General features: G+C 37.7%; 2 protein-coding genes across 3 annotated transcripts; both read right to left on the reverse strand.

Annotated features, from left to right (window-relative positions):
• Nucleotides 1-18,947: 18,947 nt before the first annotated feature.
• DCK (deoxycytidine kinase) lies at nucleotides 18,948-50,232 on the reverse strand. Its single transcript, XM_035004846.1, has 7 exons — nucleotides 49,997-50,232; nucleotides 44,887-45,002; nucleotides 27,025-27,218; nucleotides 25,877-26,024; nucleotides 23,896-24,011; nucleotides 23,015-23,105; nucleotides 18,948-20,635 (listed from the first exon to the last, which is right to left on the reverse strand). The coding sequence occupies exons 1-7, from the start codon at nucleotides 50,085-50,087 to the stop codon at nucleotides 20,609-20,611; spliced, it is 783 nt and encodes a 260-aa protein (XP_034860737.1). The 5' UTR covers nucleotides 50,088-50,232; the 3' UTR covers nucleotides 18,948-20,608.
• Nucleotides 50,233-54,825: 4,593 nt separating this feature from the next.
• On the reverse strand, nucleotides 54,826-120,188 carry MOB1B (MOB kinase activator 1B). 2 transcript variants are annotated; one of them, XM_035004847.1, is made up of 6 exons: nucleotides 119,806-120,188; nucleotides 76,862-77,028; nucleotides 72,231-72,324; nucleotides 66,622-66,755; nucleotides 63,917-64,080; nucleotides 54,826-60,642 (listed from the first exon to the last, which is right to left on the reverse strand). In XM_035004847.1, exons 1-6 carry the CDS (start codon nucleotides 119,817-119,819, stop codon nucleotides 60,565-60,567), a joined length of 651 nt encoding a protein of 216 aa, XP_034860738.1. In that variant the 5' UTR covers nucleotides 119,820-120,188; the 3' UTR covers nucleotides 54,826-60,564. The 2 variants fall into 2 exon arrangements, with proteins under 2 accessions (XP_034860738.1, XP_034860739.1); XM_035004848.1 differs by lacking the exon at nucleotides 119,806-120,188 and adding an exon at nucleotides 97,511-97,529.
• Between the last annotated feature and the right edge of the window lie 23,991 nt (nucleotides 120,189-144,179).

The following is a 144,179-nucleotide window of genomic DNA, read 5'->3' on the forward strand; positions in this document are numbered from 1 at the left end:
TGGTCCTTATCTTTGTCTACCTAACAGAGTATGATGAGTAGAAAAACACAGAAACCAAAATTAAAAGTATATACTCTGAAAAGTCCAGGAGCAAATTTCATTAACCAACTTCATACAAAACCTTCACATATACCCTAAATTATATTTAATTTGTTTAAGTTCACTTTTATAAAATATTCTATAAAAATAAATAACTACTAAGGCTGAATGACAAATATATTCCCATGTGCCACAGAAGAATTAAGTATATTACAGGGGGAAAACCTATACATTGAAGGGCCAAGGATTAAAGCAGATTCTTTTATTCATTCAACCAATATTTATCAAGCATCAGCATCATTTTCCAGATACCATTCTAAGCACTGAGAACATGGGGGCAAACAAAACAAATCCCTGCCCTTGTGGAGCTTACATTCTAGTGGAAGGAGACAGACTATAAACAAATATATAATTTGACAGGTGGGATAGAAAGAATAAGCAAACATAAAGCAGTCAAAGGGAACAATGAGAAAAAAACAGGAAGAAGGGGATGCTACTAGATAGGTTAGTCAGATAACGCCTGTTTAATAAGATGATACTCGAGCAGAGACCTGAGGATGTGCTGGAGAGAGCCATGAACAGATCTGAAGGGAAAGCATCCCAAGCAAAGGCGAGTAGCAAGGGCAAAGTGTCTAGGTTAAGAATGTGCTTGACATATTCAAGGAATAACTGAGGTTAGTCTGCTGTGAATGAGCAAGGAGGAAAGTAGTAAGAAGTGAAGGTGGAGATCATGAAGTGGTAAGGTCTTTGTTCTTGCCCCTGATTGAAATGAGAGGCAAAAGATGGGATTACCCTTCCTTTACCCCACTGAAGAAGTCAGTCCTTTATTTCTATCTGGGATTGAGAGGAAGGAAGGAAAGGAATACATTCATTATAGGAATCACAATGCCAATGAGGAACAGACTAGTCCTGATGAACAACAGACTGCTTTGAAGTCTACTTCAAGATCATAACATGTGGCTCTTGCCATTTTTTATCTGAAAACATTGTTAATAGCAGGGTGACATTCATGATTTCCTTCAGTCTAAATGCAGTAACCTTCTATTTTCCCATCAGGTGAAATAGAAATGCTAGTCTAAATTCAGCCTAATCATGGTGCTAATTAAATAGCACAAATGTGAAGAGCATCTCTGAGCTAGAGATCCCCAATTTCTGCTTCTGAATTGAGCTTTGTTATATGTCCTCCAGGTTCAGGTTAATCCTCATCCTGTGGTGAGCAAACTTTAAGGAAAGGCACGGCACCATACCAGGACTGGAACTTAGAACAAACAACTACCAAGCACTGGCCAGGCAAATGTGCCACATGCAGTAACCTCACCTTTCTAGTTGCTGTATTTTTAGTAGTCACTTCTGAGAAACTCATTTTCCCACACTGAAGCTATTAGAACAATTTTCCAACAGAACTTGCACAAAATTTCACCAGCTAATTTGTTTAAATCTCATAGACCCTTCCTTCCTTCTTTCCTTCCTCTCTCCCTCCCTCCCTTCCTTCCCCTCCCCCCTCCCTCCCTCTCTCCCTTCATTTCCCTTAATAATCATAGTTATATCCTGGGCCTAAATGGTCTCCTTTAGATATGAAGTCTCTCACTGCTTTAGTGAAAGAAAGACTTTGTACTGTGTTTAATTTTAATGGTAAATTAGGTACAAAGGAACATCTGTTTTGAGCAATAATGAGATTGTATTGCAGATCAAGTCCTCCTGGTGAATTCTCTTTCTAGTGAAATACTTTTGTGGTCATTGCTACAAAACAGATGAATATTTTGTCCTTCAAAATGGATGCCAGGCAAGGAGCTACATGGGAATTCCTCCTGCTTCAAGTCACAGCCTACCACACCTGGTCCTTACATTGCCAGATTCACTGGGATATGAAGGTTCTCATTTACTGTTAATCACTATGGAGAAAAAGACAATGTAACAGAAATTTAAAATGTGATGATGCCACAAAACACTTTTAAATTCCACCTAGTTCTTCAGGTAATTAATTTCTATTCTATACTGTCATCTAATTAGAGGCAAGCAAATCTCTCTTATAGTACCTTTCCTGGATTTTTTTAGGAAGCTTCATCTACGAAGTATTTGTTGAGCATTATTATGTGCCAGGTATTGTTCTAGGTGCTGGAGATACAGCAGTAAACAAAAAAAGTCAAAAATCCCTGCTATTCTTTCCAGTGGAGGGAAACATATATTATAAAATTAAATAAGTGAAATGCTTATTTGTGATAAATGCTATGGAGAAAAATAAGCCAGGAAAGGAGAATAAGAAGGACTGTGGGTAGGGAAGGCACGATTTTAAATAGGTGGTCAGGGAAGGTTTCACTGAAAAGACTCACTTGAACAAACTGGAGAGATCCAAACCTATAAAATACCCTTTTAGGAAGCATTTAGACTTCATGTCATTTCTTCTCTAAAGACATATTCTCTGTGGTGGTTTTAAGGAAACATATTTCATAGCCTTGTGGATCACTTTGCACAAATTCAAATGTTAATTCAAAGATGACCACTCTCACCATTATTATCTAACATTGTTCTGGAGGAGCCAGTAGGCAATGAAATCGGTCAACAGAAATTAGGTATAAAAATAGCAAATGAAGAGGTAAACATCACAATTTGTAGATTATCTTTAACAATTACTTTAACATAAAGGCACGGTGGTGGGGAACCAATTACAACTAAAAGAGAATTCAGCAATGTGAACAGTTACAAAATATGCAGACATGAACTGCCTTCATATCCATTCATACACACAACAACCAGTTTAAAAAGATAAAGGAAGATAAAACCCCATTTACAATAACAACAAAAGATGGCAAAATACTTAGGAATAAATTTGACAAAAAATGTTCAAGAACTATGAAGGAAATTTTGAAATACCACTAAGGAGTACAAACCACCACCTTGAACACACGAAAATGAATATCAAGTTCAAGAAAGCCAAGTCTCACAAACTTAAATATACAGATTCAATAGAATCCCAGTGAAAATACCATCAGAATTTTTGTTGGAAAAATAGCTAAGTGCATTTAAAATGCACATGGAAAAAGGAAAAAGCCACAAGCCTTTAGATATACATTTATATCTAAAAATATAAAATTAATAATAAAAGGGGAACAAGTCTACTATATTTATTTTTATTTTGAAACTTCACCAATTAAAATAGTGTGGTGCCACTGAATGAGTGACCCATGAATTAAACAGAATAGAAGATCTAGAAATAGATATAAATATAATAGGGAATTTAGGATAAAGGTGGCATTGCGCATCACTGGGAGAAAAGATGGATTATTAAGTAAAAAGTTTAGGAACAATTAGGTTCCTAGGTTTAGGAACAACTAGGTTATAGTCATCTATTAAAAAAAAAAATGTATGTCATATCCTTTATATCAAAATAAGTTTGGTACATAAAAGTTCTAAACTTTAAAAAAAAAAGCTCTAGAAACAAGAAAGAATTTTTTAATAGAGTAGGTAGAGTCCTCCTAGGTATAACACAAAACCTGGAAATCATTAAAAAATGATAAATTCAAATACATAAAAATTTTAATTTCTGCAAGACAAAAACACTACAAGCAAAATTAAAAAGCACACACACACACAACAGATTTTCAACATGGATAAAAAGTAACAAACATTGCTGGTGGAAGTATAAAATGATCCCAGCTCTATTGAGAGCAATTTGGTACTATTAAATTATATATATATATTAAGCCCTTCTAGGTGCCCTCCCGGACAGATGAGCCCTCCCTGACATAAAATTTAATAGCACCAAATTGCTCTCAATAGAGCTGGTATGTCAGGGATACGTCAGGGAGGGCTCATCTGTCAGGGAGGGCACCTAGAAGGACTCAGAAGTCCTTCTAGGATTTTATCCCATATATTTGATACATATGAGAAAAGACAACTCCAAAGATATTTATGCAGCATTACTTAAAATATCAAAATATTGGAACAACTGGGATACATCCATATAATGCAATTATATGAAAACTTTGAAGAGTAAGGCAAATCTATATGACTGATATGGAAGGATCTCCATTCTCTGCAGAAGCAGAGACCAAAAACCCAATGGATTAAGTGTGAGACAGAAAAGGTATGGATGTATGCTTCCAGCTTTTTTGTTCCTGAAGAGTTATAAATATGAGAGGGCATGTAGAGATGGAGAACGGACCTGGATGAGGTCCAAGACTGGGGGCCCTTTCAAAGTATGAGTGGGAACTTTTTAGGTCCAGGAACACAAAGAAAAGGACTCAGAGATAAGTTATTCTTAATGTGGACCCCACACTGATCCTTTGCCTGAGGACAGTAACCATCTTACCAGCCTGAAGAGTCTTAAAATGTCCCTTGAAGAGAAAGTGGGACTTAATGTGGTGATGTTAGACATCCTACGTAGAGATGGATACCTAAGGGAAAATTCTGTCCCCTGACCAATGTAGAACTGAGGGGAACAAGTTGGAAATTTCTGTTTTTAAGAAGAAATTGATACCCCATGGCTATTATATATGTCATCCCAAGGAATTTGAATGTACTCCAATTCCCGAACTTTGTATCAATCATTCCCAGTCATGATGTCTTCTATGCAAAGCACTGTTAAAAACAGCTGTCCTGACAAAACTCATTTATGGTGATGGAAGTCAGAATAGTGTTATCTTTAGGGGTAGGTAATGTCAGGGAGGGCCCATCTGAGAGCCTTCCGTAGTACGGAAAATATTCTCTATTTTGATGATTGGTGGGTTAGTTGCATATATACGTACTTTAAAATGTTTGTTTAAAACTTATAGGCTTACATATATAAACTGTACCCCAATTTTTAAAAACTAGGCTGAGATCTCCTTTTATTAAACCATAACCTACTTGGACATGGGTTATCCACATTCCTCTTTCTCTCCCATAAAGAATAAAACTCATCTATTCAGCAAAATTCCAATGCCAGGTAGTACAAATGCAAAGTCACAAGGAAAACAGAAACACAAATATATTTAGCTGACAGAGAGATAAAAAAAAAAGTAAATAGTGACTGTGGCTTCATCAAACATTTACAGAACAGTACAGGGCAGAACAAAGTAGCTGATAATCAAGATATATGTTAGGATTATAGTTGCTCTAGGGCAATTTATTTTCAAATTTGTAATTGGTTTTAAAGTTTTCATTTAAATCTAACATTTTGTTAAGAGATTATGATAAAATTTTGGTTAATTGTGGGTTTAGAAAACTATAATCTTTTTAACTATTTTAAAAAATGCTGTTTGAAATTTTTAAAAAATACTTTCCTTTCTGAGAGTTTGCATTTGCATTGCCCTACTGCCCAGGACAAACACTCTAAAGTTTAATTCTTTTTCACACTGAATTTTCTTCTCTGCATGTATAAAATACTTCTCCATTTCGGAAGGTGTTGTGATTTGCTTTATTTCTGGGTCTCTGCTTGTTTCAATCAAAAATACAATACTCCCCACTACCCTATTCTCATTCCCCTTACTTCTCAACAGAAGTAAATTTTGGTGGAAGGGTAAAGAGCAAAGTAAAGTCATAGGCCAAGGGTGGCCAAAGTCAATAACCTCCAGGGCAAACCCACTAAACTCCCTCCTACCAGAAGCCACAATCTGAGGGGTGTGGGATAAGCAAAGTCACTGCAAAACAAACTGCTATAAGTTGGAGGACTGCTGTCGGAAGGAACTGCATCAGATTCACCCAACAGCATCATATTGTCCCATCAGCAATAGTATCTTTTATAAGGATCCTATGAATTCTGAGCTCATAGCAATAGGAGGCCAGGAAATAACCAGATATCAAAAAGAAAAAAGAACTTGATAATATTTTTTTAAAAGATTTTATTTATTTATTTGATAGAGAGAGACACAGTGAGAAAGGGAACACAAGTGGGGGAGTGGGAGAGGGAGAAGCAGGCTTCCCATGGAGCAGGGAGCCCGACGCGGGGCTCAATCCCAGGACCCTGGGACCCTGACCTGAGCCGAAGGCAGATGCTTAACGACTGAGCCACCCAGGCGCCCCAACTTGATAATATCAATAGCAATTATTCCCAACTTTATTTTTCTCTTTTTGGAAAAAAAGACGACAAGGAAAATACAGAATTTATTGTAGCCTGCTAAAATATATCTACCTGAAATTGTTTCTATTATTTATGAATCAAAAACTCCTGATCAGTATTTATATTTTCCTCATCTAATCATTTTTGTAAAGACTTTACACCTTTGAATTCTCCAGAATAAGACAGGTGTGCTATTATGGAAAGGGAATTGAACGTGGCTCTAGAATACCTAATTTGAAAATTATGGCTTTGCCACTTAGTAGATATAAAATGGGAGAGAATACCTAGCTTCACAAGGCAGTCATAAGGAGTAAAAAAGTTTTCTGGCCTGGAACAACTTATACAAATGTAAGGTATGAGAGAGGCAGCATTACCAAGTGGAAAGAACAGAGGCTCAGATCTAAAGAGATCCTGGTTCAAATCTCAGCAGTATCACTTTGACCATGTTAAGTTCTCTGAACTCAAATGCCCCATCTGGATTGTTGCAAGGATTAAATATTAATTTATAGAAAAGCCCAATCACTTAACAGACATCCAATAAATGATAGCTATTATTTTGAGGTTTTCTCCCTTTCCTTTAGTCATTTTCATTGATTTATTCAACAAATATTTATTAATAGGCACTATGTGAGGGTATAATCATGAATAAGACCTATATAACTCCTGTCTTCATGGAATTGTCATCTAGTAGTGGGCACAAACTGAAAATTACAACGTAATTGTATATGTATTGTTAATAGGGAAAGTATAGAGTCTTAAATGGACCCAGAGGAGAGACACTTAATCCAGACTCGGGTTGGTACTACAGAGGCTTCTTGGAGAAAGTAACATTGAGCTAAAAACTTAGGAATAGGAATTAGCAAATGAAGAAGAGGGAGTACGGGAAATTTTCTAGACAAAGACACATGCAAAGACCCAGAAGCAAGAAATACCATGTTTGTCAAAAAATACCTCAAAATATCTACCAACATGTATTCTCTGTTCTTGAATTAGAACATAAATACTTTCATATAAATTTTTCTGTCCTTTCCTTGTCCACTGACATCATGTCTTTCAGCCTTTCATCTGATAAACATCCACTGCAGACCACCAAAGAAAACTTATTTTCATCTTCAGCCAAAATCCTACCATAACCAATCACCATTATCAAGCATAAATTCCTGATTATGTGGCTCAATAATTTACAACTTATATCCTTATTCCAATTTACTGATACTATAAACATAGCATCAGACTGGATGATGATAAATACACACCACTCTCCACAAGTTTAACAGTCCAATTAGAAAAATAAAACATACAATAGGTTATGCAATAAAATAGTATGTGATTAAATATTAACCACAATTGGACCATGAATGTAATAGATTTTGGTTGGGCAATAAATGTAATAAAAATTAAACAAGGATAGATCATGATGAAAATCTTATAAATGCCACTGCAGTTTGGGAATATTTTCTTCACATCATTCAGTGAGTGCCATGGGCTTATTACATACAGATACTGATGAGTTTATTTGTTTAGTCTTTCAACAAATATCTGAGGGTCTACTATTATATGCATACAACAGATACAAAGGCAAAATGAAGGCCCTACCCATACAGATTATAAATTATTGTTGGCAGAGGAGGCAATAAACAAAACAAAAAATAAAGTGAACACTTTACATATATATCTAATCTTTGAAACAACTCCATGAAATAGGATTTATCATCCTCCTTTTACAAAAGAGACATGGGATGTCAAATAATTTGTCCAAGGTCAGTCAGCAAGTAGCACAGCCAAAATTTTAACCTATATCTAACAGACTCTAAAGCCCATGTCCAATGTGAGCCATCCCATTCCACTGCTGAAACTTTGCATTTCCCTGAACCCCAGAGGTTGCTGGAGGCTTCTCTGGCACATGGTTGGGTCCTGAAATGGTGTCCCCAGGTTTTAGCCAAATGATTCTCAATACTCTTTCTTCCCACCAAACTAGGTTGTGAGCTATTTCTTACTCCTGCAGTGTTCTTCCTCCTATCTGCATTGCTTTTAATTGTGATTTTGGTTTCCACTTCAAAATATATCCATGGGTTCCATTCTATGCAATTCTCTTCTCTGCTCTTAACATCTTCAACAAATTCTCCATTCATTTTCCTCATTCACCCAAAATAGCTGCTAAGTAGCACTCTACTCCCCTTCAAAGGAATGGCACTAAAGCAATGTGGCAACTGTGATTATGTTGGAAGGACTATTGTATTTGGATTTACACATATTAACAATAGCTCTACCATGATACAGTTAAGTGCCTGGCCCTTTTCTACATTATCTCATTTCATCTTGTCTTTTCTTTTTTTTGGTCAGAGAGAGAGAGAGCACAAGCAGGGGGAGAGTGGCAGGCAGAACAGGCAGAGGGAGAAGCAGGCTCCCCACTGAGCAGGGAGCCTGATGTGGGACTCGATCCCAGGACCCCGGGATCATGACCTGAGCCGAAGGCAGACATTTAACTGACTGAGCCACCCAGGCATCCCACATTTCATCTTTTCAGTAACACTATAAGTTATTCAAAATTGTTCCTGTTTTACAGATGAGGAATTGAGGTTCAGAGAGGCTAGTTACTTGCTCAAGGCCAGGGTATAGTAAATTCAGGTCTTCCTATATGGTTCCTCTATACCATGCTGTGTTCCACTTAAAACTACAGAAGTCAGAGAAATGTGCATTCGAAAGGACCCCCTAATATCTTTTATAAGATCCCTTCTGGTGCAGACATCATGTAGGCATCCTTTCTACAGAACACTTTCTAGTCATCTAGTCTCCTGAAATCCTGGCTTTGTCACATGCAAATTGGGACCTCTGTGAGCCTCAGAAACACTCATCTACCTCATCTATAAAAGCGAATACTACCATTTACCTCACAGTTATTGTGAAGATTTAATGACAAAGTATGTAAAGGTCCTTGGCAAACAATAAAGCAATTTACAAATGCTCCCTGAACTTCCTTTACAAGTAAGTTAAACCTGTAGAAAAATTTTATCTTTGAATTTAAGTCATTGTAAATTGATTCTCCTTTATATGTCACTGATTTCATAATGACAAATTTAAATAGAGCAATATATCCACAGCTTTTCCTACCAGGCACAATTGTTTTACTTTACCACTAAGACTAAGCTTGCAATACAAGCGTTCCTCAAACTCTTGGAAATTGAGGAAAATAATCAATTTTGAAACAGCTATGAGAAAGTGAATTTCATCTTAAATGTGCAGTTATGTAAAATAATTAAAATAGCTTGCAATAGGACTACCTTTAAATCAATTTTAAGTTTTATTAAAAGTTGTGCATATATTAAAAATGCCAATATAACTATAGTAGAAAATACTTACTAAGCACTTACTTAACCATTTAATAAAATTATTCAGCTACAGGAAAATGATAATTTAACAATTAAAGAAAAGTTTAACAGTTAAAGGAAAGTTAGTGTCAAAGCTATAAAATAATATAGACAAAAGAAAAACTACATAGCATATGTAACCTGACTTTTAATAGAGCTTTTGGTAAATTACTAAACCCAACAGGAACGTTTCAAAACACTTCATAGAAACTATAGATAAAATAGGTTAAATTTTGTTATCTATAAAATGCCGACATGTATGCTCATTTAAAATAGATCCATGGGTATAATATTACGTCCCTTTATCCATGTAAATGGAAAACCAATTATCTCTATCTTCTATTTATTTAGCTTTCAAATTCATCTTAGTACATTAATCTTAAAGTCTGTCATTTCCAGGATTGTTTCTGTGCTTCTTTCCTTGGCATTCATATTGTTTCCCTTTCTTTTCCAAGGATTTTATTCTAAAAAGCCATAAAAATGTGTGGGCAAATATGTATTTGTGTGTGTGCATGCATGCACAGTATTTGCATCTTTTTCTAAATTAATATTTCTTTTGATAATGAATATAAATCAAATCAGGACAGAAGGTTCATCCCTTCCTCACCCCCCATTAAGGCAAAAAGGTGGAAATACATCATGTCTTTTGTACTGCATAAGCCCATCTCACTAAATGAAAACACTTAGTATTTTACTTACAGCCAATGTCCTTCAAATTGCTTGTGGTGATATGTTTTTTCAGCAATGACGCCTGGAAAATCAAAGAAATTCAGTTTTCCACCTTCTAGGCTTCTTATATCTCTGAATGATGCAGGCTCAAGAGTTGCCAAATGAGATGGGCAAAGGCAGCCAAATAGGTCTTCCTAGCCAATCTAAAAATAGCAGGTGGTGGTGGGCAGATATACCATTTCTCCCTTGCTCTTTTTCTTTTTTTCCCTAAGAGCTAGGTACCATAAACATGGCTTATTCAATAATAAAACAGTACAAAAAATATCATATTCTCTCTTGTCCTAAGATCTAAACATGTGGTCAGTTAGGAAAGTTTTTACATTTTGCTAAGAAAGATGTGAAAGTCAGGGCAAAGTTATATTCTGTATTTCTTACAGGAAGGTTTGCATATTGAATTTCCATTTGTTCTGAAAGGAAATCTCACCATAACTTCTGGAATCAAGAATTGCCTTTGCCTTTCTTCTTTCTTGGAGCATCTTGAATAATAACTATTAACATTTGTATGTTTTGTAATTTAAGAAGTCTTTTCACTGATTTTGTTATTGGCTCCTTACAACAAGCTTGTGACTTGGAAAGGTTCTAGCATTACAATTTGACAAAGGAGAAAACTGAGCCTCACAGCTCCTTATTTAATTTTTCAAAATTATTATCACTTGTGCTCACTTCAGCAGCACATATACAAAATTATCATCACTTACAAAAGAAATTAAATAAGGAGCTATCATGGGTATTTAAGTTTTGTTTGTTTGAAGGTAGAAGCAAATAGCTCAGAAGGAAATACTCATGTGCAAATTGGTTATCTACCTCTCAATGGTAGGATTACAGATATTTTTTTTCTTATATTTTCTGTACATTTCAAATCTCATATAAGCAAGAAATTATAGGCTTAACTGCATTTTCAAAAATAACTTAGATATAAAAAATTTTTTACAACATACTTTAAGGGACACAAAATTGAATCAATAGTGTCATCTCAATTTGGTAAGAAAGAAAAATGTTTCTTTGTAGATGCAAGTATCTAAAGCTGGAAGGTAGGGATGCCTGAGTGGCTCAGGCGGTTGGGCATCTGCCTTCGGCTCAGGTCATGATCCCAGGGTCCTAGGATCAAGCCCCACATTGGGCTCCCTGCTCAGCGGGGAGCCTGCTTCTCCCTCTCCCTCTGCTGCTTCCCCTGCTTGTAGGCTCTCTGTCTGTCAAATAAATAAATCTTTAAAAAAAATAAAGCTGGAAGGTAACAGTTTGATAGGACAGTGTTACTTCTGAATGATGAGATCCAAGAGTTATCTTCTTACTTGAAACTGCAATCTGCAAATTATTTCAATGAGCATACTGTATTTTTTTTTAAAGATTTATTTATTTATTTGACAGAGAGGGTAAGAGAGCACAAGTAGGGAGCAGCACAGGGAGAGGGAGAAGCAGGCTGCCCGCCAAGCAGGGAGCCTGATGCGGGGCTTGATCCCAGGGTCCTGGGATCATGACCTGAGCTGAAGGCAGACGCTTAACCATCCGAGCCACCCAGGCGCCCCAAGCATATTGTACTTTTATAAAGAGAATTGTTCTAAACGCTTTATATATACTACACATTAAAATTACCAATTATCTTTATAGGTGTATACTATTACTTGTGTCCCTCTTACAGATAAGGAAATTAAAATACATTACTTGCCTAAGGTTATAATGGCTTGCCCAAAACTAGACAGTAAGTGGCAGGGTCAGGATTTGGAGACAGCACTCTGTCTTTGGAGGCTGTATTCTTTTTTTTTTTTTTTAAGATTTTATTTATTTATTTGACAGAGAGAATGAGAGAGCACAAGCAGGAGGAGCAGTCGAGGCAGAGGGAGAAGCAGGCTCCCAGGGAGCCCGATGCAAGACTCAGTCCCAGGACCCTGGGATCATGACCTAAGCTGAAGGAAGACGCTTAACCGACTGAGCCACCCACGCACCCCTGGAGCCTGTATTGTTAACCAATACTGACTCTGTGATGTTAAAAATATTATAAATAAATTCTTACTTAATAATGACTGTTGGTATGTACCAGAAGTAAACAGAACAGAACACAATGTTTTGGTGTATTTTTTAAAAATTATACCAGAACCTTCTATACTTAGGAGTGCCTTCGAAGTAACCATACCAAGAGGTTATATATTCAGTTTAGAGCCTGCCATTATTCAAAACATTTGAATTAGCAAAAAACGTATGAATTTCGTTCACATATATTTCATAAGCTTAACAAGAGATCTAACGTCTTACTATTACCTTATTTTATGGCCCAAAGCAGCTTTTTTCCAGTTTTGCTACGCATTTTAGTCACTGAACGGTAACTAAATGATTTATGGTCATCAAACAAACACATTATATCCAGTCACAAAAAAAGAACCTGAATCATATTTTTGAAATATCTGACTCAGATTCTAAACTCAGATCTAAGAGTGTTTTGAATAACGACAGAATCTTTGAATAAACATATAGTCTCTGAAGGTAACTATTCTGAAGAGGACAATATTCAATTGTCTGTTTAAGGTCAGTCTGTTAAGTTAGTTACCATACTTAACAGATTTATTTCATTAATTAACCCAGCAACAAGTTCATGTCAACCATCAGCAAAATAATAACTTATGCCCATACTGGCTATTCTGTTCCCAAGCCAGATTTGATAGCTAGTATTCTAAGCATTGTATAACATAACAAAATAGCATTTCTGTGCCAAGTGGAGCATACATTGTTTTATAACATTAGCCAATTCCCTAATTTACTCTTTTAACATAAAATGATTCTACTCTAGCTGACCGTAACAGCAAGGACAAAATGGCAGTTTTAAGAGATGCTTTACCTTTGAATGAACCTTACTAGTTTTAAACACGCAATGATGGTAAAAAAGTGCCTACATACACATATAGATATATTCAATATCCCCAAACACCAGCATCACCACCAACATTTTGAAGTGATGCCAATTAACATTAAGAGGTCAGGAGCGCCTGGGTGGCTCAGTTGGTTAAGCGACTGCCTTTGGCTCAGGTCATGATCCTGGAGTCCCAGGATCAAGTCCCACATTTCGGCTCAGGTCATGATCCTGGAGTCCCAGGATCGAGTCCCACATTGGGCTCCCGGCTCAGTGGGGAGTCTGCTTCTCCCTCTGACCCTCCCCCCTCTCGTGCTCTCTCATTCTCTCTCTCTCTCAAATAAATAAAATCTGAAAAAAAAAAAAAAGCACTAAGAGGTGATATGTCTCAGGCACCTGGGTGGCTCGGTTAAGCAAGCAACTCCTGATTTCAGCTCAGGTCATGATCCCAAGGTTGTGAGATCCAGCCTGCATCAGGCTCTGTACTCAATGTGGAGTCTGATGGAAATTCTCTCTCTCTCTGCCCTTCCTCCGCTGCATGCGTACAATGTGCTCTCTCTCTCAAATAAATAAAAAATATTTTAAAAAAAAGGTAATACATCTCAGAAGCAGGGTCAATCAAAGATCAGGTTTTGACTACCTCTGTTACCCAATCACTTTCTTGGCTTTAGCTTTGTTAAGTAAATCTTTCTCCCTGTTAAAATAATCATGTCTGAGCTCCATGTAGTTCCATAGGATAGTAAAAATAAATGTAAGTTTCTTCGTATACATAATTGCTAAGTAAATGGTAAACAGTTTGGCAAGACAGCCCTTAATATAAAGTCTAATGAGTAAACATTAGAAAATTAAATTCCCTGTCAACCTGTTAAGAATAATTATCTAACTAAGTACTATCCCATAAAAAAAAAAAAAATTGGTATTCCTCAATTGAATACTTAGAGAAGCAGCAGGTAGTTGTATGGCGGACTTCCTTATAGTAAAATAATTCTATAAGGCCTTTTGATTGCCTATATTTAATCCAGAAGCACATTTCTTCCACCCAACATCTGAACACAGAAAATATCAATTAAATATTTATTAATCAATTAATGCTTTTGCTCTGGCAATAAAAAAGACCTCTCATCAACTCCTATCTTTTTCCAAGGACTCACCATCAAAATAAGTCTGCTTGGATTATAGCCAGAGAGAGGAAAGAATCAAGTATATAATGACCTCATGTGGCAAATGACTATAACTACGGGTTTAACTATAAAATAATCATGGGCTTTATTAACTACTTTTGAAATCAAATTTTTATTTTTAAATTGCTATTAGAAACAGGCATTAAATACTGCCCAGAATTAAGGAAGAAAATAAAAATGACCTTAGATACAAAGAGCAGAGGTTAAAAGAAAAAAAAAAAAAAAGCAGAGGTAAAAATAGAGTCACTATTGACTAAATAAAATGAACCTACATGCTAGAGTCAAATATTTGGGTTCTTGTTTCAGATTTGTTAAATTTTTGTGGGATCTTGAGAAATCCCTTAGGCTCTCACATCCGTGAAATGGTGATAAATTCTGTCTCCTACAGACTTGTGAGGCTAGAAGACGGTTATATGAAAGGATTTTATAATAATATTATATGGTACTTTTATCCTACTTATGGTACTTACTAGTCTACATATAAAACATTTTTGAGCTCATCATAAAAACCAAACCAAAAACCAAAGTACTGTTACCTAGTTTGACTTCTAATTGTCACCTTTTATTCTGGTGCAGTGGACACTGATTAGTATAGTACTTTTCATATACTAGGCATAGAACTAAAACTAAATAAATTCAAAGGATAGCCATATTGCTATTAAACTTCCTTGAGGATGGTCTTGATTCTTTAAAAAAAAAAAAAAAAAAACTTCAATACTTATCAATTTAAAATCTGCCAAAGCAGAACTTGGGTGTTAATTTTTTGTGAAATCCCTGAACCATTTCTTCATTGATATATTCTGAGAACATCAATATTGTATTAAGAATTTATAACTCATGGCATCTGAGTGGCTCAGTTGGTTAAGTGTCCAACTCTTGATCTCAGCTCAGGTCTTGATCTCAGGGTTATGAATTTCAAGCCCCGCAGTGGGCTCTAACACTGGGTGTGGAGCCCACTTAAGTCAATAAACATACAATTATAGAGCCGTAGCCACAATAATCTAAAAAATGGTGGGGGTAAAACTTATCAATACTTAAAATACCAGGCAAGGGAGTAGGTAAAACTTATTCAAATTCCACACCTATCCCTCACTTACTGTCTTTATTCCTAAAAGCACAGTCACTAAGTAAAAAGTTTTTAAATGAAAACTTTTCTCATTAATTTTAATAGGACACATTATATCATATACCAAGAATACATGATATTATATACCAAGATTACATGATATTAAATACCAAGATACCAAAAAAGCATCAACTGAATAATAAGAACAAATTTACAAGCAATAAACAATATGGATTTATGTAAAATATATTGTAAAAAAGGTTTATTATACTTGCCCAGATGGAAAACTTGATAGTGGATGGTGGTTAGTGGAGGAGAGGAATAAAGAAATCATTCTTTGGAAGATAAATTCTGCTTTCTGTACCATGTCTTCCCACTAATTTTCCACCCTTTTGAGGACTAATGATTCAAACTGCACTTAAAATTAACTTATAACACAACAACAACAACAACAACCCTTTAGGGAACTTCAAAACACATGGAAATGCCATCTGCACATAACAAACTAGAGTTCTAGAAGATGAAACCTCTTTATTCCTCTCATTTGACATACTTATGCAAAGCAAAATAACCTGATGCATAATTCATGTTTTCAAAATAACCTCTGTATAGAAAGTGTTAGGTAAACTACTATGTTTTTGTTTGAGATGGTAATAGCTTAAATATTGATTTTTATTGCATACTTGTTCAGTGTATTTTGGTGTAGAGAAAGTCTTTGTACCCAAAGAGCAAAAAGGGTGATTGTCTGTAAAGTAATAGAACTTTCCAAGACATATTATGGCAAAAAGTTATTAACTGAACAGTTCTTATGGGGGAAGACTGGATTTGGCATTACTAATCTCAGGACTAACATACTTTATAATTAATGACATTGTAAGGAACTATATAGAATAAGGAAAAAAATTAATTCAACTAACTGAAGATGAGAAAAAATTTCATCATACAAATAAATACTTAAAAAAAAAAAAAAAACCTTACTAGGAGAGCCTCAAAAAGCCTCCAAAGTATTACTAAACCTAAGTAGCTCAGGCCTCTAGGAAACACAAAATTATCCATCTTCAAGACTTAATATAAAGCTAATCAAGACAGTATGGCAAAAGAATAGACAAAGAGATCAATGTACACATAGTCAAGTGACCTTCAATAAAGGAGCAAAGACAGTAGAGTAAGCAAAGATTATCTTTCCAACAAATGGTGCTGGAACAACCGGACATCTACAAACAAAAAAAGGAATCCAGACATTGACTCTACACCCTTCACAAAAATTAACTCAAAATGTCCTAGAAGGTAACACAGGAGAAACCCTAGATGACCTTGGGTATGGCAATGACTTTTTAGAAACAACACAAGTTATAGGACAAAAAAAACCAAAACAACAACAAAAAAGAAACAACATAAGATATAATCCGTAAGAGAAATAATTAATAAGCTGGACTTCTTTAAAATTAAAATTTCTGCTCTGTGAAAAACAATGTCAAGAGGGTAAGATAAACCAGGGACTGGGAGAAAGTATTTGCAAATGACACATCTGATAAAGGACTGTTATTTAAAGTATACAAAGAACTCTTAAAACTCAATAAGAAAATGAACCCAATTAAAAATGGGCAAAAGATCTCAAAAGACACCTCAGCAAAGATATACAGATGGCAAATAAACATATGAAAAGATGGTTAATATCATGTCATTAGGAAATTGCAAATTAAAACGAGATACAACCATATACCTATTAGCATGGCCAAAATCCAAACCACTGACAACACCAAGTACTGGCAAGGTTGTGAGGCAACAGGAACTCACATTCATTACTAGTAAGATAGCAAAATTATACAACCATTCTGGGAGACAGTTACGAAGTTTCTTAAAAACCTAAACACACTCTTACCATACAATCCAGCAACTGCACTCCTTGATATTCACCCAAGTGACCTGAAAACTTTTGTCCACACAAAAATCTACACACAGATGTTTATAGCAGCTTTATTCATAACTGCCAAAACTTGGAAGCAACCAAGATGTCCTTCAGCAGGGGAGTGGATAACGATGGTACATGGAGACAATGGATTATTCAGTGCTTAAAAAAAAAAAAGAACAAGCTATCAAGCCATGAAAAGAAGCCATGGAGGAAACTAAATGCAAATTACTAAGTGGAAGCCAATTTGAAAAGGCTACATACTGAATGCTTCCAACTAAATGACTTTCTGCAAAAGGCAAAACTATGCAGACAATAAAAAGATTAGTGGTAGCCAGAGGTTGGGTGGGGGTGATAAACAGAGCACAGAGGAATTGGGGGCCATAAAACTATTTTGTATGATACTACAGTGGTGGATATATGTGATTATTCATTTGTCAAAACTCACAAATGCACAACACTGAATAAACCTAATGTAAACTATGGACTTTGAGTGATAAAGTGTCGATGTCGGTTCATTGATTAAAACAAGTGTACCACTCTGGTGGGGGATGTTGATAGTGGAAAAGGCTGTACAAATATGGGAGAAAAGAGTATATGGGAACTGTACTTCCTACTTAATTTTGCTGTGAACCTTAAACTGCTCTAAAAAATAGTCTATTTTAAAAAGTTAAAAAAGAGAGAGAGACTGATAAAATCCAAATAAGGTCTGTAATCTGGCTTAGCATTTCTGGAGGTAATAAAATTTACATCTCTCCATAAAAAAATACTTTGGGACTCTATGTCCTTTAAAATATGACAGGCCTAATTTCTAGGGGGTTCAGTATACCGTGCTCAAAGTTTCAGACATAGAAGATGAAAATATTCTGATGAGGGAATGCACAATTAAAATTACCTTCTTAAAAGAGTCAACTATAAAAATTAGTACATATAGTCTGATGTAAGATGATCTAGTATGGGAAATAGGATCCAAAGAGATAATTCAGGGGCGCCTGGGTGGCTCAGTTGGTTAAGCGACTGCCTTCGGCTCAGGTCATGATCCTGGGGTCCCGGGATCGAGTCCCGCATCGGGCTCCCTGCTCGGCAGGGAGTCTGCTTCTCCCTCTGACCCTCCTCCCTCTCACGCTCTCTGTCTCTCATTGTCTCTCTCGCAAATAAATAAAATCTTAAAAAAAAAAAAAAAAGATAATTCAGACCTCTAGGCTCAATACTCTTGTACCCACCCAATGGTACAGCTTTTGAGTCATAACAAACAAATTTTTTAAGCTTTTATTCAATTCTACAGATTTTAAAAAGACATTAAGTTAAACATTTCTAGAGGTTACTAAAAATCTCTAAATTATGTCTTCACTTAAAACAGAAACAATGTTATTTAAACCACTGTCACCTTTTTATATTCATAATTTTTTCTTCAAAAGTAGAATAAATTTTAATTTTAAAAAGATAATCATTTCACTGGTATAGCTCTATCACAGTTCATGAGATTTATATTTATTTATTAAGCTAATATTTAGTAAGCAAATTTATTTGTATCAAACACAAACAAAAAAACCCCATACAATATCATGAGATAGTTTCAATATTCATGGTGAGTGTAGAACTTGAGACAAAGTCTCCCTTTCAAAAGATCAGTGCATCTGGAACGTTTAACCTACAAAATTATCATCCTTGATTATCAAAAAACCAAAACAAAAAATGACATTTTAAAAAGGAAAACGAGTTTCAAAGTCAAAATGACTCTTCCCCTCATTTCAAAAACAGAATTTTTCGAAAATGTCAAGTAGAAAGGTTAAATACATAGAAAAAACACTACACACCTTAACTAAACAAACTTGAAAAAAACCTTTATCTACAGACCTAAAATGAATCCATGCAGATTTTTAAAAATTACAACTATTCTACCTCCTTGTCTTCTTTACTATTATATTTCCTTATATATACTTAACAAAAATGATAATGCTTTCAAGATACAGAACATATAAAACAAGATGATTTTTATCAGTAATTTAGAGGAGGAGGAAAAAACCCTAAGGTATAACCCTACAGAGAAGCAAAGCAAACTGTGAAGTGAGGAGTGATCATGATGTTCTCAAAGCAGAAATGTGTGACTTTCATTTAAACTTTAAAATAGCAGGCTGCCAGGGTGCCTGGCTGGCTCAATCAGAAGAGCATGCACTCTTGATCTTGGTGTTGTGAGTTGGAGACCCATGTTGGGTATAGAGATTACTAAAAAAATAAATAAATAAAAACTTAAAAAAAGAAGAAGAAAATAGCAGGCTGCCTAATTAATCCAGAGAGCAAGAAAGTAAGGGCAGGAAGTAAGAGCTGGGATAAAAGAGACTGCACTGCTAAGAAGATAATCTATCTTGTCTTCAGCTTCTGTTTTGACTTCTCACCAAGTATAAAGGTAAAGAAAAACTACTCATTCCCTGTACAGGGTCAACAAAAAATAAAATAGAAAAACTTATCCCTTGTTATGTTCCACTAAATTTTTACCGATAAAAATAGGAAGAAATTTAGGGAAAACTATAATTTCACCTCATATGAGTTAAAGACAATCATAATTTAAACCATCTTTTAACTATAAGAGTAATATTCCATTCTAAAAGAATGGTCTGAGAGAAAGTAGGTAGCTATTTTAAGCTCCATATAAATTGAATCTTTAAACTCATTTATCTTTTAAATACAGAAACATTTTAAGTTATCATTTCCTCTTTAATCCTCTAAAATCCCATGCAAAAAGATGCAGTCTCACCCATACCACAAATGTGGAAACAAAAGCAGGAAAAAAAGATTAAATACTGATAAGTTATGCTGTTAAACAAAGTCTGACCTGCTCCTTTATTAATGAGTTATAGACACATTCATAAATATCAATGAAGTGATTAAATGCTAAACTGGTCTTATCTTCCACATAAATTAAGATGGAAGGGGAGGTACTTGATCAAAAGTATTTAAAATAAAACTTCATAATCCTTTTTTAGGGATTCCTCAAATTCCACTTTTCAGCTTGTATTAGGTACTCTAATTTACACAGGTCACATTACCATTTACATGTAATATTAAAGTTCCCAGTTAAGAAACTGGTCACCAGTGAAATAAGAAGCAAGGGGGGATGGGCAGACAACCTGCTGAGGAGAATAATAGAGGGGAAAACAGAAGAAGGCTGGGTCCTTTATGATGTAATTTAGCCAGTACTTACTCTGGAACCATCTACCTCTAGACTTTTTGTCGTGAGAGATATTTAGATGTCTTATTTTTTTAAAGCAAAAAAGAAAAGAAACTGCTCATAAACTTTTATATAGAATTCATCAAAACAATTTTTTTCTTGGAACAAAAATGGTAAAAAACCTGTGTTTCTAGAGACTTGTATCAATATTGAGCTACGAAGATACACAAAGCTGGAATCATTTGGTTGCCTGTAGTCTTCAGCAAAATCACAAAGTGCTCAAAAATTCTTTGACCTGAGGGGAGGAAATAAATATTAATGTAATTCCTTCACTAATTGGAAATGTCTAATTTTCATCTCTATTTAATAGTATAGAACAGCTGAAGACCCAAACTGTATAAGTAACTCCGTCACAAAGCCACAGCATTTATTTTCAAAAGATGTATTAGTACTTCGGTAGTAAAAGAGAAATGACTTAGGGGCGCCTGGGGCGCCTGGGTGGCTCAGTCATTAAGCGTCTGCTTTCAGCTCAGGTCATGATCCCAGGGTCCTGGGATCGAGTCCCACATTGGGCTCCCTGCTCGGTGGGAAGCCTGCTTCTCCCTCTCTCTCTGCCCCTGCTTGTGTTCCCTCTCTCGCTGTGTCTCTCTCTGTTAAATAAATAAATAAAATCTTTAAAAAAAAAAGATAAATGACCCAAAATGTCATTACAGGAGTTATTAAATTTACATCTAAGATTGATACAGTTCTATAACAGCCTTAACACAATTTCATTATCTCTTTATAATAACATAGACCACTGACGTACAGCTTTAGCACCAAAAACATAAGTAATTGTGATGATTTAAACAACTCTGAAGGTCCAGACATGTAAACTTTGTAATTTTTCTGAAGCACAAATTTGAATCATGTATACAAATCTGTGATGTTAATATGCAAGGAAACGTCATATAAGTTGTGAATGAACCTAACCAACTGACCAACATCACAATGCAAAAAGATTCTGTTCTCCATAAATTCTAGATGACACAGTACTTCTTCTGAAGAAACGAAGATTATTGCCTTGTAAAAATACCTAAAGAAATACCTAAAAAAGAAATACCAAAAAAATAACTATTGTAATAATGTTATATGGTGACAGATGGTGACTACGCTTATGGTGGTAAGCACTGCATAACATATAGAATTGTGGAATCAATATGTTGTACACCTGAAACTATCTATAACATTGTATGTCAGTTATGGATTTCAGTAAGAAAAAGAAAGCCAACTTCTAGCATTATTAATGAAAGTAAAAGTAAACAATAACATTTAAAGACTATTCTTAGTCAAAACAGAAGTGTTAGAGAAAATTAAAAGGTGGTTTTATAGATTCAACTCAGTTAAAAATGTTGGTTGGCTGTTAGTATTACAATGGCTGATTTAATTTTATTTCATTTATGTTCATAGTATTACAAATGAATTATATCCTATTTTAAAAAAATTTTTTTTAAAGTTTTATTTATTTGAGAGAGAGTGAGAGAGAGAGAGCGCATGAGCAGGGAAAGAGGAAGAAGCAGGGAAAGAGGAAGAAAGAGGAACAAGCTCCCTGCTTGACAGGGAGCCCGATGTGGGGCTCCATCCCAGGACCCTGGGATCATGACCTGAGCCGAAGGCAGACGCTTAACTGACTGTGCCACCCAGGCGCCCCTATATCCTATATTTTTAACATCATTATAGTATGAAGACGTCATCTGAATTTTCCAGATATGCTTTACTTTATTTCTATCCTGAGAAAAACAACTATATGGTACAGAGTTTTAATAATAAATGTTGAGATTTTCAAAATTCTTGAGATATATCCGTTATGAATATCAGGTTTCTGTTACAGTAAATAGCAGGCATTTTATGAAGGAGAAAAAAAAATCAAATTTCTCTTAAAACTAAACAAACCAAAAAAATGTGGCTTCGTTTTTAGACCTTGGATCACCACTAAGTTAATTAACATGGATAACGGGATATTTATTATACAGTTCTCATTACTATTCTCTCTCAAGTGTACATCAATAGGTTTTCTCCCAGTCCCTTTATCAGTACAGGCACCATTCACTAATAGAATGTAATCAGCTCCCAAATACATAGATGATAGATTAACTCTGATTAGGACAATGACTCAATGATCAGGCAATGCCAATTCTTCATTGACAAGGTCCCACATAAAACTCGAAACTAAAAATCCTCTAATCTCAAGACTTTAGCTAATATAAAAATGGATGAAATCTTTATCCTACAACTTCAAATATCTTCCATACTGAATTTAGTTGAAAAAGATGAATTTAATTTCACAAGTAGTTTATCATTCAAATACCTAAAGATTGGTGATAGAGGGAAGAGGGGAAGAATAGGGAACAAAGCAGAGACGGGGGTGAGTAAGAACTTTTGTTAATGTGATTATCCCTATATTATAGATAAAGGGACTAAAGGATAAAAGAACCTCTTCATTTTAGGTAAGGCCACAAAGCTAGATTTTAAAAAGAATTATTATCTGAGGTCTAAACCCCTCTAAAACTCTTAACTATTTCTTACTGTAATTTTATGTATTCTTTTCTGTTAGAAAATTGTTTTCTCACAAGTTACAACACTTTTCTAGATAAGACAAAACAAATATTAGTGTATAGTCTTTGTATAAATCTACCTTTTCAATCAGACCATCGTGTTTGTCTTTAAAGTCTTCATTAATATCCAGTGTTAAAATAGGGATTTCTTGTAGAAAATCAAAGTTGGTTCTATTTTAAAAAAAGAGAGAGATGGAAAAAAAAAATTAGAAAAAGCAATAAATAAAAGACAAACACTAAAAACTCACTCTTATACTATCTCTGGAAAATTAAAATGTTGTCAATCATTTTACATTAAATTTATCCAGCAAGAACTTTATCTGGAAGCCCCTTCTTTCTCCCCTAGACTTACTACTATATAATAATGCTAATATCTAAAAATCTCAAGTATAAAATATATAAAGTTAGGCATTAAGACATGTAATTCTTCTCAAAAACCAAAAACTTCCCCTAAAGTAAGGAATGTTTGCATTTTGAAGATGAGAAAACTAAAGCTCAGGAAGGTCACTCTGAGGCTCAGGGGATGCATGCCTAAGGTTACACACTAACAAACCTGGATTTGACCCAAGATCTGACTAATGACAACAAAGTCCATGCTCTTAATAACTGTGCTATACTACCTCCCAAGCCTTGATCTAAAAAATAAATCTGAAGTATCTTATCTTAAATTCTCTCTGAAAGTGAGTACCTAATATATCTGCACACAGATATATTTCCTACTTCATCACTTAAATTCCATATATCATGCTGTCAATACCTCTGGAGGAGATCAGATATAAAAATTTTAAGAAAATAGGATCTCATTACAATAAAAAGAAGCGAAATTCACACCTAATTCTGGGAGACCCTATAATACTAGTTCAAAATAAAAATGGCTGAAAATGAAAATCTGTACATGTTTAGATTAAAATTTGATAAAGGTCTTTAAAATAAACAGTAAATAAGAATAAGGAAGTCTTACTTCAGTGTTCTATGCAGTAGCCAGCTCTCATGCTTATAGTGAAGCTTCTCTAAATATTCAAGAGGAATGCCTTGTTCTTCATTTCTTCCTCGTAAATATATTCTATTCAAGCATTTCTAAAAGCAAACAATAAGAAAGGGGTTGGGGGCAAGGAACAATTATTCTTGTCTGAGGCCATTAAATTTTTCTTCTCTAGTATCTCTTTAGTTATGCTAGCCAAAATCTCCATTTATTCCTTCTAGAAAGTTGAAATAGTTCATTTTTCCCTCCTTGTGCTTTTCAACCATTTGGTATCTCTAAACCAAGTAGTACTTTCAGTCTATAAACGTATGGGATCCATACTTGAAAAATACTGTATAAAATAAGTTCAGTAAAAAGTTCAATATACAAACTGTGCTGCAAAATTTATTATAAATCCTCTTTTCAAATACTTAAATGATCCTGCAATCAAAAGATATTATAAATAATATTGAAAAATCAAAGTTTTGTGTTTATAGACTTTAAGATATTGGCTATATTTTCTAGCAAAATGAAATTATTAGTATTCTTTATGTTCTACATTTGCATTTACTATTTTCTTAATTAAAAACAAAAAATTCTTTTCAAAAAATAAAAAAGTGAATTTCAAAATTATTGTTAAATTCTGGTTTCCTTGATATTAAAAAGAAGAACAAAATCATCACTTGGAATCCAAAACCTAGTTTCTTTGAAAATTCAGCTTCAATAACAACACAGTATTCTTTCAGGCTAGAAGTCATGACATTTATATTCATCAGAGCCTACTTTGCGGCTTAGGGAAGACACAGGAATAAAAAACATAGAAAAACTGGAATGTAAGCACGAAAACCAGAAATTTGTTAATAAAGTAAGCTCTTACTTAGGTTAGCTTTATGAAAGGAATCCACTTCCTGGATTCATTACATAATTTCATATATAAACAAGAATGGGGGTGCCTGGGTGGCTCAGCTCATTAAGCATCTGCCTTTAGCTCAGGTCATGATCCCAGGGTTCCTAGGATGGAGCCCCACATCGGGTTCCCTGCTCAGCAGGGCAACTGCTTCTCCCTCTCTTCCCTGCTCGTGCTCTCTCTTGCTATCTCTGTCTCTCTCTCTGAAATAAATAAATAAAATCTTAAAAAAAAAAAAAAAAAAAAGAATGGCTGTTATAACCTATCACGAAAGGCACATTTTCAAGTAAGCTCCCTTAACTGAAAATGGTAAGGGTCCTCTAAGTCTCTTCTCAACTGAAGCTGCTATCCAGTCCGACCCATGAACAAACATAAAAGATTTCTTGAAATGGACTTTCATCAACTTTGCGATTCATTCACAAATATTTGCTGAGTTCCTACTATGTACGTAGGCCCTGTTCTAGGCAATGGAAATTCAACAGTAATTAAAATACCCGGTCTCAGACCAAGAAGCCTATATTCTAGGAGTTGCTTGAGCAAATTTTTTAATCTAGTTGTGATAGATAAGAGACCTTGCAGAAGTTGGGAAGAAATAATGAAGAACAAAACTGAGGAAGCACAGAGAAGGGCCTAACAGAGCAACTTGCCAAATCTGGGTTTCTTCTTTGCTGGGAAAAGAGAATACTTCTGTCTATACAGTTTGAGTTTCTAATTTGGATGTGGGGAGTAGAGAGTAGGGAGTGGAGTTAAACTAAATTGCCTTCACTGCATACCACTAAAAGGACTTCTAAATATTACTTTAAATTGTCAATGGAGCAAGCAAATTTTTTAAAAAACTTTTTTTTTGAAGATTTTATTTATTTTAGAGAGTGAGAAGAGAGAGAGCATGCACGGGGGAGGGGCAAAAGGAGAGGGAGAAACAGACTCCCCACTGAGCAGGGAGCCCGACTGAGTAGGGAGCCTGACTCGGGGCTCAATCCTGGGATTCTGGAATCATGACCTGAGCCAAAGATAGACATTTAACTGATTGAGCTACCCAGGCGCCTTAGCAAGCAAATTTTTATTGAGTCTCACCTCTGGAGTGGCTCGAAGATAAATGATTCCATCCAGTTCAAGGCTTTGGCCAAACTGTTGATTCATCCAGTCATGCCAGTCTTGATAAATTGTCCACTCTGTTTCATTCATGCAGTCAGATTCATACAAATTAGATGCAAAGACATACCTGAAAGAGAGTCTACATCAAAACATAATTCCTTTCCAAAAAACACAAAGAAATAGAAAAGAGAAAATAAATCTACTAAATGGACATGGAACATTCTCCTAAAATCCATGGCAGATAATGCCTTAGACAGCAGAAAAAATCAATAGAATACCTCCAACTACAAGAAATATGTTCTTGGCCAGCAGTTCTCAAAAATGTAGTGTAAGGACCCCTGCTAGTCCCCAAGATCTTTCCAAGGGTTCCATGAGAGGCCAGATTACTGTATATATAATACTTCAACCACATGTACACAGATTGAATATAGAAGCATAAATGAGAATCCAGCTATCTCCCATTTAGACATTAAAGAGATTTGCAAAAATATAAAACAATCCTCTTCTAATTTTTTTGTTTTGAAAAATATAATTTTTACAAGTATGTTATTTATGCTAATATGTAATGGGTTTATTATTACTAATTTTAAATAAATTAGTAAATGTTCTTTATATTTTTCAATCTTAATTTTTAATAACATAAATATCAGTAAGACACAAAGCTCTTTGGGCTCTTCAATAATTATATTAAGAATGAAAAGGGATCCTGAGACCAAAGTTTGAGAACCTTTGTTCTGAGCCAACTCTCTAGCTTAAAAGAATCCTTGCATAAGCAGGGTAACTCTAAGGCCCCCTTAGAGATTTTTGATCTTGCTCAAGATGCAAGTCTTGAATATAGATCCAGACTTAACCAGAGTAGATTAAAACTTTAAGACGGTTGGAAGAAAAAAAACTTCTCTGCAAATCTGAATGAGATGGCTATCATATTCCCTAAAGTTTCCATGGAAGCTAGCAATTATTAATGCTAGAACTAGAGAATGCCATTGCTACCAAACTGCTAAAGGTAATGTTGCATCTCAAATCCTCAACACAGCCTCTTTTATTCCTTTAATTATCAGAAACAGAAATAAAAATCCCAGTTCCAAGCCACGATTCCAGAATGACAAGGGCAAGTCATTTATATATACCTGTCACTATATATAGATCGTTCAAAAAATAATACAGGTTTCTCTGCATCTTTGAGCTTGCCATCAAGACAGGCAAGCTGGGCTCGTATTCGACTGAGGCAGGCATATGACTGGAAGGTAAAAGACCACCGTTCAGGTTTCTCGTACATCATCTGAAGAACATTTCCACCACTTTCCTGAGATGTTGTCAGTTCCTATTTTGAATGTGAAAAAAGAAACAAAAAGCAAAATTAATGATCAATAGAGCTATTTAAATTTTTAAAAAAGCTCAAAAAGAGAAGTTAGATAAATAAATGCATCACAATTAGCAAAACCAAGATGACTAAGTCCTCTTCCTCCTGCTCTTTCCCATTGCAGTTTTCAGGTTGCCTGAGGTCTAGAAGAACCTGAAAGGCTAGTTTAACCATCGGTTCCTTAGAGCTTGTCCACAAGAAGTCACAAACTAAAAGCCTATGGCAGAAAATACTTGTTTAGCCCTTTTAAACATTTGAATTAGTTGTCAATAGTTATTTAACTCTTTTTTTTTTTTTAAGATTTTATTTATTGACAGAGAGAGAGAGAGCACAGCAGGGAGAGTGGCAGGCAGAGGGAGAGAGAAAGGGAGAAGCCGGCTTCCCGCTGAGCGGGCTCGATCCCAGGACCCTGGGATCATGACCTGAGCTGAAGGTCATGACCAGACGCTTAACCAACGGAGCCACCCAGGCGCCCCAGTTGTCAATATTTAATAGCTAAATAATTTCACATAATACACCTAGATTATATCTTCTTTTTAAAAACGCAAAAACCACCAACAGCATTTTCCACGGAACTAGAACAAACAACCCTAAAATTTGTATGGAACCACAAAAAGACCCTGAAGAAAAACAAAGAAAATCGTATTGAATCCGCGGCCTCTGCCTCTCCAGCCAACTTAGTAGTCTATAAGTTTTAGCAAGCACCTTTAGCCGAGTGATGGATTAACTAAAACTTTCTTGGTGTATCTATAGATTCTGTATTGTTTCCTAGAAAAACCCAGAACCAAATCCTCTTGAACAACTTCCCTCCCCCACCCCGGGGGAACCAATACACAACCTCTGAGCACCATGATAAGGTCTGTAGCTGGCACCACCGAGTCTGCACACAATCAAGAAGTGTTAAAGACCACTATGCTCCTTTTTACTGAATAACTGCCCTAAAGTTCCTTTAAAAATCTTTGGGCCAGGCAGAAACCCTGGAGTTGGTTTCTGGACAAGAGTCCACCTTCTCCCCAGGTGGTGGATCTACTGAATAAAGCTCATATGCCTTTCCAATCAGAATTCATCTCTTGAGTATTGGCTTTTCAGGTGATGAGCAGTCGAACTTGGGTCTTTCAGTAACAGTATCACAATCCTAGACTTTAAGATAAACTACAAAGCTGTAGTAATCAAAACAGTATGGTACTGGCACAAAAACAGACACATAGATCAAAGGAACAGAATAGAGAGCCCAGAAATAAACCCATGTTTATATGGTTAACTAATCTATGATAAAGGAGGCGAGAGGGCGCCTGGGTGGCTCAGTTGGTTAGGCGACTGCCTTTGGCTCAGGTCATGATCCTGGAGTCCCTGGATTGAGTCCCGCATCGGGCTCCCTGCTCGGCGGGGAGTCTGCTTCTCCCTTTGACCCTCCCCCGTCTCATGTACTCGCTCTCTCTCATTCTCTCTCTCTCAAATAAATAAATAAAATCTTTAAAAAAAAAAAAGGAGGCGAGAATATACAATGGGGAAAAGACCATCTCTTCAATAAATGGTGTTGGGAAAACTGGACAGCTATATGTAAATGAATGAAACTGGACCACTTTCTAACACCATATACAAAAATAAACTCAAAATGGATTAAAGACCTAAATGTGAGACCTGAAACCATAAAACTACCTAAAAGAGAACACAGGCAGTAATTTCTCTGACATCAGCCATAGCAACATTTTTCTAGATACATCTCCTAAGGCAAGGGAACAAAAGCAAAAATCAACTATTGCGACTACACCAAAATAAAAAGCTTTTGCAAAGCAAGGGAAACCATCAACAAAACAAAAAGGCAAGCTATTGAATGGAAGAAGATATTGGCAATTGATATATCCATCTGATAAGGGGTTAATACCCAAAATATACTAAAAAAAACTCACACAACCTAACACCAAAAAACCCAATCTGATTAAAAAATGGACAGAGGACCTAAATGGACATTTTTCCAAAGAAGACATACAGATGGCCAAAAGACACATGAGAAGATCCTCAACAACACTCATCATCAGGGAAATGCCAATCAAGACCATGAGATATTACTTTATACCTGTCAGAACGGCTAAAATCCAAAAAGATAATAAGTGTTGTTGGCAAGGATATAGAGCAAAAGGAATCCTCATAGATTACTGGTGGGAATGTAAATTGGTGCAGCCACTGTGAAAACAGTTGGGAGGTTCCTCAAAAATTAAAAATAGAATGACCATATGATTCAGTAATTCCACTACTGGGTATTTACCCAAAGAAAACAAAAACACTAATTCAAAAAAGTATATGTACCCCTCTTTATTGCAGCATTATTTACAATAGCCAAGACATGGAAACCACTTAAGTGTCCACTGACAGATGAATGGATAAGAAAAATGTTATATGTGTATATATATATATATATATATATATATAATATATACAAAATATATATGAAATATAGAAATATAAAACATAAAAAATATATATAAATACATATAGTGGAATAGTACACAGCCAAAAAAAGGATGAGGTTATGCTGTTTGTGACAACATGGAAGGACCTAGAGGGTATTGTTAAATGAAATAACGCAGAGAAAGGCAAATATATGATTTCATGCATATGTGGAATCTGAAAAAAACAAATGAATAAAAAAATAAACAAAAAGCAGAATCAAATCTATAAATACAGAGAACAAATTGATGGCTGCCAGAAGGGAGGAGGATGGGGGATGGGCAAAATGGGTGTAGGGGAGTGGGAGATACAAGCTTCTGGTTCTGGAATGAATAAGCCACAGGAATAAAGGGCACAGCACAGAGAATATAGTCAATTATATTGTAATAGCATTGTATGGTGCCAGATGGTAGATACACTTGGGTATTCAGTTGCTATACAACTGAAATTAATGTAATATCGTGTGTCAACTATATTCAAATGAAAAAAAAAAATGTTTTTTAATGTGAAAACCAAGCAATACTGTGCCTGTAGTTCCTCTCAATAAAAATTACCTAGAGCCAAGTCACCTATGCTTCCATTAGGTGGGACATATGCTCTCCAGTTTATCAGCCCCTGTCATTCCCTGTTGATTCTCTCAACAGGCCTGATTTATTTGTTAGCTACCTGGCCCGTCTAGGCATTTTAGGCCCCAGTCTTCTAATAAAACAGAACAAGGCCTCCCTAAAATTTTGTGATTTCATAATCATATTTTTAGAACCAATATTTTCAGTTTAAGAAAAAAGTATATAGAATAAAAATAAAGCAAAATCTCTGTAATCTTTTTTTTTTTTTTTTTTTTTTTGAGAGAGAGAGAGAGAGAGAGATGGAGAGCATGAGCAGGAGGGGCAGAGGGGGAGAGAAAGAATCCTCAAGCAGACTCCATGCTGAGCGTGGAGTCTGACATGGGGCCCAATCTCATGACCCTGAGATCATGACCTGAGCCGACACCAAGAGTAGAACACCCAAACTGTGCCACCCAGGTGCCCCAAACTCGGTAATCTTATAAATGAATCTGAAATAGCATCTAGAACTCATGAACTATTTTCCTTTCTATAAAATACACTTTTCCTAGCTCTGTCCACCAAAAGGCCTATAAACAATGACAACCTTTTAGGAACAAACATAAATGTCACCCAGATTATGATCTCTAAATACCATTTCCCACTGAAAGGATTTAGGGTCACATACCTGATTCCACGTCTGAAGAAAGAAATGTACAAGATGAGTTTAATACCTCTTGTTCCAGGAAACAAGTAAGTTTACTATCAAAATCAACTGAGGTTGTACCAAGGGAAAGGGAGCCAACATGAAAGGGCTTCCACTTGTCAAAAAGATAGAACCCTTTGAACATCTGAAAGGAATGGTGAATGGAAGGCAAAAATTGATAAATTCATAATACTAAAGAAAACCAGAAAAAAAAAACAAACTCTCCAGTCATCTTTGGAGATTGCTAGGTCACCAATTAATTACTATGGAAATCTCTAGATAGAGAGAAAAAATTATCCAAAATTTTATTCTGACCCTTTCTATACAAATGTTCTTTCAAGTTAATGGAAGAGTAGATGAGGAAAAGGTCTTCTCTGACCGAAGAAATCTCAGCTAACAGGCTTGATTATTAGAATATCACCTTTTCCAACACCAACTGATATATTAGATTAGGGCAACAATTAGCAATACATCCTAAAAATCATTACAGAAAAGCTAATAGGGAATTTTTTTTTTTTTAAGATTTTATTTATTTACTTGACAAAGAGAGAGAGTTAGTGAGAGCAGGAACACAAGCGGGGGAGTGGGAGAGGGAGAAGCAGGCTTCCCGCCGAGCAGGGAGCCCAATGCGGGGCTCGATCCTAGGACCCTGGGATCATGACCTGAGCCGAAGGCAGACGCCTAACGACTGAGCCACCCAGGCGCCCCCTAATAGGGAATTTTATAATGTATGAACTAGGCTGATAAAACCTGAACAGACCCAGGAAATGCAAATCAGAACAGACTGATTGATTTTAACATCACAAAAGACATCCTCCTGGTGGAATGTGAAAGAAAATACACATCATCACCTAAGAAGTCCAGCCAAAAAAGAACACCAAATCTAATCAAAGCTCTAGAGATCTAACTACAAATTTACAGGAAATACAGAGATTGAGAAACATGTTAAACTATACCACAGAGATGCACTCAGCCAAGACCAGAATGATGGAAACTGTACAAGAACAAATGACCCAGTTTCTTCAACTAATAAACTGCAAAGAAAAAAGAGGAAGAGGAACCAATAGATTAAAATTGAAAGTCTTATCAACTAAATATAACATGTGAACCTTATTTGACTCTTGATAACAAACTATAAGAAAATTATAAGACAATAAAGAAATATGAACACAAACTAGATGTGATGACACAGTGGAATTACTAATCTTTTAGATGCAGGGTTTTTTTTTAAAGAATCCTTTTTTCTAGAGTTTCTATTGAGTCTTTAATTTCTACAGATAAAAATATTATCTAGAACAGAGGTCGTCAAAGTGTGGCAGGGGAATGACTGAGGAGTCCCTGAGATCCTTGCAGCGGTCTACCAGAAAAAAAAAATGGTTTTAATAATAAATGTACCTTTTTCCATTCTCATTCTCTCATGAATGTATATATATATATATTTTTTAAGATTTTATTTATTTATTTGGTAGAGAGAGATAGAACAGAAGCAGGGGGAGTGGTTGAGGGAGAAGCAGGCTTCCCACTGAGCAGAGAGCCTGATGCGGGGCTCGATCCCAGGACCCTGGGATCATGACCTGAGCAGGAGGCAGACACTTAACCAACTGGACTACTCAGGCACCCTGAATGTATAATTTTCTAGAAACTATGTAATACATGATATTGCAAGAGTTTGAATGTAGAAGCAGATATGAGAACTCAGGAATAAGTCAGATATTAAGTGATGTGCAACATGTAAAACAATGTCACTTTTCTCACTAATTTTTTTTTTTTGAAAAATATTTATGTTAACATGTAATGGGCTTACTACTGTGATTTTTAAATGAATTAGCTGATAAATTTTTTAAGTGTTTCAAGTTAAATTTCAAATATATTAAATACTGATAGACCTACTTAAAAGTCTTTGGTTCCTCAATAACCATAGACTACAAATATATATATATATGTGTGTGTATATATATATATATATATATATATAAAACTGGAGAGGGCGCCTGGGTGGCTCAGTTGCTAAGCGTCTGCCTTTGGCTCAGGTCATGATCCCAGGGTCCTGGGATCGAGTCCCGCATCGGGCTCCCTGCTCGGCAAGAAGCCTGTTTCTCCCTCTCCCATTCCCCCTGCTTGTGTTCCTGCTCTCGCTCGCTCTCTCTCTGTCAAATAAATAAATAAAATCTTTAAAAAAAAAACAAACAAAAACTGGAGAGCATATGTCCCACCTAATGGAAAGATGGGTGACTTCGTTCTAGGTAATTTTTTTTTTTTTTAAGATTTTATTTATTTATTTGACAGAGAGAGACACAGCGAGAGAGGGAACACAAGCAGGGGGTGTGGGAGACGGAGAAGCAGGCTTCCCGCCGAGCAGGGAGCCCTATGTGGGGCTCAATCCCAGGACCCTGGGATCATGACCTGAGCCAAAGGCAGACGCTTAACGACTGAGCCACCCAGGCGCCCCGTTCTAGGTAATTTTTACTGAGAGGAACTATAGGCACAGTAGTGCTTGGTTTTCACATTAAAAAAAATCTTTTTTTCATTTGCGTATAGTTGACACACAATGTTACATTAATTTCAGTTGTATAGCATATTGATTCAACAAATCTGTATCTTATACTGTGCTCACCACAAGTATATCTACCATCTGGCACCATACAATGTTATTACAATATAATTGACTATATTCTCTATGCTGTGCCCTTTATTCCTGTGGCTTATTCATTCCAGAACCAGAAGCTTGTATCTCTCACTCCCCTATACCCATTTTGCCCATCCCCCATCCTCCTCCCCTCTGGCAGCCAGCAGTTTGTTTTCTGTATTTATAGATTTGATTCTGCTTTTTGTTTATTTTTTTATTCATTTGTTTTTTTCAGATTCCACATATGCATGAAATAATATTTTTGCCTTTCTGACTTATTTCACATAACAATACCCTCTACCCACAAATTTTTGTTATTAGATTTTTATATAGTCTGATTAAAGTAGTTTACATTAGGGGATATCTAATTTAATATGTGGATTTTTTTTAAAGAGACCTGGTATTCTAAATGAATCTCTAATTTGTAAAATATATAGGAAATAATTTTGAGCATTTGAGGACTTCCATTGCTACTTCACTACTATGGGTCAAAGTCAATAAATCCTACCATTCTACACTTTCCAAATCAAAATAAGAGGATGAACAGAAAGAAGCCACTGATATTTCTTCCTTTTTGTGGCAATATTCTTTCTTTCTTTCACAGTAATAGAATATATTAGAATACTTTAATATTAGAGTTGTCAGATTAAGAAAGAAAAAACAAAACCCAGGACCTCCAGTTAAATCTGAATTTCAGATAAATAACAAATAACTTTTTAGTATAAGAATCTCCCAAATACCGCATGTACTTTAATTTAATATACAACACCTTATCTTCCCAACCCAGTGGACTTTCATTTTTGTTTTCTTATTTAATTCTTATACAAGCTTCATTTTTCCCATTATCATTCCCATTTTAATGATAAAGAAAAGTTTAGAAAAACTAAAGTGCTTTCTAAGATTACATGGCTAAATAATAGCTGAATTAGAGCTTATAAATATTTAGATTATCTGTAAAATTTTATTGCAACAGCATAAAATGTAACTGAATTTCACCTACAATCTTATCATTAAGCATATGCTTCTCTTTTTAAACTTTCATTTTTTTTAAGATTTTATTTATTTATTTGACAGAAAGAGAGATAGGGAGAGCAGGAACACAAGCAAGGGGAGTGGGCGAGGGAGAAGCAGGGAACCCCAATGTGGGGCTCCATCCCAGAACCCTGGGATCATGACCTGAGCGGAAGACAGACGTTTAACGACTGAGCCACCCAGGCGCAGCCCCCTTTTTAAACTTTAAAAACCCATTTTATTAAGGAAAATAAAACCATTTCCAATTTTATCTATAAGGAAAAGGACGATCTCACATACCTTAGGATATGTCAGTCATTCTCACTTCCTAATATTCCTTCTCTCTAAATTCCAATGACCCACCAGTAATCCCTAAAAGGATCAACACATGCCAAATCAAACATATAAACCTAATGCTTCCATTTACAGGAACCACATCCCACTATTATTAGTTCAACTGCAATTGCTTTAGCAAAGAAGAGCTTTTATTCATAGTCCAGACAACCAGAAGGGAAAACATCCTAGGAGAGAAGTCCTCCCTTTGTGAACTAGGAATGATCATTTCCCTGCCTGTCAGAAAACCAAGAATGAGCTCTGCCCTAGCAGCTGATTACCTGGAATACTACTGTTTTTAAAAGAAAGACAGTTTATCCACCACGTGCACTGTAGGGTCAAATATTTATCCATAGTCCCAGACAAAAGGAAGAAATAAGGAGCTGTCTTCATAGATCCCTATGGTGGGCAAAGGATGCTTCCTCAGCCTGTAACATCAAGCTATATAAAGGTTCCCCCAAAAAGTCATATAAAGTCTTTAATCTTGTATAGTAACTTTCAAGGAATAAAATATGATGGCTTAATTCCTATTCTTAATCTTAGTCCAAATAAACACCCCTGAACGCTTCCTAGAAGTTCACGCTCAAAATAGGTGGTTTTCCTCTGGGGGAAAAAAATCCAGAAGTGTAAATATTGACCTCAAAGTTTCAGTTAAGAACTAAAAACCACACAACACATGGCACTGAGGCAGAATTTAAATTACATACCACAAACCACATAATTAACTGAATCTTCTTCCCAAAACTGAAAAAAAAAAAAAAAAGCATAAAATAGCAAGAAGCTAACTGTCAACAATAGGTCTGTTTAGAAAAAACTCAGCAGATGATGAACTGAAATAAGGGTGTAGTTAGTTGCCTTCCCAAACTGCTTAAAGAATAAATTTATTAAGTTTCATTAAAAAGGCTTTGTTAATTTAATTATAAACTGACTTTCCACTTATTCAGCATCCTCCAGGGGAAAAATGTTTCATACAAGTGAATCTTTTCAGTTAAATGAAGTTTATCAACTTAACCACTTTTTTTATGTAGTTATTTTTACAGGGAGGAGACACTAGTATGTATTTTATTTTCCTACTCTTGTAAGGATAGCATTTTGAAAATTACTCAGTAATAGACACTTACTCTTAGACAACTTTATAAATACCGACTGCTGGATTTTAAGCTTATGTGTAATTGTGCCTCCAATGTACACATAAAATATCAGGCACAAACTGTTCAAATTGCTATTCAACCTTATACTAAATGAGCCCAAATTGGTATTAGTTTTTAGTTCTTGTCTATTTTTCAATTTTTCTATTTCTTCCTTAGGTGTCAGGTCATCAACATAGCCATGTCTTTACAGTCCCCCCCTTGATAGCCCCTTCTAATCAGAAAATAAGTTTATTAGATTGTGTCAAAAGCGTTAAGTAGATACCCTATGAAGAAACCACATTAATTTTAATGCATAATTTTGTGACCTCCATTGGGGCTGCTCAAATGATGTGTTTCCTTCCTTTTTCTCAGCTTATTTATACACGCCTTATCTAGTACTTTCAACTATTACAGACATTCCCTCTTAAAAAAAAAGGTAATTAAATATGTGTTTTTAAAGCACACTTCCATCATGTATTGTCATTCAGAGTTTGGCAGACATAAAATAATTTGGTAAACTTTTTACCAATCAAAAAACATTTTCTCTTAACAAAACTTCTTCCTTTCTTGGATGTCAGCTCCTCCCGCTCAAAGAGGGTCTATGAGTAGACCAAAAAACATAAACATAAATGTACAAAGTGAAAAAAACAAAACAAAAACCAAAAAAACTCAATAAAACAGAAATACCAGGTCATATTAAATTTCTTTCAGTATTGACACCAGCTTTTAGACACTTGCCCAGTTCTTCAGAAAGGTGGTAGATGATTGTGGTTATTTTAAAGTAATTCAAATTCAAAAATAGCTTCAGGGGCAAAAAAGTGATATAAAGTAATGAAAAAAATGAAAAATAACAAAGTAAAATAGAGCCTTTATGCTTTCTCCCTTTGTACATTAAATTAACAAGAATACTAATGAGCTACAGTTGATTTCATGAGTTACAGTTGATTTCCTGATAGGTGCTAGCATTTATCTGATAGCAAAGTAGACTCCAAGCTTAATCCTAACATCATTTAAAGAAGTTTTTTCACTTCCCTAAAGGAATTAACCTATCTTTGATGCTAAAGTAGAGGGCAGGGTGGTAGTGGTATCCATGTATATACGGAATTCTCTGCAGTAAAAATGTTAATTTCAAACACAAAAATTTAAGTCTTGGATTAGTTTGCTCTAGGCCTGTTTACATTATCCCTGGCATACTTTTATAAAATGAATGTGCTTAGGACTGTGAGCCAAAGGTCATATTTAAGTTTTTCTAATAGTTTATTTTTTTTTTTATCTCTTAGAAGTGGAAAATAGAGAATATTTGTTGAAGATCTCTTCCACATAAATTAATTAAACTTGGTACTTTTGAGTTTTAGTTACATTAAAAAAATAAACTTAAGGTACTCCTATTTAGAAATGTGTGTGTGGCAGACAGTTATGTGTTCCCTAAAGCCACGTTGTTTCTCGTCCTGGACACAAACTAAGTTTTACTTCCCAGCCTCCCTTGTAGTTGAGTGTGGCCATGTGACTCAGTTTCTAGTCAATGGAAGCAGGACAGAAACAATGTATACCATTTCTAGGCTTCACTCTAAAAACCTCTCAAATGTGATGTTTCCCTCTTTCTCCATCAGCTAGAAGTAAAAGACACCAAGATCCTAGAGCAGAGGCTCTCAACTTCAGCTCCAGGGCAGGGGTAACAAAGTATGGTCCCCATAACAGCCACATCAAGAGCACTTGGGAACTTGTGAGAAGTGCACATTTTTAGCACCCACCCACACCAGACCTATTAAATCAGAAACTGGGGGCAGGGCCCAAATATGTGATTTAACAAGTCTTCCAGGTCATTCTAATAAACATTAAAGTTTGAAGCACTGTTCTAGAGGTTCAACGAGCCACAATTTAGAAAGGGTATGAATCCCTGAGTCACAGCATGTAGGCTATCTACCAAACACCGTACTGTACTGTTCTCTGAGAAATAAAATTTTATTATTTTGAACTACAGAGATTTTAGAGCTCATTATAGCAGCAAGTATTACCTTAAATCTACCTGAGACATACATTTAATAATATCTATTAGAAGTGAACTTGGTTTATCTGAAAAACACTTAGGATAAATTTGCAATGCACAGGGATAACAAAGTTAAGTTACATATATAAAATGGGCTTGTTATATAGTAAGAAGTTTGAAACTTTTTTTTTTGAAGAACTTGGAGGACAATATGCTAGGTGAAATAAGCCAGTCACAAAAGGACAAATACTGTGTGATTTCAATTATATGAGAGTATCTACAGTAGTCAAATTCAGGGGCACCTGGCTGGCTCAGTCAGTGGAGCATGCAACTCTTGATCTCGAGGTTGTGGGTTCAAGTCCCAGAGTGGATATAGAGATTACTTAAAAATAAAATCTTTAAAATTTAAAAAATAAAATCTTAAAAATTAATTAATTAATTAAAGTAGTCAAATTCATAGATATAAGAGAGAAGAACAGCAGTTCCCAAGGGTTAAGGGAAAGGGGCAAAGGAGAATTGTTTAATGAATATAGTTTTAGTTCTACGAGATGAAAAGATTCTAAAGATCTGTTTTACAACACTGTAAATACACTTAACACTACTGAACCGTATATTTAAAAATGGTTAAGATGGTAAAATTTATGATATGTGTTTTTACCACAATGAAAATATTAATCAAAAAAAGACTACATATCTCCTTTTACTGGCCTTTCCAATACTCTTTTACTCTTGCCCAAAGTAATTCCAAAGTCTACTACATGAAAATAATTTAGAGAACCAATATTGACTCATCACCCAATTATAAAAATAATAGTCAGGTAGTTGCTCTAAAAATATAAATGCTTAAATTAAAACTAAATAAAAAATCTGCAGTACAATTTTACAGCTCTCAACATGTTAGTTGTTGTCTGAGTTTAATTACACCAAATTAGAAAATTAACCATAAGCCAGCATATCATTTTCTAGTTTTTCAGGGTAATCTAAAAGCCCATACAAAATGCTTTCTTTTGATTCTACGCATGAAGTTTTGGAGACTACAAATTGCTGGGGTTTTTGTATGCAACTATGAATGTTAAGAATAAAATACATATTAAAAATTCATCCAAGAAAACACTGTGTATCATCTTTACCAACTTGAGTGTAATTTTATCAGTTTTTTCCCCTCTGAAAAGGATCCAGATAAAAAATGTGAATGCCTCAGAGTCAAATTATATTATGTAAAAATTGATAGACTATCTCTAGAAAGCAGCTTAGCTATACTTATTTTTAAAAATCTATATTCTTGGGCCTACCTAACTTCACTTTTGGAAATTTGTCTTAAATAACCCAGAATACAGATTTAACCACAAAGATTTTATCACATTACTAAGCAAATAGGGTATCGTTCCACTATTATTAGGCATTTATATTATATAAATACTGGTACATGGACACAATAAGTTAGGCTGCCTTTAGAAATCATTTACAGAATGTCATTTTTAATTACCTTTGATATAAGCATTATGGGGAGGAAAAAAACAAAGCACAAAATTGTTTACGGTTGTGCCAAGTAACATCTATAGTCTTCTCTGGGTAATAAGATTGCAGGCAAGTTTTATTTCCTTCCTTTGGTAGTCTATGATATTTTCTTAACTTCAAACAATGAACATGTATTACTGTATAATATTTTAAAAAATTATGTCCCCCCCCCACTGCCAATATTAGATATAGTAAATTACTATCATAAGATACATATAGGGTGGTGGGATAACAAATAAGTTTTACTCTGTTTCTGGCATTCATATCTGTAATTCTGTAACTCACTTCATGATAGAATACTTCATTATTTTGCAGAAAGCACAAATTATTGTCAAGATAAGTGAAAACCAGTAATATCGAGTAAAGATACAAAATCATTTATCTTTTAATTCTAATCTAACCTCTGTAAACAATGCAAAAAAGCCGATTTAAGTTCAATCAAAAAAGATTAGAATCTACCAAACAAGATAATCACAAAATAGCCAACAAAAGTTATCAGGTAATTTCAGAAGGTATGAGAAGTACTTTATCAAGCATTCCTAATTTTCAAGAATGACTTATCAAAAGATGCTGTTATTTGAAAAACAAGTATATTTTATCCCTTCTTTATCATAGTTCTAATTTCCAGTAGCTCCTTAGTGGTAAAAAAGTGTTGGATAAAAGTAAAATAATGCTTCGCAATTAAGAACAAAGATCCCCTAAGACTCCAGCTCAATAAGAAAAACAGGACAGAGCAGAGATATGTTCTTAAGAATTTGTCCATCTCAAAAATAAGCTAAAAGGAAGTAATTAAATCAAAGCTTTGGGCCTAAATAATAATATAAACCACCAAATAAGCAACTATTTGAAATAAACCTTTAATTCAAAGATTGATGATCATCTGGGTGGCACCTTTAAAGATAATCTTACCATGGGAGGGGAAAGGAGGGAAGGCTACATAATCTTTTTAGGTACTCTGCCTCATTATTTTGCTAAAACTGGTGCAGCTTATCAATACTGTAGCAACATTTTAGCCACTAGGTGGCAGGTAAAAAAAATGAAACAGCTAAAAAACAAAATGCAAGCAAAGCATGCAGGTGCAAATTAAGTTACTGACTAGGGTAAGAGATCAAAGGTACCACAACCCAACTCTTCCAATTCTACAGCAACTGCCAAGAAGTGTGATTAAATGAAGAACATCCAAAGTAGGACTGGCCTTGCCAAGGTTGGGTCTGAAGACCGTCTTCTAAGAAAATTGAGATTTGGACCGTGAGTGATTCACACTATAAGGCCAAGGAATCAATCAGAAATGAGTCTGGGGAAGAAGGGCTCAAAGATGAAGGAAGAAAATCCCATTTCTTGAGTTTAGTGGAGGTGTGGAATAAAAGAAGAAAATATCCAAAGCTAGAGAGAACCCACCCACCACCATCCTCACACTCCACAACCTTATCTCCAAAATACTATCCACACTGTCTGAAATGCCACCTAGAAGTACAGAACACTAACAACATAAACAGACCCCAATATATACACAAAAATAAAACTATTCTCCAAGAATATGCACCAATTAAGGTTATCAAATTTTAATATCATGGAGACATGACTAGATTACAGTAAACTGTATGATGAACATATGGGTTCATCTACATGGTAGTTATAAAGGTCAATTTGGAATTTTGACTCCAGTACATGGGAAGAAAATGCCCCACCCATAAACATGAGTATCAGATCCATGAAACCAAGAGTCTTAAAACAGAGACAGATGCATCAATGTGTCACAGTCTGATGACATCAGTCATTAAGATAATATAACTAATTCCCCTGGGCTCTGATTCTAAGCTTAATAGACAACCTGCTTATTATAAATTTGTCTTCCCATATATATTAATGCAATGTTTTCTACCTTTCCTCTCCAACATAACTAAAGGGGTCAATATAATCCCAACACTAACAGTGATTCACTAGGGCAGTCATTTTTAACCAGGAGGCATTCCACATATTAAAATTCCTAAGGGATTGTTTATCATTTTATAAAACACCCTAAAACTGTGAGATTCTTATGAGTTCCTTCCACTGGTTGAGAATTATGGACCTCCACAGAGAATAAATTGACCTAATTTGGTGAATCTGATAATTACATTTCTCTCTACAAATTAAAATTTTTGGCATTTTGGTTTTTATATATCAGTTTCTGCACCCCAGATTAATTATAGGTATACTGAAAGGCAGAGGTGTCTCTTTGATGTGCCAAAGAATCAGTTACACATATTGAATATAAGTTAGAAGCTTATGACACTGAAACCAGAATGGGCCTTAAATGGAGGTTAACTAATCCAATCTAGTCTAACATTCTCTCAATGAAAGAATCCCTTCTGTATTTCTGACATTGGTTTACTTTGTCTACTTCCTACCTAACACCTGAGAAATAACTGCACTGATAGTTTACCCCAAAAATGAGGGGGAAAGAGGTGTTTTTAGAACATATATATCTCATTTCTTTTTTTTTTTTTTTTTTAAGATTTTATTTATTTGACAGAGACACAGCAAGAGAGGGAACACAAGCAGGGGGAGTGGGAGAGGGAGAAGCAGGGAGAGGGAACACAAGCAGGGGGAGTGGGAGAGGGAGAAGCAGTTTTCCCGCTGAGCAGGGAGCCCAGGGGCTCGATCCCAGGACCCCGGGATCATGACTTGAGCCGAAGGCAGCCGCTTAACAAATGAGCCACCCAGGCACCCCATATATATATATATATCTCATTGCTAAAGGTAAGCAAACCTGAGCAGGGCACTTCAGTGAAAGAGGCCACAAGACATACTTTGGAAGATAAAAATGCAGAGTGGAGGAAAGACAGAACACCCAAAGGAAAATGACAAAATGACCTGAACAGGGACTTCACAAAAGAAATCCAAATGGCAAATAAATTAATTAAATAAAGGAGCACAATCTCATAAGCAATCAAAGAAATACAAATTAAAAACATAGGGGCGCCTGGGTGGCTCAGTCGTTGGGCATCTGCCTTCGGCTCAGGTCATGATCCCGGGGTCCTGGGATCGAGGCCCGCATGGGGCTCCCTGCTCAGCGGGGAGTCTGCTTCTCCCTCTCCCTCTCCCCCTGCTTGTGTTCCCTCTTTCACTGTGTCTCTCTCTGTCAAATAAATAAATAAAAATTTAAAAAAAAAAATTAAAAACATAAAAGATATTAAACACCCAACAGAATGGCAAAAATTAGGAAACTGGATAATAACCACTTTGGAAAACAGGCATCATACAAATAGCCCACCAACCAGGGATTTTACTTCTTATTCCTAGAGAAACTCTTGCATGCGTGCACCAGGATTCATGTTCATAATAGGGCTGTTTTTACAGAAACTAAATTAGAAATCACTCAAAAATTGGTCAAAAGTATAGAATAGACAAATAGCCATGCGTGAATACAACTGAATACTATATGGGAATGAAAATGCACAAACTGCAACCGTATGCAAAAATATAGACAAATTTCATAGGCTTAATAATCAAAAAAAGAAAGAAGAAAAAGATTGCAAACAGGTGATTTCATTTATATAACATTCAAAAACAGACAAAACTAAATTATATTTCTTAGAGATATGTTCACATACAGTCAAATTATTTTTAGAAAGCAGAGGAAGTATTATTGCAGGAGTTATTTTATGTGATTGATTATCCCTAGCAGTTGTTACCCTAGGAAAGGAGATACTGTGACCTAAGGACAAACAGGGACTTCTAGAATATCAGTAATATTCTATTTCTTGACCTGGCTAATGATTAGCTTTCCAATTGTTCTTCAAACTATACATAAGTTTCCTATACTTGTCTATAGTTATATCATGTGTCAATAAAAAATGTTGAAAGAAAGGGCACCTGGGTGGCTCAGTTGGTTAAGCGACTGCCTTCGGCTCAGGTCATGATCCTGGAGTCCCAGGATCGAGTCCCACGTCGGGCTCCCTGCTCAGCAGGGGGTCTGCCTCTCTCTCTGACCCTCCCCCCTCTCATGCTCTCTATCTCATTCTCTCTCTCAAATAAATAAATAAAATGTTAAAAAAAAAAATGTTGAAAGAAAGAAGCAAATAAATTTGCCCACTTTAAAATTCTACTTAAGGCTAATCTTGCCTTTCCCCACAGACCAGACTGAAATTCTATTTCTTAAAAAAGTGGAGTCCATATGGAAAGGAAGTCCCTTCAAGATTTAATCCTGAATTATTCTAAGGATCAGAGTGTACTCAGCTGCACCCCTAAAGTTAACTATGCTTGACAAATCAGTGTGTGAGAAAATATTTTTGGTTATTCAAAACCATATATCCTCAAAGTCTACAGAATTATCTCGCTAATGATCTACATTTTAAATACTCAATTATTATTCCCAGATTCCCTTATACCAACAGCTAAATTTGAAAAAATAGACATTTTTGTTCAATCCTCCATCTTCCTCAATTCTAACAAAGTAAGTTTCTAGAACACATTTCCATTTTGAAGATTTCTGCTATGCTACTTTCAATTTCAAGTCTCATTTCTCCAGAAATGAAATCTTAGCAATCAGATCTCTTTCCTTCATACACATACAATAAAAAATTTTGCAAAAAAAAACAAAATTTAACTGTTATTCCTTCTTTCTTATTTGCAATGTAGAATGGAAAGTCCTGGGAAATTGACAGTTGTGTCCAGGGTGAAAGTCTGGCAAGAATGAAAAGTACAAAGAAATAAGAAGATAAATGCTTCTCTCTAATACAGAAGGCCCAAAAGGTAAACTGATAGGGGCACCTGGCTGGCTCAGTTGTTTTAAGCGGCTACCTTCGGCTCAGGTCATGATCTCAGGATCCTGGGATCGAGCCCCATATCGGGGGGGTCCCTGCTCAGTGGGGAGCCTGCTTCTCCCTCTCCTCCCCGTTCCTGCTCTCTCAGTGTCTCTCCCTCTTTCAAATAAATAAATGAAATCTTTATTTAAAAAAAAAAGGTAAACTAATAAAATTCAGTTACTGGGTAGTTTTTTTGGTCTTTGTTTTCCTTGTTCGCTTGTTTTTAAACAAAGTGTAAAAAGCTACTCAAGGAATTTAATTTGCCATTAGATTTTTTTAACTTTTTAATTAATTTTTAAAAACTCTTAAAATTCTACTTAGATGCAATGAGTACATAAATCTTAAGTGCACAGCTCAATGAATGTTTATACACACATACACACACATATACACACACATCCATGTATGAAGATGAAGATACAGACTTAAAGCTAGATGTGAAAATGTTATTAGGAAAAAAACCCAAAAACCCAAAAGGTTAAATACCACTGGTCCTCTAAAGCAATAGATATTTATTTAGTTAATTTTTTTTTCATACCTCACAGTCACCTTGAGCACTTTGAACATTGCACCACCTGGCAACAGGTTCAGGAACCACTTCCCAATCCTCGCAGACCTGTTTTAGGATATTCACAAATGTTGTCTTCCCTGAAGCTGTTGTGAGAGGAAAAGGAAAATTAAAGAAGGAGACTAAGAAGGAGACTTAGAAAAAAAAAAAAAGTCAAAATAGACATCAGCTTTTTCAAAATTTATACTAGCAAACAATACAAAAAACAAAAATACTCAATTTCCCAAACTTTCTCTTTAGATTTGTTTCAGTGAAAATTAAAAGGGTCCCCACCCACTTGTATTAAGCACATTTGTTATTGTTTTTAGTTTATCAAAGCCACGGAATAGAAGAATTTAAAATCTGGTGTAACTTTGGCAACGTGTTACGGCAGAAAAAAAAAAAAATCCTAGTCCTAGCCTCACTTTCCTTAACTAAGTAATTAGAGATAACTGTGGGAAATGGTTAAGGCTATTCTTCCACTTAATTAGATATGTGATTTTGGGCAAGTCACTGAATCTCTCTGAGCCTGTTTCTTCATAATACAATGGAAATAATAATACCCTCTTTATGGAAACTGTTGTGATAAACAAGCTATGACTACAGTGACAATCATTATAGGCTCTTGCATTTTCAAAATTTTTCTGTCTACTGGCTCTATTCTCTGTTTACAAAGTTAAGTCTTTCCTATCTAAAACCAACTTAGAAACAGCCAAATGAACTATAAAATCAATATAAAGATGTATCCAATACCCAGAGTTTTACAATGAGAATTAGTATGATTATATGACACTAATTATATAACTATACAACATTAAGCCATAGTACCTAACAGAAATTATAAAAACAGTTTTGCAAAGACCCTTATAAGGAATAGCCATGTTTTCTCTGCTTCACTTTCATGGTTCTGTGCACTTATCCAACCCTTTAAAAAAAAGTTGTATGTACATTGCTCCTCCCTGATCATTCACTAGTTTCTGAGACACCTATATGGAAAATAACGGAAATAGTTCAGGTATAATCAGGACATATTATATTCACTATTTTAATATTACTTGGGAATACATTCCATTTAACAGTAGGGAAAGTCTTAACCTAGAATTTTACAGGGTGTAGCAACAATCCCAATGACCACCACACCCTTCTTATCTGAAGTCACCAAAAGTGGTTATATTAGACATCTCTGGTCAATATAATGTGTCTCTCTATGTGTCTCCATATGTATATAAAAATACACACACATAGATTAAAATATAAAAAAGCATCTTCTGTAAGCTTACAAGGAAAGCTTCCTCATCCTTATAAAATGGGATCCAAAGAGGGCAAAAAGAACTTACTTTTGACTTGAATAACTATATTCAAACCTAGGACATTACATAGGCAATAGAAAAGAAGAAAAAAACCAGAACTTTAACAGATCACACATAGAGGGACGCCTGGGTAGCTCAATCGGTTGAGTGTCTGACTCTTGGTTTTGGCTCAGGTCATGATCTCATGGGTCATGGGATCAAGCCCCATGTCAGGAATCAAGCTCAGTGGGGAGTCTGCTTGAAGATTCTTTCCCTCTGCCCCTCTCCCCCACTTACTCTCTCAATAAATTTTTTTTTTTTTTTTTAAAGATCACACATAGAGCAAAAACAGGGATGGGGAGGAAGGGGGTCAATAAGAAGGTAACATAGAAAAGAGAACTGCTGAGAAGCAAAACAAAGTCATATTATCCCCACAGGATAGGAGAAAAGGTATTAAGGATAAACTAGATGACCATTAGATTTAATCATGGGAAAAAGACTGGTGACCGCAGATTTCGTATGGAGCATTTAGAATGGTAAGCAGAAGCATATAAAATGATCACTGGACATTCACTGAGGTAGACAGAAGAAGGAAAGGAAAACATGATGTTCAGAAAGAGGATCCAATCTGGACACCTGGGTGGCTCAGCTGGTTAAGTGTCTGCCTTTGGCTCAGGTCATATCCCAGCATCCTGGGATCGAATCCCACATCAGTCTCCTTGCTCAGTGGGGAGCCTGCCTCTCCCTCTGCCTGCTGCTCCCCCTGCTTGTGCTCTCTCTCTCTGACAAAAAAGTAAAATCTTTAAAAAAAAAAAAAAAAAAAAAGAAAGATGATCCAAGGAACACATGAAAAAATCAGGCATCAGCCAGAGTCTGAAAGCATTTAAAGCTAGAACATTCAGCTGTCTTCTGACATGCCTACAAACAGAAAAATTTCATGTGATCATACTCCAAAATTTTAAGAGCAAAAACAGCTATTCTTTAAAATTACTCTTCAGTTCAAGCAGAGTAACAACAGTTACCTGTAGTTCCCAATCAGATTAATATCTAGTTCCTTAACTTTTTGGGGGGAAAGTGGGGAGCTAGAAAATAAGCCAATTAATAAATTAATATTCTATGAAAGCAAAGGAGAACAAGGACCAAAGACACTGATGTTAATACTTTAAAAGTCATGGGACCTAACAGAATTACTAATGCCAACCAGGTATTACGATGCCAAAAATCATCTATACAAACTATTAAGATGAAAAGAAGCAGGGAGGGCCTCCATAAATCTAATACAAGGGAGTATTTTAGCAACAGAGAACATGAGAAGATAAGTTACTGAGTATAAAACTAAAATGACCAGTTAAAGTTTAAATTCTAGGAATCACTAAATAGTCTTCTACACACATATTAGCAATTTGTACATTTATACTTATTTGGGTCTGGCAAATAAGGTGGAAGGGACAGGAACAACAGTGCTAGCACATTAACAGCAACTGACAAAGCCTCAGCATCAGGAAGACAGTAAGTGGTAAGGGCGCCTGGGTGGCTCAGTAGGTTAAGCGACTGCCTTCGGCTCAGGTCATGATCCTGGAGTCCCGGGATCGAGTCCCATACCGGGCTCCCTGCTTAGCAGGGAGTCTGCTTCTCCCTCTGACCCTCCCCCCTCTCATGTGCTCTCTCTCTCATTCTCTCTCTCTCAAATAAATAAATAAAATCTTTAAAAAAAAAAAAAAAGTAAATGGTAAGGAACATAACCCATCTAAATAGCAAATTGTTATCTTACAGAAACAAACATCCAGTGTTACCAAATCTTCAGATATTTTAAGAAATGCCAAGAATCTAGATGTTCACAAGAAATCTCAAAATTTTTAAATGCTAGTAATTCATTAAAATTTTTTTTTCAAATCTATGCAGGCCACTATTGTGCAAATGCAAGCCACCAGTTTGCAACTCCTTCCAGTGTAGGTAATGGAGAAATCAGAGAATTTTAAGTAGGGGATAACACAATTAGATTTGTATATAGAAAGTCTGCTCTGGAGCTAGTTAAGAGAAACTGGAGATGGGGTGACATACTAGGAAATTATTTCAGGTGCTGGGAAGATTAAAGATGCTTGGGGAGTAGTAACTTTCTAGATATGATATGTTGCTTAATTGGATTTAAGAAAGGGAAGGGGATTAATTCATTGTGGTATTGATCTGAAGGGTTGTTCATTTAAATTTACTTTTGAAATGGCTGCTCAACTACTTCCTCCTTTACATATGTTCTTCTTTATCCAATATGTAGCTATGAGGAACCCTACTAGTAAACTGAATTCAATTTCAAAGAACTTATCATAAGAGGAAATGAGAGTCTATTATAGGGACCTTTTACACTGGTGCCTGAATACTGGAGCAAGGTAACAAGATCTCCTCTTTAAGAGCGTGTTCAGCAATTTTCTACTCCTTGGAATGCTGCTATAGCATCTGCTTTGCCCCATCTTTTTAAAGAAGTACAAGAGCTTTGAATGTGTTAAGAATTAAAAAACATTTGCTGTATGCATGAATGGCCAGTACCCAACTTGGAGCCAAAAAAATTCTATCAGAACAGGAAGTGTCAGGCATAGGTTTCCTGTGGTAGGAAATACAGAAGAATTTAAGTTCAGATGCACCTTGCAAAATGACATGCATGGTATAGTCTGCCCTCATCTGGGTTAGGAACAGAAACAGTACTGTCTTTGAAAAAAAAGCCAGTGTTTACTTGGATGTGGGAGCAGGGGTGAGGAACGCCATGATATTAAGATCATTAAAAAAAACTCTTCCCTTGGGGCTCCTGGGTGGCTCAGTCATTAAGCGTCTGCCTTCGGCTCAGGTCATGATCCCAGGGTCCTGGGATCGAGCCCCGCATCGGGCTCCCTGCTCAGCGGGAGGCCTGCTTCTCCCTCCTCCACTCCCCCTGCTTGTGTTCCCTCTCTCGCTGTGTCTCTCTCTGTCAAATAAAGAGAATCTTTAAAAAAACAAACAAAAAAAACCTCTTGCCTTGAACTTCAATGTTTAGAGCCATTTTATCCATAATCGTTAAAACTGGAAATCATCCAAATGTTCACAATTGGGAAGAGATAAACTGTGGTATATCCATGCAATGGAATACTACTCAGCAAAAAAAGAGAACTACAGATACAAGCAATATGCTAAAATAAAAGAAGCGTTATGCTAAATAAAAGAAGCGAGACACAAAAGGCTACATACTCTGTCGTTCCATTTATAAGACATTCTGGAAAAAGGCAAAACTTACAGAAACAGAAACCAAGGTTGCCAAGGGGTAGGAATGCAGAGGGAGCTGACCACAAAAGAGCACCAGGGAACTTTTTGAGGTGATAAAAATGTACTGAATCTTGATCATGATGGTAGTAAAAGAGCATTATATGTTTGTCATACCTCATTGAAGAGGACACCTAAAAAAGGATAATTTAATGTATGTAAATTACACCTCAAGAACACACACACACACCCTCAATACAAACACAAAACCAAAAACAACCCTTCCCTTTGCGCAATTCCAACAAGGGGAGGAAACTGGCCCAAAGTGCACCCTAACGAGGCCTGAAGGCCCGGGCGTGCACGACCTGACGCCCTGGGGCCACCGCCACCCTCGGGGAGCGGGACAGAAGCTGGGCAGGACAGGGCAAAATGATTTCGGAGCGAAGGGAATTCGAGGCCGTGTCCGCATCTACATAGCCAGGCTGGAAGAAAGCCCTCACTGAGGAGCAGCAGAGATGCAGCGAAGGAGCGCTGCTGCCGCCGCCGCGGCTCCCCGTGCTTTGGGAACATTTCCCGAGGCTCCTTACCGATGTTCCCTTCGATGGCAATTTTCTTGATGCGGGTCCCCTCAGAGCCAGTCGCGGGAGATGGGCAGCTCCTCTTCGGTGGGGTGGCCATTCTGGTCCTGTGGCGGCCCGGAGCGCATCCAGCAGGGAGGGCTGGGAAGTGGCCACAGGTGCGCGCGCTGATGCTCACACCACTGCCGAACGTGACCTGACACGCAAGCTGAGCTCCCGCCTGCAGCAGGTTCTCCAGCCGCCGGGTCCTGGGGTTTGATTTTGGCGCGCGGAGGTAGCTGCCGATGGGGGCGGGACTGCGGCGCGGCCGCCCGCCCAGCCGGGAAGCCACGCCCCTTCCCTCTCCCCGAGCTGGCGAAGCCCCTCGGCCTCCGACGCCGCGGGCGGGGCCTCTGCGGGCGGGGCCTCTGCGTGCGCGCCCGGCACGTCGGGTCACGCGGGAGCACAGGGTGGGATCGCGCGCGCAGTGGAGCGCCTCTTCCCGGGACTCGGGGCGGGCGTTCCGGAGAGCTGTGGAACCAAGGGTGACCGCCGAAGCTGGAGGGCGAGCGAGGGCAGGGGTGCCACCTGCCTTCGTCACCAGGTGTGGGCCGGCCCCGACTTTGGAGAACTGGCCTTTCCAGTGGGGCCTGTGGAGATAAACAGAGCGTCTGGAACAGAACTGACTGGGAAGCTGTATGAGGTGGAGAAATCAAACGGGTTACCCTGTGTAGTCAGCCTGGAGGACAACCATCAGGCTAAAGTGCCGCTGGGCAGCCCAGCCCTCAGGAAATGTACGGCACTCTTGCTGTGCCAGGCACTGTTTTGAGAGCTGTTCTTGAATCAACTCGCAGTCCAGCGCGGGAAGTCCCACCATTAGCCCGATTTATCAGTGAGGAAACAGGCACTGAGAGGCCACTTGTTCAAAGTCTCAAAGGCAGTGAGTGGATCTGATAGGAATTTACGCAGTCAGACGCCACTCCACAGCAAGCTTTTCCTGATCTCAAACCCGTCTCCATTTGAGTCCCATTTATGTTGAAAGAGAATAAGCCACCCCAAAATATGCCACTACGGCATAGAGATTATTTCGAAGTAAAGGTACTTTAGAAATAGTGCAAGGACACTCTGCCCCTCCTTTGTCCCTACTAAAAGGAGATGAATCTATGTGAAAGGTATCTTCCCTGTACCAGAAGGGTAGGAGGCCTCCTTATGGCCAGATAGGGAATTTAGGGCCGAGGAGGCCTATTACCAAACCTTGCTACTTCACCATTTTATTACCCCGAACCCAAACCCCTTTGTCTTGTCAATTCTAATTTATTGTTTGTCTAAAAGATACAATGACCTACTTTGGTCATTCCTTTGAATTTCCTATGTTTATGGAGCTTCTCTCTCTATATATACATATACAATTAAATTTGGTTTCCTCCTGTTGATCTGTCTTGTGTCAATGCAACTATTAGATCAGGCAAAGAACTTAGAAGAAGGGAAAAATTTTCTGCTCCTACAATGCTATGCGGAAGTTACCACACTGGGTGGGTTTCTGTTCAGCATGAATATAGATAGCTTAATTTTGCATGCCCTACACCTGCCACATAGTTAACAAATGCTGAATTTTTGAATGCACACCTCTGTGCCATGAACTTTGCTAGAAGACTTATCTAGCTGGGATAGATACAGTGTAGAAACACCCAGAATTTGGGGCGCCCAGGTGGCTCAGTCGTTGGGCGTCTGCCTTCGGCTCGGGTCATTGTCCCAGGGTCCTGGGATCAAGCTCCACCGGGGGCCTGCTTCTCCCTCTCCCACTCCTCCTGCTTGTGTTCCCTCTCGCTGTGTCTCTGTCAAATAAATAAATAAAATCTTAAAAAAAAAAAAACAACCACCCAGAATTCATTTTTAATCTTGGCAAAGATCTAGTAAACACACTACCCAGTCTAGAAGTTCCTGAGTTCAAATGGTCTACAGAAACCAAAGGCCGTGTTACTCTTTTTTTACCTTGCAATTACCATCAGACCTGAAATGCATCTTAATGGTAGAGTCAGAAGGGGTGTAAACGGTGAATCCATTCTGAGAAACAGAAGGCAGAAATCAAAATGTGAATTCATGGGGAATTCTAGAATAAAAACAGCAAAAATCATTTTGTTAACATCCCTGTAATTATTTTATTATGTTTATTACTTTTGTTTATCCCCCTAGGGATTAGCAGCAGGATCCTTGAAATGAAAAAGCCTGAACGCTTGTCATCGGGGATGGTAAGGAAGCCAGGGAAGCCACAGGGTGTTGTATTCCACACCCAAGCTTAGAAAACCCATGAAATGGTAAAGATATTGGCAGTACAGAGAGAGGAGTAAGGCAGGGTGAATGAGACCTTCAAACAGGAGAAAAGTAGAAGAAAAGAAATTCCATATGGAACTGATAAAGATGTGTAGGTTTGAGAAATAGGAAAACCCGTGTGGTTTCCACAAAAGAAAAGTAGTATAATGCAGAGATTGAGGGGTTTAAGCAGTGGAAAATTAAAAACTGGTTTCAAATTCCAGCTCTGCCAGATTCTGGCTGTGAGAACTTAAGTTCCTCAAAGCTTGAAAGTGTTCCTTAAAAACACGAAGTCGATGGGGCAGAGAGGGAAACCCGGCTTTCCTGGCATCAGGTTCAGCATAATTTACCATTTTCCTAAATAACCTTTGGATAATGCAAGGAAGAGGTAAGAGAAAAGCACTTTTAAAATCTCCTTGATTTTGGGGGCACCTCAGTGGCTCAGTCAAGTAACTCTTGGTTTCAGCTCAGGTCGTGATCTCAGGGCCCTGATCTCAGGGTCATGAGATAGAGCCCTGCATTGGGCTCCGGGCTTGGCCTAGAGTCCGCTTGAGATTCTTTCCTCCTCTGTTCCTCCTTCTGCTTGCACTCTCTCTCTAAAATAAATAAAATCTTGAAAAAAAAAAAATTCCTTGATTTTATCCACAACCCCTTATCTGAAACCCTTGCAGCCAGATGTTTGAGAATGCAAAAATTTCTGGATTTTAGAAAAGAAATTTACAATCGTGTAGTACATATATATATAACCATCCCTTACCCTCCTGCAGAGGTGTTAAATACAGATAATTTGCAGTGAAACACAGATTTCCCATTAGGTGGGATAAAAACTATTAACTTCAGAACAGGTTAAGTTTGCACTAAATTCAAGAAAATACTTTGTTTTCCAAGCTTTTCAGATTTTGGAATTGCAGATAAAAGACAGGGAACACCCAGCCAGTCATGAGCATGCCACCATCTTCACCCTTTCTTGCCAGAAATTTTACAACTCCTTCAATCTGGGAATTCCTTTTCTTCTGTGGGAATGCTGGTATAACTAAGGACACGATCTTGACATAGAGGTTTATTAAGAAAACTCTAAACCGACTCAGAAAATGAGAACAAAGGGAAAAAAAAAAAGTCCCTGAACATTGATAAGTAGTGGTTACAGCCCATGTGTTTGTACACACCAACCCAACAACTTCTGTAAAATGATTATTGATTGACTTAATAAGCTTGGTTATAATATACTCCTTGTAACCTTCATTATTGCCTAGAAACACATGAATGCAGAAGGCATCATAAAAGCAAGAGTGGGGAGTCAGGGTGCTTCCAGCAAATCTGAAGTGCAATAGCAAAATAACAAGCTAGAAGGGCATAGCAGGGAGCCATCAATCCTATATAGCTCCTTATCAAAGGAAGCTATATTACACTGCATGCTTGTAAAGGTAAACTTAGGTCATCAAGAAATTGTGACATTGTATTCATTAAGCTGTTTAAATCAGGAGTATAACATTTATTAAACGTGGTTGCTTAAAGGAGTATTTAGAACTTGATACCAAAATTCATCAATCCAAGTAATATTATATAATGAAGAATTAACTATTTAAATTTAGTACAATAGAGGCAAATGACCTAATTACCAAAATATAGTTAATTTTTACATGGGTATGTATTTCTTTATACACAGTGGATGCTTTGTAGATAGATACTGTATGTGCAAAATAACAAGGTGTTTTTATTTAAAGTATGCAGGCACAAATCATATCAGCATGGACTAGTATTTCTACTCCTAATCTTTTCTACAATACCAATTGGTGACACTGGGCGACTGTGGACCTGATTGTCCAAACACAAATGCCTCTAAACATAAATATCTGTAAATAATTAAACACTCTGAGAATACTCTAAAATACACAATTCCTTTTGGAATTTAGGTATCAGGGCAAAATGAAGATCCTCCAATACTGCTTATTAATATTCTTTAATGGCCTATAATGAAAACAAAATATTAGATAAAAGCTTGATAGAAAGGCCAACAAATAATTATTTTGCTAACTGTTCTCCTGGCAGTAGAATATTTAAAGAAAACAAACAAAAGCATTGGCTTCAAGGTCAAGCCTATTTGGGTTTTTAAATCCTAGTCCTAATCAGTGACTTATACAATTCCTGAGCTTCAATTTTCTAGTATGTAAGACAATGAGATACTAACCTCTGGGGTGGTTGTGAACCTTATTAAAAATAATGCCTAACAGGGACACCTGGGTGGCTCAGTCGGTTAAGTATCCGGCTCTTGGTTTCAGCTCAGGTCATAATCTCATGGGTTGTGGGATGGAGCCCCACATCGGGCTCCACGTTCACGTTCAGCGAGGAGTCTGCTTCAAGATTCTCTCTCTCTGCCCATCCTCCAACTCACATGTACGCATGCATGTGCGCTTTCTCTAAAATAAATAAATCTTTAAAATAATGCCTAACAAATTTTAAATGTCCAACATATTCCATACTTTCAGTATTTCCCTAGGAATGTGTTTAATGTGAGAACATCTATAGCAAAAATAATCAGTAATGCAAAGTCAGGATTCATGGTCAAACAGAACTATTTATTAATTTTTTAAATAAACATTCAGTTTCTTCCTTTAAAAAAAAAAAAAACCTAGAATTTAAATATTTCCCATCCCATCACATACAAGCCTGTATACATTATTTACATCTCTCAATTAAACATATGACAGATTTTCTGACATTCAGTATCCCCTTTTAAAATAAAATGATGAAGCAGTTAAACTTTGATCAGTAATAACTAGAATTTGAGTAATCTTGGCACAGTTTTCAATAGTGTTCATGTTGCATTTCCTATTTTAGACCATTTTTCCCCATCCAGCTACTTAAAATAGAGAAAAATTGTGTATCTTCATGAGAGCAGGATCCCGGTCTTTCGCATTCTCTGCATTATTTACACTGTGTGAATGCTGCCACTATGCTTCCATTATATGGCACTGGCAGTATTCAGCTTTTGTCCCCAGAAATGATCTCTATCCAACTTTTAAGTCTTGTCATGTTTATTGTATTATCTCTCAACTAGATTTCATGACAGTTCTTTGATAATTTTAAGTAATAATGTATAGGAAAATTTCAAATAGAACAAAAGTTAAGTGTTCCCCATAGGATTAGGGCCCTTACCACCTTAGTTATGCATGTACAAAAATAACAAATACAATCTAGTGGCTGTAAAAAACTATTTTCCCCTAAAAATAGTTATCTCTGCAGAACAATTTAAGGAGAAACATGTTCTTAACATGAAAATGCACTAATCTATTTTATAACCTGCACAAGTATTTCAGAACAAAATTAAAATGAAAACATGTGTAAAACACTAACATAAGAATGTAATACACAGAAGAAAAATTAAATATTAACAAAAATTTTAAATCACTAATAATCTCAGGTTTAGTGACACAATTTAAATGAAGCTGTCAACCAAAACAAACCAAAAATGCTTATATATGTTGCACCTTCCAACACTTCTGTCAATGTATTGATAGAAAGTACTTCAGAATCACTAACAAGGAGGACCCACACAATCAACTTACTTCGTTTTCTTAGTGCGATGGGGGGTTGGGAGGTGGTAAGTCAATATCGTAAGAAGTAACTTAAGGAAAAGGAGATGACAAACATAGAACGAAAAAAGGCCAGTGATTTCAGTATCTTTGAGAATTGTAATCTAAAATTTTCTGTTGCACAGCATTACATGCAGAAAAAGAACTTGCATCATACTTGCAAAACTGAGATTATTCAATATTTTAACCTGTATTTTTTCTCCTTTGTCAACATTTAAGTACCAGGTCAGCTATAAATGGAAGACATGGAACACAGTATTATACCTTTAAAACAAAATATTCTCTATGATTAACTCATTAGAAACATCTTAAAAATTCAAATTGTTTACAGTCAGAATTGCTGTATCTTAAACTTTTCCATTAAATCTTGACATATCTTTACCTCTAAATATTAATCTCATACACCATTACACTGATACTGAAAAACAGTAATTCCTATGGGTGAATCTTAACATTATGACAAAACTCTAATATTTAAGTTATTTTAGGAGTGGTTCTTAAAAGTACAGATCCAGAATAGCGCTTCTAAAAATTAGGTCTGTTCTTTAGAATATCAGATTAAGTTTCAAAATCAGTTTTCCTCTTGGTATGCAGTCACATTTTCAAATTACAAATATACTTCTGATCCCACATCTTTTAAAAAGACATTCAAAATTTTAAAGTTATAAACAATGTATGAAATGATTATACAATTTTAAATATTTTATCTGTGATATGCAGGCTTAAAATTCAGCATAATTATTACATAAAATTTATTCCAATTTCTTTGTACAATGATCTGCAGTCTTTAAATTCATTTGTTCATTTGAGTGAAAATATGTTTAAACAGTAAAGGCTGTTGTTACCTTAAGCTACTTCTATCTTAAATATTGGATCCATTTTTTCTTACTATCCCTTCAATCAAAACTATCCTACAGTAGTTGAGATAAAATTCAAAAGTTATCAGGGAAAGAAACAAAAGTAGAAAACAAGAGATAGACTTTGATTTTTTTAATTATTATATTTAGCTGTAAGGTAATTAAACTAAATTTTTAAGAATTAAATAAAACCTATACATCTAAATGATACTTCAAAGTAGTGACATCAAGAAACTATCCCTTTATTAAATGATGCTACCAATGCTCAAAACGTTCTCTCTTGCAAATTTAGAACCTATGGCAGTCTTCTGAACTTCCCTAATGGTTTAGTTCTAAGAAACCAGCAAAGTAGAGTTGGTTTGGTGGCTGAGATAGGTCATATTAAGCTGCCAAAAGTTTTCAGTGCAACTAAAATGATGGAATAGATTTTCTTGCATAGTCATAAACCAATTCTCAAGGCATCTCTAAAAATGTTCCAAAAACGTTACACCTTCAAAACACAGCTGGTAAGAGTAGTGCTCCCCAGGAACCACCCTGAAGATCAACTCTCATTTGGATGTTTAAGGTATGACATACTTATTTTAAAAGAAAGCCCTACAACTTAATAATTGTATCTCACATATTTTACAATTTCAGTGGTTATCAAAACCTCTCTCAGAGAGGGTGTACATAAAGGTATAAAAGAAATGTCATTTTGCTCTTTTCCCATAAGCAGGGAAAATGCTAATACATAAAATGGAGTTTGGTGATTACATGTAAAATATAAATATCCACACCATCTGTATTTCCTGAAGATAAGAGATTGTAGTGTTTTATCTTTCCTGATAAGCCAGGCAGTAACTCAGTCTGAGATATATTACACACTAAACCTGTCTTCTCCCACCTAATACATTTTATGCTGACCCTTTAGAATTTACAAATGACAAACGGAGAAAGAGCAATCTAAAATCTTTCAATTCAAAGTAAACTGACCACCAAAGCCTCTTCCAGCTAAACTAACACGTGCTACTGTTTTAATGCAGTCTAATGCCATGGTTTTTATGGAAACAAAATAATCAAGTCAGCAAATGAAATCCAGTAGCACCATCTACTGCTTAGTAACAGATTTTCACTCTGTTATTAATTTCTCTCCACCACCATTTAAAATCTCTCTCCATCATTTAAAATCATTCCTAAAACTTGCTTCATTTCAAATTTAACCAAAGCATTGTGACAATAATACTATGTTAACTTACTATTTTATATTTTATGCTTTTATTAGTGGATGAGAAAACCAACTTTTGCTTTATATCTCTGTATAAAGAGCAAGGGGGAAAATCATTATCTTGCTTATTTATAAATTAAGAGATCTGGAAAGAATCTAATACACAATTGTATCAAACTCTGCTGTAAAACTGAGATTTGATTCTTATTCTATAAAGGGCATCTTACTAATGCTCATGGGAACTAATCAAAGCAACGTTTTGATAAATCAGTTATTTCTCACATGCTCTGGTGAGTGTTTCCTTACCTATAGCCATGTAACACCATGTACAGTTCCAGGCCTCTCCCTGGGAGAACTTCTCTACTTTGTTACCATATATACACTTACACATCTCCTTACTTCCTAATAATACCTCTGTTGAAAGGAATACTCAGAAGCAGGCACCTGAGATTCTGACACAGTGACAACAAACTCCTATCTACATACAGTAGGAAAGTAGGGCCTACTACTGAACATTAATTTATAGAAACATTTTTTCCATTTTTACAGTGTACTACCGTGTAAGGCTTAAAAAGAGCAAGAACAATTTTTCACTGTTCTCTACACTTGGCTATTGCAACCCCTTTGTTACTGGGTTTATATAAAGTCAAATGCAGTATGGAAGACTACTTGAAAAACCACGTGCTTCATTTTCATAAATAAATAGACTCAAAATTATCTGACACCAAATTTTATTTTTGAATCAACCATAGTGGCTGATATTACCTATTTGGATAATAAAAGGTTCGTTTTAAGGAAATCAGCTTGTTCTCATACACAATACCAGTAAGTGTCCAATATATTTGCCTCTGCCAGGCTCTCCTGTTACTTCTACTATTGGTACTTGGAGAATGATTGTTAGAAATGAAATGGAGAAAAAGGCAGTTCCTACTGATCATAATTGCAATGGCATTAAATTGTATCACTGCTCTCGTTATGCCAAAACAAACTGATTTCATAAGATTCTTTCCTAGTGACCATTTTTAGTCTATATAATTTCAGAACAAGATTTCTACTCTACAAGGAAAAAGGTGTGTATTTCAAACTGAAGAAAGAATATATATAGGTAACTGAAGGAGAAAGAGATTTACTAGAAATGACAAAATTAAAACTGGAAGTCTGAAAAAGATATTTCTTGAGAATAAAACTGAAGTAAAAAAATGTTAACATTATTTTAAAAACTAAGTTTCTGAACTTTTTACTCATGGGAATAATTCACTAGAGAGTCATGACAAATAAAATGCACAAGTTAATACTACTGAATTAGCACTTTCATTGTCTGGTATCACTGCAAAGAAAAAGATTTCCTTTCACAGTGGAAAAATTAGAAGTCAGAATGCTTCAAATTGGGCCTATCATAAGCAAAGAAGGTACTGTATCATTTTAAAATGACAGGCAAACACCAGCTCCATTCACTGAATGGAAATGCTGGAGCATGATCAATTTCCCCAAATAGTCCTTAAATTCCATGTTTAACGTCTACACCTAAAATTAATATTTTATTTTTAACTTCTCATGGAAGTTGATTCCTAAAAGGAAGTCTCTAAGACTTTGTTTACAAGATATTGATTAAAATCTTAATGCCACTCTATTCAAGGATTTTAAGACAAGACTTTTTGAACTTGACTCACCATACTTAATCCCATCTATAGCTCCCCATACAAATTAACCGTCCCAACCAAACACACACTCCTATCCATCCCCTCCTCTTCATAGAAGGGAATTCTGTAGACTTATGGCTCATTTGGCAATTGCTAAGAAACCTCACAGTTCAGCATCACCTCTGAAGATGGCAAACCTATATATAACCTGAATTTTCACACCCACAGTGCAGTTAACATGTAGAAAGAAGCTAAAATGCAATAGGTATTACACGTCAACATCTGCAAGTTTCAGTATCACAGATATCAATAGATGGAAAAAGACCTGCTTGTAGAACTTTAAGCATTTGTTGAACAGAATTACCACCAATATCAAAAATAATACTAATTTTTTATGTTCTACATGCACACCTTTACAAATTGTATTTCTTCAGTGTAGTAAAAGCTGGAGATCACCAATTTAGGTAAACTATGGCTTTTATCATAGATATTTTAAAACATGCATCAGTAAGCGCCCTGGGTAGTATTCCTAATATTTCAAGCCCTGTTCAGTTCTATGTCTGTGCTTTGCACCTCAGAAGTAAGCCTGCCAAGGCACTTAAAAACGTAAGTCTTTTGGGGACTTCAAAAATTGGCCACAATTTACATAACACAGAACCCCCATCCATCAGCAGTCCAATCAAGTAAGCATTTTCTTTCAACACAGAGTATTATCAAAAATTTTGCAAGTAATCAAACCAAGTAAAAAAAAAAAAAACAAAAAATCTGTATGCCACTAAGACAAAATTTACCCCTATCAAATATATAGAGAATGGTTCTTGGCTTCCTCTAGCAATAGACTATAGTTTCATTTATTCAGAATAAAGAAAAACTAACCCAAACAAGCCCCCCAAACCTAAGACAAAAACGACCGAAATAAAAATAAAACACAACAAAATCCATATACACTCCACACACTTCATTTGAGGAACAACTTGCACAGCTCTTCATCCTTTTATCTGTCCTTTGAGGTGAGTTTTTCAATCAGTTCTTGGAGTGGTGCAAGTTCTCTTCTATCAATAAGGTTGAATTCCTATGCATGATAAAGGCAGGAAAAAATAGTAAAGATGTATTATTTACGTCTCATTCCAAAGCAGATTCCTATTAACACTTGTTGGAAATTAGCTTTCAAAGTAAATAAAAGTCTAATCTTTTTTTCAATAAAATGTTTTTCTCTTCCCTAGCTGTGTCTTCCTTAGACAAATCACTTAAGCACTTTGGATATTATGTTGTACATGTCTATAATAATATTAGAGTAAATCCCCCTACCTCATAAAATTACTGTGGGGACTAAACGTGATACTGTGTGTTAACCACTTCATGTAAATCCCTGGCATAACAGTAAGTGGGAGTGCTGCTTCTTGTTAAAAGGGAATAACCTGAGTATCATTTAGATATAGTCAGCCAAATGGGGACCAAAAAATCTAGCATCTTAGGCAAATTTCAGCATTATAAGAAGAGTGAAAGAGTTAACACCTGCAAACTATCATGAAATGGGGTATGAGAATAAGATGAGTAACGTGTAAAGTCCTATAAGAAACAAATTAGGAAGCCTGGATTTAATTTTTGCTTCTTTAAAATTCCACCCCTGTCATTCTGAAGTTCAGTTCTCAACAGATTTCCCCCAAACTATAAAATTGTAAGGCTAATAAATATCGACTGTCTATACTTCTGATCTTCTGCCATAGTGGGGCATTCTGAGTTCCCATTTTCATTTATTTATTTATTTATTTATTTTTTAATTTTATTTATTTATTTGAGAGAGAGAGAATGAGAGACAGAGAGCATGAGAGGGAGGAAGGCCAGAGGGAGAAGCAGACTCCCTGCTGAGCAGGGAGCCCAATGCGGGACTCGATCCAGGGACTCCAGGATCATGACCTGAGCCGAAGGCAGTCGCTTAACCAACTGAGCCACCCAGGCGCCCCTTTTCGTTCATTTATTAACATGATCATATGCCAACCACTATAGTAAATACTGGGGAGAAGCATTAGGGGCATTAAGAGCAAGCCTACCCCTAAGATTTGTGGGATCCGGACTAAGAACACAAATGGATATATATCATATGACTATTAAATTTTACATTAAGCTAATACATTGTTAAATAAAACATGTTCTATTTTCCCGCCTTGACAAATGTGCCTTCATAGTGAGCAAGAAAACAGAATCAAATTTAGAATTCTCAAAATTCCTCAGGATTCTACACTGGAAAGTAGTAACGAGGAGAGCCTGTCCCTGACCCTCAGCAAATCTCCCTGATCTTCCAACCCCCAGCTCCACCCTGCACTTCAAGGGGCCTCACTTGCAGGAGTGTGACACCTGGCTGATTTATATAGGCCATGGCCAGACACCTTCACAAACTGCTGCCATCTGACTACCCACTAGCCTAGATTTAGAGGTACATATATCAGAGATATGACTTTCCCTTGAAAGAATGGACCCAAGGATAAGACCCATGCAGACACTGGAAATACAACTGGGACGATGTGGAAAGGAAATGCTGAAGTGTGAGGTACCTAAGCACAAACCAGTGGAATCTGGGAGGTATGTTCTTTGTCCTGTGGGTCCCTTACACTGTAGGGAGTACAGCTAGAGAAGTGCCAGAATAGGGTTCTCTAAGTAGTGAGGCCAGGGCAGAGGCCCCTCTTGCTCAGTCAAGGGGTGACTGTATAATTAATGGACCTACCTTTAAGAAGGTCACAGTGTCTTAAGATATAAAAAGGCTCAGATGTGGTAATGCTGTGTTTATCAATCCCCTACTATTTGCTAGGAGTTGAGAGATAACATTGTACTTTATGAGATCATACAGTGATGCATGGGTGGCTCAGCTGGTTGGGAGTCTGACTTCGGCTCAGGTCATGATCTCGGGGTCCTGGGATCAAGCCCCAAGATGAGACAGGATCCGCACTCAGTAGGGAGTCTGCCTCCCCTCTCCCTCTGCCTCTCCCCCTGCTCATGCTCTTTCTGTTTCTCAAATAAATAAATAAAATCTTAAAAAAAAAAAAAAGGTAAGATCATACAGTAAGATAAAACCCAATCCTAAATCACTAAAACCTGAACATTGGCAATCATGTTCTGCCTAAACCAAAGCACAGAAGCAAACTTTGAAATAACATTTTCTTTGTTTCTATGGGTGTCTGTAGGTGGGATACCATGGTGAAGTAACTGCTTGGAGCAACAGTTTTGGCAAGTTAAGATCTCCTAAAATGTGTTTATATAGGTGAAGTTAAGACACAAAATGTGTGTGTTCAGTATGAGAGGTAGGTATAGAGGGAAAATAGACACATTTTTCTTTAGTGGAGATGGGGTAAGGGGAGGACATTTATAAGTATATGCCCACAGATATAAAAAAAATTACACAGATTCAAGATTTGGACTTCTGCCTATCATCTACCCTCTCAACCTCCGACAACACCAAAAAAGCTGGTCAGCTTAACCATTTCCACCTCTTTTTCACTCCTGCCTATTAGTGGTCTACATATTATAGCAGGATGAAAATATCCAACTTCTCTTAGTCTACACCTCTGAGAACTAAAGGGAGAAGGAAGAGGAGGTCAACCAGAGTCAGAAAAGACTAATGGACCTCTGGAATAGCAACATTCCTTGGGATCTTTTTTTCTTCTTTGGATATAATGAGTAGTACCTCACTTAAAAATTATTCAGAATATAGTTTTAAAAAGGAAGAAAAAAAGGTATTATATACAAAGTCCATTTCCAGGCCAGAATATGCTTTAAAAAAACAAATCTGGGTGCCTGGGTGGCTCAGTTGGTTAAGCGACTACCTTCGGCTCAGGTCATGATCCTGGAGTCCCGGGATCGAGTCCCACATCGGGCTCCCTGCTCAGCAGGGGGTCTGCTTCTCCCTCTGCCCTCTTCCCTCTCGTGCTCTCTGTCTCTCATTCTCTCTCTCTCAAATAAATAAATAAAATCTTTAAAAAAAAAAAAAAATCTAGGGTAGACAGGAATTAAGGGTTAAGACGATTAGGAGGAATGCTAATGTGCTAAAGGTACCAAGTTCATCTACAGGCCTGCCAAACTAGCCAGGTTCCTAACTCAGTCCCTCCATATGGCCTGCTAAATGAAGCAAATTCAAAGCAAGACCTCAAAGATCCATTTTAGACTTGCATGCCACCAATCTGGAGATGAATGGAATTCAGAAAAAGGCCTTATCATCATGGTAAGTATAAAAGAGGATAAAGACTAGACAGAGAAGGCAAATTTTATCCTAAAAGTATGGATGCAGGATTCACCTTGGAACTCTGCAGATAACTGGTTTTACTGAGCAAAAAAGGCCTCATAATTCAACTTACCTGGACAAAAAAAATAAAGTGCTTGAAAGATGTATTGAGATGCGCTTCCTCCTGAAGTTGGATCACAGGGTCGAAATGCTGGTGATAAATGTGAGCATAAACCCTAAAGAGGCGTTTGAGTATAGTTTTTGCCACAGACATGAAATTCTTCGGGAATGGGACACCTAATAAATAGATAAACAACGCCCTCTATTAAGAAGAGACAAGAACAAGGCAGTAGGAGTTTGTCAACAAACGGTAACATAAATTAACAAGACAAAGCTAAAAGGAAGTATTTGTGAATTACTAATAATACCCACTCTACTTTCTGGAAGTTCTCAACATATCATGAATGAAAATAAACTTTAAAACTTCCATGGAATTAGAACCAGACGTTAGCAAGCCCCTTAAGCCTTTTTACCTACCACTTTACTAAAATGAAATAAATGTATGCCTAAGATGGTAATGAAGCTAAAACTCACACTCATATCCTCAGATTTCTTAACATCAAGTCTCAGTATAAATATTTGCTGAACACAAACAATATTAACCATGCTCAGTGTTGCTTACAATGCCTGCAATACATTTTTATGTTTTCTCTATGGAAATTATTTCCTAACACTTCCAGGTCTACATTTATTCTGAAATTAGCTGCAGTCCCCCTCAATGAGGTTCACTGTTTTATGAGTAAGAGCACTTTTACAGAATTAAACAAATACAAGACTAGAAAAAATACAAAATTCCATGTCTTTTGTCAAACTGGCTAAATGACCCAGATTGGATTCAGTGTTATCACATTGCCTTATCACATTGCCTTCTGCTCATTTTAAAATATTATAGGTCACGGGGCACCTGGCTGGCTCAGTCAGTAGAGGGTTGGGGTTTTAAGTTCAAGCCCCATGCTGGGTGCAGAGATTACTTTAAAACAAAAGTCTTAAATACACACACACACACACACACACGTATATATATATATTTAAATATTATATATTTATGTATATAGTATATTGTATATATATATACAGTGATCTATTTATACATAAATAGATCACAAAGAAACATAAGACAAACCAAAATGAAGGGACACTATATAAATTAGTATGCTTATACTCTTCAAAAAGATCAATGTCATGAAGGATCAAAAAAGAATGAAGTATACATATTCCATACTAAAGAAAGCTACAGAAACATGACAAGTGAATGAAAACAGAAGTCAAAGATTTTCTTTTACTATAAAGGATATTATTGGGAACATTTGAAAAATCTGAAGAAAATCTATAAATTAAATAGTATTGTATCATTGTTAAATTCCTGATTTTGATAGTTATACTGTGATTTTCTAAGAAAATGCACATTGAAGCAGATTTGGATAAAGGGGCATCATACATAAAACTTACTCTCAAGCAGTTCAGGAAAAAGAAAACATGAAGTTGGGGGGAGGAGAGAGAAGACAAATGTGGTAAAACGTTAGCCACTGAAAAATCTGGAAGAAGGAAAAAAATCTGGAAGAAGGGTATATAGGGATTCTTTGCATAATTCTTGCAAATTTTCTAAAAGCCTGAAATTCATTCAAAATAAAAGGTTATAAAATATAAAATATATGTGAAATTCAGTCATAATAAAAGATTATTTAAAATATATATATAAAATATATTACAGGAGATAAAAGCTAAGGTGATAGCACTTAACCAAAATGATTATGATGGATATAAGTAATGCAGTCCTGAAAAACAGATCTTTTATTACAAAGGCTCCAAAGTAGTTAAAACATTCAATAAATGTGTTTAAAACAATCCATAATAACAGCAACTATTTACATTGCGGTCTCCTCCACCACATCATTCTTCCAAACTCTAAAAGCATACAATATAGTCAAAAGGTTGTCTGTTGATAGAAGAACAAATTCTTATTTTCTTCAGAAAACACAAGTTGTAAGAAGTTTGAGAGGGTAAAATCATATGAATTATCTTGATGTGAACAATTTCCACGTGAAAGAAAATATAATTTCCTTAAAAGCAAATATAAAAAAGCAAAAGTCACCAGTAGATAACAGGCTAACCCCGCAAATCTTGTTTTCTTCTCACCTAGCTTGATTTCACAGTCTGTAAGATTCACACTGTAGTCATAAATTCAAACTCCCTCTCTGCCACAAATACACTGTAAAACTAGAAATAAGGCATATAAACTCCTTCCCTAAACAAGAAATGGGTATGACTGTGGCAGATGATACTCTCTCCATACCCAGTATCTTTTTTCTATAACACAGGCTAAATTTTGTTACTATCCAAGATACACTAATCTTCTTGTTGTTTAAAATTACAGGGAGCTTTCACTTAATGTTCATGATAAACTCAGTGTGAAAAAGATAAAACACTTTTAAATGTATAAAATTAGAAATATTTTGATAGGTATGGCAGTTTAGTATGGTTCCTGGAATAAAGAGCCAATAAGCTCTAGAAACACATAAAATTAAATAAATCATAGGGGCGCCTGGGTGGCTCAGTCGTTAAGCGTCTGCCTTGGGCTCAGGTCATGATCCCAGGGTCCTGGGATCGAGTGCCACATCGGGCTCCCTGCTCAGCGAGAAGCCTGCTTCTCCCCTCCCTCTGCCCCTGCTTGTGCTCTCTCTCTCGCTGTGTCTCTCTCTGTCAAATAAATAAATAAAATCTTTAAAAAAAAAAATTAGATAAATCATAACAGATTCCAATTATACAAAACAATTATACCAATTTTTGATGGAAATAATGTCTCATCATCCAACTGGTCCTGAACCCAAGTCATCAGGTAATCAATATACTTTGGTGCAGAGCACTTAATAGGCTTCTTTATGTTTGTTCCATCTGCCCAATGATACTCATATCTGTATTGGAAAGATAATAGACACAGAATATCAGTATATACCTATACAAAATGTGTATATTTTTATATTATATATGTGTGCATATTATGAATGTACACAGGACATGTTTTAAACAATCTGCTCCTCTAAATAAAGATATTTTGCATTTAGCATTTAAATTTAGAGCCTTTAAAGTGTTACTAGACTATTTTGCATTTATCATGATCCAAACTAAGCAGGTCCCATCAAACTCATTTTTGGTAAGCTTTTCTTTATATACAGCATTTATATTTTAGAATCATACATTGCCATAGTAGAAAACCTAGCTAGCTTTCCACTTCTCCACTTCTCTGATAACCACCTTTAATCTTTATGGTTGTTTTTCTTCTTTGAAAAACATTTCTCCTTATGCAATTCTTCTTATACAATTCTTTTAACTTGGGGCTTTAAATTTTGGGTTAAGGATAGAGAATGACATGGAAGCTCCAAAGTAACATGCACAAAGAAAATGAGTCAATATCTGAGTACATTTGGCTGAGGAGCTAAATATGCCTTTAAAGAAAAACGGCAACCCAAATAAAGATGCCTATAGGACCTGGGTATTAACAGAACACTATCCTTTGTTATAATCAACATTTAATGTGCACCTACCACGTGAGAAATACTGTTCTTGACCAAGGGACACTAACTTTCCATACTGTCAAGGAAAACAGACTAGTAGAGGAGATAGGCTTGTAAATGAGTAGGTAAAAACAGTTCGGTAAGAATGATAATAGAGTTACACACACACACACACACACACACAACCACAACCTGATTTTTAAGATAAGGAATATGCACACAGCTGAAACTCCAAAGCATAAAATCTCTAAACTGAATTATCATTTTGTATTTTAGTTTCCAAGAAACAAGATTACTTCTACCCCTTAGCTTCTCTCTTTGAATCAATTTTGTTATTCTAACCTTGTTCCAGTTTGAACTGACAAAATGATAGGTCAGTGAGTCTACCAAAGAAGGTGAAAGAAAATACAATGGAAAAATACTACAGAGTATTTCAAATGATGAAAATGATCTTGAGATAGGTTAAATAAGGAAGATTTCCATTTAATCATAACTACTTACACCTGAAAAATAAACCTCAACACGATACACGTGAAAAAACATTCTAACAGCATACCTTACTGCCAACCCTGGGCAACAGGGATGACTGCAAGTCTACTTTGAAGGTTTCCAGGAAGAGATTCCCCAACATTTGGTATTCTCTTCCACTGCTTAATCACTTTCACAGTCACGAGATTCTTTCTAATCTGAAACTAAAGTTCTAAGGGGGACTCAAGCCTGTTCTTATTTGACCCTCTTAGGAGACAGAGACCACGAATAGTAGAACTTTTAGCATCATTACTCTTCACTTAAAGACAGGAACTCATCCATGTTTTCTCCCACATGTTAAGAAACCTTAACATTTTTGCCTTTCCTCCCAATCATATTTTTCATTTTGTTAGTGATCAGGTGTATTCTTAAATGCAAAAATCAAAAGCAGACACAGTTGACCTAAAAATAATTTTCAATATTCTGAAGCTTTTTTTAAGCATACTAACTTTCAATATCCCAAAGCTTTTTGATATACTGCTTATACTTCTACAGTTTATGATTTTCTGACCCATTCTTCTTCTTTTGCCATGTTTCTACCTAAGATGACTTCATCCTGTAACTCTATTTTGCCCACATTGATTTTTTATTCCACTTTTGGCAGACCATTCTCTTTGAAATTTATTTGTCATCATGGTATGAACTTATCAACTGCAAACTGTAGAATATTCATTTCTTGGTTAATAATAATAATAAATAATAACTGACAAAATCCTCTGAGGTAATCACTCAATAACACTTTGCAAGGGACCAGTACTAAGCTACTAATAAATGCCTCTCCTTGGTACAATCCCAAGCATCTTCTGCTAAAGATGGCAAAGCATGAGAACAACTGCATCTCCTCAGCACTAACAATGGACAAAACTTAAGACTCTCAAAATAAAAAGGAAGGGAGGGAAGTAAATGGAAGGAAAGGCAGAAGGAGGGGAGGGAAGAAGGGAAGGAAGGAGAAGGAAGGAAAAAGAAAAGGAAGATCATTTTTGTTTTTATAGTATCTTTATAGAGATCCTGTGTGCCTGTTACTTTCAAAGAAATACATACATTCTTTCTAACCAGCTTTTTAGAGAAGGTTTCTGTGGAGAAAGTGATCACAGTAGTATTCTAAGTGGCAGTAATTCTCCCTAGTTCAAAGGATATTGGTATAATATCAGAAAACCTCACAGTAAAATACTAGTCAATTTCAAGGGGAGAAATGACAAATTTGAGGTAAAGAAACCTTGCAGACACTAAGATGATAAAGTAATCAGGGTTAACATCACCAGTGATGGGATGGTTGACATTGTGTGCCCCCAATATGATCCACTGAGAAAAAAATGATCATTTCTATGGTGTCCAGCCAAGAATACATAGCCTGAATGTGGTCATAAGGAAATGTCAGGCAGCCTGTGTCAGGTGACCCCAAGACCACCCCCAGGTTTGATGATTTGCTAAGAGGACTTACAGAACTCAGCACACAGTTGTACTCACAGCTATTATTTATTACAGTGAAAGAACACAAACCAAAATCAGCGAAAAAGAAAAAACATATTAAAATTCTAGATTCCCAGAAGGAAAGCATTAGCCATACCGTTTGTACACAGAGTTTAGGCACAGTGAGCCAGTCTTATCTTAAGTTAGGGAGGTGGAAACCCTTTTGAAATCCAAGTTCCCAAGGCACCTGGGTGGCTCAGTTGTTAAGCGTCTGCCTTTGGCTAAGGTCATGATCCCAGGGTCCTGGGATAGAGCCCCGCATGGGCTCCCTGCTCACAGGGGAGCCTGCTTCTCCCTCTCCTGCTCCTCCTGCTTGTGCTCTCTCTCTTGCTCACTGTCAAATAAATAAAGAAAACTTAAAAAGAAAAGAAAAAGAAATCCAACTTCCCAGTTGCTATCCATAGATCAACCTTGTAAATAGGCCTTTCAAGAGATAAGTCAGGCCTGCTATGTTAACTCTTTTCCATATAAAGGGCAATACCAGAAAAAGACTGAGGAATTATTCTAAATTGTAGGTACCTGAAGAGATAAGTCAAATAAATGCAATACATATTCCTAGATAGGATCCTGGATCCTGGACCAGAAAGGGAAAACTGAGATATTGTTGAAGCAGTCATGAAATGTGAATGGTGTCCATGGACTGGAAGAAGTGATCTGGAGGGTCTGTATGCTACGTAGAAGAGATGTAGAAGAGTGCCCTTGTTTTTGGAAAATACACAGCTGAATATGAGGAGGAAAAGAGGCATTAATGGCTACAACTTGCTCAAAAGGTTCAGAAAAAATTAATGTTAATGAGTATATACACAGAGTAGTGATGAAGCAAATGCAGTAAAATGTTAATAACTGGGGAATCTGTTGTGAAAGAAATATGGGAATTCCTTATGCTCTTCTGGCAACTTAAAATTACTGGAAGCTTCAAAGTTTGAAATAGTCTGAAAAGAAATTCTTTTCAAAAAAATTACCTTAAGAAATATTTAAGTCATATTCTTTTGAACATCTGTTCTGATGACAAGCTGTCAGTCCTCTTTAAAAGAAGTGGATTCCGAGAAACATCTAAACTCACTTGGAATTAATTTGAAGGATAAGGTAGACAACTCCAACTAGGTAATACTTTGCTCAATATGTGAATTTGGTCAAAAAATAAAGTATGATTATGAACTAATAACACTGCATCTCTTGGGTAGTTAGTAATCGGACTCTTTAAAAGTCACCAAAAATTGGGCGCCTGGGTGGCTCAGTCGTTAAGCGTCTGCCTTCGGCTCAGGTCATGATCCCAGAGTCCTGGGATCGAGCCCCGCATCAGGCTCCCTGCTCAGCTGGGAGTCTGCTTCTCCTTCTCCCTCTGTCTACCACTCTGCCTACTTGTGCTCCCTCTCTGTCAAATAAAAAATAATAATAAAATAAAAAAATTTTTAAAAAAAAGATTAAAAGTCACCAAAAATAGTCTACAATAAGTGATTAGCAATCTAAGGTCACAACTTGTAACATAATACTCCTAAACACTCGTAAGTTTGGGCAGTGTTGTTTTGTTTTGATATTTATACCTTATACATGATGGGAGTATAGGATACACTTTATAAAAAGTCAGCACTAAAAATTAAAACCTCTCTTTGTCTTGTAAGTATCAATTAATATTTCTTTTTTTAAGATTTTATTTATTTATTTGACAGAGAAAGACACAGCGAAAGAGGGAACAGGGGGACTCCAGGATCATGACCCGAGCCGAAGGCAGTCGCTTAACCAACTGAGCCACCCAGGCGCCCTCAATTAATATTTCTTATAATAATAAAATAATAATACAATGTAGAAAGTAAGAGTAGAGGCACTAGAATCGAAGAGACTTAGATTTCAATTCTGGTTCAGCCTGCTTCTAGATAATAGGACCATGGACATGTTACTTAACTTTTCTCAGACTCAATTTCTTTTCTTACCTCATAGGGTTGCTGTATGAAGTAAAAGATGAAATGTATGAAAGGCCTAACATTTTAGGTAGCACTAAATAAATGGTAGCAGTCATTATCAGCCACAGTAATAATTAAATAATTTCAAAAATTTATTGATCTAAGCAAACATTTACCAAGTGCTAACTAGGTGGCAGCCATTGTTCTTGCACCAAAAGGGATTTAAACAAAGAAGGAATCTAATAGGTTAAATAAGACATGTATAAAGAGTGTAAGTATAATATAACAAAGAAATGTAATCACAAAGACAAAAAAGTTAAATAGATCAGACCTAGTCTGAAAATATCAAAAGGTTTCATAAAGAAAGAAGCATTTGATGTGGACCTTGCAGATGGGTAAGATTTTTTGAACTATTACCAGGTAATGATTGGAGGGAGATGGGAAGAGAAGAAAAATATCCAAAAGAATAATGGAATGAGGGGCACCTGGGTAGCTCAGCTGTTAAGCGTCTGCCTTTGGCTCAGGTCGTGATCCCAGGGTCCTGGGATAGAGCCCCCTGCATCGGGCTCCCTGCTTAGTGGGAAGCTTGTTTCTCCCTCTCCCACTCCCCCCCACCCCCGCTTGTGTTCCCTCTCTTGCTGTGTCTCTATAAAATAAATATATAAAATCTTAAAAATAAAAAAAAGAAGAATGGAATGAGCAAGTTTTCACAGTATAAGTAATGGAGGGAATAGTAAGGTGTTTCCAGTAATCTAGTTTGGATAGACCAGAGGAGATTCATAAGCAAAGAGAGGAAAGGAGGAAGGAGGATTATACAGGGAGAGCCATAAAGTTCAGGCTAAAAAATCTGGACTTAATATATCATTAGTGAACCACTGAAGGAGATGCTAAGTAGAGAAACTATATGGTCAGAAACTTTCTTCTTATCTAAGAACTTTTAAGTAAAAATGAGAATTGATCATAAACCATGTCTTACTTTGGGCCAGCTGACATCACTGGACAACTTTCCTCTGTACAGAAATCTGTGATTGTTCCATAAAGCATATTAATCTGATTGAAGAAATCCACAGCTGCAAAGCAAGTATCAGTTATAAGTAAAAAATTAAATTTTAATTTTACTCAAAGAGAATCCTAGATTTATCATTGTTCTTTCCTCTACAAAGAAGAAGCAAAAAGCATACACAGAAATCACAACACGTGGCTACTCTGAAATCAGGGGCTTCTGTTTATTAAGTAAGTTCATCCTTAGGTGGGTGAAAAAAAACAACCACAGAGTGGGCAAAATTCTTTGCAACACACAGAGCCAACAAAAATTTGGGGGTGCATCCAACTCCTGATTTTAGCCCAGGTCATGATCTCAGGGTCCTGGAATCCAGCCCCATGTCAGGCTCATCCGGCTCCAGCTTAAGATTCTCTCTTTCCCTCTCCCTCAGCCTCTCCCACCACTTCCATCACCTCCCCACACCCACTTGCACTCTCTCTTAAAGAAGAAAAACATACTGTATTCAGAATATATAAAGAACTCCTATGGATTAAAAAGAAAAAGACAACATAGTAGAAAAATGTGAGACAGTTTTGAATCAGCACTTAACAAAAGGAAGTTTCCAAATGGTCGAAAAGCACAAGAAATTGGCAATCATGGAAGTGCAAATTTAAATGATAGTGGGATGCCATTCCATAGCTATCAAAAAAGCTATAATGTATCTGAAAATGCAAAGAACTAAGAATATCCAACATATTCTTGAACAAGATGAACGTCAAAATTTATGAAGCACAACGAATAAAACCAATGGACCAATGGAACAGAATGGAGACCAGACACAGGTAAGTACAGAAGAAACAGCAAGCACAGAAGCATATTAGTTTCAGGTGTAAAATATAGTGATTCAACAATTCTATACATTATTCAGTGCTCATCATGTTGTGTACTCTGAATCCTCTTCATTTATTTCACCCATTCCCCAACCTATCTCCACAAATAAATTTTTTTTTTTTAAAGATTTTATTTATTTGAGAGAGAGAGAATGAAAGACAGAGAGCATGAGAGGGAGGAGGGTCAGAGGGAGAAGCAGACTCCCCGCTGAGCAGGGAGCCCGATGCGGGACTCGATCGCGGGACTCCAGGATCATGACCTGAGCCGAAGGCAGTTGCTTAACCAACTGAGCCACCCAGGCGCCCCTCCACAAATAAATTTCTTAAGAAGAGCACAAAAAGGACTAATAATATAGTTTTCTATGTTTCACTGGATTTATTCCTAGGTTTTTTATATTTTTGATGCTATTTCTAATTTTTATATTGACTCCAGTAATAATCTTATTAAATTTATCTATTGGTAATAATAATCTTGGTGTAGTAATAACAATCCTAATATTCTGGTTTTTCAACATTCATTCATATTGACTACGAATGAATATGCTTTCTTCCAAGAGAAATTAAGAAAACAATCCCACTGGGGTACCTGGGTGGCTCAGTCAGTTAAGCATCTGACCTCAGCTCAGGTCATGATCTCGGGGTTGTGAGATCAAGCCCCATGTCGGGCTCCGACCTGGGTGTGGAGCCTACTTAAGATTCTCTCTCGTCCTTGCAATGCCTGGGTGGCTCAGTCGGTTAAGCGTCTGCCTTCGGCTCAAGTCATGATCTCGGGGTCAAATCAAACCCCATGTTGGGCTCCCTGCTCAGTGCGGAGCCTGCTTCTCCCTTTCCCACTGCCCCTCCCTACCACTCATGCTCTCTGTCTCTCTCACACACACTCTCTCTCTCAAATAAATAAATAAAACCTTAAAAAAAAGATTCTCTCTCATCTTCTCCCTCTGCCTCGCCCCCTCACACGACCTCTCTTAAAAAAAAAAAAGAAAACAATCCCATGTACAAATGCACCCATAATAGTAAGATACCTACTAAATCGAACCAAAGAGGTGAAAGACCTATACTCTGAAAACTATAAAACACTGATGAAAGAAATTAAAGATGACACAAAGAAATAGGAATGTCTTGGAAGGACATGGATTGGAAGAGCAAATGTTAAAATGTCTATACTACCCAAATCAATTTACAGATTTAATGTAATCTCTATCAAAATACCAACAGCATTTTCCACAGAACTAGAATAAACAATCCTAAAATTTGTATGGAACCACAAAAGATCCTGACTAGCCAAAGCAATCTTGAAAAAGGAAAGCAAAGCTGGAGGTATCACAATTCCAGATTTTAAGGTGTATTACAAAGCTGTAGTAATCAAAACAGTATGGTACTGGCACCAAAATAGACACATAGATCAATGGAGCAGAACAGAAAACCCAGACATAAACCCAGAATTATACGGTCAATTAATCTTTGACAAAGCAGGAAAAGAGTAATGCAATGGGAAAACTGTTCAGCTACATGTAAAAGAATGAAACTGTACCACTTTCTTACACCAAACACTAAAGAAACTCAAAATGGATTAAAGACCTAAATGTGAGACATGAAACCATAAAAACTCTAGAAGAGAGCACAGGCAGTAATGTCTCTGACACAGAAGAGCCACATTTTTCTAAATATGTCTCCTGAGGCAACGGAAATAAAAGAAAAAATAAACTATTGGAACTACAAAATAAACAGCTTCTATACAGCAAAGAAAACAACCAACAAAATTAACAGGTAACCTACTGAATGGGAGAACATATTTGCAAATGGCCTATCTGATAAAGGGTTAATATCCAAAATATATAAAGAACTAAAAATCTCAACACCCAAAAAACAAATAATCCAATTAAAAATTCAGCAGGAGACATGAACAGACATTTCTCCAAAGAAGACATACAGATGGCCAACAGACATATGAAAAGATGTTCATCATCACTTACCATCAGGGAAATGCAAATCAAAACTACAATAAAACATCACCTCACACCTGTCAGAATGGCAAAAATCAACAACACAAGAAACAGGTGTTGGAGAGGATGTGAAGAAAAGGAACCCTCAGGCAGTGCTGGTGGGAATGCAAACTGATGTAGCCACTGGAAGACAGTATAGAAGGTCCTCAAAAAACTAAAAATAGAATTACCATATGATCCAGTAATTCCACTACTGGTTATTTACCCAAAGAAAACAGAAACACTAAATTCGAAAAGATATATGCACCCCTATGTTTATTGCAGCATTATTTATAACAGCCAAAATATGGAAGCAAACCAAGTGTCCATTAACAGATGAATTGATAAAGATATCTCTCTCTCTCTCTCTCTCACACACACACACACACACACACACACACACACACACACAGAGGAATATTACTCAGCCACAAAAAGGAATGAAATCTTGCTACCTGCAACAACATGGATGGATCTAGAGAGTATAATGCTAAGTGAAATAAGCCAGTCAAAAACGACAAATACCATATGGTTTCACTCCTATATGGAATTTAAGAAATGAAACAAAGAAAAGAGACAAACCAAAAGTCAGACTCTTACCTATAGAGAACTAGTGGTAGCCAGAGGGGAGGCGGTGGGGGCTGGGGGAGAAATGGGTGAAACAGGTGAAGGGCATTAAGAGTACACTTATCTTGATGAGCACGAGTAATGTATAGAATTGGTGAAACACTATCATACACCTGAAACTAATATAACACTGTATATTAACTACGCTGGATTTAAAATTTTTTAAAAAGTCTACCCAAAAATAAAAAGAGTATCTCAAACATATTTTACTAACTTCATAAGATCATTATTGAATTGCCTTTTTAAAAAAGCATAATGTAAACAAATAACTGAGCATGCTACTGAAAGAGGCAATTTAGCATAGTGGCTAAAGTGTAGTCTCTACTTGTCATGATGAGCACTGGGTGATGCATGGAAGTCATGAATCACGATATCGTACACCTGAAACTAATACAATGCTGTACGTTAACTAACTGGAATTAAAATAAAAACTTAAAAAAAAAAAGTGTAGTTTTGGGACGCCTGGGTGGCTCAGTTGTTAAGCATCTGCCTTCGGCTCAGGTCATGATCCCAGGGTCCTGGGATCAAGCCCCGCATTGGGCTCCCTGCTGGGCAGGAGGCCTGCTTCTCCCTCTCCCACTCCCCCTGCTTATGTTCCCTCTCTTCACTGTGTCTCTGTCAAATAAATAATATCCTTAAAAAAAAAAAAAGTGTAGTTTCTAAAATTCTAAAGCTCTATAGCCCAGTTTCTATCATCTGATAGTTGTATGACCTAGGCAAATTACTAATCTTTCTGTCTCACCTTCCTTATCTATATTAAACTGAAATAACAATAGAACCTACATCATTAGGTTATAAAGATGAAATAAAAAGAATCCATGTAGAAAGGGTAACTGAGGGCCAGACATAGAATTAATGTTCCATAAATATTAATTAGTTATTATTACCATTTTTTCTACTGAAGATGGTAAATCTATGCTTTGTATTACATTATAACAGGAGATAAAAATTTCATAAAACTCCATACTCACAAATAAAGTAACATAAAGGCTAAAGTGGACTGAGGTATCACTATAACTGTAGCATTAGGTTGATAACTAGATCCTTGAACAAACAACATCCACTCACCTACAATGAGGCTACTAACCTAATTTAGAGTCTACCTAGAAACAGATAGGCTACTTACAGTTCACTGCAACCCATTCATTTAGATCTTCCCCCTCAGGAAGCATGACAGCCATCCGGAGATTGCCACTACCAAGTGTGGCTTCTGCATGCTTTAGGAGTTCATACTGGTGAGAACCCTCTGGGATGTTCTTCTTTGGTTTAAACGTTTTAGAGGACCGGCTACCACTACGAATAGAAAAGAAAAAAAGAACCTCAATATTTAAGGCATGACTTTCAACAGAATATTCTACATTGTACTACTGAATAAAATAACATTGAGGTGATCCTAAAATCCACAAATAGCCCTAAATTGTATTGGCTACATTAAATCCCAGCAAAATAATTGTTGTAGCTACTATGTTTGATACCCAAAACTCCTACAAACCTCTACATTCCCTACTGCAACTCCCTAGGAGAAAGATAATTTTTAGCTATAATTAATCCAGCTTTTCACAATAAATTAATGATTCAGGATTATAGGTTGTAGTCTACAAAAACAAAGTACTTGTTTCCAGTCATTTTATTCCTTTTCACCCCTATTAAGTCTCTCATTCTAATACAAATAATTTATTTCCTCCATTAAAGATAGTTTTATGTCAATAAAACACAAAAATCCTAGAGTGAGAAAGAGAATCTACATGTTCTGCCCAATTATAGGAAGCATCAGCAATCTTAATCCAGAATTTCACATACGCAGATAAGTAGCTAGACATTAATATGGTTGACTTGCTCAAATTTCTGAATTCGTGTGGATACAACACATGCATTTTTTAAATGGGTCAAATGAAACTAGTCTTAGAAATGGTTTTGAGTTTTTAAGAGATGGATTTTTCTGTTAATGCTATCAAATTCTTATCAAACTGTATTATATCCCAGTCACCCCTTCTCAATACTTCCCTTTTCTTCTCTTCATATAAAAAAGGAACAGTTAAGAATGAATTAGAGGAGGCTGGGTAAGTGGCAACTCTGTAAAGTTTAATGTTACGAAATCCATACCACAAAACATTCAGACATGTGAGCTTATAAATATGAAAGAGGAATTCCAAAAAGAATAAATGAACAATAGTTATACTTTCCAAGCTCTCCATAGCTTTTCACTCACTACCCCTTCTCCCAAGCTTAACCCCATGATCTCTCCTGTCTTCCCCAAGGTAAAGGGTAGTTCTCTTTGCTGCTTACATATTATAGTCACTTGATGTGCTTTCCAAAAAGTACTGAGGATCCTGAGATAAACTAAGAATCTACAAATCAACCCAAATATCCAATCAAATGACAAGTATTTTTCATTTCTAAGGCAAGGGCATTCTCCTTTAAACCGGTCTCTTCTCAGGTGTTCAACTGGACTAAATTGAGGTTCTTCAACTCTAACACTGCCCCCTCTCCCTGCCAGGTATCTCTACTTAACAGTCAAGGTATCTCTAAAAGCCCTGATTAGACATTACTCCTCTGCTTAAAACCACTCAGTGGTTTTCCACTGAGTTTACTCTCAAAGTAAATCCAAATGTCAAACATTAGACACAGGCAGGCCCTGGACCAACAGTAGAGTACAGAAACTTCTTCAGTTTAATCAGATAATGCATTAAACACCAAATTCTCTCCCAGCATCTCTAAAATACAAAAGCACAGAAAAGATCATTATGGCTACACTAAGCTTGAGACTTACTTCATTTTCCTGCTCTTCTCACCCTTTGTTTATCAAAATTTAGTGTGAGAAACAACAAAGACATTTCACTAATGTATGTGTGATTAATTACAAAAATAACTCTCCTGTGACTAATCTGGTGCATGTCTTCAGGCAGGGTGTAAATTAAGTACACTCCCTTTAATTAGCCACTCTTCAGATTAATACAGCAACTGAGGATGGGAAATGCTGTTCTGAAAAGGGCTGACAAAGTACATTACATTAGAGCTACAAGGACATCAGTTGTGCCTGCACTCAGAGGAAGGTCAGAGCCTCACCTGCCCCCTATTTATTGGTTCGTCTCCCCCTATTTATTGAATCACTGTGCCACAAAATTTTAGGCTTCCAAATGTTTTTTGATTGATCCTCCATCCAGAATTGGTCTTCCACAAAGCTAAGTAAATCTATCTCATAAGACTTTATTCTTGAGTAGAAAGAAAAAAAAAATCTGAGTTTGATTTTGTGAGGGCCAGCTATGTTTTCTCAGGCAAATACCCCAACTTTCTTGAGTCTATTCGTTTTTAAACAGTGAAAGCCTAATAAAAATAACAAAACATCACCACTACCTGTATGATAGATCTGCTGCAAAATGAGAAAATATATGTGAAAACGTTTTTAAAACCGTAAAATGCTGTGCACATAAAATGCTAGTTTTTTTCACTGTCCTTCCTGTTTCTGAACCAGAATGACAGAGTAACAAAGGAAATGGTAGAGCAATATCCAAAGCTGGATTCAACCACTATTCCCACCCTCTTCTCCTAAGATTTGATGGGGGGAAAATAGAACCTTACTTTGGAAACAAATGCTTTTACACATCAAGTTTACAAAAGAAGTTTTAAAAATTTTGTTCTGTTTTTTCATGCTATTCCCATTAACAAGGTTCAGGTGATCTGACGCTAATTGTGGGGCTAGATTGGAAATCAAGAAACAAGGTTCTATTCCTCATTTTGCTATTCTTATGTTACTTAGGAACCACAAATTATCATCTGGGCTTCAATTTCTTTATTTTGTTTTTTGAAAGCCTGGAAAATAACTTTTTATAAAAGGTTGTAATTTAAGAGATGAGATAATGTTTATAAAATGATTTTAGTTCCTTGGAAACTGTTGATTCCTTTCTCCATTCCTCTTTTCCAAGTACTTTCAAACTTCCAAAATGTTCCCAAGTCCTTTAATTTTCTCTCTCTCTAACCTTTCTGCTTTATTCAGGCAGAATAACCTAACCATTTCAACCCTCTATATTTTCTAAATATTCTTTTTAAAAACCACATTCAGCTTTTTCAACCTAAAACTTCTACCAGTATCCACCCTACCCTGGAACAGGTGGTCAGTACTGCTCCCCTTTCTAAGTCAAAAGACCAACTGACAGAGTCCTCAAGTTCAAAAGCACAAATGTGAAAGCATATACACAAAAGTCCTCATCGTTGAGTACAAGCTCTCATAATAACAATGTATGGCCAAATGCATATATCTCATATGGCATTTTAAGACATTTGATGCAAATATTCAAAAACATTTTCAATAACACAAAGTATGCTGCCCTTCCACCCCACCCTCCTTAGAAGAAATCTGTGTATCAAAAGAATCTCAGAAGAAATATCTTGTATATCCTTCCAAAGAGTCTATGTCTAAACAAGGCCAAGAACACCTGGGCCTGTTTTTGTTTTTACACAATTGTTGCATGCTATACTAAATAATGTTTTTCAGTAAATATATCCAGGAGATGGTTGTATATTAAGATAGAAGTAGATCTAACTTATTCTTTTTAAGACTGAATAGTACTTCCTTATATAAATGTATAATATGTCTTAGTCACTTAATGATAAACATTTAGGTTGTTTCCAGTCATTTGTTATTACAAACAACACTGAAGTAAGTATCCTCCTGCACATGCATATATGAAGGATAAATCACTAAAAATAAAACTGCTGTGCTAAAGGACATTCACATTTTTAAATTTTTTTTTTTTTTTAAGATTTTATTTATTTGACAGAGAGAGATACAGCGAGAGAGGGAACACAAGCAGGGGGAGTGGGAGAGGGAGAAGCAGGCTTCCCGCGGAGCAGGGAGCCCAACGTGGGGCTCGATCCCAGGACCCTCGGATCATGACCTGACCTGAAGGCAGATGCTTAACAACTGAGCCATCCAGGCGCCCCCACATTTTTAAATTTTATATAAGCCTATTTTTTCCCCAAATAAGCTGTACCCTTTTACAATCCCATTAACAATGTATGAAAATAGCTATGCATATTTTCAGTCTTAGACAAGGATTCTAACTGCTAATTATTCTTGTACAGCTCCTAACACAGTATCATAACTTTATGAGAATTTGGAGCTTTCTGATTAAAATGTGAATGATACATTACATATAAAGGAGTTGAATTGATAATTCATGGCATTACCCTGAGGTCTTTTCTTTCCAAATAAACAACCAGGATTCAGGATTGTTTGTCCTGGTCAGTCCTCTTAGTCACATCAGAAGGCCAATCAATTTCTTTTCTTTTTTTTTCATATTCAAATTTTTTTATTATGTTATGTTAATCACCATACATTTTACATCATTAGTTTTTGATGTAGTGTTCCATGATTCATTGTTTGCATATAACACCCAGTGCTCCATTCAGTACATGCCCTCTTTAATACCCATCACCAGGCTAACCCATCCTCCCACCCCCCTCCCCTCTAGAACCCTCAGTTTGTTTCTCAGAGTTTCTCATGGTTCGTCTCCCCCTCCAATTCCACCCCCCGTCATTTTTCCCTTCCTGCTTTCTTCTTCTTTTTTTTAAACATACAATGTATTATTTGTTTCAGAGGTACAAGTCTGTGATTTAACAGTCTTACACAATTCACAGCGCTCACCATAGCACATACCCTCCCCAATGTATATCACCCAGCCACCCCATCCCTCCCACCCTCACCACTCCAGCAACCCTCAGTTTGTTTCCTGAGATCAAGAATTCCTCATATCAGTGAGTTCATATGATACATGTCTTTCTGACTGACTTATTTCACTCAGCATAATACCCTCCAGTTCCATCCACGTCGTTGCAAATGGCAAGATTTCATTCCTTTTGATGGCTGCATAATATTCCACTGAATACATATGCCACATCTTCTTTATCCATTCATCTGTCAATGGACATCTTGGCTCTTTCCATAGTTTGGCTATTGTGGACACTGCTGCTATAAACATCGGGGTTGGCCTGACACAAGTCAGGCCAATCAATTTCTAAAGCAAGACAGGTTGGTTTTCCTAAGGGAAAACCCTAAACCCACCTCCCTTATACTTAGTCATCCAATTTGATCTACCTTTTCTAAGTTTCAACAGCATTATTTATTTCCCTCTTTGAGAACCTGAAGAATAGATTAGCTCCCACAGTGACACCTAGGTTAATTCCCATAAACCATTTCCTACCATCTCAACACTGTCACATCCATTATTACCCTTAATTTTAATCCTTTATTGTCCAACCCAACTATCAATGAAGATGATATTTTCAAATTTGGACAGGAGAATCTTAAGGCTAAAGGAAATGAGGCAGGGGGGAGATACATAGAGAACTCAAAACAGGGCCACCAGCAAGGGTTAGAAGGTATCTGTATGTTTTATTGACACTGAAGAACATGACAGTTATCTTGAACAAGTTCTTAACATTACCAAGCCTCAGCTTCCTCATCTATAAAATGGGAATAATAATATCTACCTTACTACTGAACCCTGTGGTAAGAACTCCACTAATATTTGTTCTCTTTGCACCACCTCTAGGTACCAACCTGTTATTCACATCAGTAGCTCTTTCCATTGGTCTAAGTCCAATACTAAAGACCAAGTACTTGATAAACAGTTGTTAATTGATAGTTTCAATAAACTTCAGGTTAAGAACTCCTACACCAGAATAGTAATGATGAATGTATTATATAACATATATTATCTATTTCATATATTATACATATATGATATATTAACTAACATTTACTACAGGCTTTGTGCTCAGAAGTATTTTACATGTTAACATCTCATTTAATCCTTTTAACTCTATGATGTACAGGCTGTTATTTTATTTTATGGATAACAAAACTGAGGCTTAAAGAACTTACATAATTTGCTCAAGATTATAAGAGTGGTAGATAAATGAGCCAGAATTTAAATCTAGGATTTAAATCTTTAAAGCCCATTCTTTTACCCACTACCAAAGACTACATGATGCTTACCTTTATCTTCTATCCAATTATTTCTAACAATTTTCTTCCTAAATCACCATAGTTTAATCAAACCACTTATGAAAAAGCACAAGACTAATTCAAACTGAGAGAGTTATCAGGCACATTTTTAAAACAATCTTCAAACTACTTAATTCCATTTCTTCTCCTCATATCTCTTCTAATTTATATGAATATTTAGTACTACCATTAAGGAAAAATAAAATCCCGCCAGAGAGCAATTTCTCTCACAAAGGTGCCAAACATACTAATGCTTTCAGAAAGGCAGATATGTGCCAGCAAAAAAAGTTACAAATTACCAAAATCAAGTAGAACATGCTCTAAAAATAATAAAGCTAAAGGCTATAGGCTAAAAGCTATGAGTATCAAAAAGACCATCTTCATCCAAGAAAGTTAGCAATCTGAACAAATATACCTACTTACATTTCTGCCTAACCCTAACATTCTTTTCTTTTTAAAAAAGATTTATTTATTTGAGAGAGAGAGAGAGCACACACACAAGCAGGGGAAGGGAGAGAAAGGGACAGAGGGAGAGAGAGAATCTCAAGCAGACTCCCCGCTGAGCATGGAGCCCAACACAGGGCTCCATCCCAAAACCCCCGAGATCATGACCTGAGCCAAAACCAAGAGTGGGACTCTCAACCGACTGAGCCACCCAGGCGCCCCATGTCTAACATTCTTTTTAAGTCACTGTTATTAGTGGTACTACTGCTGCTATCATTAATGTTAGGAAAGTAAAAAGTCCTTAACATTGCTAGAAAGCAAGAAAGAAGGCTATCAGTAGACCAGAAATTGAGGAATTCTGGTAAGATTAAAAAGCTGATGAGAATACATCTGAAATTAGGAGGATATTATATGTCAATTATACTTCAATAAAAAAACACAGATTTAAAAAAATGTTGATGAGATACAGTGACAGAGAAAGTCTATCTTTAAAAAAAGAAAAAAAAGGATGCCTGGGTGGCTCAATCCGTTAAGCTTTTGCCTTCAGCTCAGGTCATGATCCCCAGAGTCTTGGGATCGAGTCTGCATCAGGCTCCTTGCTCCGCGGGGAGCCTGCTTCTCCCTCTGCCTGTGGTTCCTCCCTGCTTGTACTCTCACACTCGTGCTCTCTCTGGCAAATAAATAAATAAAATCTTTAAAAAAATCTAAAAAACCTGGCCTAGGGCATGCCCACTGATACATGCTGTAACATGAGTGAATCTTGATAATACTATGCTGGTGAAAAGTACCCAGACACAAAATATGTAGTATCACATACTGTATGACTCCATTTATATGAAATGTCCAGAATAGGTAAATCCGTAGAGACAGAAAATAGGGACTGGAGAGGAAGAAATGGAAGAGTGACTACTAATGATACAAGGTTTCTTCTGGGGTGTGATGAAAATGTTCTGGAATTAGATAGCCAGGATGATTGCACAACTTTGTTAATACACTAAAATCCACTAAATTGTACATTTTAAAGGATGAGTTCTATGGTGTGTGAATTATAGTTCCATTTTTTACATTTTTCAAAGAATAATCTTTATTATTAAAAAATGCTTCTCACCACCTCAATAAATCAGTTTCTTTCATCCACTTATCCACCTTGCACTCTGTCTTCCAAATAACATACTCTGACCACCACCTATGTTCTAAGTAGCACTCTTCTAAGCACTGAGACACGGCACTGAACAAGACAAGATCCCTACTCTCATGGTGGGGATGGAAAGAAGAAAGATTCCAATATTTGTAGGTAGAACCAACAAGACTCACTATCGGATTTCAAGATTTGTGGAAAGTGGTGAAGAATCAAGGATACCTAGGTTTTTAGTCTCAAGTAGGTAGAAGATGGGCCATTTACTGAGATAGGTTTGAGGAGATGAGTTTTGGACATATTAATTTGAGGTATCTATCAGACATTCATATGGATATGTTAGGTAGGCAACTGTATTCACAAAACTCAGGCTCAGAGGAAAGATCAGACTAAAGGTAACAGATAATTTTGCTAATTTCACTGGTTAGCACAGTGCCAAAAGATGCACTAGTGTATTATTAAATGAGTATTTTATAAGCTATGAGAAGTCCTATAGTAGTAAAGAAAATTGTTTATGATTTAGTCCAGGGCTTCCCAAACATCTTTAGTCATGGAAACTTTTCTTCCGTATTTTAACATCTTGCTAAAGTCTTTAACACATTATTAGGGAATATTTCACCAGTATATTAAACTGATAACTGGGCTGCCCCTCAGTGTAAAGCAGGTTCACAACATTTACAACTTTATAAAGTATAACTCAGTGACTTCATATAAGAACAGGTAGAGGGTTGGTCAATTCACTATTTAATGCCCCACAACATTTTACAATCTAATCCTTAGAAAATAATAAGGCACTTCACACACAAAGGCCAATTAGTTTCTACACCTGTGAAGTGATCTGAGGCATTATCTCAACTACAGGCAAAGACACTAAAGTTTAATCACTCATCTCCAACCACCCTCTGAGCTTTTGAGTCGTATATAGGCTGCAGTTTCCTTTGCCAGCACTAAGTTCATTATTCCAGTCAGTAAATAGGTACTGAAACCGCAAGAGATTTTAGGAAGTGCCCAGAGTCAAATATCTGGGTGATTTCCATGCAACAGCAGTGACTCCATTTTCAGAATCCTATACAATTTGCTGCACTATTAAAAGGAAGAAACTGAAATTTGCTTGTGCAGAGCTCAGAATGAACATCAATCTAGCAACTGAGTTGGCAATAATTCCAAATATACTGGTATTTCAACTAAGACACATCTAGGGAGCTTAAACATCACTTCTTTTATAAAATTTTTTCCTAACCCCCCCAGGAAAAACTGTCTATTCTCTCTCGTGTTTCACTGTAGCTTAAAGTACCTGTAATACCTTATGTGTGTATTTTTGTGTTTGTTCTTTTTTAGATAGTACACTGGAGATTAGTATCACCAATTATGTAGGACTATTATGATAATATATTTAAAGCAACTTAGTTTTAAGGTAGCTGTCACACAGCATATGCGCAGTATAGGAACTGACAGCTTTAAAATGTTCAGGGAATGAATGACTATATGTATATGCACATTTACATGCATGTATACACATATGTATATGAATATGTATAAATAAAACACCAATCCTCATTTTATCCCTGTCTTAGTCTGTTCAGGCTGCTGTACCAAAATATCACAGACTGAGTGGCTAATAAACAATACAAGTTTAGTTCTCACAGTTTTAGGGGCTGAAAGTTCAAGAACAGGGAGCCAACATTGTCAGGTACTGGTGAAGGCCCTCTTCTGGGGTTGCTGCCTGCCCACTTCTCTCTGCATCTTCATATGGTGGAAGGGGCCAGGGATCTCTGTGGGTTGTTTTGTTTTTTGTGGTTTTTTGTTTGTTTGTTTGAATAAGGGCACTAACCCCAGTCATGAGGCCTCACCTCCTAATACCATCACATTGGGCATTAGGAGTTCAACATATAAATTTGGGGATATACATTCAGACCATAGCAATTCTACTGCCACACTTACACTAATCCATAAAGGGTTAAATCATTCCCTCTCTTGCTTATTTGTTTGCATTTCACACTAGAATGTGAATTAGTCAAGAATATAGATCATGTCTCAGTCACCCTTGAATCCCTAGTACCTAACACAGAACCTGGGATGTAACAGATACCTAATAAATGTTTATTTAACTTTAAATAATGATGTTGAAAGGGGAGAAAAAAACTGTTCTTATTGCAAGGAGCAGTTGGTCCCAATATTAAAGAAAAAAAAAACTGATCCACTGTCTTTATTTGGCACAACAAATCTAAAAGATTTTAACTGCAACAAAAAAAGTAGCAGATGGATCGGGGTTAGTTCCTAATCCTGATACCAAAATTTCATTTTCAATCTTGGGCCCTTTGTAGTCCTGCCCTACTTAAACCTTGGTTTAAAAACTGGTCAATCAAAGCAAGACATCTCAGCAATTTTAAACAAGCTTACTCCTCCCACTGAGGGGGAGGGAAGGGAAGAATTAGTTTTTATACTTTTTTTATTATTGAACTATAACTGACATACAATGTTATATTAGTTTCAGGTGTACAACATATGGATTCAACAATTATCTATATGTTACTCAATGCTCACAATAAGTGTAGTCACCATCTTTCACCATATGTTATTACAAAATTATTGACTATATTCTCTACACTGTACTTTTTTTTTTTTAAGATTTTATTTATTTGACAGGGAGAGAGGGAACACAAGCAGGGGGCAGCGGGAGAGGGAAAAGCAGGCCCCCTGCCGAGCAGGAAGCCCGATGCGGGGCTCGACCCCAGGACCCTGGGATCATGACCTGAGCTGAAGGCAGAAGCCCAATGACTGAGCCACCCAGGAGCCCCTACACCATACTTTTCATCTCTGTGATGTATTCATATATATGTGTGTATATATATATCTTTTTTTAATAACTGAACAGGTTGCCATATCCTCCCATAGTTTAAAGTAATTTAATCATACTTTAAAAGCTAATAAGCACTTCCCTTGTAATAATAGGATTCTTTTTTTCTTTTTTTCCAAAGCAAAACAGCAGAATTACCCTGGTATTTAATCCAATACTATGACCCATTTTAAAGGATGCAATAAAGGACCAAGTCTGCAGCCTTGGCAGTAATGGAACAATCTTTTTTTGGTTTTTTTTTGGTAGGCTCCATGCCCAACATGGGGCTCAAACTCACGACCCCAAGATCAAGAGTCATATGCTCTGCCAACTGAGCCACCATGTGTCCCCTGGAACAATTTTTGTATCAGATATAGATCTCTAGTTCACACTAAGAGCAAAGGTTCACCTACAATTCCTGTAGTCTATCATTTGCCTACAAATACAAAGTAGTAAAGCAATAGGTATACAATGCAAAATATAGCAGTGTTGTGGTCTAAATGCTAGGAAATTAAATTCTTGTAATAAAACCAGCCCAACTAGGAAAAAAATACGAAGTTAAAATCAGAGCCTACTCTCCTTATCTCATATACTTTTTTTTTTTTTAAAGATTTTATTTATTCATTTCAGACAGAGATACAGAGAGAGAGAGAGAGAGAGAGCATGAGCAGGGGAAGAGGCAGAGGGAGAGGGAGAAGCGGGCTCCACGCTGAGCCAGGAGCCAGATGAGGGGCTCGATCCCAGGACCCTGGGATCATGACCTGAGCCGAAGGCAGACGCTTAACCATCTGAGCCACCCAGGCGCCCCCTATCTCATATACTTTTAACTGAACTTTCTTTTTTCACTGGATGTCTAGTCATCCCCAGAGAATTAATTCAGGTATCACTTTCCTCAGGAGGCTTCCCTGATAGCCTAAACTGGATTAAGGAAGCCTCCTCTGTGTTCACATAGGTCACTATCATGCGTCTCTATTTTACAATGTACTATGAGTTTCTCAAAGCAAGAACTACTTCTAAGTCAACACTGCATCTCCAGAACCTAGCAGAAGGCATAGGTTAGATCTTCGATAAATGTCTGTTGAACCAAACCAATAAAGGACTCCAGGCCAAAAATGGTAAGGTAAAGCAAATATTTTGGCAATGTTTGCTAAATTCATATTCTGGGCTTATAAAATTAGGTTCAGTCTTAACAGATGTAAATAGCATAGCACATACTACATTACTACATATGTATAGTGGTATACATATTTTGCTTTAAACTAACATTTTGATAGTCAATTAACAAATAGAATGGTCTAAGCACAAAATTACAGCTTGAGACTGTAGGATTGGATTTACCCTGACATAACAGTTTAAACTTCAGGGATCCTCAATGGCAGGGTCCCTACCAGTGTGAGAAAGAGTCCTAACAATGTGTTCCCATGGTCATACGTTTTCACAAAAGTTGCAAAAGTAAGCTAATTGCAAGTGGTAAGACTGCTTTCTCTAACTCCTGCTCCATCCTTGGTTAATGTGGTATTCTGGGTACTTCACTAAAAGGAGGGTGAGGTGGGAGATATATTTAGGTTTCACAGGATATGTGTAGTTCTCAATCACTTCCATGTATGATTAAATTACCACCAGTCTAGGTATAGGAATGACTTCCAGGAATATTCCTATCACCCAAGCACTGCCTTATCTGGTGTCATTTACACTAGTGCACAGGATCAGAGTCATCTAGTTATGAGCTCCACAGGATACTGGCAGAGACATAAGAACACTGTAATATGCATCACCTATGGGAGAAACTTAGTAGAGAAATACTCAAATTTGACAACAATCTTAAAATAGTACATGATATTCCCAATGAGTTACAACTTTGAAACTCTTGAAAGTTATCAATAATAATAAACACATTTTGATCAGTCATGCTAGAAGAAAGAGGAAATAATCCTTCCATTCTCTCAATAGAAAACAGTAACCCTATTTTACAAAGTGTTGACAAGAGGTCTGAAAAGTATGCAGACAAAAAATGTTAAGTAAAAATATATTAAGGTATATCAGGCAGTTAATTTTTAAAAATGTTATTTTTCTGTATTTTGTGATATTCATTGACTTTGCTTTATTAAGTATATAATTTATTGTGGTATTTTTACTCAAAATATTTACTTTGCTACTGAATTTTGTATTCATAATATTTTATTCATTTTCTCAAGAAGGGCCCCCAAATCTCTAGTCTCTATCCATTTTAAGGATCACTAAAAGTACTGACAGATGGAAAATTAGAAGCTGGCTGATATAACTGATTCTCTCAATTATCCACACATAAACCTACTTAGGTACCTTCTCAGAGAAACTGCCCTTGACCATCCCCTAAAGAATTAACCATGCCTTCCTCCTGGTGATACTGTACTCTGTGCAGTCTTCTATTTCTGTATTTACCAAACTGAAAAATTATATGCTACAGTCTGTCTCCCTTATTACCATGTGCTTAAGAGCTGGTCCTACACCTCTTACTCATGTGGGTATTTTTTCAGAAGCTACTTTTAATGCAATAAATGATCAATAATTGTTAATCTTTCTAGAAGTTGCTACTCCTTGAACTACTATCTTTAGGAAAGTTTATTAAAGTTCTTTCACTCATTATATCAGATGTTGATTAACCACTGTGGGTTAAGCGAGTAACAGGATTAACTATAACAATTCACATGAGCTAATTTCTTTAAGAACCTAGGAGGTGAAGTACTTAAGTGTCATCTCAGTGCTTTGCTCACCTAAAAGATCATCAGTTTAAAAGGCTGTGTTGTCCAGGGGCGCCTGGTGGCTTAGTCAGTTGGGCATCTGACTCTTGATTTGGACTGGGGTCATGGTCTCAGGGTCTGGGACTAAGCCCCACATCAGGCCCTCCAGTTCAGCAGTGAGTCTGCTTGAGATTCAATCCCTCTGCCCTTCCTCTCACTCGCACTTGCTCTCTCTCCCTCTCTAAAATAAGTAAATAACCTTAAAAAAAAAAAAAAAGGCTGTGTTGTCCAATGGGGAGAATTAGTCTAAAAGCTGAGCAATTCAAGGGATGCCAGCCTGGCTCAGTTGGTAGAGGGTGTGACTCTTGATCTCAGGGTCGTGAGTTTGAGACCTGTTGGGCATCGAGCCTACTTAAAAAGAAATAAAAATAATAAAATAAAATGAAATTTATGGGCTGCCTATCTGGCTCAGTCAGCAGAGTGTTAAGACTGGATCTTGGAGTTGTGAGTTTAAGCCCCTCACTGGACATTGAGCTTAATCGGAAAAAAAAAAATGCTGAGCAACTCATTTAGTTAACAGATTCTCCAGAACTGCATGAAGTGAAGGGGAACGTATGTAAAAGGGCTACAAAGAATGTGTCCTTATACCAAAGGGCTACAAAGAATGGCCTTTGGTTTTACTTTAAAAAGTTAGGGTACTGGGCGCCTGGGTGGCTCAGTTGGTTAAGCGACTGCATTCGGCTCTGGTCATGATCCTGGAGTCCCAGGATCGAGTCCCACATCGGGCTCCCTGCTCAGCGGGGAGTCTGCTTCTCCCTCTGACCCTCCCCACTTCTCATGTGCTCTCTCTCATTCTCTCTTTCAAATAAATAAATAAAAAATCTAAAAAAAAAAAAAAAGTTAGGGTACCTTCTGGGGTCATGAAAATGTTCTGGGTCTTGAAAAGGGTATGGGTTACACAAGAGTATACATTTGTCTAAATTAATCAAACTATATACCTCAGATCTGAGGATTTCACTGTTTATAAATTGTACTTAAATAAACAAAAACAAAAATAAATCTAAAGCAGTGAATGTGAGCCTAAGACGTATCTCTGAGCTACATAATATAGAAATACACCTCCCACAATGTTCTTAAACACTTAAACAACATTTTTTTCATAACGGACTTTTTTGCCTCTAGTTCTTAATCTTTTTGTGCCTCTGATAATCTGAAAGACATTTATGAACTTTCTCTAGAGACATAAGAGACAAAATATTTTACATACAGGAATTCAGGGAGGCACTAGAACCTGTTCACAAACCCAGATACAGAACTCCTGCCCTAATCTGTCTCCTTTCTCTCAGGCTATTACAAGAACATTCATTTTCATGAAATCTTCTATGAGCTCCACATTTATTTGCTAATCCTATAAATGTATTCTTTTGGATAAAACCACATAGACATTCACAATGAATAAATACAGGCCTTCTATTCAATGAAAAAAATATAGAGTTTATACTCTATGGTTTATTCTTTAATAAACAGTGATTCTAACAGAAAGCTTTGATCACATTTGTAGAATACTTTAAAGTTCAAAACCATAGCATTTTTAAGAAATTCAACCCATTAGTCTTTTTTTTTTTTTAAAGATTTTATTTGTCAACGAGAGAGAGAGCACAAGCAGGGGGAGCAGCAGAGGGAGAGGGAGAGGCAGGCTCCCTGCTGAGCAAGGAGCCCAATACGGGACTCAATCCCAGGACCCTGGGATCATGACCTGAGCTGAAGGCAGACGCTTGACTGACTGAGCCACCCAGGTGTCCCAACACATTAAATAGTCTTAAGAAAAATAAGGAAGCTCATGATTGCCTATGAAAAATGATCAAGTGTCCAGGAAAATGGGAAAAGACTTTATTTCTTTTATTTACTGGAGCTGGAGAAAGATATTGGAGATATGAATACAAAAGTTATAAATCATTTTCTCCTATAAACATAATTTCAGGGGCAGCTGCGTGGCTCAGTCACTCCGACTGAGCGGACCAAGCGTCCGACTCTTGGTTCCTACTCAGGTCATGATCTCAGGGTCATGGGATCAAACCCCATACCAGGTTCTGTGCTCAGCTCGAAGTCTGCTTGAGGTTCTCTCCCTCTCCCTCTACCCCTCCCCCTGCTCTCTCTGTCTCTCAAATAAAATAAATCCTTAAAAACATATATATATATATAATTTCCAATGCAGTTGACTGGGTTTTTATTAGTTTTTAAATAAAACAGATCATTCCTGATTTAGAGATAAATTTTAACCAATTAATAATTAAAGTCAAAGACATTAAAGATTTAAATGAGATTTGCTAAAACATACTTCAGAAGCATAACCTGAATAATGTGGAAAATCAATAGAGACTAATAATAAATATAAAAATAGATAGTTCCTTACAGGTCAAATTTGGATTACTCTGTTTCCTTGTAAAAATAAGTTATTAAACCCTGTTAGTTGGAAAAAGGACCTTTAGACTCACTACCTATTAATACATCACTGAAACAAAAACAACTCAAGAAACGGAGTAGTTTAACAGAGACATAATTTCCTTTCACTTAGAGACATCATACAACTTGATACTTAACAGAATGTGGCAATAAAATGAATTAGAATTTATAATAAGACTATTTTGAAGACTGATAGTTGAAGATGGTGGGCTACTAGTTTCCACTCCCTGCTCAAAATGATAATAAAGTGATTTTTAAAATTTTTTTCAAGATTTTATTTATTTGAGAAAGAGAGAACGAGCAGTAGGGAGGGGCAGAAAGAGAAAGAGAGAGAAGCAGACTCCCTGCTGAGCAGGAAGCCCGACATGGGCTAGATCCCAAGACGGGGATCATGACCTGAATGCAAGACACTTAACTGAATGAGCCACCCAGGCTCTCCTAAAGTGAATTTTTTAAAAATCATAATCCCAGAGGGACAAAGAGAATGAAAGGAAGACAACAACAAATTTTTGAAAATTAGAAAGTAGATGAATAAATAACTGCATTGACATACCTAAGGAAACCTAATCCTAAACTTAGAAGCAACCCAATTTACACCACAGATCCCACAAAAGGTTCAGATAAAGTAAAATACTCTGGAAGTGGAAGTGAAGATGAAACAAGACTTTCACAGTCTAAGAAATTACACACCCAAATTCCCTCTGCAATCTGCACAATGGGCTTCAATACTATCCCCATCCTAAGAAAAGACTAGGAACTAAAGTTATGCTATGAAAAGGGCAAAACAGAGATGGTGTCTGGCTTGGGAAATCAGGCACACTTGCAGGCAAATGTGCCATGACTAACACTGGGAGATTGGATGAGTGTGAAAAATCAAAGTCAAGACCTCTAGCTAGCCTCCCCTGCACCTGCCCCCCTACAGGATCCCAAAAACCTTGCAGCCAGGATAATAATCTCCAAGCAAACACCAGAAGAGCTCTTCCTGACAAATCTGACCACCCATGTACAAAGACCTAAAAAGATTCACCCTAGGAGTTCTTCAGGGAAACAGCCTAGACATATCACCCTTCAACAAAGACCACAGTTGACATGCCCCTCACACACCTGCACACAGTTTCCAATTAGCTTTTCAGTTATCCTACTTGTAAATAAAAGCAGAAAGCAAAAAGGTTACCAGGCACTTGCAGGAAGCCTCTAACATGAAAGAAGACACTAATATAGAAAAAAAAGCAACTTGAAGAATAAACAATGCAGAAGAGTAAAAATGACCCCATTCCAAAATAACGACTAATACTTGCAGGCGAAAAAACCAAACAAACATTGCTTTGTGAATAAGAATAGGACACTATTAAAAAAAAGAGAAACTAAGTGGGACACTTGAAACTTTTAAAAAATGGTAGCAGAGGGCGCCTGGGTGGCTCAGTCGTTAAGCGTCTGCCTTCGGCTCAGGTCATGATCCCAGGGTCCTGGGATCGAGTCCCACATCGGGCTCCATCCTCGGGGGGAAGCCTGCTTCTCCCTCTCCCACTCCTGCTGCTTGTGTTCCTGCTCTCGCTATCTCTGTCTCTGTCAAATAAATAAATAAAATCTTAAAAAAAAAAAAAATGGTAGCAGAAATCAAAAATGTAATAGAAAGAATAGAAAATAAACTTGAAGTAATCTCTTGGGACACAAAGCATACAAAATAAAAAGATGGAAAGGAGAAAATCAAGAACCAGTCTAAGATGCCCAATATCCAAGAAAAAGAAATTCCAAAAAGATAGAAAAATAAGGAAATATTTTATCATAAAAATATTTTATCAAGGTAAATCAGAAAATTTCCCAGAATTGAAAATGCCTTTTTAGACTGAGAGCACCAATTCACTGGATGAAAATAGACCTACATCAAAATATGCCATTACGAAACTCCAGAACTGTATGTACAAAGAAAAGACCCTACAATGGTCCAGGGGACAAAAAAAACAAACTAAGTTTCATACAAAGAGTTAGGAATCAGAAAGGTATCTGGACTTTTCAAGAACTGGAGCTTAAACACCATATAAGTTGAAACTGAAATTCTGTGGAAAAATTATTTACAACCTAGAACTCTATATTCTGACATAATAAAAATAATATCAAGTAGGAAGGTAGAATATATTTCTATATACATAAGGTCTCAAAATATTTACATTCTGCTTACTGTTTCTATGGAGTTTTTACAGATCTGCCCCACCAAAATAAGGGAGGAAACTAAGAAAAAGGACATGAGATCCAAGAAACAAGAAATCCAACCCAAAAGCCATACAAGGGGGAATCCGCAGAATGAAGGTGAAAGGAGATTCCAAAAGTAACAGCTATGCAGCAAGACTAGATAACATCAGCCAATACAGACAGACTAGAGCAGGTCAGAAAAGTCCAACAGGCACTTATTCAAGAAAATAGAGTGAAAGAATAAGAATGTTTTTAAAGGTTAACTGGGGGAGTACTGGGGTATTAAAAGAACAATGAGTACATAGAAAATAAAACATTTCCAGAGACACTGTAAGTTGTTTAGGAAATGAAAAATAAAATTATAGTATGGGGCGCCTGGGTGGCTCAGTTGGTTAAGCAGCTGCCTTCGGCTCAGGTCATGATCCCAGGGTCCCAGGATCAAGCCCCGCATCGGGTTCCTTGCTCAGAGGGGAGCCTGCTTCTCCCTCTCCCTCTGCTGCTCCCCCTGCTTATGCTCTCTCTGTCAAATAAATAAATAAAATATTTTTTAAAAATTACAGTCCATACTTGGATCAATTGTCAACAGTGTTTACATAGTCCTAACTATATGGAAAACTGGCAGAATGGGAAGTATGTATATATGTGGTATAGGAGGGGAGTGTGATATTTTCTTCTTCCATTATAAGAATTCAACCATGAATAGCCAAAACAATCTTAAAAAAGAACAAAGCCAGATGTATCATGCTCCCTAATTTCAAACTATACTACAATGCTACAGTAATCAAAATAGTATGGTATTGGCATAAAAACAAACACACAGATCAATGCAACAGAATAGAGAACTTAGAAATAAACTCATACATATATAGTAAATTTACAACAAAGGAAGCAAAAATATACAATTATTGTATACAAAATATACAACTTTTCTGTTCTTTTTTTTTTAATTTTCTTTCCTTTTTTTTAAATTTTTCTTCTTTCCTCTTTTTTTTTTTTAAGATTTATTTATTGAGAGAGGAGTCCAAGATGGCGAAAGAGTAGGAGACCTTAGTTTCGTCTGGTCCCAGGAATTCAGCTAGACACCTTTGAACTCAACCAGAGATCTAAGAAAAGAATAGCTACAACTCTACAAATAGAAAAGCAACCACTTTCAGTAAGGTAGGATGTGTGGAGAAGTATCTCCTAGGAGATATATGGGAAGACAGACCACAGGGGGAGGGAACCTCCATAAGCCAGCTACCAGCAAGTGATAGAGCAGCGGAGTACAAAATTGGAACTTTTAGAAGTCTGCTCTGCTGAGGGACATCGCTCAGGTGGCTAAGCTGGGACGGAACTCCACTAGGGACAGAACTCTACCTGGGACAGTGTGCTCTCAGAATCCTTGGGGTCAGGGAAGACTAAGGGGTGCCTGAGTGCAGCAGAGTTCCCAGGCATCAGAGCAGGGAAGCCTGGTGCAAACGGTGAGCCCAGGAGTGGGCTCTCAGCTCAGGGTTGCCATAAGCTGTGAATCGGGGCACAGTCAAGCGTGCTCTCTGAGCAGAAGCCCAACAAGCGGCAGAACCTGTGAGACCCCCCTTTTCTCCTCTGGGAGAAGCAGCACGGGAGCGCACTACAGAAATCTGCAGGGTTTGGAGACTCCAAATGGGACTGCGTGCCTGAGACAGAAACACTCAGTCACAGGCCAGGTGAGCATGGTGTGTGGCCGGAGACCAGGGAGATAGGAGTGATTGACTGCTTTTCTATAAGGGCGCACCAAGGAGTGGGGCCCCGAGCTCTCGCCCTGGGGCAGGAAACTGGGAAGCCGCCATTCTCATTCTCATCCTCTAAAGCTGTACCAAAAGCTTTCAGGAAACAAAAGCCACATAGAGCAATCCAGAGCCACTTACTTAGCCTGGTGCCCTGGCAGGGGTGGTGCAATTCCAGCTGGGGCAAAAACAATTGATAATCACTGCAACAGGCCCTTCCCCCAGAAGATCAGCAAAAACATCCAGCCAAGACCAAGTTTACTGATCAATGAGAACGGCAAAACTCCAGAGCTAGGGGAATACAGCACAGAGAATTCATATGGCTTTTTTCCCACGATTCTTCAGTCTTTCAACTTTAATTTTTTTTTAATTTTTTCTTTTTACTTTTTTAAAAATTTTTCTTCTTTCCTTTTTGAACCAATTTTTTTTATCAACTCCTTTTTTAAATCTTTTAATTTTCATTTTTACAGTTACATCCTATCCCTTCATTGTATTTAATCTTATTTTTGTGTATATATGTTTCTTTCCTTACAATTTTGGAAATGCAGTTTCTTCTAACCACCAAAATACACCCAAAATCTAGTGCATGGCTCTATTCCATTCACCTGTCTGATCATATTCTTTTTTTTTTGTTAGTCTTTTTAAATTTTCATATTACAGTAACATTCAATCCTTTCAATGTATTTAATTTTATTTCTATATATATAAGTTTTCCTTTCTTTTTTTTTTTTAAAGATTACATTTATTTGAGAGAGAGAGATACAGCAAGAGAGGGAACACAAGCAAAGGGAGTGGGAGAGGGAGAAGCAGGCTTCCTGCGGAGCAGGGAGCCCGATGCGGGGCTCGATCCCAGGACCCTGGGATCATGACCTGAGCTGAAGGCAGATGCTTAACAACTGAGCCACCCAGGCGCCCATAAGTTTTCCTTTCTTTACAATTCTGAGATGTAGTTTCCTCGAACAAACTGACCAAAATATACTCAGGAGATAGTATATTGCTCTGTTCTGTTCACCTGCCTGTTTATATCCCTTTTGTTGTTGTTGTTGGTTTTTTTTGTTGTTGTTTTTTTCTTGTCTTTTAATTTCCATTTTTCAGTTACATTCTATCCTTTCACTGTATTTAATTTTATTTTTGTACATATATAAGTTTTTCTTTCTTTACAATTTTGGGAACTAGTTTTCTAAAAAACAGACCAAAATACACACAGAATCCAGTGTATTGCTCTATTCTCCTCACCTGTCTGATTATATTCTTTTTTTTCCTCCCAGTTTTGAGTCTCTTCTGATTTGATTAGTGTGTATTTCTCTGGGGTTGTTGCCATTTTAGTATTTTGTTCTCTCGTTCATCTGTTCTTCTATGGACAGAATGACAAGAGGGAAAAAATCACCTCAAAAAAGAGAACAAGAGGCAGTACTGTCAGGGACCTAATTAGTATATACCTAAGTAAGATGTCAGAACTAGTGTTCAGAATAACGATTATAAAGATACTAACTGGGCTTGAAAAAAGCATAGAGGACACTAGAGAATCCCTTTCTGGATAAATAAAAGAACTAAAATCTAACCAAGTTGAACTCAAAAAGGCTAGTAATGACATGCAATCAAAAATAGAGGCTCGGGCGCCTGGGTGGCTCAGATGGTTAAGCGTCTGCCTTCAGCTCAGGTCATGATCCCAGGGTCCTGGGATCGAGTCCCGCATCGGGCTCTCTGCTCCTTGGGAGCCTGCTTCTCCCTCTGCCTCTCTCTCTCTGTCTCTCATGAATAAATAAATAAAATCTTTAAAAAAAAAAAATAGAGGCCTTAGGGGTGCCTGGGTGGCTTAGTCGTTAAATGTCTGCCTTTGGCTCAGGTCATGATCCCAGGGTCCTGGGACGGAGCCCGCATCAGGCTCCCTGCTCTGGAGGAAGCCTGCTTCTCCCTCTCCCACTCCCCCTGCTTGTGTTCCCTCTCTCACTGTGTCTTTGTCAAATAAATAAAAAATAAAATCTTAAAAAAAAAAAAAAAAGAGCCTCTAACTGCTAGGATAAATGAAGCAGAAGAGAGAATTAGTGATATAGAAGACCAAATGATGGAGAATAAAAAGCTGAGAAAAAGAGAGATAAACAACTACTGGATGATGAGGGGCGAATTCAAGAGATAAATGATACCATAAGACGAACAATATTAGAATAACTGGGATCCCCAAAGAAGAAGAAAGAGAGAGAGAAGCAGGAGGTAATACTGGAGCAAATTATAGCGGAGAACTTCCCTCATCTAGGGAAGGAAAACAGTCATCAAAATCTGGGAGGCAGAGAGAACCCCCCTCAAAAATCAATAAAAAAATTGGTGAACACCCCAACATATAATACTGAAACTTACATTTCTGAGACAAAGACAAAATCCTGAAAGCAGCTCAGGACAAGAGGTCTGTAACTTACAAGGGAAGAAACATTAGACTTGCAGCAGACCTACCCACAGAGACCTGGTAGGCCAGAAAGGGATGGCATGATATAGTCACAGTGCTAAATGAGAAAAATATGCAACCAAGAATACGTTATCCAGCTAGAATGTCATTCAAAATAGGAGTGATAAAAACCTTCTAGGACAAACAGAAACTAAAAGAATTTGTGATCACCAAACCAGCCCTACAAGAAATATTAAAAGGGAACGTCTAAGCAAAGAGAGAGCCCAAAAGGAACATAAAACAGAAAGAACAGAGACAATACACAGTAATAGTCACTTTACAGGTAATACAATGGTACTAAATTCCTAACTTTCAATAGTTACTCTTAATGTAAATGGGCTAAATGCCCCAATCAAAAGACAGGGTATCACACTGGATAAAAAAGCAAGACCCATCAATATGCTGTCTGCAAGAGACTCATTTTAGACCCAAAGACACCTCCAGATTGAAAGTGAGGAGGTGGAAAACCACTTATCCTCCTAACGGACATCAAAAGAAAGCTGGAGTGTCAATCTTTATATCAGACAAATTAGATTTTAAACCAAAGACTGTAATAAGAGATAAGGAAGGGCACTATATAATACTTAAAGGGCCTATCCAACAAGAAGATCCAAAAATTGTAAATATTTATGCCCCGAACATGGGAGCAGCCAATTATATAAACCAATTTATAACAAAATTAAAGGAACACATTGATAATAATAAAATAGTAGTAGAGGACTTCAACACCGCCCCCTCCATTGCAATAGACAGATCATCTAAGCAGAAGATCAACAAGGAAACAAGGGCTTTGAATGACACAATGGAGCAGATGGACTTCACAGATATATTCAGAACATCCCATCCTAAAACAACAGAATACACATTCTTCTCTAGTGCACATGGAACATTCTCCAGAACAGATCACATACTGGGTCACAAATCAGGTCTCAACTGGTACCAAAATACTGCAATCATTCCCTGCATATTTTTGGACCACAACACTTTGAAACTAGAACTCAGTCACAAGAAGAAAGTTGGAAAGAACTCAAATACATGGAGGCTAAAGAGCATCCTACTAAAGAATGAATGGGTCAACCAGGAAATTAAAGAATTTAAAAAATTCATGGAAACAAATGAAAATGAAAACACAACTGTTCAAAATCTTTGGGATACAGCAAAGGCAGTCCTAAGAGGGAAGTAGACAGCGATACAAGCCTTTCTCAAGAAACAAGAAAGGTCTCAACTACACAACCTAACCTTACTCCTAAAGAACCTGGAGAAAGAACAGCAAATAATTCCTAAAACCAGCAGGAGAAGAGAAATAAAGAAGAGAGCAGAAATCAACGAAATAGAAACCAAAAGAACGGTAGAACAGATCAATGAAAATAGGAGCTGGTTCTTTGGAAGAATTAATAGGATCGATAAACCCCTAGCCAGGCTTATCAAAAAGAAAAGATAAAGGACCCAAATAAATAAAATCATGAATGAAAGAGGAGAGATCACAACCAACACCAAAGAAATACAAACAATTATAAGAACATATTATGAGTAACTATATGCCAACAAATTAGGCAATCTGGAAGAAACAGATGCATTCCTAGAGACATATAAACTACCTGAAACATGAAGAAATAGAAAACCAGAACAGACCCATAACCTGCAAGGAAACTGAAGGAGTAATCAAAAACCTCCCAACAAACAAGAGCCCAGGGCCAATGGCTTCTACCAAACATTTAAAGAAAAATTAATACCTATTCTTCTGAAGTGGTTTCAAAAAAACAGAAATGGAAGAAAAACTTCCAAACTCTTTCTAAGAGGCCAGAATTGCCTTGATTCCAAAACCAGAAAAAGACTCCACTAAAAAGGATGATTACAGACCAATATCCCTGATGAACATGGATGCAAAAATTCTCACCAAGATACTAGCCAATAGGATCCAACAGTACATTAAAAGGATTATTCACCACAACCAAGTGGGATTTATTCCTGGGCTGCAAGGTAGTTCAACATCTGCAAAACAATCAATGTGATACAATACATAAATAAAGGAAAGGATAAGAACCATATGATCCTCTCAACAGATACAGAAAAAGCATTTGACAAAGTACAGCATCCTTTCTTGATTAAAACTCTTCACAGTGTAGGGATAGAGGGAACATACCTCAATATCATAAAAGCCATCTATGAAAAGCGCACAGCAAGTATCATTCTCAATGGGGAAAAACTGAGAGCTTTTCCCCTAAGGTCAGGAACACAGCAGGGATGTCCACTCTCACCACTGCTATTCAACATAATACTAGAAGTCCTAGCCTCAAAAGAAAAAAAGCAAAAAGAAATAAAAGGCATCCGAATAGGTGTAAAGAAGTCAACCTCTCTCACTCTTTGCTGATGACATGATACTTTATGTGGAAAACCCAAAAGGCTCCACCCCAAAACTGCTAGAACTCATACAGGAATTCAGCAAAGTGGCAGGATATAAAATCAGTGCACAGGAATCAGTTGCATTTCTATACACAAACAATGAGATAGAAGAAAGGGAAATTAAGGAGTCGATCCCATTTACAACTGCACCCAAAACCATAAGATACCTAGGAATAAACCTAACCAAAGAGGCAAAGGATCTATACTCAGAATACTATAGAACACTCATGAAAGAAATTGAGGAAGACACGAAGAAATGGAAAAACAGATATAGTTAAAATGTCTATGCTACCTACAGCAATCTACACACTCAATGCAATCCCTATCAAAATACCATCAACTTTTTTCACAGAACTGGAACAAATAATCCTAAAATTTGTATGGAACTGGAAAAGACCCCAAATAGCCAAAGAAATGTTGAAAAAGAAAACCAAAACTGGTGGCATCACAATTCCGGACTTCTATTACAAAGCTTTAATCATCAAGACAGTATGGTACTGACACAAAAACGGACACACAGATCAATGGAACAGAACGGAGAGCCCAGAAATGGACCCTGAACTAATTAGGTCAACTAATCTTCAACAAAGCAGGAAAGAATATCCAACAGAAAAAAGATAGTCTCTTCAACAAATGGTGCTGGGAAAATTGGACAGCCACATGCAGAAGAATGAAACTGGACCATTTCCTTATACCATACACAAAAATAGAATCAAAATGGATGAAAGACCTAAATGTGAGACAGGAATCCATCAAAATCGTAGAGAACACCAGGCAGCAACCTCTTCGCCTGGGCTGCAGCAACTTCTAGCTAGACACATCTCCAAAGGCAAGGAAAACAAAGGCAAAAATGAACTACTGGGACTTCATCAAGATAAAAAGCTTTTGCACAGCAAAGGAAACAATCAACAAAACCAAAAGACAACTGACAGAATGGGAGAGATATTTGCAAATGACACATCAGATAAAGGGCTAGTATCCAAAATCTATAAAGAACTTATCAAACTCAACACCCAAAGAACAATGAATCCAATCAAGAAATAGGCAGACGACGTGAACAGACACTTCTCCAAAGATGACATCCAAATGGCCAACAGATACATGAAAAAGTGCTCAGCATCACTTGGCATCAGGGAAATACAAAGCAAAACTACAATGAGATATCACCTCACATCAGTCAGAATGGCTAAAATTAACAAGTCAGGAAACGACAGATGTTGGTGAGGATGCGGAGAAAGGAGAACCCTCTTACACTGTTGGTGGGAATGCAAGCTGGTGCAGCCACTCTGGAAAACAGCATGGAGGTTCCTCAAAAAGTTGAAAATAGAGCTACCCTATGACCCAGCAATTGCACTACTGGGTATTTACCCCAAAGATACAAATGTAGTGATCTGAAGAGGCACATGCACCCCAATGTTTATAGCAGCAATGTCCACAATAGCCAAACTATGGAAAGAGCCCAGATGTCCAACAACAGATGAATGGATAAAGAAGATGTGGTATATATATACAATGGAATATTATGCAGCCATCAAAAAAATGAAATCATGCCATTTGCAACGACATGGATGTAACTAGAGGGTATTATGCTAAGCGAAATAAGTCAATCAGAGAAAGACAATTATCCATGATCTCAATGATATGTGGTATTTAAGAAACAAAACAGAGGATCATAGGGAAAGAGAGGAAAAAATAAAACAAGATGAAACCAGAGAGGGAGACAAACCATAAGAGACTCTTAATCATAGGAAACAAATTGAGGGCTGCTGGAGGGGAGGGGAATGGAGGGTTGGGGTAACTGGGTGATGGACACCAAGGAGGGCATGTGATGTAATGAGCACTGGGTATTATATAAGACTGATGAATCACAGACCTATACTTCTGAAACCAATAATACATTATATGTCAATTAATTGAATTAAAATAAAAAATAAAAAAAGCATAGAAAAAATATTTATTTGAGAGAGAGAGCGTGCACACACGCACACATAGAGGCAGGAAAAGGACACAGGGGAAGGGAGAGGGAGAGAGAGAATACCAATATCAGACTCGACACCGAGTTCAGAGCCCATACGGGGCTTGATTCCACAACCCTGAAATCATGACCTGAGCCGAAACCAAAAGTCAGATGCTTAACTGACTGAGCCACCCAGGCGCCCCAAGGACAATCTAATAAATGGCGTTGGAAAAACGGACAGCTACATGCAAAAAAATGAAACTGACCACTGTCTTACATCATACACAAAAATTAACTCAACATGGATTAAATCACAAGTATTGTTGAGGATGTGGAAAAAAGGGAACCCTCGTGCACTGTTGGTGGGAATGTAAACTGCTACAGCCACTACTGAAAAGTACGGAGGTTCCTCAAAAAATCAGAAAAAGAACTATCATATGAGCCGGCAATTTCACTACTTACTATCTATCCAAGGGGGGGAAAAGCACTACTAAATGAACAAGATATATGCACCCTTATGTTTACTGCAGTCTCTTCTATGTATCTATGTGTATAGGTTTTGTTTTGTTTTTTAGATTCCATACTTAAGTGAAATCATGTGGTATTTGTCTTTGTCTGACTTATTTCACTTAGCATAATACTCTGTAGGCCCATCCATGTTGTGGCAAATGGTAAGATTTCATTCTTTTTTATGGCTGAGTAGTATTCGTGTGTGTGTGTGTGTGTGTGAGAGAGAGAGAGAGAGAGAGAGACATATTCTTTATCCGTTCATCTATTGATGGACGCTTATGCTGTTTCCATACCTTGGATATTTTAAGAAATGGATATTTAAGAAATGCAGTAAGGGTGCATACAAAGTTCCAGTTATAAAATAAGTAAGTCATAGGGATAGAATATACAGCATAAGAAATATAGCCAATAATACTGCATCATACTTTGATGACACATGTTAACTAGACTTATAGTGGTGATCATTTCACAATGTATACAAATGAATCAGTCTGTTGTACACCTGAAACTAACTGTATATGTCAATTATATTCCATTTAAAAAAAGAAAAAGAATCTATTATTGAAAAAAAGTAAGTAACAACATAAATTAGAGATAAGAAGTTACAACAATCAGATAAAGGAGTTCAAATGGCTGTATCCTGAAGCAGGAATAAAGGGATTGTTTTTATGACAAGCCTTACAGAACTATTTAACTCTAAATTAAATCATGTACATGTATAATATAAATAAATTTTTAAAACTATGTAAGTTTAATTTAAAAACCAGTGTGAATGCTTATGAAAACATGGCAATAAAATGGATTATTTACAGAAATGTTAATAAACTGCTCTATCTTTAAAATCAAAGCATACTATGCAATATAATTATGACTCATCATACTTACAGTTCACCATAGATCAGTAAGTCAAAATCACCTATATATACGGAGACTTCTCATCCTAATGGTTTATTAGCTGGTGGCTGCTACTACTTAGCTCTACTACCCAACTGTTTCAAAAAGATTCATTCACCTTAGAAACTGCCAGATTCAATCAATTTGATAAACCAATGGTTTCTGAAAAAACCAAAAGCCATCAATTAAATACATATCAAGTTGAGATTTGTAAAAGCAGCATGTAGCACAGAGTAGTGGGAGAACAGTGACTGTTAATTGGAATCCTATGTCCCTGGAATAACATTATACATTATAATAACATTTAACTCAGGCCATTATCTATTTCATGTGGAATAGCAGAAACCTTGAATTTTGCAGTTGGGTACCCTGAAATCCCTTATTTGGCTTGTACTAGTTATATGGCTTTAGGTAAGCTACTTAATCATTCTGATTACAAAAAAGAGAAATCATAACACCTACCATGTAGGATAGTTCTGAAAACTAAATGATATGTACAGAAATGTAAAAAACCACCCTGTGCATAGTCAGCACTCAATAACTGGTATCAGTTAAATACATTCATACCATCTTTTTATCTTTTATAGCAAAGACCTGTAGCTTGTAGTTACCAGTGTGATGTCAGGAAAGCCCCTATGAAAATAATCAGATGCAGTCAAACTTGGGAACACAAGGCAGAGAAAGGGCTATATAAAACTCCCAGAAGGGCGCCTGGGTGGCTCAGTTGGTTAAGCGACTGCCTTCAGCTCAGGTCATGATCCTGGAGTCCCTGGATCGAGTCCCGCATCGGGCTCCGGGCTCGGCAGGGAGTCTGCTTCGCCCTCTGACCTTCCCCCCTCTCATGTGCTCTCTCTCTCTCAAATAAATAAATAAAATCTTTAAAAAACAAACAAGCAAACAAAAAAAACCAACTCCTGGAATTGTACAGGAACAGTACAATTAAAAAAAAAAATCCCCTTTAATCCTAATACTGTAAAAATAACATTTTTGCATTATCTGGGATTCAGCAAAGCTCCCCAGTACCTGCAATGGGCTTCAACTGCAGCCATTTAAAACTATGAAAGGATAACACAAATCAGTGAAAACCACCAAAGAAGAGAAAAAGAAAAAAAATGCATAAAACTAATTGCAAAAATCTCTCCTCATCTCCAGTTTCTTTTTTGAACTAAGTGAAATGTAAGTATCAGAAAAAGGAACAAATTCATTAAAGTTAGCAGGGTTTCTCACATATACAAATATGCGAAGTATTTACTGATAAAATGATAAAGTGTTCTGAGTTGTGATACCAATTAACTTACTCAGGCTTAAAATAGTCAGCCTATAAATGCCCAAAACTATAAGCACTTCATAAAAGCATATGCTTCAGATTCAACAGCAATTAGATACTACTATTTACTCATATTTTGGGGGGAAAAAACTCTCTACCTCGAAATAATACAGAGAGAAAAATAATACAGAGAGGCAGAGCTCCCTATCAGACTCCATGAGAAAAGCAGTATGTTAAAATAAGTCAAAAGCAGCTTTAAATCTATCTTCAGAATCTATAAGTCGTTTTTACAGCTCCAAGTATGCCATCTGCCTCCCAAACATGTTCATTATTTGCATTAAATTATTGGTGTATTATCTGCATTAAAATATCAGAAATATAACAAGAAATTCAAGTTAAATATTTCATTTTGGGGGCGCCTGGGTGGCTCAGTCATTAAGCGTCTGCCTTCAGCTCAGGTCCTGATCCCGGGGTTCTGGGATTGAGCCCCGCGTCGGACTCCCTGCTCCGCTGGAAGCCTGCTTCTCCTTCTCCCACTCCCCCTGCTTGTGTGTTCCCTCTCTCGCTGTCTCTCTCTCTGTGTCAAATAAATAAATAAAATCTTTAAAAATAAATAAATAAATATTTCATTTTGTAAAATCCCCCTTTACAGACTATTATCTGTGCAGATCTTGGAGAAAATTAGTATTTTCCTAATAAGTTATTAGTATTTTAAAACTTAATTTTGTGACCATTAAACACATTTATCAACAAAAAATTTTTAATTATAGTCTATTATTTTTATATGACAGTTAATTTTTAAATTTTAATTATTAACAAAGAGCTCCATTCTAAATTATAACATAAAATATATTATTTTACCCTTTCAAAATAAAAGAGGAAAAAGACTGATGGTAATGGAAGCAAGTACTCTAACTATTTTGTTAAAAATAAAGGGGACAGGGGTGCCTGGGTGGCTCAGCCGCTAGGCGTCTGCCTTCGGCTCAGGTCATGATCCCAGGGTCCTGGGATCGAGTCCCACATTGGGCTCCCTGCTCGGCGGGAAGCCTGCTTCTCCCTCTCCCACTCCCCCTGCTTGTGTTCCTGCTCTCGCTAGCTCTCTCTCTGTCAAATAAATAAATAAAATCTTTAAAAAAAAAAAAAAAAAGAAAGAAAGAAAGAAAGAAAGGGGACAGGGCGCCTGGGTGGCTCAGTTGTTAAGCGTCTGCCTTCGGCTCAGGTCATGGTCTCAGGGTCCTGGGCTCAAGCCCCACATTGGGCTCCCGCTCAGCGGGAAGCCTGCTTCTCCCCTCCCACTCCCCCTGCTTGTGTTCCCTCTCTAGCTTTGTCTCTGTCAAATAAATAAATCTTTAAAAAAAAAAAAAAATGGGGCACCTGGGTGGCTCAGTCGTTAGATGTCTGCCTTCGGCTCAGGTCATGATTCCAGGGTCCTGGGATCAAGCCCTGCATCGGGCTCCCTGCTCAGCGGGAAGCCTGCTTCCCCCTCTCCCACTCCCCATGCTTGTGTTCCCTCTCTCACTGTGTGTCTCTCTCTGTCAAATAAATAAATAAATCTTTAAAAAAAAAAAAAAAGAAAGAAAGAAAAAATAAATAAAGGGGACAGAAATTCTTTGGACGAATCTTTACCATTAAGTTGTTTACTTCAGGGGTGCCTGGGTGGCTCAGTCGGTTAAGCATCCGACTCTTGATCTCAGCCCAAGTCTTGATCTCAGGGTTGTGAGTTCAAGCCCCGTACTGGGCTCCACGCTGGGCGTAAATAAATAAATAAAAACCACTTGTTTACTTGGTATTAATATGAAAACCCCAAGAAGCCAAGTTTTCTTGATTATTATTCTTAGTAGTGCAATGGTGGTAGGGATGCAAGGAAATGGGTACTCATACTCACTGCTACTGGAACACAATTTACAGTGGCAGGTAGGAAACGTGGCTGGCATATATCAATCCTGAAAAAAGGGTAAGACCAGAAGGTCTCTACAAAATTGTGAGATGGTTTTCTTTTCTGAGCAGACACCAAAGGAGGAGGGTGCCTGAAGCACCATCAGCCAAGCAGGCCGGGCAGTAGCGTCTGCAGGCCAGTCACTGGGCTCTTCGAGGTGCAACAAAGCCTATGAGATGAAGATGACTGAAGGTCGTCCTGATGTTTTCCAGAAACCCCCAAAGGACGGCTGTAATAAAACCACTAAAAGCACAACTGCATGTAATGAGCATATAGATAGCTGCAGATGAATATCAAGTCCATAACTACCGTGGTTAAAATTCTTCGTTGCCTCAAAGGCATGCAATTGGAAGAAAAAATGAAGAACTGGTCAAGAAGACATGACTTGAGACAAATGATGAAAATATTTTCTTTAACACTGATCACATCACAATAAGTTATGTAGAAAAATACACGTTTGGGGGCACCTGGGTGGCTCAGTCGGTTAAGCCTCTGCCTTCGGCTCAAGTCATGATCCCGGGGTCCTGGGATCGAGCCCCACATCTGGCTGCCTGCTTAGTGGGGAGCCTGCTTCTCCCTCTCCCTCTGCCTTCTGTTCCCCCTGCTTGTGCGCTGTCAAATAAATAAAATCTTAAAAAAAAAAAAAATACATGTTTGAAAACTTGTAATTGCTGGGCAATAAAGTTTATTATCTTTAAAATATAAAAAAAAATTGTGAGATAAAAATCCAATAAACAGGTGTTCCAAACCTTTCTGTGCACAGCAGCCACCTATTTATATTTCCCAAGAAATCTCTTGAAGGTCAAAATTAGAGCAGAATAAAAGGAATACTCACACCTCCACCTACGACCATGAAAATACTTGAAAATGTCACTGATTTAACAAAATTTTGGGGGTCCCCTGGGTCGCTCAGTCGGTTAAGTGGCTGCCTTTGGCTCAGGTCATGACCTCAGGGTCCTGGGATCGAGCCCCACACAGGGCTCCCTGCTCAGTGGGGAGCCTGCTTCTCCCTCTCTCTCTGCCTGCCGCTCTGCCTATCTGTGCTCTCTATGTCTCTGTCAAATAAATAAATAAAATCTTTAAAAAAAAATAAAAAATAAAAATAAAAATAAAAAAATTTTTGTTACTGAGTATGTAATATACACTAGGCACTGTGCTAGGTGGAAGAGATTTAAAAACGGCTTTTGAAATTGAAATTGCAAGGTCACACATTCTGATGAAGAAGAAAGGCCTGAAAACTGACAAGTACAGTATCCTTTTGATAAGGGCTATAATAAGGAATATGAAGGAATCTGAAATGGTATCCAACAAATTGAAAAGGGGGCACAGGGTAGGGAAAAAGACTTGGCTCTTGAGCTAAAGAAATGAGGGTGGGAAGGAGAAGGGCAGTCCAGCCAGAAGAACAGGAACAGCATTTACAAAGGCAGGCTGACTCAGGAGAACTGCATGTTGAAAGAAATGCAAATCAGGCCACTTGGGTGGCTCAGTCGATTCAGCATGCGACTCTTGATTTCAGCTCAGATCACGATCTCAGGGTTGTGAAGCCCCCTGCCAGGGCTCTGTGCTGGGCGTGAAGCCTGCTTAAGATTCCCTCTCTCTCCCTCTCTGCTGCCCCTCCCCCTCCAAAAAATAAAAAATAAAATAAAAAAGGAAATGCAAATAAAATGGCTGGGCTCTGTGGGGGAGGACATGGAAGGAAGGCACAAATGACGCTGATGTGATAAGGAAACACCGTATCACAGAGGCTCTCTATGCCTTGGGATTTTGCCAACCACTGCCAGCATACTCCAGTCTCTACCTGAAAAACCCAAGTGAACTGCAGGAAGAAAGTGGTCCAAACATCCTGGGAAATAAAACAGTGAACAAACCCTATGAAACTTACAGTCCAGAAGGGAAGAAAAACCTTAATTAATAATTTAAATAATCACAGATGGGCAAAGACAACCAAGGGACTTAACCTCCTTGACAGTGGTTAAAGAAAAAAAATAGTGGGCGCCTGGGTGGCTCAGATGGTTAAGCGTCTGCCTTCGGCTCAGGTCATGATCCCAGGGTCCTGGGATCGAGTCCCGCATCGGGCTCCCTGCTCCTTGGGAGCCTGCTTCTCCCTCTGCCTCTCTCCATCTCTGTCTCTTACGAATAAATAAATAAAATCTTAAAAAAAAAAAAAATAGTGACAATTGTCAAAGACAGTAAGGCAGACTTTATTCAGGAACGATGAGATAGATATAGGAACCAGTGCAATGGGATTTTACACTAGGGGGGCGGAGCACAGGTAGAGATTGGGTTCAAATCTAAATACAGCATGTGCAAGGAATTACAGCAAGTAGGAGCAGGGTATGGTGATGAGTGGACAGAAAATTACTAGGAGAAAACATCAGGGTTAGGAGGGTTCTGGCTAAACTGACCTAATGGGATTCTTGCTGAAGACAGGCCAGGTGATCAAACATCACCTGGAGGGACAGTGGAGGATGACGAAGCTAAATCAGATTTTGAAATTGGGGGAGGGGCTTCTGGTTAAACTGAACAAGCAGGGTTCCTGCTGAAAGTAAACTTTATAAGTGCACAGATGAGCCTAGAAGAAGGTTCAAGAGCCTGACTAAAGTTTGGTCAAGCACTGAATCTGTCAGGGACTCACAGAATGTATCCAAGAACAGAGGTAGTGCTATATATATATGTTTGGGTTTTTTTTTTTTTTTAAAGATTTTATTTATTTGAGAGAGAAAGTGAGAGAGAGAAAGAGCACAAGAGGGGGGTGTGGGAGAGGGAGAAGCAGACTCCCTGCTGAGCAGGTAGCCCGATGCGGGACTCGATCCCGGGACTCCAGGATCATGACCTGAGCCAAAGGCAGTCGCTTAACCAACTGAGCCACCCAGGCGCCCTGTTTGGGTTTTTTTTAAGATTTTATTTATTTTTTGACAGAGAGAAAGACAGCGAAGAGAGGGAACACAAGCAGGGGGAGTGGGAGAGAGAGAAGCAGGTTTCCCACAGAGCAGGGAGCCTGACGCAGGGCTTGATCCCAGGACCCTGGGATCATGACCTGAGCCGAAGGCAGATGCTCAATGACTGACCCATTCAGGCGCCCCGAGGTAGTGCTATATTGAATCTCAAGGATTTTTCTTCTTTACCTTATTTTGAATCAGTTAACTCAATATACAGGCATCGTCCACTTGCTATTATCTAAAGCTTCTCAAACTTGAACGTGCCTAGGAATCTTAAAATTCATTCTAATTCAAGGTTTCAGGCCTGAAATCTTGCATTTCTAACATGCTCCTAGGTGATACCAAAGCTTCACACTTTAAGGATCTAAAGTAGATTTATCAAGAGCTATAATTATGTAGAGATATTGATCTCCTTAATCCTGGCGGTAGCCTTCTGTCCCCAGAGAGCCAACAGCAACCTTTCTTCCGAATGCTGCTATAAAATGACAGTGGTACTTTTTTCTAAATGTTGAATGGCATTAAAAAATAATAATAAAGTTATCTCTGGGCCGCCTGGGTGGCTCAGTCATTAAGCGTCTGCCTTCAGCTCAGGTCATGATCTCAGGGTCCTGGGATCGAGCCCCACATCGGGCTCCCTGCTCTGTGGGAAGCCTGCTTCTCCCTCTCCCACTCCCCCTGCTTGTGTTCCCTCTCTCACTGTCTCTCTGTCAAAAAAAAAAAAAAAAAGTTATCTCTAGAACCTAGAGTTATCACGAGAGAATACAGTCCCAACATCCAAATTATGTTCCCACTTAAGCAAAAGCTAAAATCAATATATCTCCATTGAGGCACATTTTGGTTCCCAAATGTCTAGCAACTTCTAATTGTACTTTGTACTTTTTGGAACAGTTTGGCTGTACCTGTAGTTTGGAAGAAAAAAAAAAACTTTTATTTTTGTTCTTGATAACTTGTCATTTCCCAAATTAAAAACTGCAAGGTTGGGGTACCTGGCTGGCTCAGTCGGTAGAGTTGGAGCTGCATGTTGGAGGTAGAATTTACTTTAAAAAAAAACCAAAAAAACAAAAATTGACAAGGTTGACAAAGGATTGATTAAAAGGTAAACAGGCTGACTGTTAAGACCCCCTTGGGAGTCCCTAACAATAGACTAGAGACACAAGCAAGCATCAGTCCTCAAAACAAAGCTGTGCTCCAGTTGAGAGAATTTGGCTTTGTCAAATCGGTTTGTTGTTCACGGATTCAAAAGTGAAATTTTTAAGAGTTGAAAATAAGAGGGCCAGCTGAACATTTGGCAGGATGTGGGGAAGAGTTAGGGAGAATGGAATCAGGCATACATGTGTAAAAAACTATAACCATGGGGAATTTTTAAACAAAGTTATTTCAGCAGTTAAATCTAATGCTATAGGGCACTAACAAGCAAACAGATTCTCTACAGAGCAAAGAGGCCATGCTGCTGCTCTGTCTGGAACATGATCTAGGCACCAAGATAACCAGAAAAGTTGCCATAAAATGTTTTCACCCCTACTGCTTCTACTTAATTATTCTATATTTACACTGAATATTAAGAAAGCACTTGGGTTTTGTTTTTTTGCTTTTAAGATTTTATTTATTTATTTGAGAGAGAGAGAGCACACAAGCGGGGGGGGGGAGTGGCAGGCAGAGAGGGAGAAGCAGGCTCCCCACTGAGCAGGGAGCCCCATGCGGGACTCGATCCCAGGATGCTGGGATCATGACCTGAGCCGAAGGCAGACACTTAACTGACTGAGCCACCCAGGTGTCCCAAGAAAGTGTTTGTTATACCATTACCTACTTCTACAAAGAAACACACAAAAAAATATTTCTCTAATACCCAAAACCACAACTACTGAACTATTTCCATCAAATTTCAATTTGAGAACAAAAGGATTTAGGCTGAAAGATAAAACAATAGTAGCAATAAAAGAAAATTCAAACTTTTCTTTATAAATAATAAGGCTACTTGGCTATGACATAAACTATTACCCAAATATTTGCTTACCTTCAAACTCCTGCTTTTAAGTTCTAACTGCAGAAAATCAAAGCAGCACTGATACATATGATTATAAACCTACAGAAATTGGCTATGATTTAAGTAATCAGAAATGATGACTATGTCAATAAAAAATAATAACAGATACTAGCAATCATGACACTGCTGAGTTATCGATAATGAACTAGGTATCACTGCTGTACTTAACTAGAATTTATTGAGCTAGGCCTTTCACATATCTGTATCTCTAATCCTCCCACCATCTGAGGTATCCTAAACACAGGATTCAGAGAAAAGATTAGATTACTGTCACACCCATACCATACACAGTGGAGTCTCAGACTGCTTTCAATAGTAATATGGCTGAAGCAGGGGCCCGCACATGTTCAGGAGACGTGGATGACATGTGGAGGCCCATGCCACAAGAAGGGTGGCCAGGAAGGGTTAGGAGAATGGCTATATACAGTGGTTTGAGCAAATACATTATGTTGAGGATTATGGGAGCCTGGTTTTTCACTAACAAAGTAAAAAATATGTAAAGGGAGAAGGCTAGGATGAACCCTGTGCTACTTGGCTCAGAACTGCAGGTATTAGTGTGAACTCATTCAATATATACAGATAGAAAAAAATATCTATGTATGTAAATGTGTGTGGAAATGTTGTTTTCTAGCACTGTCCACTGAGAGGGTCTGGGAGCAGAAACATATCTGCAGTAATGAGCATACCAATTACCTACATTCTGTTTTCTCAATAGTATTTTTCAATGAACAGAACCAACAGCTTTAGAGAAATGACCATTTGCAGGGATAGGGCAGAGAAAGTATAGGATAAACCTGGAATATCTGGTTGTGCCAGAAAGCTAGGAAAGACAGAGAGAAGCAGAGAGACATAGAAGCCAGCTCGAATAAGACTCCCACTAGCCAAAACAGATATTATGAGCACCAAAATTAAGTATAGTTATAGATTATAACTTATTAAATAAAACAGGAATCTAAGTGCCCACACTGATAGATCAATAAATAAATAGGAAGAGTAAGTTCTCAGTAAAAATGTCAAATAATAAATGTAAAAGCAATGACAGAATTAGAACACAACCATCATAATAATAATTTAGACAAGAAACATCAGTGAACACTAAAACTACTGGATGAAAACAAAATGAGGTATGAGACAGTCACACAGTCTCAAAACACCTCCCCACAAAATATTAATTACTAAGAGGAAAAAAAAGATATAATAACTTCACAATGGAGAATCTTTGTAGACACTTTAATCAAAGGATCAATTCCAATAATGGACAAACATACATTATATGCACCTGGTAAGAAGCTGTAAGATAAACACGGAACACTTCTGTGATATTTTTGCCCCAAATGCAGAACCAGGTCTAACCACCAGAAAACATGACAAACTCAAACTGAGGGATATTCCACAAAATGACTGGACTATAATCCTCAAAAATATCAAGGTCCTGAAAGGCAAGGAGAAACTAAGGAAACATTTCAGTTTGAAGAAGGCTGCAGAACAAAACTGGGTGTGATTCATGACTGGATCCTTCCGCTGAGGATAACATTATGGGAGCAATAGATGACACTAAATAGGGTCTCTGGATAAAAACTATGTAGGAATTCTTTGTGCCATTCTTTGCAGCTTTTCTTTTTTTTTTTTTTTTAAAGATTTTATTTATTTGACAGAGAGAGACAGCAAGAGAGGGAACACAAGCAGGGGGAGTGGGAGAGGGAGAAGCCGGCTTCCCACTGAGCAGGGAGCCCGATGCGGGGGGCTCAATCCCTGGACCTCGTGATAATGACGTGAGCCGAAGGCAGACGCCTAACGGCTGAGCCACCCAGGCGCCCCGTAACTTTTCTAAAAATTCAAAAATCTTTCAAAATAAAATTTAAAAACTACTTTCTGCAAAAGAACAGGTTTCACAGCTACACTTTTAACTAAATGCTCTATAAAAGATGGCCTTAAGTTAGATAACTGACAGAGAGGAAAACTAATACAACGCTATACATCAATTATATCTCAATTTTAAAAAATGGAAACGTGGAAAGAAAAGGAGAGTTAAAAAAAAAAAAAAGAATTCTCTGTAGGACTTAATTCAACATTCCTAACAGGTACCATTTTTTTTCATATTTTTCAAGTAACCCAAAGCTATTCTGCCTCAATACCTCCTAATCGAATATACAGCTGAAAAGTGCTTTTGTATATTAGAAAATCCAGAGTACAAAAACTCTGCAACTATACAGAGGGGAAAAAAGTCAGTAATGGTAAAAGTAATCACATAGTAATTATTTTGCATTCAGTAATGTAAAGCAAAAGCAATCCTATATTAGAGAGGAAAAATAAACTAAAGCCAGCCAAATATCTACAATTCCCAAACTGTAGTTCTAAAAAGATGACCACACTTACTCTATGCCCTCTCCCCCTCAAAAAAACATAACATATTAAATCAGGTTGTCAGGCAACAAAACTGTTAACACTTGGTCAAAAGCCATTCAAAATGATGTTGCTAAATGATGTTTACTGACATAAAAAATTCCCAAATGAAAAACCTAATCTATATATGGTAGAAACATGGCAGAAAAGATTAGGAAACTGTATCACACAATACAAATAACAGTTATTTTGGAAGGTGTAATCATGAGTGACTTTTATTTTCTTCCTTTTCTTAGCACTATATTGTGATTTCTCCAACATGTGTATTATTTTTACATTAAAAATGGAGGTCAAAAATAATTTTAAAGTATTATTTAAATTTAAAAGTTTATGTATTTTTTTCTTCTACCATTATATTCTTGGTGACCCTTAACAAACAGTCCCAGGAGTATGAAATATTAATACCTGGGAACAGAGACTTCTCTTAAAATCAACACCTATTTGAATACTATCTTTTTATATAATTTTATCAATTACAGATACAACAGTATGAGGCAGAATCCCTGGATCTAGACCGCTAGGATTCAGACCCCAGCTGTATCACTGGCTACATAATTCTGAACAAATTACTAGGGTTCCTGCTAGTTACTGAACTGAGTTAATCATTTAAAACATTTAGTGCCTGGCACATGGCAAGTACTTAGCAAGATTTATTATTAATGATAACATTATTATTTTTTTTTAAAGATTTTATTTATTTGACAGAGAGATAGAGAACACAAGTAGGCAGAGCGGCAGACAGAGGGAGAGGAAGAAGCAGACTCTCCGCCAAGAAGGGAGCCTGATGTGGGGCTCGATCCCAGCACCCTGGGATCATGACCTGAGCCGAAGGCAGCCGCTTAACCAACTGAGCCACCCAGGCGCCCCAATGATAACATTATTATTAACTCCTTTCATAGGTGAAGATGCTGAAGCACTCACGTCAGTCAACTCATTTGCCTTAAAACAAAGATGCTGGGATTACTGGGGGTGGGGGGAAAGATAGAGGATGACAGAGACAGACATATAAACACAGCTACATCTCCTTTCCTAAATTGCTATTTTTAATTTTTATTTTTTTAAAGATTTTGACAGAGAGAGCACAAGCAGAGGGAGAGGGAGAAGCAGGCTCCCCACCGAGCAGGGAGCCCGATGCGGGGCTCAATCCCAGGACCCTGGGATCATGACCTGAGCAGAAAGGAAGCCGCTTAACTGACTGAGCCACCCAGGCGTCCCTAAATTGCTATTTTTTAGAAAAGATAAACTGAAGTTACCCAGCATAATGCTCAATAAATATTTCTTTCTTTTCCCAACCTATCTCTTTGATTCTTCCTATACAGAAACAGACCTGGTTTATATTCATTCACATCCCTAAACCACCTTTCCTCCAACTTCCATTTTAAAGTTAACTACAAGTATTTGTTTTAATTCTGTTCCAACCAAGTAGCCCTACATTAGGAAATAATACCTTGGTCTTCTCCAAGTCAAGTATTTCTGTGAAATTCTACTGGTCAGAAGAGACTAGCAATTTCAAAATGCTAGAAACATAGAGAACACTCAATATACTTTGAGCGAATGTTGAGAACTCACTCTGATCCTAAATTTCCCTGAATGTTATATGCATAAAATGCCATATAGGAAAAACCCTAAGAGACCTACCTGTGTTCCGATTGAACCCAACCCCATAATTAGACCAGTAACCTGATGTCGATGATTTTGCCATTTTACTAAGAGGCTGAGCAAGCTATGTTATGGATGGATCCCATCTAGCTCCACAATTCCACAGCCTCTTGGACAAACCTGAAAATGGACAATTCACAACCAAGTTCGTATCTCTATGATGTCTCCTCTGACTGAAATCTTCCAGTTCCCCATACCCTTTTAGAGAACCCTTGTTATACATCCCATTAACTATCCATCACTTCTTTCATGAAGCCTTCCTCCAGCCCAAATAAAACAAATTGCTCCATATTCTTAGACCCCCCATGATTGTACTGCATCTATTACAGATGACTATTTATAAACTGTCTACCACTCTGGAGTCCCACATCTTGCACAATGCTTACTTAGCACACAGCAGGTGCTGAGGATGTTTAAAGATTTGAATCTACAAAGTTAAATTAGGTTCCTGTGAAGTTTCCCTATGTACATTTGGGAGTTTAGCTTATTAATCTGAAGATACACAAAGGCCAATTTGCAGCACAACCAAAGCTTTGTCCCAGTCATATCTACATATGCCATACAAGCTTATTCTCAGCATTTGTACAAAAGCTACAAAAGGTATCACTGCTGCTGATTATCTGGGCATCCTCTGGAGATTACCTAATCTACCTCATCTCCCTATCCAAAAAAACCTCTTTACCCTGCTCTACTTTGTTCCATGGTACCTACATCCTCTACCATGTAATATAATTTACTGACATTCAGTGTTTATGGTCACTTACCAAAACATAAGCTGAACTAATACAGGAATTTTTGTTGGTTTTGTTCATAAATGATATCCAGTGCCAACATCAGTGCCTGGCACATTAAATGATTTTTTTAATCAATAATTCTTTCCTTCTGTCTTAAAGCCCTAAGGAGTTATGAGTCAGCACCTTCATAAACATTCCTCAGCTCCATCCACTCACAGTAGCCTTACAAGTAGGCTTCCAAGAACTAGAGGAAAATATTTATATTTATTTCCTAACCTGCAACTCTTAATTTCTCTGCTTACCTACTGGTAGAGAAATAATATTCAGAAAGCTATACCAAATAACATACATATGAAATAACCAAAACTTTGTTCTTTCATGTCTGATAATAATTATTTCTATCTATGAGGTCTCCACTTTAGATTTTAAACTACTGGTGTACAAAACCCCAAACCAGGAAGGTTGGATTTACTTTTCTGTATTGTCAAGCACAACGGCTAAATATGTTGGGAATACATTAACTGCTATATGAGACCCGACTGCAAAATTGTGCTCCAAATAGTACAAACCCTCTAAGGTGCTATATATCTATATTCATTATGGCAAGATTTTTCTTATGTAACTAGTATGCTTCAGGAGAAATGAACTTGTCCACTGCATTTCTGTAACTATTAAATACTGAGCCATGTAAAAACAGGATACTATTCTATTTGCATTCAGAAAATACCACCAAAACCTTCTCCATCCCCTAGTTTCAGCCAAATATGGTTCTTCCCTGCTCCAACCAATTTAGCTATGAGTTCCAAGAGACATAAGCCCATCAGCAGTAGTCATGGACATCACCTACATTGCTATTTTGAAGACAGCTTTTAAATTCTTGAAGAAACCAAACATCAGCAATGTAAAATATAGTCAACATGAGAAGCTTCAGGCTGAGATACCTGGGTATCTTGATTCAATCTAAAATAGGAAACAAAGTCTTTCACGAAGTCACCCAGTCCTCTCATCTAGCACTACCTACACGACAAACTCAGAATCAACTTCTAGGATGAGCCTAAGAAAGAGATTCACAAACTCACATACGTTAGGCAGGGTGACACAAGCCAGGACTCCTGTGCATATGAGAAACAGCAATTCGGCCTGCCAGTTAGCCTTCTGTGATCACTCAGTATTGCTCGAATGCTTGAAAAACGATTAATATTCTACATCTGAGCACGTGAAATTAAGAGTTAATTAAATTCTCAGGATCCAAGTGCCAACGTGATGACTAAAAATTACAGGTGGGAGAATCGGAACAGAACTGCTATTGTCATTGTTGTGAAGAAAAATGCTATTCTATCCACAACAGTAAAGGAGTATGTGGTGCGAGTTTCAATCTCTGAGTTTTTATGAGCTTTCTAACCACCGATTTAAACATAGGTGAATCACAACGAAGCTTTCAAAAGAGGAATTCCAAGGGTGTAATGTCCTGTTTACTGACGACCTGAGGCTGGCTGCTGCCTCCATACCCCCATTTGGCCATCCCATCTTTCTGCCCATCCCCCCAAACTCGTCTACAGTAAAGGTTAAGTAAATGAAATAATGACCAGCCCTAAATGTGACGTTAAGTCGGCATTTACAAATGATTTGCAAAACAACTCCCCAGCGGACCTAATCAACCCCGGGGCACAATACTCAGACTACTTGGTGGTTGTCTAAAAAGATAAAGCCCGTACTTTTCAGGGGAGCACACTGGGAAGAAGGGCGCCTCGGGGAAGTAAGGAGCTGCTCCAGACCCCAAGACCCATGGGATCCCGACCCGAAAGCTGCCTCATTAAGGGTGTTATATCCACAGGACTTGTCACCCCAACTTTCCACTCCTAAAACCTAAGAGGGAAGTTAAAGGGGTGCTGGGGTGACAGGGAAAAGTATAACCCCCGATTTTCTATGCTTGGGACCCAGAAAAATGCAATTGGCAAGTGAAACGGGGACAGGGCCACCGGGCACGCGACGCGTAGGGGGCATAAGGGGGAGTGGGTGGTATCTGTGCTGGGCGTCCAAACCCACAAACCCAAGAGAAGAGAGAAGAGAACCGGGGTGATGGAGAAATGCAGATCCAGGCACCGGGGTGTGTCAGGACTTGGGGTCCGGGGAGAATGAGCCTCCTTGGGGGCTGCAGGGCTCCAGGCGAGCTCGAAGCGGGTTGTGGAGGCGACAGCCGTCAGGCAGCGCCAGCGCACCGGGCATGTTCCCAGGGACCTTCTCCACTGGAATGCCCGGCCCGGGCAGCAAGGGGCAAGGCGAGCTGGGGCCCCCGGCCCTGGTCTCCCGAACAAAGCCGGCGCGCGCGGGGCCTGGCTACTCACAACAAGAAGCTCATGTCGGCCGCGGCGTGCGCTGGGGGGCTCGGCGGTCTCTAGGCCTCGGGGCGTCGGCGGCGGTTCCGGCAGCGGCCAGGGAAGAAGAGGGAAGGAGAAAAGAGGAGGAGGAGAGGAGGAGGAAGGGGAGCGCCGGCTGCTCGACTGCCACAACTTGTTCGGCTTCCCTAGTTCCGATGGCAGGCTGAGGGGGCGGAAGTGGGAAGCGCACGGCCCGAATCACTCACTGGGAGGGGAAGGAGAAGAAGGCGGGGAAAGGGCCACACGCCCGCTCCCCGGAGAACAGCCGCCGCGGCTGCCGAGCTGCTCGCCGCACCTGCCCGGACTCCTCCTCTTCTTCCTCCTCCTCCTCTTCCTCCTCCTCTTCCCCTCCTAACCCCTAGCCCCCCGCGGCCCTCGCGCCGCGAGCTCTCGCGAGAGCGGCGCACGCCCACCCTCCTCCTCCCGCTGTGGCGGTGGGTCAGCCAAGTTCTGGACATCCTTGCAGCCCCGGACCACGCCCAGCGAGCACACTGGAGCCGCCAGGCCAGGGAAGGCCCGTCCACCCAGTTGGGGGTCGTGGCAGAGCCCTCCGAACTGCTTAGCTGGGTTTCAGCAGTCAGGAAGGAAGTGGGCTTCAACTCTGGGATGTCAGGGTTCTGCAGTGAGGGATGGAACTGCCACCAGAGTTCTGCCCGCTGCAAGTGTTCAGCAAAGGATGATGAAAGGTTATGGAGTCTCTTTGCTAGCAAATAAAAAGGAAGTTTAACGTGTTTGGAATGGTTTGGGTGTGGTTCGGCCAGAAGAGAGAAAGTCTAAATCAAGCTCCCTGTCGTTTTATGGTTGTATCTTAAAACCCTGAACTACGAGAGGTCAGGGTCCATCAGTGTTTCGACAGGCAAGTTAGGCTGTCATAAGTAGCTGGGAAAACTGCTGTAGTGACATATTCAAGGTATGTGGAGCATTCTTAAATAGATTATAAAGCCTGGCCCTGAACCCCTTAACTCCGAAATGCAGGACTCTCTATAAAGGATACTGAATCAGCCTCTAGAATGTTTTGTGCAGCAGAAGGTCCAATGGTTATAATGGTCTTGGGCCCCATAAGTGCTTAATCAGCATTGCCACTGATGACCAGCCTACCACAACATTATCAATTCGAGTACCCATTTATTTTACACAAGAGATGTCCATCTTCTTTATTCACAACATGCATCAAATCCACAAGTAAGTTTTCAAAGTATCTGAACAAAACTTAAATAATGTACAGCTATTTGGGGTGCCTGGGTGGCTCAGTCAGTTGAGCGTATCTGCCTTCGGCTCAGGTCATGATCCCAGGGTCTTGGGATTGAGACCCCCCCCCCATCTGGGCTCCTGCTCAGTGGGAAGTCTGCTTGTCCCTCTCCCATTCCCCCTGCTTGTGTTCCCTCTCTCTCTGTGTCTCTCTCTGTCAAATAAATAAATAAAATCTTAAAAAAAAAAAAGAGAGCAGGGAAAGCCTGCTTCTCCCTCTCCCAGTCCCCCTGTTTGTGTTCCCTCTCTCGCTGTGTCTCTCTGTCAAATAAATAAATAAAATCTTAAAAAAAAAAAAGTAACAATATGAAATATATTCTGAGAGGTTTGTGCAGTATTAGTTCAGTATGTCAGTAAATGAAACCGTTTTTTTTAAACAGAAGGAAATATTGGATTCTTGACATGATCTCGGAAATAGCAGAGGTCACTGAAGTAATTTGAGAAGACTTAAAGACTCAAAAGATGGAGGAAAGAAGGGGGAGAAAGGATTTATCTTAATATAGTGAAAATAATGGATTTATGACAAAAGCCCAGATCTTGATTTGGTACTACTAATTTACTATTTAATTCCTTGAGGGTCTTCTGAAAGTAAAGCTTGAATTACCAGATTAGGAAATTATGTTTGGGAAGAGTAAATCAGTTAACCTGTTAGAACAACAGTCTCACCCCTGTTAAAATGAGGGCCTGGGTGGCTCAGTTGGTTGGGCGACTGCTTTCGGCTCAGGTCATGATCCTGGAGTCCCGGGATCGAGTCCCGCATCGGGCTCCCTGCTCGGCGGGGAATCTGCTTCTCCCTCTGACCCTCCTCCCTCTCATGCTCTCTGTCTCTCATTCTCTCTCTCAAATAAATAAATAAAATCTTTAAAAAAAAATTCCTGTTATATTTATAAACGGCATAGTTTAATAAAACTACTAACCCTCTTATCATTGTCAGCCCACTTTTGCTGTTTTGAAGCACCATGACTTCGAAATTGATTTTTGTTTTCGAGAAGCCAGTTTTAGAACTTTTTAGAAGGTGTTACTTTCAGTACAATTGTTAGAATCTTAGTTCATAAGACAAAAATCATAAAAGATTTCTTGCATGGACTCTGCACTTGCTCAATAAATACTGAATTTCTCGATCTGTCAAGTTTATTATTGGCCATAATTAATTGTTTTTCCCACTAAACTTAAACCATGTAGTCACTTTCCCAGGCAGCTGTGTTGGGAGAAGGAGGAGGAAGGGTCCTTTTTGAACCTATCAAAGCTGCTTTTGCCAAATTGATAGGACATTGCCAAGGTCAGAAAGCCTAAAATTAACTCTACCAGCTGTGTTTTGGTTTGCTTCATATAGCATATGGGCTCAGGGGGTTCAATCTGGTAGGCTTGCTTGCCACATCAGTCTGCTGTGCCCTGAAAATTCGTTTGCCTGGAGTGCATGTTGTGCATAAGATGTGGTAGCTAAGCAGCTTGAAAGTGTATGGGGACTAAACAAATAAGTCTCTTTTAATCTCAAAGAGGCCTAGCAACAATGTGGGGGCTGGGGGATGGAAGAGTCACTACTGAGTATGTCAGATGTGCAGCTTAACTTTTAACCTTGCTGAAGTTTCCCTGAGAGCAAGCTGCTTATGTGCTGTCAGAGACCAAGAGATGATGATACAGTTCAAGGAGTCTATGTTTTCAGCCCACCCATCCATCTCCATGAGGTCCTTTAGCATGAAGGACCATATATAGGCATGGAGAGTATCCCAACTGGCTGCAACTTAAAAATACCCTAAGAATCAGCAGCTGTTACTTTCACCCACACAAATTCACAGTTGGTTTAATTAAATAGTGCCTATTCTCAAGAGCTGAAGGCCTTTGAATTGTGCCCTATGTTCTTAGGCTGCTTCCCCCATCTCCATTGCCCTCCTCAGAGTTACTTAAAGCAGAATGGATGAATAATAGAGATTAGTTACGAGCTGTTCAGGGTTTGCATCAATGTAAATAATGAAACGTGGAAGTCAGATCTTCCAATATAGTCTTGGATCCTTGCCTATTACAACCGCTGGACACTGGGGACCCTAGGCAGTCCCTAGTCCTGGCCATTTGTTCTCTCTTGCCTATGGTCATTACCACACCCTCTTCTTGGCATTCTGTCATGTTTTTCGCAGTTGTCATGGTCACAACCATAGCAACCTGAGCAGGCCACAATCCTCTTATAGCTGGAGACGTGAGATACTGCTTTACACAATATAATTCCCCTGTAGTTCACCAACAGGAATCTGGTCCCAGATAGTCCAACCATTTGTTTTTCCTTGGGAGAAATATTTCAACCCTCCCAAAATATCACTACCTTTAAGGTTTGTATGGCATCAGGGTAATCAGGATGCATCTACAGAGAAGCAGCCCAGGATAATCAGTCCCACCTTGAAATTTGACCATTTCCAAATCCCTTACTTATAGGTTTTACTCTGTGTTTCCACACCATTCATTCCATTTGAGTACAGGGGAAGGGCTTTATAGAATGAAACCATGGTGAGCAAGAAGATTTCCTATCCAAAATAAAGCATTTAAAGGAAGTGATCTTGTAATGCACTCCTTATAAGGGATCTGAGACCTTTCTGGAGCCCTGCAGGATAGAGGACCCCTTGCAAGATTCATTCATTCAGTCAGTAACGTTTATTAAAGATCAACCATAAACTAGTCACCATGCCAAGGATGAAGATACAAAAGGAATACATTACAATCCTCAAGGAGTTCATTTCTAGTGCCAAAGACTGACCTATAAACAAATAATTACAGCACAAAATCTAACAAGATTATGTGCAAAGGGCTACAGGAGTTCAGCTGGGGAAAGAGTTAATTTGAGAAGGAAGATAAGGGTCACAGAGACTTTAACCAAAGAAACAAGGCTTAAAGAGTTAATGGACTTTCTCCAAATCAGGAAGGGGTGATAGAGGAGTAAAAGGAAGAGAGAAGGCATTACAGAAAGATGATGCCACATGTGTAAAGCCCAGAAGCATGAAAAAAAATACATATGTAAACAAAGGAAATGTTGACTGCTACAACCAACTACCGTAGTATGAACTCTCATTTATTCATTCAACAGTATTTATTAGTACTAACCATATGCTAGTTACTTATGTTAGCACTTAGGGGGATATAGTAGGGTACAAAACAAATTCCCTGACCCCAAGAAGTTTATATTCTAGTGGGGAGGAGATACTTTGAATTTGGCAGTGCATTAACTCTAGTTGTATCTGCATTTTCTTTTTTTTTTTTTAATTTTTTTTAAAGATTTTATTTATTTGACAGAGAAAGACACAGCGAGAGAGGGAACACAAACGGGGAGTGGGAGAGGGAGAAGCAGACTCCCCGCCGAGCAGGGAGCCCGATGCGGGACTCGATTCAGGGACTCCAGGATCATGACCTGAGCCTAAGGCAGTCGCTTAACCAATTGAGCCACCCAGGCGCCCTCTAGTTGTATCTGCATTTTCATCATCCCTAATTATGGCATGAAATCTCAAGCCTTATTAAAGCAATATTTTAGAAGAGTAAAGTTATCAGGAATCAAGTACTGAAGAAATTCTAGAGTCACAGCATAAAGACAAAAAAGGTCTTCTGACCACCAAGCAGAAAATAATACCAATGTTCTGTTGAACTCTGCTTTACTTGATATCACAGAATTGCAAATTAAATCTATAGGAAGTGCTGGGAATATTTAAAGTATAGCCTTTAGCCATAACTCAATGACTGCATGGTCAAATGGCAGGTCTAAAATTGGAGCAGGTGTGTGTGTGTGTGTGTGTGTGTGTAAAGAAATTAAGATGGAGCCACAACTCTGTTCTGAGGGACAAAGACTCCTCCTTCTCCGTGGCCTCTTTCCTCCCTCCAGCAATCTCCAGGGACTTGCGCCATCTATTAGAATTACTGTCACGGGGTCTACATGCTTACAATTTCCATAAATCTTCCCTGGATCATCAGCAACTCTCACAGGAGGCTGGGGGGTGGGAAGGGATGGTTGGTGGCTACATAGCACAGTTCAAAAGGCCGGTGCCTCCCAAGAGCCTTAGTAGCTACTCTGGATAGGACTGAAAGCAGCTCTTTGTTTGCTGTAATAGTCTGGAGCCAACTGTGGCTGCCTGTCCTGCCATGGCTCTTAGAGAGCTTGTATAATCGTGGGAGCATATGAAAATCTAAGCCAGTACTGGAAAGAGACCACAGAATCCTCAGGAAATGAGGGGAACGAGTATTTATTTTATGCTGTGTAATTTTCTGCCAGGAATCTTGCAAGAGTCTGTATCTCATTTAATTCTCACCACACCCCTCTGAGGCAGAGGCTACTGTCCTAGTTCTATGAATGAGGGTATTAAATCACACCTAATATAACACCAGTGGTAAGTAGCAGATTCAGAATTTTTTTTTTAAAGATTTTATTTATTTATTTATTTGAGAGAGAGAATGAGAGAGAGAGAGCATGAGAGTGGGGAGGGTCAGAGGGAGAAGCAGACTCCCTGCCAGGCAGGGAGCCCGATGCGGGACTCGATCCCGGGACTCCAGGGTCATGACCTGAGCCGAAGGCAGTCGTTTAACCAACTGAGCCACCCAGGCGCCCTGCAGATTCAGAATTTGAACCCAGGTACTATCGAATTCATGGGGAATCAGAACATCCCAGGGCTTTATATTATTGAAGAGTTGGGATTTTAAGTGGTACACAAACACACAAACACACAATATTATATAATATTGAGTCACATATTAGGAAAGTTATTCCCCTTTAAATTTGTCTTCATTTCTTCCGATTTTATGGAGGAGGAAGTTTTGGTTGGATACTAGTTAACTAGTGTGTCTTTAACACCTCTTTAACACTTAAGTCTCTGGTTTTAAGAGAGAGCCACAGGCTGTAGATACAGAGACCCCACCCGGCAACAATATTCAGCTAGAGCTTAATAAGACTGTGCTCCTATTGAATTTATTTATATTTTCTTCTACTGTTTGAAGCATGTGATACTGGTTTTCATTTATAGTAGTGATAGAAATTAGATCTCATTGGTTAAGCTCAGGATCTCTAGCATCATACTATTCAGGTTCATGTACTTACTAGCTATTAGACCTTGGACATTAAGTAACTCTCAGTTTTCTCACTTGTAAAATAGGTTTGATGGTAATATTTACATAGGTTAATGTGTGGATTCAATGAGATATTGCATATTAAGCACTTAGAACAATATTCAAAACACACTGTTGCTCAATAAATGTTAGTTATTATGAAGTTTAGGAGAAAATGAGCTGATTTTTTTTTTTAAAGATTTTATTTATTTGAGAGAAAGAGAGAGACAGAGCATGAGCAGGGGGAGGGGCAGAGGGAGAAGGAGACGCAGACTCCCCACTGAGCAGGGACGCCCAACAGACACAGGGATCCTGGTTGATCCCAGAACCTTGGGATCACAACCTGAGCCACAGGCAGACACATAACTGACTGAGCCACCTAGGTGCCCCGAAAATGAGCTGATTTAAATCAGGATTTCTCATCTTTCGCACTGCTGACATTGTGGACCAGACCATTCTTTGTTGTGGGAGGCCACGCTGTGGATTATGGGACTTTTAGTAGCATCCCTGCCCTCTATCTACTAGATGCCAGTAGCACCTAGTTATGACAAACAAATATCTTCAGACATTGCCAGATGCCCTCACAGGGGCAAAATAACCCTCGGTTATTACTGATTTAAAAGAAAATACCAGGTAAAAATAGGACTTAGACATGACGTGACTCAGACATGACAAATACCTAAACATGTTATGAGAAAACCTGGAGTTTGAGAAACACTGCTCTACTACAGTGCCATCTGAAATTTAATTATAAAAAGCAGCAATTACTATTTTTATTTACAGGTTGATGACTATGCTCTGAGTTTCCTTTCAAATTTAAAAGTGTCCAAACAACTTAGAAGGAGCTGGGCTAATAAGTATATGAAATTTATCTTTATTTTTCATTGACCTCCTTCCTCTTCTCTTGCCTCCTCTTCCAATCAGTCTGCTGCCCTACACCCCCTTCTACACACGTACCCATGAACGGACACAGACGGTCCAGACTTCTTAGGCCCCTCCCTCCCCAATCAAGGGTCCTCTTCTCTTCCTCCAAGGCCCTATTCTCAGCTTTTTGAATACATGTAAAAGTGTAATTGATGCCATATCAGACAGTCTGCTTTCAGTTACACCCGGCAGAATACAAACTATTTCTGGTTGAAACAATGAGGAAATGTATTGATTCACAGAAATGAAGTTTCGGGGGCTCCTGGGTGGCTCAGTTGGTTAAGCCTCTGCCTTCGGCTCAGGTCATCATCCCAGGGTCCTAGGATCGAGCCCTGCATCAGGCTTCCCGCTCGGTGGGGAGTCTGCTTCTCTCTCTCCCACTCTCTCTATGGCTCTCCCTCTCTCTATGTCTCTCTCAAATAAATAAATAAAAATCTTAAAAAAAAAAAAGTAATGAAGTTCCAAAATTGGGAAGGTTTCAGGGTGGCCTTAATTCAATGGATCCAGCTCCATTTTTCTATGGTTCACTTGAGTAGTCTGCCTTTCTCTGTGTGCCAGCTTCATCCTCAACATGGTGGTAAATTGACTACTGCATTTTGGGACCTCACATTCACACCTAGCCATGTTTAGAAGACACTGGAAAAAAAGGTGTCTCTGGAAATTATCCAGAGACAGTCTCAGATTACTGAAAGTCAACCTCAGATTTTTCAGCTTTGGAAGTTATTTGCTTTTAAGGATTAAATGGCTGAAAAATTCTCTACCTCCAAAGTTCATTAGTTTACTGGGTTATTGATAGAGTAAATGAGATAATATAAGTGAAAGCACTTTGTAAACTGGTATGTAATTATAAGGTATCTCTTCTTGGATTTTTTTTTTTAAAGAATAATAAATCTACTCAACTAGATCATTTATAGTAGAATTTATTATACAATCTCATAGAACAGCAATGGAGAATGAATGTCAAAGAAACCTCAAATAGTAAAACTAACCTCCCATAGTAAAAAAAAAAAAAACAACCTTCCATAGTAAAAGTAACCCCAAAATCATGGTTCTTAGGTTCACTTGCCTTGTTTTTTGAATAGTAAATGAAGGTCTTCTATAGGCTCACAGGAATAGGTGGGAGGATCACTTACAGGATTGTCGAGGTCTGATGTCTACTTCTTAATACAGGAATGATGAATCCAGGACTTGAGACCTGAAACTTTAACAGCAGTGGGAGTAGAGAGAATGACAGGATATAGTCCTTCCCATATTTCTTCCATCAAAGGGGAATTAGTGGGTAATGTTTTAACCTACACTAGATCCCCCGGCTGATATATAGGAGTTCCTTTTTCCCATGGCTGTTTATTGGATAGTTGTTACAGTTGTTGCTGAAACTGAGCTAAAGATATTATATGTTTAATTTGGGCATCTGTCCCAGGGTCAAACAGAAAATCATTGGTTGGGAAGACATGTCCATATACCAATTCATATGGACTAAGTCCTTGAATTTTTGGAGTATTTCTTATTCTGATTAATGCTATAGGGAGGGTTGAAGTCCAAGAGAGCTGGGTCTCCTGAGATAACTTCCATAGGTGTCTCTTTAGGATATCATTTATTTTTTTCTACCTTTCCTGAGGGTTGAGGTCTCCAAGCACAATGTATGTGATAGTCTATTCCCAGGGCCTTCCATATCCCCTGGATGATAGTAGCCTTGAAGGAGGGACCATTATTACTTTGCAAACTCTTAGGCAAGCCAAAGCTAGGTATTATTTCATGAAACAAAACCCTTATTACTTCCTGTGCTTTTTCAGTCCTGCATGGAAAGGCCTCTACCCAGTTGGTAAAGGTATCAACCTATACTAGCAGATATTGGAAACCTCTTGATTTTGGCATATGGGTAAAGTCTAATTGCCAGTGTTCTCCAGGATAGCCTCCAGTCCTTTGACTGCCCGGAGGTGCAAGTCTTCTACCAAGAGGATTGTTTCTGAGACAAACCTCACAGGCAGAAGTTACTTGCTGAACTATTTTTGACAAATTTTTCCAGTACATATTTTTGACCAATTGATAAGATTTATCTCTACCCAGATGAAAAGCCTGATGTAGTGATTTAATGTCCTTCCAACTTTGTGAGCCAGGTAATAGTAGTTGTCCTAGATCAGTCTGTAACCAGCCTGAGAGCTGGAGACCTCCTAAGACTCCTGATAAAGATTTTCTCCTTGATCGAACTTTAATAAAAGGCTCCCCAGAGCCATCTTCTCAACCAGGTCTTGACCTTTGGGCTTCCGTGTTTGTCTTTGCATTGCCCAGTTTTAGCAAGAACCCTGTTAGGTCAATTTAGCTAGGAACCCACCCTTGATATCTAATCATTCTAGACACCTGAGTAAATTCCTCATCCTCCACCATTCCCTAGGCGATACCTGATCGCCCTGGCCTGCCTTGAGTAATAATCCTGTCAAGTCGGTTTAGCCAGAAATCCCCTTTTACCCTTGATGTTTCCTCTTAGTAATTTTCTATCCACTGACCCCCACCCTCCTCCCTGGCTGTAAATCCCCACTTGTCTGTGTAGTATTCACTTCTATACCCTATTATTATTTTCCTCTATTGCAATAGTCCTGAATAAAATCTGATTTTACCACTTTAACATGGTTCTGGTGTTTCTTTGACACTATGTTGTTACCTTATATGGCAAAAAGGATATTCAGATCATAGTAAATTAGGGGTCCTGAGATGGGGAGATCATCCTGGATTATCTGGGTGGGTCCAATATAATCACAAGGATCCTTAAAAGATGGAAGAGAGAGACAGAAGAGTCAGAGAATGAGAGGTGATGAAGAAACAACTACTAGAATGATAAAAGGCCATGAGTCAAGGACTGTGAGCACATTCTAGAAGCTGGAAAAGGCCAGGAAATGGATTCTCACCTAGATCCTCCAAAAGGAAGGTAGCCCTGGTGATACCTTGGTTTTAGCCCAGGGAAACCCCTTTTGGACTTCTGACCTCCAGAAATGTAAAATAATAAATCTGTGTTGTTTTAATCCACTAAATTTGTGGTAATTTGTTTTAGCAACAATAAAGAAATTGATAACGTGGTCTTTTAAATACCTCCCCTCCTCTTTTTTTTTAAAAACAAATGATAAACTACGACATTTTTTTTCTGTACCTTTGCTTTTTTTCCCCTTAGTAATATATCTGGAAGATCACTTATGTATTACTTTTTTTTTTTTAACTTTTTTTTTTTCTTTAAAGTAATCTCTATGCCCAACATAGGGCATGAACTCATGACCCTGAGATCAAGGGTCCCATGCTCTACTGACTGAGCCAGGCAGGTGCCCCTGAAACCCTGAAAGATCATTTAAAATCAGTTCAGATAGATCTGCCACATTTATCCAGCAGTTGCCGAGTATTCTCTTTATGTTTATTTTCCCCTATTTTTTAAAAAAATTGTGTTATGATCTTTTTCTTACTGAATTACAAGAACTGTTTATAAAGCAAAGAAACAAGCACTACATCTGAAATATGTTGTAAATACTCTGATTTGTCAATTTAAACATTTTGTTATCAACATTTTTCATTATTGGAAATTTTTTTCATGTATCAAATTTATCAGTATCTGCTGTGAATATCTGTGGATTTGGATTCTGGAGTTATGTCAAGCTTGGAAGAAAGGCTTTCTCCCTGATAAGAGTATTTAAAAAAATATTTAGGGGCGCCTGGGTGGCTCATATGGTTGGGCATCTGCCTTCGGCTCAGGTCATGATCTCCAGGTCCTGGGATCGAGCCCCACATTGGGCTCCCTGCTCAGCTGGGAGCCTGCTTCTCCCTCTGCCTCTCCCTCTGCTTGTGTGCTCTCTCTGCCTCTCTCGAACAATCCAGGAGAGACCCTGGTTTTGTCCACTTGGGCTCAAATGTCATTTATTAATTGTGAAACCTTATAAGAATTGTCAGTTTTATTAAAACAGCACCTGTGTGGAAACTCTTTACAACCTAAGTGATGCTGAAGTAGTAGTCAATGGTTGCCCGATTTTCTAGAAATCCTGCCCTAACTTCACTCAGTTCTTGATTTAGAACTAATGCTTGGGACATGTCATTTAAGGTTCTGCTGAGCAGGCAGACAATTTGTTTTATCTCACGATGTAAGATTTTTGAATAATGAATGAAATGAATGAATGAATGAATGAATGAATGAAATGAATGAGTAAATGAATGAATAAAATCTTTAATGTCTTTTCTAGCATTTTTATGGATTCAATTTTATGTTTAAATGTTTGAGCCACTTGAAATTTAATGTATAAAAAATTAAGGTAGAGATCCAAGATTTTTCTGATGGCTATCCAGTTGTCCCATTATCATTTACTGGATAATCTATTTTTCTTGCATTGACTTTATATATTTTTTATCTATATCTTTTCTTTCTATCCTCTTTATTGATCTAGCTTACTTTTCAAGCTTTAAAACATTGTATCTTTGGGGCGCCTGGGTGGCTCAGTTGGTTGGGCGTTTGCCTTCTGCTCAGGTCATGATCCCAGGGTCCCGGGATCGAGCCCCTCAGGGAGCCCGCTTCTCCCTCTCTGCTGCTTCCCCTGCTTGTGCTCTATCCCTCTCTCTCTCAGATAAATAATAAAATCTTAAAAAAAAAAACAAAAAAAAACCACCATTGTATCTTTATAATGTTTTAACATCAGACAAACTGCTCCCCCACCCCACTATCCTTATTTTTTAGAATTCCCCTGGCTAACCTTGCACATTTCAGGTTTTCTGGAAAATCTTATCTTTTTTTTGAAATCTCCATCCTAATGGTATATTTGTTGGGTGGAGAACTGCATTAAATTTATAGTTTAATTAGAGCATTGATGTCTTCATATAATAGTGCTATCTTTTCATTTATTTAAATCAAATTTTAAATTGATTTGTGCAAGTAACATTGTGTAGTGTGAAATGACATTCATTTAGGCTTTGAAAGACATTATTAATCATGGAAACCAAGAGCATTCTTCCCACAAGATAGCCTGTAGCCTCTGATGTGGCCTGGGTAAAGGGGATAGTCTAAAAATTGACCCCCAGCACTTGGAAAAATCTTACATCATGAGATAAAACAAACTGTCTGCCTGCTCAGCAGAATCTTAAATGACACGTCCCAAGCATTAGATGCTCTAAATCAAGAACTAAGCGAAGTTAGGGCAGGATTTCTAGAAAATCGGGCAACCATTGACTACCACTTCAGAGCATCACTTAGGTTGTAAAGAGTTTCCACACAGGTGCTGTATTTTTTTTTTTAATGCTTTTATTTTATTTTATTTTTTTAAGATTTTATTTATTTATTTGACAGAGAGAGAGAGACACACAACGAGAGAGGGAACACAAGCAGGGGAAGAGGGAGAGGGAGAAGCAGGCCTCCCGCCAAGCAGGGAGCCCAACGTGGGGCTCGATCCCAGGACCCTGGGATCATGACCTGAGCCGAAGGCAGACGCTTAACGACTGAGCCACCCAGGCGCCCCCACACAGGTGCAGTTTTAATATAACTGACAATTCTTATAAGGTTTCACAATTAATAAATGACATTTGAGCCCAAGTGGACAAAATCAGGGTCTCTCCTGGATTGTTCAACTGGCTTGGAGACTGGGGTTAATATTTCAGAGATGCCATTTTGCTGGTGGGAATAATCATTGGTCTTTGTTTTCTCTCTGTCTTTGTCCGATGCCTGTGTTGCCTCATGCCTTCCAACATCTCTCTGGAGCCACACCATGGACCTCTTGACCAACCCCTGAGTGTACTCTGACTGCCATACCCTCACGCCGTCCCTTCTCAGCCTGAAGCAGCCAGAGTGGTCATCATCCTATTCCCTAATGGCAGTTAGGGTTATATGGGGGGTGCGGGGAGGGTGAGTAAGGGACTGGTAGGGAGAGACAGATAGGGAGGGGGCTATGTGATCAGGCTCATAGAAATCCCAAAATGTGGAAGTGTGGGGAAACCAGAGATAAGGAAACAAACTGGACCACCCAGCCCTAGGCGTGTGGGGTGGGTGTCTTTTTATGATAATCACCTGTGACCAACAAATAACCAGACCCTAAAAAGGAAGTAAGCCATTGAAGATGTTATCACTAGTCCTTGCTCAATGGTGATATCAAGAGATGTTAAAAGGACTTAAGTTTCCTGGTTAGCTTTCTATAAAAGACCGACCCTAAAAGCCCTCAGTGGCAGTCCTGTTGGGACCCCTCTCACTCTGAAGAGCTTTTTCTGTATCCTTGCATAATAAGCTTCTATCACTTAACTAAAAAAAAAAAAAAAAAAGTCTTAGGAGACAAACCATAAGAGACTCTTAATCATAGGAAACAAACTGAGGGTTGCTGGAGGGGAGGGGAGTGGAGGGATAGCGTAACTGGTGATGGACATTAGGGAGGGTAGATGATGTAATGAGGACTGGGTGTTGTATAAGACTGATGAATCACTGAACTCTACCTCTGAAACTAGTAATACATGATATGTTAATTAATTGACTTTAAATTAAAAAATAAATTTAAAAAAAGAGTCCTAGGTTCCAGGGATTAGGATATGAACACCTTTTGGGGGGTCATTATTTTGCCTGCCACACCAGGAAAATTGATCAGCCAAAGAGAATCAACTGAGAAACTATTATAAGCAATAAAACATTTCATTAGAGTAGCTGACTATAAAATTAATATATAAAAAGCAATATCCCATCCACCTAGCAACCAAAATGATAAAAAAAACATAGAAGTATATACATATGTTCTTGATTATGCAAGAAAATGGTAAAATGTCATTAGGGAGAGCAAATATCAACCTGGGCATCAGAAGAAGGAAAGAGAATTATTTTTCAATGTGTCCGCTTTTACATCATTTAAGTCATTTTATAGCCATCTGCTGCTGAGCAAATAAGTCTGATCTTGTCACTGCCTATTTAAAATCTTGTATTGGTTTTTTTGTTATTGGTGGTATTGCTGACTATTGGAATTGTTTTTGTGGATTGCTTTTTGTTTTTGTTGTCAATTATCAAGCTTGCTTTTCCTATTTTGGGAGAATCTGCTATTGTGTGTGGTTTTGATAGGACTTCAGTGCCCTGTCTTTTCCTATGGAAACTGAAGGGGAAAGAGATTGCATCCTCCTAACCAGGGCATTGACTCTGGAGGTGGTTACACTGAAACCCTGGGACACTCAGATCTATTCAGGGAACCTGCAGAACCACCCTGCCTGTACTGGTGGAGGTGGGCTCCTGCCAGGCTAACTAAAAAACAGCTATTGTACTGGTTTTTGACCTGTGGGAGCTCCTTACTTTTCTTCTGTTTTCCAAATCTTATCTTCGGCCTCTTGCTGATTTTGTGAGTCCCTCAGCTTGTGTAATAATGTTCTTTTTTCCAATTTCTTGTAACAAAAAATTCCAACTCCAGATAACAGTAAAACCTCAACAAATACACATCTCTTAGCAAATCCTACAAGGCCCCACTTTTTTTTTTTTTTGGTATGCTTCTCTCTCTTCCACGTCATCCCCAGGACATACTTGGATTTTCCATAATTTCCCAAACATGCTATGCCTTTTTACCCCTCCATAAATACTGAGAATGCTTTCTTCCCCAGAGAGGCAAGTACTTTCTGAGCTTTTATTTTATTTTATTTATTTTTTAAGACTTTAATTATTTATTTGACAGAGAGAGAGACAGAGAGAGAGGGAACACAAGCTGGGGGACTGGGAGAGGGAGAAGCAGGCTTCCTGCAGAGCCAGGAGCCCAATGCGGGGCTCGATCCCAGGACCCTGGGACCATGACCTGGGCCGAAGGCAGACATTTAATGACTGAGCCACCCAGGTGCCCCTCTTTCTGAGCTTTTAATACCCACTTAATTCAACTATAATTTCTCTTAAGTATCCCTTCGAGGTACTTTTTCTCCTACTTCTATGATCTATTACAATATGTATCATATCACATTTGAAGTATTCGAACTATTTTGTATCAGGCTAGGAAGTCCTAGGGAGGCTCTACCCGATAGGGCCTGGTACAGCACATAGCATTTTGGGGTTCCTTAATAAATATTCATTAGCTGGGTGGGAGGATGGGGTAACTGCGTGATGGGCATTAAGGAGGTCAAGTGATGTGATGAGCACTGGGTGTTATACGCAACTGATGAATCATTGAGCACTACATCAGAAACTAACAATGTACTATATGTTGGCTAATTGAATTTAAGTTAAAAATGATAATAACAATGAAAAATTTTTTTTAAAAATCAAATAAATATTAGTTGGCTAAATGAATGAAATTAGTTAAATGCATTTTTGATGATTCAAGATCATTATGACCACAACCACCCTTTTCTGCTCTATTTCACTGTAGCTCTTTGGTTACACCATGAAAGGTTATAGGATGATTTGTTCCTTTAAGAATATATTTAATATTTGGGGCGCCTAGGTGGCTCAGTCGGTTGAACGGGCCAATTCTTGATTTCGGCTCCAGTGGTGGTGGTGGTGGTGGTCTCAGGGTTGTGGTCTCTGGGTCCTGGGATCTAGCCCCCTGTTAGGATCCGAGTCTGCTTGCCCCTCTCCCTCCCGCTCTGTTTCTCCCCACCACCACCCCCAGCACACATGTGCTCTCTGTCTCCCTCTCTCTCAAATAAATAAATAAGTAAATAAAATCTTAAAATACACATATTTATTATTTGACAGCTTAAAAATGGCTTCCATGTACATTTCCTTTTTAAAAATTTTTTTAATTTTAATTTTTATTTTTTTAGTAATCTCTATGCCCAGTGTGGAACTTGAATTTATGACCCCAAGATGGAGGTTCACAGGCTCTACTGACTGAGCCAGCCAGGTGCCCCTATACATATATTTTTGTTACAACCATGTGCGGTAAGGCAGGGTACTAAGTTCCAGGGAGACTGAGTAACTTTCCTAAGATTACATGATTTATAAGTGGCAATAATGATAATAAAATTAATAAAAGAAAAACATAAAATTTACTTAACACTTACCATATCCAAACACATTTTTTTTTTTACTTGTTGTGTGTAGCTTGATCCTTTTCACTATGTGGTAACTACTGTTACTGTCTGTGTTGTATGGATGGGGAAACTGAGGTCACCAGTTAGTAAGTAGTAAAGCTGATATTTGAACCAAATCTGCTGAAATGGAATCAGTTTCCCAAATCATTATGCTACACTGGTAATTTTTTTTAAGATTTATTTATTTATTTATTGAGATAAATAAGGGGGAGACTAGAGGGGGAGGGGGAGGGACAAGCGGGCTCCTCACTGAGCTCACAGCTAACATGGAACTCGATCCCACGACCCCAAGACCCCAAGACCACCATCTGAGCTGAAACCAAGAGTCCGACGCTTAACGGGCTGCGCCACCCAGAGGCCTCTACACCGGTAATTTTACTATAATCTCCTGGGGGCTCCTGATGGTGATACTTTACGGCTTCATACAACTTCTTTTTGTGCTATTTTCTTGTTAGCCTATGCAGTGCCATTTTGCTGCTGCTGATTCACTACTTCTTTTCTGTGCCGGAAACCAGGTAAGTAAATTCGGTGTTAGGTCTAAAATTAGGAGGAAATGGATGACTATCTGTGGATTTTGTAACATCTTTTATGGGTAAATCTCTTTTTGTTTGTTTGTTTACTTATTGATTCTCCATTATATTCTATTTAATAAAAGTCTCAGAAAAGTGCCCCTTCTCAAACAGCTTTCTTTGAGTTCACTCACGCTATTGACCTGAAAACAAGGTTCTGTAAGTAGTCAATGGGGTGTTGGAGTGGCAATTATCTGGAAGACATAACCTGTTTTTTAGCTCTTGAGCTCATCCACCTGAAAAGAAGAGACACTGGCCCACTCAGTGAACCTACCACAGAATGTTTCTGCTGTAAACTGCTTCAATGGTGGTAAATGGCTGAAATGACCTTGCCAAAGAAGCAGAGCTCACAGCTTCAGAAAAACTGCTGAGCTCTAGAACTCTTGTTAGTAAATGTCCTTTTGAAGGGTTTATTCTTTCACCAATGAATATTTCTTTACTACCACTTCTTTTCATTATGCATGTATCACAAAAAAAAGTCCAGAGCTTGAATTCACCTACATTACTGGCAATAGAGAAAAGCCCACTTTTAGTACACGTACTAATCAAAATAGCGTGAGAATTACCTATGCATGAGTATTCATGTAGCTTCTCTTAGAAGAATGTTTAAGAATCTGATTTCACTCATTCAGTTCATTCCATGCACATTTACTGAGTACTTGCCATATGCCCAGCACTCTATAAATATTAAATATCAGTAGTGAACAAAATCAATATGGTTCCTACCCTCATTGATAGCACATCTCTTATTGTGCAGCTTCATTATATAATCAACTTTTTTTTTTAATTATAATCCAAGGTTATCATAAAATACTACCTGTAAAATTTCTATAGCATTGGGAAACTTCCCAAATACAGTTCTCAAAAACTATGGGGCCGAATAAAAGCACTGGACTTTAGTGCCAAAATACATTTTAAAATAGGCATATACTATGCTCTGCTGCTGTCTTAAATTTTATAAGGTATGATATTAGTTTCCTGTTGCTGCTGTAACAAACTTCACGACTTAAGAAAACACAGCTTTATTGTATTACAGTCTAGAGGTCAGAATGGGTTTCACTAGGGCTATAATCGAGGTATCAGCAGGACTGTTCCTTCGGGAGCCCCTGCAGAGAGTCTAGAAGCTGCCTACATTCCTTGGCTTGTGTCTCCATTTCTGCATTTTCTTTTTTTTTGTTTAAAGATTTTATTTATTTGACAGAGAGAGACACAGCGAGAGAGGGAACACAAGCAGGGGGCAGTAGGGAGGGAGAAGCAGGCCTCCTGCCAAGCAGGGAGCCCTACGCGGGGCTCAATCCCAGGACCTTGGGACCACGACCTCAGCCGAAGGCAGACGCTTAATGACTGAGCCACCCAGGCGCCCCATCCATTTCTTCATTTTCAGAGTACAACACCACTTTGTAAACTGTGTTGAGATTATGGAAATGACTTCAGGTTTTTTTCTTTTCAGCATTTTCTGATGGATCATGTTTTCCTTTTATAATACGAAAAAAAGAAAATTCATAACAGGGTCTGTTCGGAAAACTGTTTAAAGTTCTGTGCGGCTGGAGCATAAGTGCAGGGAACAAACAGATCAGGTAGAAATTGGGGGGATTCCGACATCTGGTTGGAACCAGACCAAGTCCAATTTTGTGGCCTGGGTAATGATCTGAGCTTGATCTAATGAGCAGTGGGGAACCATGGGGGATTTTTAAGCAGACGATTGCCAATCAGATTTGTAATTTAAGAAGAAGCTGTAATGGGGCGCCTGGGTGGCTCAGTCAGTTAAGCGTCAGGTCATGATCCCAGAATCCCAGGATCGAGACCCGCATCGGGTTCCTTGCTCAGTGGGGAGTCTGCTTCTCCCTCTCCCTCTGACCCTCTCCCCAGCTCATGCTCTCTCGCACTCACTCTCTCTCTCAAATAAATAAAATCTTTAAAAAAATAAAAAGAAGCTGTAATGATAGATTTTATTAAAATAAGATAAACTTTACTACTATTTTGTAATTCCCCCCTTTAAATTCACAAAGCATAATTTAGTTGTCTCTATTGCTGACTTAGCCTGTTTCTTCATACCATCAGGGCAAATAATTTAAAACTTTTCAATTGAAGTACAGTTGACACACAATGTTCCATTAGTTTCAGGTATACACCTCGTGATTTGACAAGCTCACCACAAGTGCATCTACCAACTGTCATCATGCAACACTATCACAACACCATTGACTATATTCCCTATGCTGTACTTTTTATTCCTATGACTTATTCATTACATAATGGAAGCCCGTATCTCCCACTCCCCTTGACCCATTTTGCCCGTCCTCCCACCCCTGTCCCCTTCAGCAACCATCAGTTATTTGTTTATTTGTTTTTGTTTTTTAGATTTCACATATAAGTGAAATCATATAGTATTTGCCTATCTCTGTCTGACTTATTTCACTCAGTATAACACCCTCCAGGTCCATCCATTTGTCACAAATGGCAAAAATCTCCTTCTTTTTTATTGCTAAGTAATATTCCATCATATATATATGTATATATATACATATACACACACATACCACATTTACTTTATGCATCCATATATTGATGGATACTTGGGTTGTTTCCATATCTTGGCTATTATATATAATGCTGCAACAAACATAGAGGTGCATATATGTTTTCAAATTAATGTTTCTGTTTTCTCTGGGTAAATATCCATTAGTGGAATTACTGGATCATGTGGTAGTTCTATTTTTAATTTTTTGAGGAATCTTCATACTGTTTTCCATAGTTGCTGCAACAATTTACATTCCCACCACCAGTTGCACAAGGGTTCCTTTTTCTCCACATCCTTGCCAACAGTTGTTGTCTTTTTTTATTCTAGCCATTCTGAAAAGTATAAAGTGATATCTCATTGTGGTTTTGATTTGCATTTCCCTGATGATGAATGATGTTGAGCATCTTTTCATGTGTATGTCTTCTTTGGAAAAATGTCTATTCAGGTCCTCTACCCATTTTATTTTTTTATTTTTTTAAAGATTTTATTTATTTGAGACAGAGAGAATGAGAGAGACAGAGAGCACATGAGAGGGGGGAGGGTCAGAGGGAGAAGCAGGCTCCCCGCCGAGCAGGGAGCCCGATGCGGGACTCGATCCCGGGACTCCAGGATCATGACCTGAGCTGAAGGCAGTCGCTTAACCAACTGAGCCACCCAGGCGCCCGGTCCTCTACCCATTTTAATTAGATTATTTGTTTTGGGGTGTTGACTTGTATAAGTTCTTTTTTTCTTTTTAAATGAAAGCAGTTTTTTTTTTTTTAAAGATTTTATTTATTTATTTGACAGAGAGAGAGATAGTGAGAGCAGGAACACAAGCAGGGGGAGTGGGAGAGGGAGAAGCAGGCTTCCCGCTGAGCAGGGAGCCCGATGTGGGGCTCGGTCCCAGGACCCTGGGATCATGACCTAAGCCGAAGGCAGATGCTTAATGACTGAGCCACCCAGGCGCCCCTGTATATAAGTTCTTTATATATTTTGGATACTAACCCTTTATTGGATAACTCATTTGCAAATATCTTCTCCCATTCAGTAGGTTGCCTTTTAGTTTTGTTGATGGTTTCCTTTACTGTGCAAAAGCTTTTTATGTGGTATAGTCCCAATAGTGTATTTTTGCTTTTGTTTCCCTTGCTTTAGAAGATATATCTAGAAAAATGTTTCTATGACCGATGTCAAAGAAATTACTGCCTATGTTTGCTTCTAGGAGTTTTATGGTTTCAGGTCTCATATTTAGGTCTTTAATTCATTTTGAGTTTCTTTTTGTGTTTGGTGTAAGAAAGTGGTCCAGCTTCATTCTTTTGCATGTAGCTCAACAGTTTACCCAGCACCATTTATTGAAGAGGCTGTCCTTTCCTCATTGTATATTCTTGCCTCCTTTGTCATAGATTAATTGACCATATAAGCATGGATTTATTTCTGGGCTCTCTGTTCTGTTCCATTGATCGATGTATCTGTTTTGGTCCCACTACCACACAGTTTTGATTACTACAGCTTTGCAGATAATCATTCCATTTTTTTAAAAAGATTTTATTTATTTATTTGAGACAGAGAGAATGAGAGACAGAGTACATGAGAGGGAGGAGGGTCAGAGGGAGAAGCAGACTCCTCGCTGAGCAGGGAGCCCGATGCGGGACTCGATCCCGGGACTCCAGGATCATGACCTGAGCTGAAGGCAGTCGCTTAACCAACTGAGCCACCCAGGTGTCCCAATCATTCCATTTTTAATTCACTTTTCTATGCTATGAAGATGAAGTATTTACTTTGTACACTTATGGAAAAACAAAACACAAATGACAAAGGGCATCTGATTGGTATTCAAACATGACTATTTCAAGTGAACCAAATTTTCTCAATAGACAAACTTTTATCAGTCAGCAAACTTTTATTATTCATTAGCCCCAATACTCCATCATATGATACAGTATCTTCTTGACCTTTGGCCAGAGGGAAAATAGTAGTGCTGATTCAGTAGGTTTGATTCTGATCAATAGGATTTGGGGAGCAGATTTTCAGAAACACTGTAGGGATCAGCAGAAGCTGTTGGGGCAGGAACTTATTGTGTGGGATCTCTGCTTCCCTCCCTATCCCTAGACATATGGACCACAAAGGGAAACTCCTTACATATCTATTCTATAGTATGTATTAGGTTTTGTGTGAGAATAATTTGAAAGAAAAAACTTAGGTTTGAAAATCTTGGAAAATGCTATACTAGCCCATTTTTAAGGGTGACATTAGAAGCTATGGGTTCTCAGCTTATTTTGAAATAATGGGTAAAATGCTTCTCTAGCTCTGTTTTTTTTTTTTAAGATTTTTTATTTTATTTATTTGACAGAGAGAGACACAGCGAAAGAGGGAACACAAGCAGGGGGAGTGGGAGATGGAGAAGCAAGTTTCCTGCATAGCAGAGAGCCCGATGCGGGGCTTGATCCCATGACCAGAGTCGAAGGCAGACGCTTAATGACTGAGACACCCGGGTGCCCTCTAGCTATGGTTTTACACCTTCCTCAGACCTCTACATACATACCATCCTCTTTGTCTCATAATGCATCCAGCTTGGTAGGAGGATAAGAATTTAAAGTTCATTCCAAGGGCACGGCAGCTATTTCAAATATTTAGTCACTAAGGGAAATCAGTGACTAAATATTAGATCCCTTTGTAATTATTACCCTAATTATCTAGAAAAATACTGTTTCATATAATTGACTTACTTCTACTGCAAGCAGTTTGCTCTCATGACCTAGGCCAGCAAACATGAATTATTACAGTTGCTTTGAACAAACTATATGGTTTATAATTGCTAGCTTTAAAATTACCCAATATACTTTCTTGAATGTCAGTAGCAAAGTACAAGCAAAACAAAAACTGGACTGGGGCGCCTGGGTGGGTCAGATGGTTGGGTGTCTGCCTTTGGCTCAGGTCATGATCCCGGGGTCCTGGGATCGAGTCCCGTATCGGGCCCCCTGATGGGCGGGGAGCCTGCTTCTCCCTCTGCCTCTGCCTCTCTCTCTCTCTGACTCTCATGGAATAAAAAAAATAAATAAAATAAATAAAATTAAAAAAACTGGACTTATTTCTCTTTTCTGACAAAAGTAGTCCTCTTCTTATCAAATGGTATACTGAAAGGAGAAAAGCAGCTTAATTACTTTTCAATATATTAATAAAATTCTATTATCTGGCTGAAGAGTGTATCTTGTAATAAAACCTACTCAGTATGTTTTACTTTTTAAAAAACTGACCAGTGACTGTCAAGTAATAATTAACTGAGTTCTACTTAGGATTAACCCTCCTAATAATTGGACTCAATTTTACTTTCCTAAAATAGCCTAGTCAGTCAATGAAAATCAGGCCCACAGCTAGTGTTAAATATGAAACTATCTTTAAGTTCCTGTTTAGCTGCATGAAAGAAATACCACTTTAATTTTTTTTTAATGAAATGGCATTATTATTAGTTAATATCAAGATTGCTTTCACAATCTCAGTTGGTTAAGCGGTCAACTCTCGGTTTTGGCTCAGATCATGATCTCAGGGTTGTGGGATGGAACCCCACATCAGGCCCTGCCCTCAGTGGGGAGTCTGCTTCTCTCCTTCTTCCTTTCCCTCTGCCCCTCCCCCTACTCGCTTGCATGCATGTGTGCATGCTCTCTCTCTCTCATATAAATAAATAAATCTTAAAAAAAAAGACTGCTTTTGGGGTGCCTGGGTGGCTCAGTTGGTTAAGCAGCTGCCTTCGGCTCAGGTCATGATCCCAGGGTCCTGGGATCGAGCCCCGCATCGGGCTCCCTGCTCAGCAGAGAGCCTGCTTCTCCTTTCCCTCTGCCTGACACTCTGCCTACTTGTGCTCTCTATCTCTCTGTCAAATAAATAAATAAATAATTAAAATCTTTAAAAAAAAAGACTGCTTTCACAAAATAACATATTGTATCGATGGATTACATCAATATCACTACAACTCAAACTCTACCTTTTATTCACATCTAGGCGAATGGAACCAAATTTCAAATAGGAAATTTCACATTTCTAAAAACATCAATTCATAGCAGTCAGATGACAAAAAAGGACCAGGCAACAAAGTCAGGCATTGAAATTGAGTAGAGATGTATTTTTTCTATTTCTTTGTCAGATGATAGTGATTTTTGTTTTTATTTCCAAAGACTTCTTATAGAACAGTAGTAAAGGAGTAACAGCAGGCTTGTCCTTTTGCCACATGATTTTAGGCAAGTCAGTGCTGCCATCTGTGGCTTCTATAGTTTCTCTTTTGAAAGAAATGATATAAGCATAGGATTAGTCCACATTATAATACTTAAGATGTTGGTAGAGAAATTTGAGGAAGGCCCAAAGCTCCCTGGATATATATATCTAAGGATATATTTATTATATATAAACATAAATATATAACATAAATAATATATAATACTATGTAATATATACAAATATATTATATAAATATCTATAAATAAATCCTGGGATATATTTATTAAACTATTTCTATATATCTCTAGGGATACAAAAATGATAGTGTCCTGGTGATACAAAAATGATAAGCATAATCTCTGTCCTTGAAGATCTTAGAAATATGGGTCTTCTTCATATTTTTTTTTTTAAGTAGTCTCCAGGCCCAACTTGGGGCTTGAACTCACAACCCTGAGATCAAGAGTCACAGGCTCTATTGACTGAGCCAGCCATGGGTCTTATATAAACAAAAGGTGCTTATAAAAAAAAAAAGCAAACAAAAAATCTAATCATTTGGTTTCAGTTTCAACATTTTATAGATACATTAATTACAGTATAGTCTAAGCTTTTTGAAACTAAGAGATCTAAAAATACAGTAGCCTAAAGAAAGGTGTCATTTTATCTCCTTTACCTAAGAAATAGGTGGTTCTGGGCTGGTAAAGAGGCTCTGCCATCTTCAACATGTGGCTTTTGTCTATGGCTGTTCTTGCCTCCACCATCACTTTTGCATCCAGACCAGAAGGTTAGAGGAAAAAACAAGTTGAAAGCATGCCAATTTCTTTGAGGAAAAG

Source organism: Mirounga leonina, unplaced genomic scaffold (assembly GCF_011800145.1).
Source record: "Mirounga leonina isolate KUSES-001 unplaced genomic scaffold, KU_Mleo_1.0 Mir_129, whole genome shotgun sequence".
Classification (NCBI taxonomy): Eukaryota; Metazoa; Chordata; class Mammalia; order Carnivora; family Phocidae; genus Mirounga; species Mirounga leonina.

Excerpts from the sequence above, each read along its gene's own strand:
- DCK (XM_035004846.1), bottom strand. The coding sequence starts at position 50,087 with ATGGCCACCCCACCGAAGAGGAGCTGCCCATCTCCCGCGACTGGCTCT. Across the intron at positions 45,003-49,996 it reads TGCCATCGAAGGGAACATCG|CTTCAGGGAAGACAACATTT; the intron begins GTAAGGAGCCTC and ends CTCTCACAACAG. Across the intron at positions 24,012-25,876 it reads ATCTTCGAGCCACTCCAGAG|AAATGCTTGAATAGAATATA; the intron begins GTGAGACTCAAT and ends GTTTGCTTTTAG.
- MOB1B (XM_035004847.1), bottom strand. Across the intron at positions 72,325-76,861 it reads TGAATGGGTTGCAGTGAACT|CTGTGGATTTCTTCAATCAG; the intron begins GTAAGTAGCCTA and ends CTTGCTTTGCAG. Across the intron at positions 64,081-66,621 it reads ATTATTTCCATCAAAAATTG|GTGTCCCATTCCCGAAGAAT; the intron begins GTATAATTGTTT and ends TCTATTTATTAG.